Raw genomic sequence first — 144179 nt, 5'->3', positions numbered from 1 at the left:
GACCGACGGCACCCTGAGGAGGCCCTCTCTGTGGGAGCGTGTTGGCCGGTGGGAGGTTATCGGAGGCAGAAGGTGGTCTCATAAGTAACCAGGTCCTAAGCCATGGAGCGCTTTGAAGATGAGAACCAACACCTTGAAGCGCACTCGGAAGACCACTGGAAGCCAATGCAGCTCGTGCAGGAGAGGTGTTACGTGGGAGCGCCATGTCGCCCCCATAAGTACCCGCACGGCCGCATTCTGCACCAGTTGGAGCCTCCGAGTGCTCCTCAAGGGGAGCCCCATGTAGAGAGTGTTGCAGTAGTCGAGGCGGGAAGTAACGAGGGCATGAGTGACCGTGCATAAGGAGTCGTGATCCAGAAAGGGGCACAACTGGCGTATCAGGCGAACCTGACAGAAAGCCCCCCTGGCCACGGCCGTCATATGCTCTTCTAAAGACAGCCATGCGTCCAGGAGAACACGCAAGTTACGCGCCCTCTCCGTGGGGGCCAATGTCTCGCCCCCAATAGTCAGCGATGGCACCAGCTGACTATATTGGGACGCCGGCAGCCCCAGCCACTCAGTCTTGGAGGGATTGAGTCGGAGCCTGTTCCTCCCCATCCAGACCCGTAAGGCCTCCAGGCACCGGGACATCACTTTATTAATTCCCTTAGATCTGATTTGTTTAAATATTGTTTAATGTCTTCTTCAAATATCTCCTCCTAAAGTTTTGCTATATTTGCTATATATTTTTTATCCTCATTTCTATAATGCATCTCTCCTTTCCCATCTTGTAATTGGTGTATTGTTCTTTTCTCTTTTTCTTTTTTCAGTTTATACACCAACCAACATCCCATTTTATTCACACATTCAAAATGGTTTTGCTTTGCTGACTTAATTTTCCGTGCTATCTCTATTTGTGTGGTCAAATTAATTTTATGTTTTATCAAATTTATTTTTCCTTTGGTTGTTTTTTTTTGAGGAGCCTTCTGTAGGTCAGAGTCACATTCTTTAAGCTCTTTTAACAAGTTGTCTCATTCTTGTTGTTTGTTTTTATTTTTCTTCACCATTTACGCAATAGTTAGACTTCTTATATATGCTTTTGCCATATCCCATAGATTTTGAAGAGAAGTTTCCTCTTTTGTGTTTATCCTGAAGAATATGTTCATTTCTTTTTCAATCATCTGAACGTATTCTTTATCTTTTAATATTTTTTTATTCATCATCCATCTTTTTCTTGTCCGTTGTCCTTTCCATATTACTTTTACTGGGTTATGATCTACCCACATATTTGTCATTATTTCCATTTCTTCTACATCTTTTCTAAGTTCTTTCGTCATCCATACCATGTCTATTCTAGACCATGATTGGTGTGGACTAGAATAGAATGTGTATTTTTTTTTCTCTTTATTTTAAGTGGACAATCACTTAAATATGAGCCAGCAATGTGTGGCAGCAGCCAAAAAAGCCAATTCAGTCCTAGGTTGCATTAACAGAGGGATAAAATCAAGATCACATGAAGTATTGGTACCGCTTTATAATGCCTTGGCAAGACTTGGAATAGTGGATCCAGTTTTAGTCTCCATATTATAAAAAAGATGTAGAGACTCTGGAAAGAGTGCAGAAAAGATGATTAAGGGCCTGGAGACTAAAACATATGAGGAACAGATGCAGAAATTCAGTATGTCTAGTCTAGTGAGAAGGACGAGGGATGACACCATAGCAATGTACCAATATTTGGGGGGCTGCCACAGAGAAGAGGAGGTCCACCTATTTTCCAAAGTACTAGAAGGCAAGACAAGAAACAATGGATGGAAACTAATCAAGGAGAGAAACAACCTAGAACTAAGGAGAAATTTCCTAATGGTGAGGAATGGAACGTCTCCCCTTCAGAAATTGTGGGTGGTCCATCACTGGAGGCTTTTAAGAAGAGACTGGACAGCCACTTGTCTGGAATAGTATAGATAGATGCAGATTAACAGAGTTGGAAGGGACCTTGTAGGTCATCTAGTCCAAGCAGCCCCTACACCATTTCTGACAGATGACGGTCCAGTCTCTTCTTGAAAGCTTCCAGTGATGAAGCTCCCACAACTTCTGAAGGCAACTTCTGTTTCATTGGTTGATTGCTCTCACTGTCAGAAAATTTCTCCTTATTTCCAGGTTGAATCTCTCCTTGTTCAGTTTCCATCCATTATTCCTTGTCTGGCTTCCAGGTGCTTTGGAAGATAGCTTGACCCCCTCCTCTCTGTGGCAGCCCCTCAATTTTTTTTTTAATTTGATTTATATGCCGCCCTTCTCCGGAGACTCAGGGCTGCTTACAATGCATTAAGCAATAGCCTTCATACTTTTGTATATTTATACAAAGTCAGCTTATTGCCCCCACAAACTGGGTCCTCATTTCACCTACCTTAGAAAGGATGGAAGGCTGAGTCAACCTTGAGCCTTGGAGAGATTCGAACCAACAGTAAATTGCAAGCAGCTGTGTTAATAACAGGGTGCTTAGACCACTGTACCAGCAAGGCTATTAAAAGATGCTATCATGTCTCCCCTGGTCCTTCTCTTCACTAGACCAGCCATGCCCAGTTCCTGCAACCGTTCATTGTATGTTTTAGCCTCCAGTCCCCTAATCCTCTTGGTTGCTCTTCTCTGCACTTTTTCTAGAGTCTCAACATCTTTTTTATAGTGTGGTGACCACAACTGGAAGCAGGATTCTAGGTGTGGTCTTACTAAGGCTTTATAGGGTGGTATTAGTACCTCTCTTGCTAGGCCAGTTAGTTTCATTTCTAGTAAATCCAGAGTGTTTCTTCTTTCTTCTTTTTAAAATCACCCAGCGACAGAACAGGAATCTCCAAAATCCTTAAGTCTAAAGTTAATTTCAAAGTAATCCAAAATAAAACTCCATTCATAGTGTTTCTTTTCCAAATAGAAGGGAAATTTCTTTAATCCACATTCCACTTAATCACTGCAGACTACAATGTAACCGTTCATCTGCCTTTCTTCATTAACTTTCCAAAGTTGTTAACTCCCCAAAAAAAGGCACAAAAGAAACGTTTCTCCAATCCATTCCAATTAGAAAAATAGGGAAAATAAAATCCAATTTTCTTATTCAACAAAAGCCAATTCTTCCAAATCAATTATACTAAAAAAATTCTAACATGGGTCATTTATTTCCAATTAATTATTCCGTGTCAAATTTTCAAGCCCCAAAGCTCTGTAGCCGCTTTTTGAATTTTGGGTTCTTATTTTTTCTTTAAAAAAAAAAATCCGTTGTTTCTTGCCTGGATTGGTTTCATTCACCCGGCTTCAAAAAACTCTTCCTTTCCTCTTCTCTCCTGCACATTCTTTTCACGGTCCGCCGCGGCTTTGCGGCAGCCGCCATGGCTGCCTACCCCCACCGCCGACTTCGAGGATTCCCTCTGGCTTCCGAAGAACTTGCCTGTTCCTCTAAGCCTTCCGTGGTGCTTAAATGAAAACCTCACAGCTCTCCAGCTTCCTCAGCCCCAATGATTAAAGTATCGGAGGCCCAGTTTTCCCCCATGTTCTTCCATCAATCTGATGTTTGGGGCTCCAGAGAGAAACCACCAGCAGAACCAACCCAATCTCAGCCTCTGAGGAGGATCTTGGGGTGGGTAAAAGGACTCCAGCTGCTGCCCTCAGAGCTGATTTGGGAATTTACACAATTTCTCCTTTGTCTAAATTCAGAAAATATGGGCATTGGCATAAAATTTAATCTATGGAAACTGACAGACTCTAAAAATTGTGGCTGTTGGAACAGACAGAACTTCAATTAAAGACCAAACTTGGATTATGGAACTGACAAATCTTATTAGGCTTTGAGGTCTGCCTGTTTCTTGTATAACTGGAGAAAGAAGTTAAAAAATTTCCTCCAGAAAGAATCTGGGATATAGAAGCAAAAAAAGATGCAGCAATCCTCGAAAATTATAATAGGCCCTTTATTGGAATAGAATACTCCAGTTGGCATTTGCACATGTTAATCTAATTGTGATCAATTGTAGGGGTGATACAGTAATATGATTTACATTTTTTTGTTTTTTAATTTGCTTATTATTTTCCATTATTATGATACAATCTTGCTAATATTCTGTCTTTCATATTTTAAACAATGCCTGATTAACAAACTATTTGAATACATTCACGAGAACCAGGTTGGATTTATTAAAACCTAATATTTTGGATTTGATTTGATCCTAAATATAACACAGCATTCTTCATTGCTTTTTTAGATCAGTCTGGAACCTGCTTCAAACGCTCTAAGTGATAAAAGTCAATTCCCTTTTTTCTACTGGATGAATCCCAAACAAGAGATCCTGTACCCAGCAATTGTCCAGCTGCTCCTCCATTTCAGATGGACCCTGATTGGCCTCTTTGCTTCAGACACAGAGAAGGGAGAGAATTTCATGAGGATTTTTTCTCCTATGCTTGTCAGGAGTGGAATTTGTGTGGTTATATCACAACTGTTCTCAACAACTGGATACACAACAGCCCTCAGGGATTCCCTCTCTAAATGGAGACAAGTCAAGGTCTTTGTTCACTTCATAGAATTTGATTCCATTTGGGGCAGAATTCTTCCTTTCCATTTAACATTTATGCGTCTCCCAGGACCCATTGAAGGGAAAGTCTGGATCCTCACAAATTTTATAGGGTATAAAATAAACAAGCATAGAAAGCGCAGACTTCTCAAATACATCCATAGTATTTGGATCTTTATTTTTCTGGCAAAAGAAAGGCCAAAAGATTCTGCCTTTGAATCCCATTTCTTTCTGGAAGAAAAGTTTCAAGATCCTTATTTCTGCTGTTCTCTTTCAAAGAACGTCTTTTCTGTCAAAGGCCGCAGAAGATGCACCCAGAATGTCCTACTGGAGACCCAGGAGAAAGAGAACAGAAGAAAGTTCCCAAATTACTATCAACATTACAGTTATATTCAGACTCTGGCCCAGGCCTTGAATGCCGCTTATTCCTCCAGATCTAATAGGAGGGGAAGGAAGGAGGGAGAAAAGAGGTTGGGGACTCCAAGGCTGCAGCCATGGCAGGTATGGGGGTCCCGATATGGATCCATTAATCTTAGATCCTTTGGAGGAGGAATCCAGAGGAGAAGGAGGGGAACCATCTCAACAGATCTGTCCAATTCAATTACTCAGGGAATAATGTTTCCAAAGAGTAGATAACATGGCATTTTTATATTAAACTCTGCTCATTTGAAAATGCTGTATTCTTTTTTAAATGAATTCCTGTATGCATGAGTTTGTTATTAGCATCATGGAATTTCACCTTTGTTCTGTCCAGTGGTGGGTTTCAAAAATTTTCACTACGGTTGGTCAGCGTGGCTAAGTGGGGGGGCATGTGACTGAGTGGGCATGATGTTGCTCACACTCACACCCACTCAGTCACATGGCTCCCCCATCTAGCCACACCCAGGGCCGGATTTTCCTATAAGCTAACTAGGCTTCAGCCTAGGGCCTCAAGATCAAGAGGGTCCTATATTCAAATTGTTAGCAAAATTAAAATTACACTTTCACTATAGGTGAAAGGGCCTCATAAGTGGAATAGCCTAGGGCCTCTTTTCATCTAAATCCGGCCCTGGCCACACCCATCTAGCCACATAGGTAGGATTGTTTTGGGAATTTCCACCTATCTAACCCCGCCCTCCCTTTGCCAATTCCCCCCGTTTCCCCTCCTTTAGTGGCCCTGGCCCTAGCCACCTTCCTCCCCAATCACCGCCTCTTTGTTCGGGCTGCTTACCTTCCGCAGCAGCTGGTCCAGTGTCCAGAAGGCAAGCTGACCGGAGTTTTCGGCAGCCCCCAGCCAGCCACTGCTGATAGAAAGTGGCTGGCAAAAAAGCCTCTTTGAGAGCCGCTTTGCGGCTGCTGGCCACAGGCTGCCGAAAAGAACCGGCAGAAAAAGCTGCTGCTGTCATCACCATGTTAGACTTGCAAGGAAATGGGATGCACGTGCGTGAAGAACATAGTGGCGATGAACATGGCGGCCAGGGTGAGCAAGTGGCGACTGGGGGACTGGTTCGTGGGCATGGCCAGGCGGCCATTGCTACCGGTTCAGTGAATTTGGCCAAATTTTCACCAACAGTTCATGCAAACCAGTGGGAACCGGCTGAATACCACCTCTGGTTCCGTCCCCACTGCAGGTGGGTCTGTGTGCAGCTCAACAGGCAGCTAAACCCCCCTCTTCTCCTCCAGTGAAAGGGATCCTGGGGTGGATCTGGGTGTTTCATTGGGAGAAAAGGGCACGGAGAAACTGAGGAGATGCAAAGAGTGAGAATCAAATATAAATAGGAGATCGGCAGCATTAACTAAGAGCCAACAAAGAAGCAGCTGGAACCTCTCCAGGGATGCTCCGTGTGAGGGACGGAGGCCTCCGGATGACCATGTGTCTCGGTCAAACCGTCTGCTTCCGTCTCCTCCAAAGACTGAGAGAAAAGGGAGTCTGGCTTCAGACCATACAGTGAGGCTTATCTGCCCCCGGCCACTAGGTGGGGCTAGAGCAACAACTGCACAGTAGATACATGTTGTTGCATGACACAAATTTATAAATTTGGAGGAGACCCTGAGACCATCTAGCCCAACCCCACCTCGCATTAATTTCGCATTAAAATTAAATAAAATTAGCACATCTGGAGGTGTTTTCCATCAGGATGATTAGGGAGAAGATTAGCCTGACAACTTTCTTCTTGATCAACCCTGCTTTCTGGGAATCAAACTATTGTTTTCAAAGAGTTTATGAATCATCTTTTTTTTCTCTGTTCATTTTATTTGTCATCTGCTCTAGAGTATTCCTTATAATTGACCAATTGTGTCGATTATATTTTCTCTATATTTTGTCAATATATGATTGACAAATTTTTCTCAAAGTTTTTCATTCACTTTTGAAGATAATGACAGTATTTGTATCCTAATTAACCATATTTGGAGATTAGACAATTGTTGAAGAAAGATTCAATGTGGGATAAGAAACAAAATTTTCTCTTTTTCAAATTCCTGGATGTTCCCATTCTAGTTTCATCCCTTTCTGGAGAAGAATGAGTTTTGGAATATTTCTGAGAGGAAACTGTACTTGGACCAAAATGGAGAGATAACAGCAGATCTCGCCATTCGGGCTTCCTTGGTTCTCCCCAAGGATTATCCCAAGACAGAGGCTCTGGCATATTTTCTAAGACAGAAATTTACTATCAGAGGAGGTGCTCTTTCATGGCTAAAGTTGCTCAATAAGGTGGGAGAAATTTTGGTGTGTTTTCCAAAGCCTGAGATCCCATTTCCAGTGGGCAAAGCCTAGAGTCTCCAGGGTGGTTGGCCTCCCATGACAGATGGTGTCATCTAATGGAAGTTCTTCAACAGACAGGACCTAAGTGGAGTAGCTTTGCCTTGTTTTATGGAAACCTTTCAAGATCTTACTGGTCAGAGGTTTCTTTCTTCATCATAGTTTTACTCTACATTAAAAAATCTAATGGAATAAAAGTTTCCTAAAAGTTTTACAATAAACTTTGTTCTCAGTTTTAATAAGAATATATCATGATACTTAAAAAAAATCAATTCCATCTCTCTAGACTTTATTAAATAGAAAATTACTTTATTGTAATGTTAAATTCCAAGAGCAAAAGGAACTAAATGAAGAATCTGCCAGTTGTTTTACCTCCTGCATCTGTTTAGGAGTAGTCAGAGGTTTCATATTTACCCCAATGAAGACCAGAGGCTACTTCTCTCCATCCATTTCTACCTCCATTTTCCATGGACGGAGAGTCCTAACACCTTTTCTTTGGGATTCTTTGTTTTTCTGCTCAGTCTCTGCCTCAGTCCAAATGTGTGGAAAGTTGTCATCCTGGATTTGTCAAGAGGGCTCGAGAAGGAGAGCCAGTTTGCTGCTATGACTGCATTCCTTGTCCGGAGGGGACCTTCTCCACTCAGGAAGGTGGGTCACCCTGAGGAAAATGGGAGGTTTGTGGAACTGGTTCCAAATTAAAAGACAGATTGAAGCTCACCTGATTTTTTATTTTTAACCTGCACAATTTCTTATCTAAACGGAAGTAAACAAAAAGACTTGGAAGGAGGGGCTGGGAAAGAGATGGGAGGAGGGGGTGGCAGGCTGGGCAAGCTTTACTAACAGCAGAGGAAACATCTGTTCTGCTTTTTAGTTTGGATATGTGCTGCTAAGAATTGAGCTAGAAGGGACCTTGAAGGTCTCTTAGTCCTACCCAATGTTCAAGCAGGAGACCCTATACCATTTCAGGCAAATGAGTGTCCAGTCTCTTCTTGAAAACCTCCAATGTTGAAGCACCCACAATATGAAGGCCAGCTGTTCCACTGGGTAATTGTTCTCACTGATAGGAAGTTTCTCCTTAATTCCAGGTCGCTTCCAGATGTTACAAGATACAATTCCCCTTTTTCCACCAGATGCGTCCCAAAGGATTCCAGTACCCAGCAATTCTCCAACTGCTGCTCCATTTCAGATGGACCCTGATTGGCCTCTTTGCTTCAGACACAGAAGAGGGAGAGAATTTCAATAGGACTTTCCTTCCTGTGCTTGACAGGAATGGAATTTGTCTTGATATATCGCAACAATTTTCACCATCTGAACATACAGCCCCCCTCAGGGATGCCCTCTCTAAGTGGAGACAAGTCAATGTCTTTGTTCTCTTCATAGAACATGTTTCCCCTTGGACCAGAATTCTTCCTTTCCATTTAACACTTAGGTGTTTGCCAAGACCCATTGAAGGGAGAGTCCAGATCCTCACAAATTTTAAAGACTATACAATAAACAAGCAAAGACTTTTTTTTAAAAAAGGCCAAAAGATGATGCCTTTGAACCCCATTTCTTTGTGGAACCCTTGTCTCCATCCATTTCTACCTCCATTTTCCATGGATGGAGAGTCTTAACATCTTTTCTTTGGCATTTCCTTTTTTCTGTTTAGTCCCTGCCTAAATTTAGTCCCTGTCTAAATGGAGGAAAATTGTCATTGTGCCTGTTTGCTGCTAGGACAGCGTTCCTTGTCCGGAGGGGACCATCTCCACTCTGAAGGGGTTGTGAAGAGATGGGAGGAAGGGGTGGCAGACTGGGAAAGCTTTACTAACAGCAGAGGAAACATCTCTCCTGCTTTTTAGTTTGGATAAGTGCTGCTAAGTTCACCTTTCTAGGAACATCTGAGTTCTTTGAAACTAGATGAATTGTTTGAGGTCCACCTTCTGAAAGACCTTGCAATCCGCTTGTCAGGTGCGACCACCACGGTAGCGATCTCTGGCCAAATCGATCTCCATGTCAGCAGCCAGCACATACCAACTTTGAAGATCCCAAGGGGCCCCTCGGGAGCAGCAATCCTTGTAGACATCCTTATTTATTTATTTATTTATTTATTTATTTATTTATTTATTTATTTATTTATTTATTTATTTATTTAATTTTTCAACTACCCCTCTCCCGAAGGACTCGGGACGGTGAACAGCCAGGATTAAAAAACATACAATATAAACATTAAAATACTTTAAAACATAATTAAATCTATGTTGGCTTCCCCAATTTAAAACCCCATACCCATAAAATTAACCTATTAAAAAATTTTAAGCCAGCCCCTCTTGCTGAAATAAAAAAGTGTTCAGAGCCCAGCGAAAGGTCCAGAGGTCTGGGATCAGTCGTATCCCTGGGGGTAGCTCATTCCAGAGGGCGGGTGCCCCCACAGAGAAGGCTCTTCCCCTGGGTGTTGCCAGCCGACACTGTCTGACCGACGGCACCCTGAGGAGACCATCTCTGTGGGAGCGTATTGGCCAGTGGGAGGTTATCGGTGGCAGAAGGTGGTCTCGTAAATAACCGGGCCCTAAGCCATGGAGCGCTTTGAAGATGAGAACCAATACCTTGAAGCGTACCCGGAAGAGCACCGGAAGCCAATGCAGCTCGCGCAGGAGAGGTGTTACGTGGGAGCGCCATGTCGCCCCCATAAGTACCCGCACGGCTGCATTCTGCACCAGCTGGAGCCTCCGGGTGCTCCTCAAGGGGAGCCCCATGTAGAGAGCATTGCAGTAGTCCAGGCAGGAAGTGACGAGGGCATGAGTGACCGTGCATAAGGAGTCCCGATCCAGAAAGGGCTGGATCACTGGTGTATCAGGCGAACCTGATAGAAAGCCCCCCTGGCTACGGCTGTCATATGTTCTTCTTCTTTTTTTTTTTTGAAAAGTTTTATAAGAAATTCAAACAATTTTCTCCCCCCACCCTTTCCCCTTCCCCACATAAATTGTACATTTTCTTATACATAAGAAATCCTACATATACATGTTTCCCTTAAAGAAAGCATTAAAATAAGACATTTTAATTACATTTGGAGTTGCTCTTCTTCTCTTTCTTCCCTCATTCCACAACAAACCTTCTTCTTCTCCTCCTTTCTTTCCCTTCCCTCCCTCTTCTCTCCTACTTTCTCCTGCCTCCTCTCCCACCTCATCCTACTTCCTTTCCCCCACTTCTCTCTTCTTTTCCCCCTTCTTGCCTTCACTCCTACCCCTATCCCCTTCCCTTCCCTTCCCTTCCTCCTCTTTCTTCCATTCCTCACCCTCCCTCTCCTCCTCCTACCCCCTCCTCCTCTCTGCTTTCTAACTTCTTTGCTGTGAAATGTTTTCCTCCTTTAGTGTCGTAGCAACTCCTGTATTCTGCTCATATAATATACTTTCTTCTGCTAAAACATTTCTCTATTCACCACCTTTCCCCCCCATCCCTTATCCCCCCCTCCCCACCCCCCTGATTTCCCAGAGCAAAAACAGGGTATAGCATCTAACAAACATATACTAAAATAAACTAACAAATTATAAAGTTCAAAACTCCCACATGTTCTTTAACTCCCTTGCTCCAATTCATCAACCTCCCTTTTATAAATTCTCAAAACCAATTAAATTAAATTCATTCTTCCTACTTATAAAAAAGAAAAAGAAAAAACTTTTTCTTGATGTATAATCTGATACTTTAGCAGTCTTACAAACAGTAGAAATCATGAATAAATTCCATTTCTATTCCAGAAAAAAAGAAAAAAAGAAAAATTTTTCATCTTAAAATCTTACACATTTTATCTCATATATCTTTTAAAATAATATAGTCTTATGTTAAGCATTTAAAAAATCTCTTAATACCTTTAAAGCATTTATTTACCAAATATAAATTTCAGAATCTACAGGAGGGTGTCTTTCAATTTTTCAATTAACCGTCTTAATACCTCTAACTTTTTAGAGAGCAACCCTTAACTATCCAAAACTAATTATCATTTTGCAATAAAATTCGGAATTTAACATTAATCCTCTTCGCTTCAAAGGGTTAGACATCTTAAAAACTTATACAATTTATCTCATATATCTTGTAAAATAATATAACATTTTAAAAATCTCTTAATGCCATTAAAACACATATTTGCCCGATGCCAATTTCAAAATCCACAGGTAGATATCTTTCTTAATCTTCTGTTCTTCTCTTCTTTCTATATTTTTTCCAATCCTTTTTTTTAATAAATTCTGTCAACAGTCCCCCCAATTTTATTTTTGAAACTTTTAAAATGGTGATTTGAGGTTGATGCGCGTTTTCTAACTTGAAATCCCCATTTCGTCTCTTCTTGCTTGTATAATCATTCAGTCCATTTCTTTGTCCATATAGCCAAAATTTGTTGCCATAAAGATTGTCAGCTTGCAATAAAGAAACTATTTGTTGCTTTTCTGTCATTTGAATGGAAACGTCCACCAAAACCTTTGTTTCAACTGTACCAGCTAGAGTCTTAATCCTGTCCATCTCCTGATCTTCCAAAAACAAATTTCTCTGAATAATTTCCTGCTGTCCCTCTAACAACTGCTTATATTTTCCTGAGCTGTTTTTTGAAAAAGCCCTTTTGATTGTATCCAACAAGGCTGAAGTAAAAAAGTCTAGAAGTTCTTGAAAAGCCTGGACAGTCACAGCTTGGGAATTTGCTGATTCACCAGCCCTGTTGTCAGCCATATTTCAGCCACTTTGTATTCATCCAGCTATCAGGACAACAATTCAACTCTTTTCCACGCAGTATAAAAACCAGATTTTAGTCAGTACCAAATTCTTTTCCTCAATACCAAATTCTTTTCCTCAATACCAAATTCTTTTCCTGGCCGCTTCCCCTTTAAAACTTTCTCTTAGGGTGTAATCCAGTAGCTGTAAAGTGTTAACAAGCCATTAACAAGCACTTTCCCTGGTAGTTTCCTCCTCCCGCCCTCAGGCGCCATTTTCTGCATTTAAAAGCGGAGTTAAAGTGTTACTTGCAAATTTTCCTTTTGTTTTCTCCTGATTTGCTCTGTCTGCTATCAAAGTAAAGATGTTAAAAGTCCCCCCCCCGTTGATTTTCAGCAGATTTTGGTCGCAGCTTCTAGCTCCGCTTTAGCGGAGTCGTCTCTGGTCCGGAGTAGCTTGACAGGCTTCTATAGGAGCCCACACCCTTTATGCCCCAGGATTTCTCCTAGCGCACTTGGGGGGCTCTACCTCCGCCTGTCGACTCTTCTCTCTCCCCTTTGCCCGGGGAGAGGGTTCCAAGCCTCCAGACAGCAGTTTTTCGGCTGTTCTGTGGCTTTTACGGAACCAGAGAACGGGTGCTCATAAAAGAGCGTCTTCAAAGCTTGCGGAGCCAAGCGGAAGTCCGTCATATGCTCTTCTAAAGACAGCCGTGCATCCAGGAGGACACCCAAGTTACGCGCCCTCTCCGTGGAGGCCAATATCTCGCCAGCAATGGCACCAGCTGGCTATATCGGGACGCCGGCAACCACAGCCACTCAGTCTTGGAGGGGTTGAGTCAAAGCCTGTTCCTCCCCATCCAGACCCGCACGGCCTCCAGGCACCGGGACATTACTTCAAGGGCATCATTGGGGTGGTCTGGGGTGGAGATGTATAGCTGGGTGTCATCAGCGTACAGATGGCACTGCACCCCAAAACCATGGATGATCTCACTCAGCGGCTTCACATAAATGTTGAACAGGAGAGGCGAGAGGACCGACCCTTGCGGCACCCCACAAACCAGGTGCCTTGAGGTAGACCTCTGCCCCCCAGCCAACACCGACTGCGACCGGTCGGAGAGATAGGAGGAGAACCACCGTAAAACAGTGCCTCCCACTCCCAACCCTTCCAGCCGGCATAGCATGATACCATGGTCGATGGTATCAAAAGCCTCTGAGAGGTCTAATAGGACCAGAACAGAGGAGCAACCCCTGTCCCGAGCCCTCCAGAGATCATCAGCCAATGCAACCAATGCCATTTCCGTGCTGTACCCAGGCCTGAAGCCGGACTGTAACAGATCTAGGTAGACAGTTTCATCCAGGTACTGCAGGAGCTGTGGCGCCACCACACTCTCAACAACCTTCGCCAGAAAGCGAAGGTTGGAAACTGGACGATAGTTTGCCAAAACAGCTGGGTCCAGAGAGGGCTTCTTGAGGAGGGGCCTTACCACCGTCTCTTTCAAGGCCATCATTGAGGCCATCCTTATAGCATTCCAGCAGGGCAACTTCTGACCACCCTCTCATGTGGCGCACCAGCTCGCGGAACTCCTGGGTGTATTCAGCCACCGATCTCTGCCCCTTTATGGTGGAGATCCGCCCCTTTATGGACTTCATCCTGATTCTTGCAACAATCAGCTAATGGGTCCTCAAAGCGCGCTCTGAGGGCTGCCATAAACTGGTCATAATTTCTCATCAAAGGGGAATCTTCATTATGGAGTCCCACCATCCACTCAGCCGCTACCCCCTCCAGGGCCATGGTAATGCACCTCACATGTGCAGCATCTGAGGTGAAATCCCCCCCCCCCATTCTTGCATGTGGTTCCACACTTGGGTTAGAAAGAATCCCAATCCCTTAGGATCTCCCCTGTATTTTATTGATAGCAGGGGGATTTGGGGCTTTTTTCGTCTCTGTGGCAATGCCTGCCCACTAGGGGGCCCTGGATTGCAGCCTGAGCTGCCTCTTCCCGGGATTTGGGTCTAAGCAAGCAGAAGCTTCAATTTCACCCCCCAGGGCGATCAGCCTCACAAACACACACACACACACCGCAGGCAATCCATACCTTTCACAGGCTCTTCGACTCTCACAAGCCTCTCTCAGTAGTTGTAAAGCCTGGGTCAGCAGGAGGTCTTCTTTCTGCTCTTCCTGCCAGGCAGCGTCTCCGTGTCGGTGTCTGGTGGTTGTTACTCCAGGGAGGATCTCCTCCGGCTCTGGCAACCACCCCACACCCAGCGACCATTTGGCTCTCACTGGCTTTTCCTCAAGCTGTAAATCAGCCATCCACTCCGAAGCTTCCCAGTTGGGGCGTGACTGGATCCAGCAGCTCCCATGTCCTCCTGGTTGCTGCCTTGGTCAGACATTCTTTGCTCAGCCGCCACGGTAGTTTTATCCGGGATGGCTGTTAAAGCAGACTTTGCTTAATGTCAGGTATGCCTCCTTTCAGTACTCAAGAAAGAGAAACCCCGACTCCATTTTCACAGAGAAAGGTACTTTTACTGAGTATGAACTGAACGCAACCAAAGAAAAGCAAGGTCTGAGGCAATAGGCACGAAAATCACATATAGAAGGCACCCCCAAAACCCTTCCCCCAAGGGTCCAGTCAGGATTATCCAATCCACATCCCCCCAGGGTGTCATGTGGGGTGCAGCTTCCAATGGCTCCATCTGTTCTGTCCCCATCCCACACGCACACACACCAACAGACGTCCAAGAGTTAAAAACAAAACCAGCCGACAAAATCCTTATCCTTTTGATAACGGAACTTGGCAGCAACCTAGTGGCTGCCTGCCAAGAATCTTTTACTCACAAAGGGAAGAGATAACTTCTCTCCGCTTCTGTACATCAAAGTAAAATGTTCAATAATTACTGAGTAAATTAAGTCCAGTTCACAAATATAGTCCAGCAAAGCCTATAGCAAAAGTCCGGCAATGCAGAATGGCGTGGAAGTTTTCAGCTTTGTTCGTCACAAGGCTTGACTGGCCACCACCCTCCCTTTTATACCCTGTGGGGTGTGGTACAGTGACTCAGCCTAATCTCTGGCACGCCTCCTCTTCTGTTGCGTGCGCTTATCTCTCCAACGCTGGCATGGATCCAGCCAAGACTCATCCCCGTCACTGTCCAACTGCGCATGCGCGGGGATACCTGGCTCCTGGCCAATCTGTGCTCCGTCGGGAGACACCTGAGGCATTGCCAGAGAGGAGGGTCCTGGAGAGGGAGGCCCGGCCAACTCCTCTCCTTCCCTTTCAGAGCCTTCTTCCTCCGATAAGACGGGCTTGGGGGTTGGAGACACAACACCATCCTTCTGGTATGCCAGGACGGTTGACCTTGACTGCTTATCAGCACACCTTCCAGCTGCAGAGAAAACTTTCTCCAATTCACTCCCTGTTACGAGACATCTCCACCAGCTCACTTCTCCCCTCCCAACTATCCAGACAGCTCCCCACTCCCCCGTTACAATGGCAGCCGTAGCAAGCAAACAATATAGAAGCGGAGGCAGACACCACTGTATATTGGATCTTCCCCTTGAGGATCGCTGAGAAGGTGTCCCTGGTCCACAATCTGGTGCTGTGGATAGTTATGGGGGGAACTCATTACACAAATAGTCTGCCAGGCTTGTAGATCAATCAATCAATCAATAATCAGAAGAGAGTTGGAAAGGACCTTGGAGGTCTTTTAGTCCTACCCCCTGCTCAAGCAGGAGATCTTATGCCATTTCAAAGGAGTGACTGTTTAATGAAATCGTTAAGAAATACTTCTTGGAAAATGCCTGTGGTATCAGCTGTTATCCAAAGAAGGTTTTTCTTGCAAGAGAAAATGACAGAATATTAAAGAAATATTGCTTTTTTTGCTTTCTCAGATACGGAAAAATGCACCAAGTGTCCAGATGATAAATACCCAAATAAGGATAGAGTCCAATGTATGCGCAAAGTCATAACCTTCCTGTCTTATGAAGAACTTCTGGGCATCATCCTGATTTCTTTTGCTCTACTCTTCTTCCTAACCACAGGCCTTGTTTTAATCAACTTCATTAAATACGGAGAAACTCCCCTTGTCAAAGCCAACAACCGGGACCTCTCGTACATCCTCCTGGTCTCCCTCCTGCTTTGCTTCTTGTCTCCTTCTCTCTTCATTGGTCAACCAAGGAAAGCCACCTGCCTTCTCCGACAAATGGTTTTCAGCCTCATCTTCTCAGTTGCTGTTTCTTCTCTCTTGGCCAAAACTATCACGGTGGTGCTGGCCTTCCTGGCCACAAAACCAGGAAGCCGAGTGAAGAGATGGTTGGGGAAGAGCTTGGCCAACTCCATCATCCTTTCTTGTTCTGCTCTCCAAATTATCATCTGTTCCACCTGGCTGGGAGTTTCTCCCCCCTTCCCTGACTCTGACCTCCACTCCCAGCCTGGAGAGATCATCCTGCAATGCAACGAAGGGGCCGTTGTCATGTTCTACATCACCCTCAGCTACATGGGCTTCCTGGCTGCCATCTGCTTCACGGTGGCTTTCCTGGCCAGGAACCTGCCTGGGGCCTTCAACGAAGCCAAGCTGATCACCTTCAGCATGCTGGTCTTCTGCAGTGTCTGGGTGACTTTTGTGCCCACCTACCTGAGCACCAAAGGGAAATCCATGGTGGCTGTGCAGGTCTTCTCCATCCTGGCCTCCAGTGCTGGTCTGCTGGGCTGCATCTTCATCCCCAAGTGCTACATTATCCTTCTGAGGCCAGACCTCAACACAAAGGAGCAGCTCACGGCCAGAATAAATATAAAAGCATGAGATATAACACCATTATGATAGTGGAAGAATTATTAAAGTTTCTTTTATTTGAAAGGAGATATTCTTTCCATTTAGATAGTATGCAGGAGTCAAAGAAAATCATATCTATATGTTTCAAAATGGGAAATTCTTGAATGACTGGAATTCTCTCCAACCACACAGATTGCTGATCAATTGGGAATCTGTTTAAGTCTCAGAATGGTTCCTAATTGCAAATAATTTCCAAATTCCATTTTAAGGAGATAAGAAAAGCTCTGATGGCTCAGACTAAGGTCAGTCTAAGATTCACAGAGACCACACAAATCCCTCTGGTTCTCCCACAAGCAGAAGGCAGAGAGACTTATGGTTTTTCCCAACATGGAAGTGGTGTTTCCCACAATTTCACTTTCCTCCATCACACCATACAATATTGGAGAATATTGGGAAGGAAGCAGATCTGAAAAGGGGATCCAGCAGGTCACTGGTCACTTACTAGACATTTAAAATTAAATTCAATAACCACAGAGATCCCAGTCCATCTTTCCTTGCCCAGAATGACTTCTCCTCCACCTTTGGCCCTTTGCCTTTTTCAGCAGGAAGCCTCACTTCTGGAGAAAGCCCTGAGATGCCCTCACCCAGCCCGTATTTTCTAAAAATGCTCCGGTAGCCCCAGAAGCCTTCGTGGAAAGAAGCTTTGGCAGAGACTGGCACTCTGCTTTTAAGCACCCAAAGTCTGGGTTACATTTTGACTTTTCCTCTTTACAACCACATCAGGTGGCAGAGACCTTGGGGGATGCCTGTCAAACTCTGGTTGCCCATCCCCATCTGAAAGGCAGAGGAATTGGAGGATGGAAGCAGGTAACACTAAGGAGACCTCAGCTGTTCCTTGACTCTCTTCTGACCAAACTTTGGGGGAAAAGCTGGGAATAGCTACACATTTGATTCTTTGGATTTTAATTGACCGATTGCATTTTCCATTATTGTCACTATTCCTCAATTCCTTTAAATTATGATTTGCCCTCCCTGTTCAACAATTGTCCTAAAGGATCATTGAGATTATAAAAACTGGAAGACAAACACATGTACAATATTATGTCCTGTTCTGGAATATACGGTAGGTTCTCTCGAAACCTATATTCTGATTTTCCAAACAAAATATTAATGCTATTACTTTGTCTTCTGGCTGACAACTGTCACTATTTGGTGAAGGCCTGCAATTTCCCTCAGAAAATGGGACTCCATGAAAAGTCTCCGAAAAGAGAAAACAATTCTTCATAGGCCACAATCAGGGGTGAAATGCTCCCGGTTCGGACCGGATCGCCCGATCCAGTAGCGATGGCGGTGGGTGATTCGGAGAACCAGTAGAAAAATCCCTGCCCCCCCCACCCCCATGCCCAGCTGAGCCACGAAATCATCAGAGGCTTTTTTTTTTAACTTTTAAAAGCATTTTTTCTACAACCTCTTCGGCCAAAAAAAATGCTTTTAAAAGTAAAAAAAAAAAAAAGCCTCTGATGATCACGCAGCTCAGCTGGGATCGTCAGAGGCTTCTAAAAGCATTTTTTTCTGCAACCTCTTCGGCCAAATCGGTTGTAGGAAAAAAAATGCCTTTAAAAGCCTCGCAGATGATCCCAGCTGAGTTGCCTGATTGGCAGAGGCTTTTTCAAAGCATTTTTTTTCTGCAACCTCTTCAGCTGAAGAGGTTGTAGAACAAATGCTTTGAAAAGTTAAAATAAAAAAAGTTGGCCACGCCCACCCAGTCCCATTACCCCACCCCCACCAAGCCACGCCCACAGAACCAGTAGTAACAAATTTTACATTTCAAATTGAAAGGGATTGTCGGATACGTGTAAGGTTTGCACAACTTTTGATACGGAAACATCTGCAGGATTACTTCTTCTTCTTTCCCCGTGAAAGGAATGAACATTGTCTTGCGAGGAAAGTATTTGGGGAGAAGAACTCCACGCGCCCCAACTCGCAGAAATAAGTGGAAGCGCCGCCGTCAATCAGGCTCTGGGGGCGGCAATTAGGCGGGGGGGTATGGTCGGACAACCGCCGCAATGCGCATGCACCCTTTCACTGCGAGGAGGCGCTCGCATGCTTCCTCTTGAAGCTGCTTCCCCCTGACCAGGTAGGCAGTCCTGCTGCAGAGGCCCTAGAAAGAAATCCCGGCAAGCCAGTGCAATCTCTCCAGGACAGCCCTTCTTTTCTGCCCCCGCATGTGTTGGACTACAGTTCCTATGGTGCCCAGTCGGCATTTTAGAGCTTGAGGAAAGCCGATACTTTGCATATATTTTGAGACTCCGATCAGCCGGCATTGTGGGAATTGCAGCCCAAAGGTACGGAGGCCGTTGTGCTGTCTTCTTCTGACATGATGTGGGATTAAATTAAACCTTTTCTCTTCCTTTGGGGTGTGCAGAGATTGTGCTTTTTCTCATCCCATCAAGGCAAGCACAACTTGCCGGCTTTCCTGTCTTTTGGAGAGGCATCACATACACGCTTCACATCTTTCCGGTTATTTTCAGTCATTGCCTGGCTGTGGGTGTGAAAGGAGTCCGGTCTTGTGGACTTCAACTTCAGCATGGCTGGATGGGGAATTCTGGGGGTTAAAAAGTCCACAAGTTGCCAAAATCAGACACACACATACCCTGGGTTAAAGTTACTCTCCCTCCTCCACCCGGATCCTGGTATGAGTGGAGTCCCTGCATCTTGAGATTTACAAACAGAAAATTTCTTTCAAGAAGCTGCAAATGTTTGCACTCTGGCTCAGTGGTGAAATCCAATTTTTTTTTTTACTACCGGTTCTGTGGGTGTGTCAGGGGAAGGATACTGCAAAATCCCCATTCCCTCCCCACTCCTGGGGGAAGGAATGGGATTTCCATTCCCACCCCACTCTGGGGCCAGCCAGAGGTTGCATTTGCCATTTCTCCAAACTACTCAAAATTTCCGCTACTGGTTCTCCAGAACCTGTCAGAATCTGCTGGATTTCACCCCTGCTCTTGCTACATTATAAATCATGGCCATTCTTACTCTACTTGTTGGGTTGGGCGATTGAGGAGGCAGAAGCAAGGTAGTGACAACAGCTCTCTAATATATAGTGAGACTTCAGCAAAGGTCGCAGGCAAACAGCTCTCCTTAAATACCCAGCCAGCCGGGGAACTGACCAATCACAAGTGACCTATTGTAGTTTAAATCTCCCACCAAAACTATATACATAACACTACTCTTAATCCTGCATCTGTACAACTGTGACCCAATTGCCCCAGATTTCTGAGATTTCAATAAACGTCTACATGTTTCCAAAGCTGCTTTTATAGTTGTAAGAAATAGAAGCTGGTATGATTTTTAAAAAGGCAAGTTTTTACTGCTGCTTTCTTTCATATCAATTTTTATGCTAGAATCTGAGTGAGTGTGACACCTGCTCCAACATCTACATAATATTTCAGTATCTTTCACACTCACCATAAAAGATAATCAGGAGGAAAGTGTTACTGGTTTTTTTCTTTGGGGCAATCTCATCTAATAATGGGTTCTGCATATTCAGGAAACTTTTAGTCTCCTCAGTTTATCAAGGATCATAACCCAAAATTCTTTTTTAACAAAACACTTTAATCCCAGCTTGTTCCTTCTGGAATTTTTGAAGCATAAAACGTGTTGGGTTGGGCGATTGAGGAGGCAGAAGCAAGGTAGTGACAACAGCTCTTTAATGTAGAGTGAGACTTCAGCAAAGGTTACAGGCAAACAGCCCTCCTTTTATACTCTGCTGGCCAGGGAACTGACCAATTACAAATGACCCATTGTGGTTTGAATCTCCCGCCAAAACTTATATACATAACACCCTTCCCCTCCCAGAAAGCACTTAGTCAATGCATTTACATACAAAATGCCTGATAGCTCAGCAGACTAAAAGCATTGTGATTAACACCAGCTGTCTGCAATTACTGTAAGTTCGAATCTCTCCAAGGCTCAAGGTTGACTCAGCCTTCCATCCTTTCTAAGGTAGGTAAATTGAGGACCCAGTTTGTGGGGGCAATAAGCTGACTTTGTATAAATATACAAAAGGATGAAGGCTATTGCTTAACGCATTGTAAGCCGCCCTGAGTCTCCAGAGACGGGCGGCATATAAATCAAATTTTTTAAAAAATTGCACAGGTGACCAGGGCGCATCCGGGCCCTAGTTGACCTGCACAGTTCAGTCTGAGGTGTGGCGTCGAGCCGGTCGGAGAGACCTTTTGTTTCTCCCAGCTCTGCCAATGGAACCTTCTGGATTTCTTCGGGGGCGTTGATGTCCTCGGCTGGGAGTGGCGTCTCGCTGGGGTGGTGCTGGATCCCGGAGTTTGCTGCTAAGTCTTCCGACCTTCTTGGGCTTGAGTTAGCTGTTGTGGGAAAACCTTGGTAGTCAGGGCCTGGCATTTCTGAATACCTTTCAATGTGTCTGCGCCAGATTCTTCTGTCTCCCATGTCCACTGTGTATGACTTTGGGCCCTTGATGTCAGAGATCACCCTGGCCACCCATAGGGGATCCTCTGAGTAGTTTCTCGAGAACACCGATGTCCCTATCTGAAACTCCCATAGCTTCTGGTCGGTTCCCTTAAACCCGTCTGGGGAATAGTTGGGGTGTAATCGGTCCAAGGTACACCTGAGCTTCCTACCCATGAGGAGTTTGGCTGGACTGCGCCCTGTGGCCGTACAAGGGGTGGTGTGTTGGACGGCTAGGAATTTATCTACTCGGGACTGCCAGTCTCCCATGTCCAGCCAGGCCAGGGCCTCCTTGGCTGTTCTCATAAATCTTTCGACCAGTCCATTACTGGTGGGATGAAATGGGGCAGAGAGTGCGTGCCAGATGCCTAACTCTACCAGGTACCCCTCGAACTGGGTGGCAGTGAATTGGGGCTCCTTATCCAAAACTAGGGTATCGGGCAATCCGTGGGTGGCAAAGAGTTTCCGTAGTGCCTTTATGACTGCTTCGGCAGTCGTGGATTGCATGAGGATGATCTCGAGCCATTTTGAAAAGGCGTCGACGATCACCATAAAGTTTGGCCATGGAATGGCCCTGCAAAATCTATGTGTATCCTTGACCAGGGGCCCTGGGGACACTCCCATTCCCTGACTGGTGCTGTGGGGGGATCTGGCCTGGATTCCTGACAGGGGTTACACTTCCCCACCCACTCGGTGATGTTGTTATCCATTTGGGGCCACCACACATAGCTCCTAACTAGGCCCTTCATTCGTACAATTCCAGGGTGCCCTTCATGCAACATTTCAAAAACTTCCTCCCTTAAGCATAAGGGTACAATGACGCGATCACCCCATAACAAACAACCCCCTTGCATGGACAGTTCATTTTTTTTGTTGAAGAATGCTTTGAATTCCCTGCCCTCAGTCTTTGCTGGCCAACCCCTCGTGACCCAACTCATGACAGTTCTCAGTGCATGGTCTTTAGTTGAGGCTCTCGCTACTTCCGTCGAAGTGAGAGGCCCTGAGTCCAAAACATCAATGAAGAGAACTGGTGCTTCCGGGGTCGGGTCTTCTAAAAGGTCCGGTAGCGGGCAGCGGCTGAGGGCGTCAGCATGGCCCAAACTCAGTCCTGGTTGGTGGACAAGTTGGTAGGAGTAAGCCGCCAGGAAGATAGTCCACTGTGTCATGCATGGAGACAAGGCAGCGGGAGTGGGCTGATCCCCAGCCAGGAGGCCCAAAAGTGGATGTAGGTCCATGACCAATTCGAAATGTCAGCCAAATAGATATTTGTGAAATTTCTTGACCCCCGACATGGCTGCAAGGGCTTCCCTGTCCAGCTGGCTGTAATTCCGTTCTGCACTGGACAGGGTTCGTGAGTAGTAGGCGATGGGCGTCTAGAGGCCGTTCGGCAGTCTATGGCTCAAGACGGCTCCCATGCCAAAAGGGGATGCATCGCAGACGAGTACAAGTGGTAGCGTCGCATTATATTGAATTAGGAAGCTTTCCGCCGATAGGAGTTTTTTCACTGCTTTGAATGCGGCAGCTTCAGCCTTCCCCCAGACCCAAGGTGCATTTTTGGCCAGTAACCGGTGTAGCAGCTCGGCGACCATTGCCTTGTCCCATAGGAATATGGCGTAAAAGTTAAGGAGACCCAAGAAAGCCTGTAGCTCCGATTTGTTCTTGGGTATGAGCGCGTTCTGGATGGCCCTTATTTTGCTCTCGGTGGGGTGTATTCCCGACCTGTCCACCTGGTACCCCAGAAATTCCACAGAGGGGACTGCAATCATGCACTTATTTCGTTTCACGCAAAATCCAGCCTCCCTGAATTTGGGCAAAACCTGCCGGAATCTGTCCCCTAGCTGTTTTTTGTCTGTTGCGCTAATGAGTACATCATCAAAGTAGGGCACCACCCCTGGCAGACCCTGTAACAGACACTCCATGGTACTTTGAAAAAGTCCGGGGGCTATGCTGACTCCGAATTGAAGTCTGCATCTCTGTGGGTGACTATAGTCTGTGCTTCCGCGGTAGCACCATCTACCGGCAGTTGCTGGTACGCCTGCGCAAGGTCGAGTTTAGCAAAGATCTTGCCAGGGCCCAGCGAATGGAGCAAATGATGCACAATTGGGACGGGGTAAGCGCTCTGCTGAAGAGCCTTGTTTAATGTGCATTTGTAGTCCACGCATATGCACACAGACCCATCTGACTTGACTGGAGTCACTATTGGGGTCTCCCACTTGGCATGATCCACTGGGACTAACACCCCTTGCTTGATTAGCTTATCCAGCTCCAAGTCAATTTTGGGTTTTAGTGCAAACGGCACTCGCCTGGCCTTCAGTCTGATCGGAGCTACATTAGGGTCTAAATTAAAGGAGATAGGGGTCCCCATGTACTTGCCCAGCCGGTCATAAAAGATGTCCTGGAACTCCAGCATGAGGTCCTCCTTCAGGGTGCTGCCACTGGCGCTGTCGACACCGGTGAATCCCAGTCGTAGGGCCTTGAACCAGTCCAGCCCTAGGAGGCTCGGGAAGTGTCTCGCTGACCACAGCGAGGGGTAGCTCCTTCCGGTACTTGCCATAGGTGACTTGGAACGTGCCGACTCCTATGACAGGAATGCTGTTTTCCTGGTAGTCCTGAAGCCGGATTCGTTGAATCTGGAGTCGGCTCTTCTTGAAGTTGGGGAGGGCGGCCTTCAGGGTCGCCCAGGACATGATGGACAGGGACGACCCGGTGTCGATTTCCATCTCACAGGGTTGTCCTTCAATCTCAACTGTTGTGTGGACCTTCTTCTCGATGATCACGCTGGCCTGGCCGATCCTGGTGCTGCAGGCCTCGTGGCTTTGAAATTTGCGCCGTTTTCTCTGGTCGCCATCTTTATTGGTCCGCTAGTGCCGCGCTGGCTCTGATTGGGTGAAGTTGTTCCGGGGCTTGTGGCTGACCGGTAGGCTTGCCCTGCAGACTCTCGCCAAATGCCCCTTCTTCTCGCAATGCCGGCAGATGGCATCCCTGAACTTTTTTTTTTTTTTTAATTTGATTTATATGCCGCCCTTCTCCGAAGACTCAGGGCGGCTTACAATGTGCTCAGCAATAGCCTTCATCCTTTTGTATATTTATACAAAGTCAGCTTATTGCCCCCACAACTGGGTCCTCAATTTACCTACCTTAGAAAGGATGGAAGGCTGAGTCAACCTTGAGCCTTGGCGAGATTCGAACCATGCAGTAATTGCAGGCAGCTGGTCTTAATAACCAGCTTAATAACAGGGTGCCTTAAACCCCTGTACTACCAAGGCTCTTATTACAGGTTTGCCTCTGGTGTGCTCCTCCACAGTTCGAGCAGCTGCCACGTCACTCGTTCTGCTCCCGTGTCTGTCTCTCTGTTTGGAAGACGTCCTCCTCTGACTCTTCCTCACTGCTGGTCTGGGTGGCTTCTCGGTGTACCGGCGCCGACCTCGGGGTTTCTTTCAGGTTAGCTGGTCATTGCAACGTCTCCGCAGCCTTGGTAGATGACTCGTGCACCCTGGCTTCATCGAGGGCGATGGGTAGAGTCAGGTTCTGCCTTGCGAGCAACCTCTGTAAGTGTATATCTCTCACGCCACAGATTAGTTGTTCTAGGAGCGCATCATCGAGGTCCCGGTACTCACAGTGCATTGCAGCCTTACGCAGGCGGCCATGTACGTGCTGATTGGCTCTCCTTCACGCTGTACTCATTGCCGGAGCTCGTAGCGCTGCACAAACTTCGATGGTACCGGGGCATAGTGTGCCTTGAGCGTGGCTTGTAGCACTTCCCACGAGACGGTCTGGACTGGGGTCGGTTCCGAGAGTGACTCTGCCATGTCGAAGACCTCCAGCCCACAATGACTCAGGAACAGGGCCCTCTTTCGGTTCCCAGGGAGGCCCTGCATGTCGCTGGCTTCCAAAGCGCACTCGAACCAGATCATGTACGACCCCCACTTCACTCTGGCTGGGTCGAAAGGCTTTGGCGGTACGAACGCAGACATCGTGGTCGTTCTGCTGTGTACGGCTCGTCAGCCTGGCTGAATCCGCTGTAGGTAGCTCTTTTTCGGCTTGCTTCTCAGTGCCTCAATCCCACCTTCGTCGCCAATGTTGAGTTGGGCGATTGAGGAGGCAGAAGCAAGGTAGTGACAACAGCTCTTTAATGTAGCATGAGACTTCAGCAAAGGTTACAGGCAAACAGCCCTCCTTTTATACTCTGCTGGCCAGGGAACTGACCAATTACAAATGACCCATTGTCGTTTGAATCTCCCGCCAAAAGGTATATACATAACACCCATCATCCACTTCACTCCCTGCCTAGGATCATCTGAATTCCTCCATTCAGACAAGAGGAAAAGGGGTGTTTGCACAGAACCTCTGGGTCAGTCTCCATTCTTCAACAGAGGGCCCCATTCATTCTGCAAAGCCAAATTCCCCCTCAGTTCCTGGAAACCTCCAGACATCGCTCGGCTGAGCTCACAGCAGGGCCAGGGCGGCTGAGAAATTGGGATGGGAGAGACCACAAACCTTTCCAGCCACAAGAGACACTTGGACACAGAAGCTCCTATGGTGCCATTATGTGGCAGTGGGAAGGGTTATGAGATCAATCTCACAACACTCACCCTATAGGGCTGCCCCATCTGTTGTCCCTGGTGGCAGATGGAAGACTTTGAATCCTACTCCTGACACCAGTTTCTCTGGAATCAAACACACGAGCCAAAAAACTAATAATCCAGGCTCACTGAAGTTGTTATTTATTCAGTGTCCATTGGAGGAATTTCTCCCCAGAAAATAATGGGAGGAAATCTTACAGACAAAAGAATGTACTCATATTTATACATTCCAGGAAAGGAGGAGAAAAGGACAATCATATATATGCATATTTCATTTAATAGATGATGTAAGCATGAATATTCAGAATTAGAGAGACTCAAGTTACCTCCCCAGCCTTGTATTGTTGCTACCCTCAAGAAAGAGTTATAGTGTAAACAGAAAGAACCGTCTCAGTTGCGTTGCCACAGCAGTTTAGGTGAAATGTACTGAGAAATGAGGGCATCAACGTTGCTCCATACATTCCTTCTATATTTCTGTCTTGCTAACATGCTCCCATTTCTCCAAGAAATTTGTCTCCTCACAATCTTCCACACACCCTTTATTTCTTTCAAGAAAAATAGTTGGCCCCCTCATGCATGGAGAAGAGCTTGGACCATTTTCTATGTTTGAACTGTGGAAAATGTTAAAAGTTGAAATTCCTGTCTCACATTTACACGTTTCTTCTGGCTGTAAGCTGCTCCTTTGTGAAGAATTCAATAATTTCCAAATTTGAAACATATAAATATGATTTTCTTTGACTCCTGCATACTATCTAAATGGAAAGAATATCTCCTTTCAAATAAAAGAAATTTTAACAATTCTTCCAATATCATAATGATGTTATATCTCATGTTTTTACGTTTGTTCTGGCTGTGAGCTGCTCCTTTGTGTTGAGGTCTGGCCTCACAAGAATAATGTAGCACTTGGGGATGAAGATGCAGCCCAGCAGACCAGCACTGGAGGCCAGGATGGAGAAGACCTGCACAGCCACCATGGATTTCCCTTTGGTGCTCAGGTAGGTGGGCACAAAAGTCACCCAGACACTGCAGAAGACCAGCATGCTGAAGGTGATCAGCTTGGCTTCGTTGAAGGCCCCAGGCAGGTTCCTGGCCAGGAAAGCCACCGTGAAGCAGATGGCAGCCAGGAAGCCCATGTAGCTGAGGGTGACGTAGAACATGACAACGGCCCCTTCGTTGCATTGCAGGATGATCTCTCCAGGCTGGGAGTGGAGGTCAGAGTCAGGGAAGGGGGCAGAAACTCCCAGCCAGATGGAGCAGATGATAATTTGGATAGCGGAACAAGAGAGGATGATGGAGTTGGCCAAGCTCTTCCCCAACCATCTCTTCACTCGGTTTCCTGGTTTTGTGGCCAGGAAGGCCAGCACCACTGTGATGGTTTTGGCCAAGACAGAAGAAACGGCAACTGAGAAGATGATGCTGAAAACCATTTGTCGGAGAAGGCAGGTGGCTTTCCTTGGTTGACCAATGAAGAGAGAAGGAGACAAGAAGCAAAGCAGGAGGGAGACCAGGAGGATGTAGGAGAGGTCCCGGTTGTTGGCTTTGACAAGGGGAGTTTCTCTGTATTTCATGAAGATGATAAAAATAAAGCCTGAGTTTAGGAACAAGAGTAGAGCAAAAGAGACCAGAATGATGCCCAGATGTTCTTCATAAGACAGGAAGGTTATAACTTTGGGGATACAGTGAACTCTTTCCTCATTTGGGTATTTATCATCTGGACACTTGGTGCATTTTTCTGTATCTGAGAAAGCAAAAAAGCAATATATCTTGAATATTCTGTTCTTTTCTCTTTCAAGAAAAACCTTTGGATAACAGCTGATTTTCCAAGAAGTATTTATTAAAGATTTCATTAAAAAGAGTATGTCAGGTGTGCTTCCTTCAAAATCCAGGAAAGAATGAGCCAAACTCCATTATTTATAGAGTAATGTACTTTTACTAGAAAATGAAGTGAACACTACCAAAGAAAAGCTGAAACTGAAGCAATAGGCGCGAACGTTGCATATAGAAAGCATCCCCTCCCACTGTCCATCATCAACCACCCAATCCAAAGGTCTCCCAGAGGTCAGGTGGAAGCACGTCTGGCATCGTCATCAATCAGGAACGCGATGTCGGTTGACCCGATAGCCACTTTGGAGATTAGATTTCGTTTCTTCAAAAATCCTGCAGCACGCTTCCCCCGCCCCCCACGCTCTCTAATTCTCTCCCGCCCATTTCTATGGCAGCCAAAGCAGTAAAGGCGGAGGCTGACAGAGTATAAGAAAGGTTTTTTAAAAAAATGTAGCCAGATATATTAAATTGAGTGAAATTCTAGGGTGTTATTTCAAGTGTAATGTGTAGAATCTTCATAGGAACCTACACTATTAGAGGTAAATAATGAAATAATGAAAAATAATATTGCTTAACGCATTGTAAGCTGCCCTGAGTCTCCGGAGAAAGGCGGCATATAAATCAAATTAAAAAAAAAATCATATAATCTTTTTAGGCAAACATCCTGAGTCCTGCCACATGGCAGTTAATATCCTGGACTTGAAGGATATCTACAGTATCTTGTAACATCTGGAAGCAACCTGGAATTAAGGAGAAACTTCCTGTCAGTGAGAGCAATTAACCAGTGGAACAGCTGGCCTCCAGAAGTTGTGGGTGCTTCAACATTGGAGGTTTTTAAGAAGAGACTGGACAGTCACTTGTCTGAAATGGTATAGGGTCTCCTGCTTGAACAGGGGGCTGGACTAGAAGACCTCCAAAGTTCCTTCTACTCTATTCTGATTGATTGATTGATTGATTGATTGACTGATTGATTGATTGATCTATATGGCAGACAATTTGTGTAATGAGTTCCCCCCATAACTATCCACAGCATCAGATTACGGACCAGTGACACCTTCTCAGTGATCCTCAAGGGGAGGATCCAATATACAGTTGATTGCAAGGTCTTTAAGAAGGTGGACCTAAAACAATTTTATTTATTTATTTATTTATTTATTTATTTATTTATTTATTTATTTATTTATTTATTTATTTATTATTGAATTTCTATACCGCCCTTCTCCCTGAGGACTCAGGGCGGTGTACAGCCAAAATTAAAAAACATGCAGGACAAATATTAAAAAACAATTAAAAGATATATAAATTTGGCCCAATTAAAACTCATTACCAATTAAAACGTTTAAAACATTTAAAAACAGTTAAAAATTTCATCTTAAGCCAGCCCGGCTTGCTTGAAAAAATGGGTTTTAAGGGCATGACGGAAGTCATTGAAGTCCTGGATTCTCCTTATCTCTGGGGGGAGCTGATTCCAGAGGGTAGGTGCCCCCACAGAGAAGGCCCTCCCACTGGGGGTCACCAGCCTACACTATCTGGCTGATGGCACCCTGAGGAGGCCCTCTCTGTGGGAGTGCACGGGTCGATGGGAGGTCGTCAGTAGCAGCAGGCGGTCTCGAAGATATTCATCTGCCCACTGACCCGGACGTCATCATAGGCGATCTGCACATGTGCAGAAGTGCGCACGCTCCCATTGTGAACCGGTGGTAAAGGTATTCAGAACCCACCCGTGATATCCAAACTAAAAGGCATAAGAGATATTTTCTCTGCTGTTAGTAAAGATTTCCCAGTTGGCCACCCCGTCCTCCCATCTCTTCCCAGCCCCTCCTTCCAAGCCTTTTTGGTTTACTTCCATTTAGATGAGAAATTGTGCAGGTTAAAAATAAAAAACCCAGGTGAGCTTCAATCTGTCTTTTAACTTGCACTTTCATGAAAATGTTCTGGATGGATCCAGTTCCACAAAGCCTCCCATTTTCCTCAGTGTGACCCACCTTCCTGAGTGGAGAAGGTCCCCTCCGGACAAGGAACGCAGTCATAGCAGCAAACTGGCTCTCCTTCTCGAGCCCTCTTGACAAATCCAGGATGACAACTTTCCACACACTTGGACTGAGGCAGGGACTGAGCAGAAAAACAAGGAATGGCAAAGAAAATATGTTAGGACTCTCCGTCCATGGAAAATGGAGGGAGAAATGGATGGAGACAAGTAGCCTCTGGTCTTCATTGAGGTAAATATGAAACCTCTGACTACTTCGAAACAGATGCAGGAGGTATAACAACTGGCAGATTCTTGATGTAGTTCCTCTCTTTTGAGTATGCAATTTAAAATTACAATAAAGTACTTTTCTATTTAATGTAGTCTAGAGGGATGGAATTGAAAAAAGATTTAAATATGATGATATATTCTTATTAAAACTGATAATGAAGTTTACAGTAAAAGATATAGGAAATTTTATTCTATTAGGTTTTTTAATATGAAATTAAACTGCAATGAAGAAAGAAACCTCTGTCAGTAAAGTATATCACCACATCTCTGGGCAATTTTCTTTGTCTAGCTACCCATGAGTTCACTCTGTAAATTTTGTCTATTTTATAGACCACATCTGCTGGATCAATTTTTAGCAATACAGCCAGGGCATCAGAACAAATCTATCTCAAATCTTGCCTATCATTCTCTTTTATTCCTCGAAGCCTAATAGCGAATTCCATGGATCGAAACTTTATCATTGTAATTTCATTTTCAACTCTCTGCACTTTATTATCCACATCAGCAATTTTAAAATCAGTATCCTTCATTTTAACATTAACTTCTGATTTAAATTCTTCCAATTTGGAATCCACTTTAGTAATGGTTTCTGCCAAATCAGAAACCACATTTGACAATTTATCAGACACCTTATCATAATTCTCTTTCATTGCCTCTTTAAATTCATTAATTTCCTTCTTCATTTCCTGTTGTGATTTTTGAAATTTATCATCCAGAGCCTGGGTAATAAAATCTTTTAAACTTTGAACATCAAAGTCCTTTCCCTCACTCTGCTGACTGGGAGGGGGCTGCTGTTCCGGTTTGTGAGTGGGAGATCCCTCCCCTGCAACCTTTCCTTCCTGTTTCTTTGAAGCCATTCTGCCACGTAAATTAACTTTTCTGAAAAAAGGAATTTTTTTTTTCCTTTGCACCTCCACAAAGTCCTTTGAAAAAGTCCCCCAGATTTAATCAAATTAAAAATTAAATAAGCTGAAGCAAGCTCAGGTTTATTTTAAAAGGAATTTTTCTTCCACTCTTCTCTGTTCGCTTGCTACAAGCAGTGCTACAATGTAACTTATTGAAATAGCTTTGCGAGATCACTCTCCCTTTCAGCTCGTTAACGCTGGAACGGCGCCATTTTTTCAAGCCGTTTCCGCTCGTTCTAGCTTTTTCCCAAATCAGAAGTTCTAAAGAAGAGAAATACTTGCAGTTTCTTGGTTTAGGGGTTGAGGTTGTTTTGTAGCAAAGTTATTTTCCCATCAGTTTAAATGTTTGCTGCAGCTGGCTTGCTCTGACAAGCAGAGTCGTCCCACGCCGTCCGGAGTCTCCGCAAGTTGAAAGGGAGCTGCGCCCGTTTCCTCCCCAGTAGCAGACTTCTGGGGGTTCACGGGGGCTCGACCTGCCTCTTGCTTCACTCTTCTCCTCAAATCCTCAGGATTTTGGAGTTTTCAAGCCGCTCCCCTCACTCGGAGCGGCTCTACAGGCGGCGGGGCTGGCGGTCCTTCAAAAGCGACCATCTTCGCCGGTGGCAGACTTTACTTTACTGACAGAAGAATAAGAAATGATATTTTGCAAAGATCCTTTCTTTCCTCTGTGCAAGTGGAGGGAGCTCAAATTGGAGTTTACAAGGAATTACCACCTAAGATGTTAAAAGACCGAAAAGAGTATAGGTTTTTAGTGAATGAATTGCAAAAGCAAGAAATACCATTTCGGTGGGATGCCCCAACTGGTATAATTTTGAAATATAATGGAGAGAGACACCGATTGAATACTTTTCAGAAGGCGGAATATTTTTATTATAATATTCTTAAAGAAAGATCATCATCCCCACGTACATCTACATTGTTGGAGATAAAAAGTGATAAGGAAAAGCAACCTCAGCATGAGAGGGAACAACAGTCCAAGCAGATGGAATTAGTGGAAATGCAGGGTGCTGTAGGAGGAGGAGGCCTTATGGAGGAATCCCTGTTAGAACCTTCCCCAATTCTGTCAACAAGAGATGCTGCTTTGGATCTAGCTCGGATGCCTGAAGTTAAAGACTAGCGTATAACTCGTGCAATTTCCAAGCAAATAAAAGAAAAACAACAACAAGAAAGTCAATATAAAAGGGGAGCTAAAAGCACCACACAAAGTGAAGCCATGGGGGGAGCAAGGCCGAAGACCTCAGAAGAAGCTAGGCAAGGCAGCTCATCGCTTCAGAAAGGTCAAGATGACAATTAGGCTCTTATCTTGGAATGTTAACGGATTAAATTCACCACAAAAAAGGAAGAAGTTATTTACATATCGGAGACAATTTAATAATGACATAATTTGTCTACAAGAAACTCATATTCGAACTCAAGATCACAAATACCTGATAAACTCTAAATTAGGAACACATTTTATAGCTTCAACCTCGGAAAAAAAGAATGGTGTGGTTATTTATGTAAATAAAAGATTGTCCGCTAAAATTATAGAAGCAGATGAAGGTGGTAGGTTTATCGCAATTAAATTGCACACAGCAAATGGCCAAATTCTTTTGATTGGAATTTATGCTCCGAACCAACAACAGGATCATTTTTATAAGACTACATAATAAAATATTGCAATGGGATTACAGATCTATTTTAATAATGGGAGATTGGAATGGAGTAATTGATTCTAAACTAGATAAGAAGAGTTTGGCGAAATTAAGGATTAGACTACCACAGACCTTTTTTGATATGAAAGAAGATTTGGAATTAAAAGATATCTGGAGAATTCATAACCCAAAAGAACTGGACTATACTTTTTTCTCTGATAGACATAGATCTTTTTCCAGGATTGACTTTATCTTGTTATCAGATGATTTACTTGTTAAAACAAAAAGAACAAAGATATTTCCAAGAACTTTAACTGATCATAGTTCTGTATGGATAGAAATTGAGATGGGAAAGACTGAGAGAAGGTCATGGAGATTAAATGAAAATTTGTTCAGATATGAAAAAAATATAACAGAACTTAAAAAACAGATGAAAGAATTTTTTGAAATGAACTTGAATAAGGGTACCCCAATTGAAATTGTTTGGGATGCGAGCAAAGCGTATATGAGAGGGGTACTCATTTATATGAACTCTAAACATAAACAGAACCGACAAAAGAAAAGACTCGAATTGGAAGCAGAAATAAAGAATAAGGAACAGTTACTCATTAAAAACCCAACAGATGAAAGAATACGTGGTGCTATAAAACTTTTGAAAGATCAATTTCAAATGTTCTTGGCGGAGCAAGCTGCAACAAATCTACAATATGCGAAGCATAATACGTTTTGTAATGCTAACAAACCGGGGAGATGGTTGGCTTACACCTTAAGGAAGAAGCAGAGTATACGGACTATTGAGAGTATTGATATTGGAGGGAAAGAAATTTCTCAACAAAAACTGATTAAAGAAGTCTTTGTAGATTACTATGCTAAATTATATGCTAAAGATGATATACAGAATGGACTTATAGAAAAATATTTAGAAGAGAAAAGAGTCTCAAAAATTACTAGCCAACAAAAAGAAAGAATGAATTACCCTATAACAGTCGAGGAAATAATCGCAGCAATTAAACAATTGAAAACAGCTAAAGCTCCTGGAACAGATGGATTGACTGCAGTGTATTATAAAACTTTACAAGCGGAACAACTTAGAGATTTATTTTGCAATATACAACAAGGGGGTAAAATACCCCCATCATGGAAATCAGCATATATTACTTTGATACCAAAAGAACAAGTAGGTCCTAAAAAACCGGAAAATTACAGACCAATATCTCTTTTAAATAATGATTATAAAATTTATGCAAAAGTATTAGCCAACAGATTGATGCCAGTAATTCAAGAGGTGATTCATGATGACCAAGCGGGATTTATAGAGGGCAGATACATGAAGGACAATGTAAGGCAAGTTATAGATTTATTGGAATATCTTGAGAAGAATAAACAGATCTCTGCAGTGCTGGTTTTTTTGGATGCGGAGAAGGCCTTTGATAGAGTGGACTGGAATTTTCTACTAAAGACTTTAAGAAAAATGGGATTTGGAGACCAATTTATACAGGCGGTCTCAGCAATTTACCAAGAGCAAAAGGCACAGATTATTATTAATGGAAGTTTGACATCAGAGTTTAATATTGAAAAAGGGACCAGACAAGGCTGTCCGTTATCCCCATTGTTATTTATTTTAACACTAGAAGTCTTGTTGAATACAATACGGGATTCGAATAACTTGAAAGGTATAGTGATAAGGCAAGAGGATTACAGAATAAGGGCATTTGCAGATGATCTGGTTGTTACCCTAACACAGCCGATGGAATCAATAATCCAGATGAAAGACATTATACAAGATTATGGTACAGTATCAGGTTTTAGATTGAATCAGAAAAAAACTAAGATGATAGTTAAAAATATGACACAAGATCGACGACATAAACTTGAAAACAAGGCAGGTTTTGAGATCGTACCAAAGGTTAAATATCTAGGAGTTCAGGTTGCAGAATCAAATATTAAATTGTTTCAAAATAACTACGAAGTACTGTGGTGAGTTGTACAGAAAGATATGGAGACGTGGAAAAAACTGCAGCTGTCTTTACTTGGGAGAATAGCAGCAGTTAAGATGAACATTTTGCCAAGATTTCTTTTTTTGTTTCAAATGATTCCGGTGCTTAAAAGTGATAAACAACTGAAAGTCTGGCAAACTGGAGTGAATAAGTTTGTCTGGAACGAGAAAAAACCGAGAGTGAAATTGAAAATTATGCAAGATGTTCCAGAAAGGGGAGGTCTTAAACTTCCAAACCTACAGTTATATTATGAAGCAGCAGCTTTGACTCAAGCAAGCGATTGGTTTGGAAGGAAAAAGACTGGAATACTGAATATAGAAAGTTTTGATCTTGAATTTGGATGGCATACTTACTTATTTTATGACAACAAAGTGGATAAAGTATTCAAAAGCCATATACTTAGAGATTCTTTGATGAGAGTTTGGAAGAAGCACCGATTCAAATGGGATTATAAAATACCGCTATGGCTGGATCTTGGTCATATTATGTGGAATACAAATATAATGTCACTCGGGGGGTTTTTATACAAAGAGGTTCTTTTTACAGATGCGGGCAGATGGCAGTTGAAGACATTACAGACACTGTTGGATGAAGGGATTAACTTAACTTGGTTTCAATATAATCAATTACAATTGAGATGGAAAGAGGACCAAAAAACTGGTATTATGTTGCACGAGGAAGAACTGGTTAGACATATAAAAGAGAAAGGTCCAATGCATATTAAAAGGCTTTATAATGTTTTGTTAGAAAGGGATTCAGAAACTGAATTAGTTAAAGATTGTATGATTAAGTGGGCACAAAATTTTGAAGAACCAGTGATGTTGGAAACATGGGAAAAAATTTGGGTTCAGAATGTTAAATTTACACAGTCGCAGAATTTGAGGGAAAACTTTTACAAAATGTTTTATAGATGGCATTTAGATCCTAAGAAATTGTCGTGTATGTACCCTAATGTTCAGCCAAAATGTTGGAGGTGTGATTGTACAGATGCTACATATTATCATATTTGGTGGACCTGTAAGAAAGTTAAGGCTTTTTGGATAAAAATCTGGTGGGTCATGCAGAATGTTTTAAAGAAAAAAATTCAATTTTCTCCACAATTGTTTCTATTGGGTATAGCTAAGGGTTTTACAGTGGATGAAACAAAGTTGATTTTGTATATGATTACAGCAGTGAGATTGTTGATAGGCAAATATTGGAAAAATAAAGCTTTGCCCACTGTAGAAGAATGGACTTTGAAGATGGCCAGTTTCGCTGAGATGGCGAAGATTTCAGCATACTTAAAAGATCGCTCACAAGAGACTTATGAATGTGAATGGAAAAAGTGGATAGCTTATGTGCAGAACAAATATCAAACTAGGAAGTATCAAATAGCTTTTCATTGATAGTATTATATTATATTAAGATAGAAATATTTGAACTATGTGAAGATGAAAAATGATATGGGGGTTGGGGGGTTCAAGGTTTTTATATAAAGGGGATAATGATGGGGTATATTCTATGGAAGTCCGGGGGGGAGGGGAGGGTTAGGGGGGGTTAGGGAGGGGGGGTTGGGGAGTTTGGGGTGGGTTAGGGGGGTGAAAATGGGGTGAAAATGTAATTGTAAAACTTTTACAATAAAAAAAGAAAGAAAGAAAGAAAGAAACCTCTGACCAGTAAGATCTTGAAAGGTTTCCATAAAACATGGCAAAGTCACTCCACTTAGGTCCCGTCTCTTGAAGAACTTCCATGAGATGACACCACCTGGCATGGGAGGCCAACCACCCTGGAGACTCTAGACTTTGCCCATTTGAAATGGGACCTTTGGAAAACAGAGAAAAGACACCAACATTTCTCTCACCTTATTGAGCAACTTTAGCTGTGAAAGAGCCTCTTGGTTGATAGTAAGTCTCTGTCTTTCAAAATACGCCAGAATCTCTTCTGTGACATCCTTCTTGGGGAGAACCAAGAAGCTGTCAATGCTCAGATCTGCTGTTATCTCTCCATTTTGGTCCAAGTACAGTTTTCTTTGAGAAATATTCCAAAATTCGTTCTTCTCCAGAAAGGGATGAAACTAGAATGGGAACACCAAGGAATTTGAAAAACAGGGAACTTTGCTTCTTATCCCACATTGAAACTTTGTTCTACAATTGTCTCATCTCCAAATATGCTTAATTAGGATACAAATACTGCCATCATCTTCATAATTGAATGAAAAAGTTTGAGAAAGATTTATCAATCATATACTGACAAAATATAGAGATAATTGACACAATTGGTCAATTATAGGGAACATTCTAGAGCAGATGACAAATAAAACGAACAGAGGAAAAAACAGATTATTCACAAACTCTTTGAAAACAATAGGTTGATTCCCAGAAAGCATGGGATTATCCAGAAGAAAGTTGTAAGGCTAATCTTCTACCTGGTCATCCTGATGGAAAACAAATCCAGATGTGCTAATTCTAATTAATTGTAATGCAACATTAATAAAATGTTGCAGATCTCAAAGAACAAATCTCCCACCAACTCTTTTCTCAGCCTGAAAAGTTAGCCAGGATCCTTTCTGAGTTTCTTTCTCTCCCATTATGCAGCTGCAGGATTCTCCCCTCTTCTCTGATCCTTCCCTAGGCAGCCTCTCTTCCCCTCATCCAAAAAGTCATTCTCACACATCATCACACTTCCTAAATAGATTATGGGAACTCTGGTGGTATCAATGGATTTCAGTAAAGGACTCACAAACAAGTGTGTGATGTGATTAGAAACCTGAGGCCTGGATAATAAGTGGATAAAAACTGTCTTCAAAATGATACTGAAATAGTTTTTAACCCTTTTTAATCTTTCCTATGAAACCTGAAGGTGATGAATAAGGGGGATAACTGTTGCGTATATGGTGAGGAGAAACAAAGAGAAGAAGGAACAGTGAATGTCAACATTGGAGAAGCTGAAAAAATTAGAATTATCACTTCAGAAAGATCCCCAAAACAGGGAAATCAGAAAGGAAATGGAGTTAATGAAACATAAAATTAATATACTAGAACAGGAAGAAATGATAAGGAATAGAAAATTGGCAAAACAAAACTATTTTGAATCAGCAAATAAACCAGGGAGATGGCTCGGCCACAAATTGAAAAAAGAAAAAGCTAAAAAATTGGTACAATATTTACGAGACGAGCAAGGAAATTTGCTCCATTGAATTGAGGGGAAAAAATATTATTCAAAATTATTTTCAAATACTGTATAGTCAAGAAAACATTAAAGAAGAAAATATTATAAATTACCTACAGGAGAGGAACCTGCCAAGTATAACAGATGAAGATAGGGAAATGTTGAATGGGGAAATTACATTAACAGAGTTAAGAGAGGCAATTAAAAAACAGAAAAATAACAAAACACCAGGGACAGATGGAATTCCGGCGGAAGTATATAAAAAATTTCAGGAAGTTTTGGAAGAAATTATGTTGGATATATATAACAAGGTATTAGAGAAATCCGAAATGCCAAATTCATGGATGGAGGCATATATAGCATTAATTCCAAAGGAAAGTACAGACAATCAATTCATTCAAAACTATAGGCCAATCTCACTGTTAAATGCCGACTACAAAATCCTGGCAACAATAGCAGAAAGACTAAAAAAGATATTAAATAAAATAATTCATTGGGATCAAAACGGGTTTTTACCCAAATGACAAATTAAGAACAATACACGGATTATCATGAATATTCTAGAATACTATGAGGCTCATCCAGAAAAACAATTGGCAGTAATAATGATAGATGCACAAAAGGCGTTTGACAACTTGAATTGGCGGTTTTTAATTGTCAAGTATTTGCAAGCCATTAATTGGGATGAAATTTGGTGAAAAATTTATAGAAATGATGAAGACAATTTATTCTAAGCAAACAGAAAAATTATGGTCAGTGGAGATCTTACAGAAAAAGTCGATATAAACAAAGAGCTTAGACAAGGCTGTCCATTGTCCCCCCTCTTATCCATCCTTTCATTGGAAATATTATTGGCACAGGTAAGGGGAAGTAAGGAAATAAAAGGGTTAAAAATTAAAAGAGGAGAATACAAAACACGGGCCTTTGCAGATGACATGGCATTTATATTAGAAGACCCTTTGGAAACGGGAGAGAAACTCCTACTAGAAATAGAGAAATTGGGAATAGTAGCAGGCCTGAAAATAAATAAAAACAAAACAAAGATAATTACCAAGAATATCTATAGATATTATTACAGATGCCGGTATCGGAAAGCTGTAAAAATGTAACAAGGATGTTAAAGATATAAATGTTGAATAAAAATTAATTTTAAAACAAAAAACAAAAACAAAATGCCATGGTATCTACTCTTTGGAACCATTATTTCCTGAGTAATTGAATTGGACAGATCTGTTGAGATGGTTCCCCTCCTTCTCTCGATTCCTCCTCCAAAGGATCTCAGATTAATGGATCCATATTGGGACCCCCATACCTGCCACGGCTGCAGCCTTGGAGACCCCAAACTCTTTTCTCCCTCCTTCCTTCTCCTCAATCTGGAGGAATAAGCGGCATTCAAGGCCTGGGCCAGAGTCTTTATGAGACTGTAATACTGATAGTCATTTGGGACCCAGATCCTGTCCCTTTTCTTCTGGGTCCCCAGTGGGGCTTTCTGGGTGCATCTTCTGCGGCCTTTGACAGAAAAAACGTTCTTTGAAAGAGAACAGCGGAAATAAGGATCTTGAAACTTTTCTTCCACAAAGAAATTGGGTTTATAGGCAGAATCCCTTGGCCTTTTTTTTAACAGATAACCAAAGTTCCAAATACTATGGATGTATTTGAGAAGTCTACGCTTGTTCATTTGATACCCTGCAAAATTTGTGAGGATCCAGACTTTCCCTTCAATGGGTCCTGGCAGACGCATAAATGTCAAATGGAAAGGAAGAATTCTGCCCCAAATGGAATCAAGTTCCATGAAATGAACAAAGACGTTGACTTGTCTCCACTCAGAGAGGGAATCCCTGAGGGCTGTTGTGTATCCATTTGTTGAGAACAGTTGTGATATAACAACACAAATTCCACTCCTGACAAGCACAGGAGGAAAAATCCTCATGAAATTCTCTCCATTTTCTGTGACTGAAGCAAAGAGACCAATCAGGGTCCATCTGAAATGGAGGAGCAGGAGGACAATTGCTGGGTAGTTGAATCCTTCTTTGGGCTCCACCTGGTGAAAAAAGGGGAATTGACTTTTATCACTCAGAGCCTCTGAAACAATCTCATGACTGATCTGAAAAAGCAATGAAGAATGCTGTGTTACATTTGGGATCAGATCAAGTCCAAAATATTAGATTTTAATAAATCCAACCTGATTCTCATGAATGTATTAGAATAGTTTGTTAATCAGACATTGTTTAAAATATTAAAGACAGAATATTAGCAAGATTGTATCATAATAATGGAAAATAATAAGCAAATTAAAAAACAATAAAAATGTAAATCATATTACTGTATCACCCCTACAATTAATCACAATTAGATTAACACGTGCAAATGCCAACTGGAGTATTCTATTCCAATAAAGGGCTTATTATAAATTTCGAAGATTGCTGCATCTTTTTTTGCTTCTCTATCTCAGATTCTTTCTGGAGGAAATTTTTTAACTTCTTTCTCCAGTTATACAAGAAACAGGCAGACCTCAAAGACTAATAAGATTTGTCAGTTGCATAATCCAAGTTTGGTCTTTAATTGAACTTTTCTCTGTTCCAACAGCTACAATTTTCAGAGACTCTCAGTTCCCATAGATTAAATTTTGTGCCAATGCTCATATTTTCTGAATTTAGACAAAGGAGAAATTGTGTAAATTCCCAAATCAGCTCTGAGGGCAGCAGCTGGAGTCCTTTTACCCACCCCAAGATCCTCCTCAGAGGCTGAGATGGGGTTGGTTCTGCTGGTGGTTTCTCTCTGAAGCCCCAAACATCAGATTGATGTAAGAACATGGGGGAAAACTGGGCCTCGTATACTTTAATCATTGGGGCTGAGGAAGCTGGAGAGCTGTGAAGTTTTCATTTAAGCACCACTTTCACTCCTGAACTTGCTTCATAAATTATCAGATAATTATTAAGACAAAACAATCCAAGTCTATACAATCCAATGTGTAAGTATGAGAATATCACATTATCTGTATAAATCAGTGTATTCCAATAGGAATTTGGCAGGCTAAACGTGTGTATATAACAGAACCTATAACAAAATAAAAGGGTTGGAAGGGACCTTGGAGGTCTTCTAGTCCAACCCCCTGTTCAAGCAGGAAACCAGGCATAATAGCATTAACTGTGAGAGGGATCCTGGAGTCTTAGTGGACAACCAATTAAATATGAGTCAAGAGTGTGCAGCGGCAGCCAAAAAAGCCAATGGAATCCTAAATTGCATTAACAGAGGGATACAATCAATATCAAGAGAGGTACTAATACCACCCTATAAAGCCTTAGTAAGACCACACCTAGAATTCTGCATCCAGTTTTGGTCACCACACTATAAAAAAGATGTTGAGACTCTAGAAAAAGTGCAGAGAAGAGCAACCAAGAGGATTAGGGGACTGGAGCAGGGGTGGGTTCTAAATATTTTTACTATTGGTTCTGTGGGCGTGGCTTATTTTGTGGGCGTGGCTTGGGGGGGTCATGTGACTGGGTGGGCGTGGCTATCTGGTCATGTGACCGGGTGGCCATGGCTATGTGTATAGGGACTACTCAGAAAAAAGTCTACTACGCTGAAAAAAGTCATTTCTGACAGGTCCTCGCACTTTTGACTGGTCCTCACACCTATGACCATCCTCACATTTATGCCCGTGCAGCATTCTTAACAACCATGTCATTCATTTCACAACTGCTTCTCTTCACCATGGTGACAAGATAGGGCAAAAAACATAACATGTAAGGACAGTCGTAAGTTCGAGGACTGGTCAAAAGTGCGAAGACCAGTCAAAAATAACTTTTTCAGCCCTCTGAGTAATGCATATGCACAAAAGAATACAGCAATAGAGAGGGATGAAGGAAGGAGAAGAGAGATGGAAGAAGGAAGGAGAGAGAGGGAAGGAAGAGAAGGGAGGAAGGAAGGGAAGGGAAATTAGAGTAGGAGGGAGGGTAAGAGAGGGAGGAAGAGAGGAGGAGAAGGAGAAAGGAAGAGGAAGTAGGGAGGAGAAGAAGAGTGGGGGAAGAGAAAGTAAGAAGGAAAGAAAAGAGAGAGGTGGTAGGTTTGAGGAGAAAAATTGCTGTACAATAAAAAAGATGAAAGGTGTTGTAGCGCGGGAATAACGAGAGGCACAAGCAGGCTAGTGACAACAGCTTTTTACTTCAGCGTGAGACTTCAGCAAAGGAATACAGGCAACAGCCCTCTTTATATACTTTTCAGGGGCAACCGTTAACCAATCACAATTCACAGAGCATTTGAATTTCCCACACAAAATAGATACATACAAAACACCCCTCCACTCCCAGAAGGCACTTATCCTATCTATTTACATATTTACATACAAAATCACGCAGGTGACCAGGGCGTGTCTTTACTCTGGTTGACCTGCGCAGTTCAGTTGCTGGAGAGGCGTCGAGCCAGTCAGAGGGACCTCCCGTCTCTCCTGGCTCCGCCAATGGAACCTCCTGGATTTCTCCAGAGGTGGGGTTATCCCCGGCTGGGAGTGTCGGCTCGCTGGGGCGGTGCTGGAACTCTGGCTTGCCTGATAAGTATTCCGGCTTACTCGGGCTTGAGATAGCTCTTTCAGGGAAACTTTGGAAGTTAGGATTTACCGTGTTGGGGTTTTCGTAATGCAAACGTTTACGCAATTGGTCTATGTGTCTTCTCCAAATTTTACCATGCCCTACATCTACCGTGTATGATTTTGGACCGGTGATTCCTACGATAATTCCCTCAGGAAATTGGCATAGTTTCTGGCGAATACCGGGGTTCCGATTTGAAATTGTCTTAATCCTCCCCCTTCCCCCTTGTAATTATCTGAGGAGTAATTGGGGTGTAAACGATCAAGAATGCACCTGAGCTTTCGGCCCATTAATAGCTCGGCTGGGCTGCGCCCCGTGGAAGAGAACGGGGTTGCATGTTGTATTGCTAAGAATTGATCTATCCTAGCTTGCCAATCTCCTGCATCAAGCCGGGACAGAGCTTCCTTGGCCGTTCGTACAAATCTCTCTACAAGGCCATTCGAAGCCGGATGAAAAGGAGCAGATAATGTGTGTTGTATGCCTAATTCGGCCAGATATCCCTTGAATTGGGTTGCTGTGAATTGGGGCCCATTATCCGAAACCAAGTTTCTGGTAATCCATGAGTTGCAAAAAGTTTCCTGAGGACTTTAATTACGGCCTCAGAAGTTGTCGAGGGCATCAAAGTGATCTCTAGCCACTTAGAAAAGGCATCTACTATTATGAGGAAATTCTGGCCATGGAACGGGCCTGCGAAATCAATATGGATCCTCCCCCATGGTCCGTTTGGTTTTTCCCATTCCCTAACGGGAGCTATAGGGGATCCGGGCGGGACTCCTGGCAGGGCCTGCACTTCCCCACCCACTCAGTGACATCTTGGTCGAGATGTGGCCACCACACATAGCTTCAAGCTAGGCTTTTCATTCGAATAATACCAGGGTGGCCTTCATGCAGCATTTCCAAAACTCTATGCTTTAACCGAGAAGGAATGACCACCCTGTCTCCCCACAGTAAGCAACCCCCCAACATTGACAGTTCATTTTTCTTAGTAAAATACAATTGAAAATCCCCACCGTCCACCTTGGTAGGCCAACCCCGCATTACCCAGCCCATTACAGTGTGCAATACAGAGTCTTTGGCAGAAGCCTTCGCCACTTCGCCAGAAGAAATGGGGCCCGGGGACACTTCCAGAGTCGGGTTTTCTAATATTTCAGGCAAGGGGCATTGGCTGAGGGTTCGGCCCGGTCAGTGGAGCAGTTTGTATGAATATGCAGCCAGGAAAATGGACCATCTAGTCATCCAGGGGGAGAGTGCAGCCGGGGTCGGTTTGTCACCAGCCAAAAGTCCCAAAAGAGGCTGATGGTCTGTAATAAGTTCAAAAGTCTGGCCAAACAAGTACTCGTGAAATTTTTTGACCCCAGTTACAGCCACTAATGCCTCCCTGTCCAGCTGGCTGTAATTTCTTTCTGCACTAGACAAAGTGCGAGAGTAATATGCAATGGGCGCCTCTAGCCCATTCGGTAGTCTATGGCTCAACACAGCGCCCACACCAAAAAGGGACGCGTCGCACACGAGTACGAGCGGCAGTTCAGAGTTGTACTGTATTAAGAAACTGTCCTCGGACAAAAGTCTTTTAACTGCCCTAAATGCAGCCGCTTCTGGTTTGCCCCACACCCAGGGAACGTTTTTTTCCTAAGAGTCTATGCAGAGGCTCTGCAATGGTGGCTTTGTCCTTTAAAAACATTGTGTAAAAATTGAGGAGTCCCAAGAATGCCTGCAGTTCGGACTTCAGTTTGGGAGTGGGCGCATTCTGAATGGCCCTGACTTTGCTTTCCATGGGGTGAATACCCGTTCCGTCAATCCCAAAAATTCTATGGAGGGTACCGCTATCTTGCATTTGGACTTTTTAAGTTTAAGTCCCGCTTCTCTGAACCTGGTTAGGACTTGTCTAACCCTATCCCCAAGCTGTGCCTCGTTCTGGCCACTAATGAGGACGTCGTCGAAATAGGGGACGACTCCTGGGAGGCCTTGTAGAAGGCGCTCCATGGTACTCTGGAAGAGCCCTGGGGCAATGCTAACCCCAAACTGTAGTCTAGTGCATTTAAACGCACCTCTGTGAGTTACTATGGTCTGTGATTCTGCCATAGCGTCATCTACTGACAGCTGCTGGTACGTCTGCGCAAGGTCTAATTTGGCGAATAGCTTGCCAGGGCCCAGGGAATGTAGTAGATGGTGGACGATCGGAACGGGATAGGCGCTCTGTTGCAACGCCTTGTTGATTGTACATTTATAGTCAGAGCAAATTCTAATTGATCCGTCTGATTTTACTGGCGTGACTATTGGAGTTTCCCACTTAGCGTGATCTACGGGAACTAACACCCCCTGTCTGATTAGCTTGTCGAGCTCAGCGTCAATTTTGGGCTTTAAAGCAAATGAAACCCGTCTTGCTTTTAGTCTGATTTGGGCCACGTTGGGGTCTAAATTAAAGGAAATAGGGGTCCCCACGTACTTGCCTAGTGTCTCCTCAAAAACGTCCCGAAATTCGTGAAGGAGGTTTTCTTTGAGTGATGGCCCGCCGATGCTGTGGACGCCCATGAAGCCCATGCCGAGGGCTCGGAACCACGCCATGCCCAGGAGACTTGGTAGCGGCTTGCTGACGATGGTCAGGGGAAGCTCTTTCTGGAACTCGCCATAGGTGACCCGGAACGTGCCCACGCCTTCCACAGGAACTCGGTTTCCTTGGTAGTCGAGGAGGCGAACTCTTTGTCGTGACAGCTGGGTTTTCTGGATCTTTGGCAGGAGCGCCTTGAGTGTAGTCCAGGACATGATGGACAGGGTAGACCCGGTGTTGATTTCCATTTCGCATGGTCTCCCTTCGATTTCTACTTTCGTATAGACTTTCTCTTCATCAGTCGTGCTGGCTTGGCCGATTCTCGTGCTGTAAGTCTCCCGCTTTTGAATCTCACGCCGTTTTCTTGCGCCGTCATCCCTGGTTGGCTGTTTTGAACGTGCCAGTTCTGGTTGGTCACGGTAGTCACGTGGCTTGCGACTACACAGAAATTGAGCTCTACAGACTCTTGCTAGGTGGCCCTTCTTCTCACAACGCCTGCAAATGGCATCTCTGTATTTGCAGGATTGTCTCTCGTGATCCCCGCCACAGCTAGGACAGTTCTCATGGCGGCGGCTTTGTTCGCTTTTTTCTTTTCCGTGTGGAAGACGTCTTTGTCTGACTCTTCCTCCATGCTGGTTTGCGCCTCCTCTCTGTGAACGGGGGCTGTTTTAGGGCCGTCTTTGCTTGGCAGTGGCCGTTGTAGCACTTCAGAAGCCTTTGTGGATGCTTTGTGTGCTCTGGCTTCATCGAGCGCGCCGGCTAACATTAGATCTGGCTTCGCCAAAAGGCGCCTCTGTAAGCGAGTGTCTCTAACGCCACAAATCAATTGCTCGAGTAGCACATCATCCAGATCTCGATAGTCGCAATGTGTTGTGGCTTTTCGAAGGGCGGCCACATATGTGCTGACCAGTTCTCCTTCTCTTTGTACACGTTGCCAGAGCTCGTAGCGCTGTACAAATTTTGAAGGAACTGGAGCGTAGTGGGCTCTCAGGTTTGCTTGAAGAACGTCCCAGGGGACCGTCTGTACTGGGGTTGGCTCGCAGAGGGACTCGGCCATCTCGAATATGTCAGGCCCACAGTGGCTTAAGAATAGGGCTCTTTTTTGGTTCGCGGAGAGCCCTTGCATCTCGCTTGCTTCCAGGGAACATTCGAACCTGGTCAGATACGATCCCCACTTCTCTTGGGTCGGATCGAAGGGTTTTGGCAGAACGTAGGCAGACATTGCCGTGTCTCCGTGTTCGCTCGTCACCCTGGCTGAAACTCAGAGCTCTTTTTGATTTGCTTCTTGTGGCCTCAATCCCACCTTTGTCGCCAATGTTGTAGCATGGGAATAACGAGAGGCACAAGCAAGCAAGTGACAACAGCTCTTTAATTCAGGGCGAGACTTCAGCAAAGGAACACAGGCAACAGCCTTCTTTATATACTTTTCAGGGGCAACCGTTAACCAATCACAATTCACAGAGCATTTGAATTTCCCGCACAAAATAGATACATACACAACAAAAGGGAAGAAAGCCAACCCCAAACAAATATAAAGATATTAAGATAAAGGATGAATTGTTAAACTTTAAAGAATAAAAGAGAACAAATATGAATAAAGAGCAATAATTAGAAACACACATACAAACATACAATGTATTTTCTTTGAACAGAGTATTTGGCCGGTTCACAAATTTAAACAGTGTTTAGTCATTTCAATTAAATTTACAATTTCTATATTTCCTTTTTGCCATATTTATTCCTCATGTATTTTTTTAAAAAACCAATATTACCCTTCATCCTCATCTCTAATCTTAATCAAATTCATTTTTTCCCTTCTATTCTATATTATACCCCTTCTATTTTTATATCCATCTTCACATTGGTTAATTATGTAATTATGTAATACAGTTGTTTAATACAAATTCAACATTTTAATATAAATCAATTAGTTATATAACTATCTTTTTTGTATATTAATCAATATGAATATGAATATTCCAATTATTTCCATGCAATCCAATTTCTTACAAATCAATTAATTATATTTACCAATAATAATAAACCAAATAATTTCCCCCATATATTCCTCCAAACCACAACTTAACCATTCCTGCTTTCAACACAATATACAATTAATCATATCTCAATTATTACAATTCCCTAGTTAAATAGAGCTTTTTTTCTTTTGTGTTTTAAAATCTTGAACTCACCTCTTTTGCCCTAAATTTCCCATTGTTTGCACCTACCTTTTTTGGTGAGGAAAAAGAAAAGAAATCTGCCTCTGCCTAATTTTCCAACCTAACAGCCAACACCCTGCTTTACTTTCAATTTTGTTTTCAGCTTGATTTGCATAAGGAGAAAAAAAAATCTGCTTCCGCAATTTAGCTCTTTGTAGCAAGCAGCTGAGCCCTGCGCAAAACAGCTGAGAGCAAATCAGCTGAGAGTCAGGAGGCCGATCTAATCAATGGGCTAATTAGCCTATGCTGAAGCTGAAAGGAGTTGTTTTTTCTTGCTGTTTGCTTGCAAGGAGGTAACTGCTGTGAGGCACAGGCCAAAGGGTGGGGGCCACCCTACTTGCCACTTAGCGCCCCCCTGCCGCCCCCTTTTGCCTCTAGCGCCCCCCTGCCGCCCCCTTGCCTCTTTTCGCCCCCCCCAAGGCATGGTACCGCCCATTTTGGGAACCACTGGCTTAACTACTTAACTACGGTTCTACCGAAGTAGAATCCCACCACTGGGTCTACCCATTTATTTTTGAAGACACCGGTCTACTCATTTGTCTTCTTTTAACACTGATCAGCTGTAGGGCAGCCCTTTGAAGCCCCGGGGCAAGAGTTTAAACAGTTTTTTCCCTCTAGCATTCAACTGGGACTCAGGAGGCAGCAATAGATTGGGAGTGGGGCCAAATAAAAGGTAAGAATAATGCGGGGGTGGGGGGTGGACGGGTGGGGGGGGAGAACCGGTTCGGTGACATCACATTGTCACCACTACCAGCTCGCGGGAACTGGGCCGAACCGGGAGGAACCCACTACTGGACTGGAGGCTAAAACATACAATGAACGGTTGCAGGAACTGGGCATGGCTGGTCTAGTGAAGAGAAGGACCAGGGGAGATATGATAGCAGTTTTCCAATATTTGAGGGGCTGCCACAGAGAGGAAGGGGTCAAGCTATTTTCTAAGGCACCCGAAGGCCAGACAAAGGCCAGACAAGGAATAATGGATGGAAACTGAACAAGGAGAGATTCAACCTGGAAATAAAGAGATAAAGTTGCCTTCAGAAGTTGTGGGAGCTTCATCACTGGAAGCTTTCAAGAAGAGACTGGACCGTCATCTGTCAGAAATGGTGTAGGGTCTGCTTGGACTAGATGACCTACCAGGTCCCTTCCAACTCTGTTAATCTGTATCTATCTATACTATTCCAGACAAGTGGCTGTCCAGTCTCTTCTTAAAAGCCTCCAGTGATGGACCACCCACCATTTCTGAAGGGTAGACGTTCCATTCCTCACCATTAGGAAATTTCTCCTTAGTTCTAGGTTGTTTCTCCCTTTGATTAGTTTCCATCTATTGTTTCTTGTCTTGCTTTTTAGTACTTTGGAAAATTGGTTGAAACAGATTTGGAAAAATGGAAAAATTTACAATTATCTTTAATGGGGAGAATAGCGTTAATCAAAATGAATGTATTGCCAAGATTGTTGTTTCTTTTTCAAACAATTCCGATAAAGTTGGAGAAAAAATACTTTGAAAGTTTGAATAAAATGATGGAAATACATACGGCAAGGGAAAAAAGCGAGAATTAACCTTAAATTGCTTCAAGACTCCAGGTTTAGAGGAGGATTTGGTCTACCAAATTGGGAATTGTATCATCAAGCGGCGATGTTAACATGGATTAAAGAATGGATCTTATTGAGAAATACAAAACTATTGACTTTGGAAGGACATGACCTACAACTAGGATGGCATGCTTTCTTATGGTATGGAAAAAATCGGATTCATGGATATTTCCAGAGACATTGTGTAAGGAATGGCTTGTTGGTAGTTTGGGAAAGAGTGAAAGAAAAACATTATATGGAAGTACCAATGTGGCTTTCAACAATAGAAGCGTTGACACATCCAAATATGATTAACATGGACAAGATTGTAAGATATAAAGACATTTTAACAGAGAAGGGAGAATTAAAACAGAAACAAGACTTAGAAAAACAAGGGATTGAGACTGACTGGTATACACGGCTGCAGATACAATCAAGATATGATAAAGACTTGAAACAATATGGTTTTAATTTGGGGGAATCAGAGTTGGATCAGATAATGACTGGAAAAGATGAAAAAATGATTAAAAGACTGCATAATTATTTGTTGCAAATTAGATTGGAAGGTGATGAGGTAAAAGAGACAATGATAACATGGGTGAAAAATTTTGGATATGCAATAGAATTAGAGAAATGGCAAAAACTATGGGAAAGGAATTATAAATTGACAATGGCAACTGCATATAAAGAAAATCTGTTTTATAGGTGGCATATGCCACCAGAAAGATTAGCAAAGATGTTTAAGGATAAATCAGCCAAACGTTGGAAATGTTTGCATTTACCAGGATCATACTATCATATGTGGTGGTCATGTTTAGAAGCAAAAAATTATTGGTCTAGAATACAGAAATGGTTGGAAGAAATATTACATAAATCTATAGAATTAAAACCAGAGGTTTTTTTATTGGGTATTCTCCCAGAGAGATATAGTAAAGAAGATGTGTATTTAACTATACATATAATAACAGCAGCAAGAATTGTGTTTGCACAAAATTGGAAGACAGAAAAAATTCTGTCAGAAGGTGAAGTAATAAAAAAGATTTTAGACTGTGCGGAAATGAATAGATTAACTCTAAGAATAAGAGATAAAGAGGAATCAGTGTATTTCAAGACATTTATATATGGTTAGAAAAGAAATATGAAGATAAGAGGATAGATAAAGGATTTAGATAATAGAAAGTTAAACGAGGGAGAGGATAAAAAAGAAACCCAGATGACACCAGAGTAAATGAAAAAGGGGGATGGGAGGGGGGGGAAGAAAGAAGATAATAAGAATAAGTGTACAATTATGATGATAATACTGATAGAGAGAATAAATCTGAAAAGAAATTGAAAGAAAGTATATAGTATTAGAATACAGGAGTTGTTCGGATACCAAAGAAGGAGAATATTCCACAGCAAAGAAGATAGAAAGGAGAGAGGAGTAGAGGGTAGGAAGAGGAGAGGGAGGGAGAGGAATGGAAGAAAGAGAAAAGGAGAGGAAGGAAGGGGAGGGGATAGGAGTAGGAGAGAAGGTGAGTAGGGCAGAAAGAAGAGAGAAATGGGGGAAAGGAAGGGGAAGTAGGATGAGGTAGGAGAGAAGGAAGGAGAAAGTAGGAGGGGAGGGGAGGGAGGGAAGGGAAAGAGGAGGAGAAGAAGAAGGGTTGAGGGAAGAAAAGGTAGAAGAGCAACTCCAAATGTAATTAAAATGCCTTATTTTAATGCTTTCTTTAAGGAAAACATGTATATGTAGGATTAATTATGTATAAGAAAATGTACATTTTATATTATGTGTATAAAAAATAAAACTGAAAAACTTTTCCAAATTTTTTTTTTTGATACATTGCTATTATTACATCCCAGTCCTTTTCACTACACTAGATATTCCTGCAACTGTTCCTCATATGTTTTAGTCTCCAGGCCCTTAATCATCTTTTCTGCACTCTTTCCAGAGTCTCTACATCTTTTTTATAATATGGTGGCCAAAAACTGAATGCACTATTCCAAGTGTGGTCTTGCCAAGGCATTATAAAGCGGTACCAATACTTCATGTGATCTTGATTTTATCCCTCTGTTAACGCAGCCTAGGACTGAATTAGCTTTTTTGGCTGCTACCACATGTAGGGATGGAAGAATTAATTTGGACAGAATGCAGCAAACTGCTTCCGTTTCTGGTGTCATGTATCTTCTTCCTGGATGATCTCATTCTGGCTCTGGTCTGTGTTATCTGACCTTCCTTCTGAGTGGGGGAATAGGGAGGAGGATTTTCCAATTAGAACGCTGTTGCTGTCCTGCCTTTTATCTGCCTGTGTAAAACTGTATAAAAAATAAAGCTCTCTGCAAGAGCGGGAGAGACATCTTTGTTCAGAGCAAATGTCTGGCCTCTGATTTTCTACAGCCACATATTCCTGGCTCATATTTAAGTGATTGTCCACTAGTACTCCAAGATCCCTCTCACAGTTACTGCTATGGAGCCAGGTTTCACCTAATCTGTAAGTGTACATTTGGTTTTTCTAGCCTAAATGTAAAATATTACTTTTCTCTACAATGAATTTCATTTAGTTAAATAAGCCCAGGATTCAAGTCTATCTAGATCTATCTGGATCTTGAGCCTATTTTGATGTTGGCTGTTCCTGCCACTTTAGTGTCACGTGCAAATTTGATGATTTTCCCGTTTCTCCCCTCATCCAAATCATTCATGAAGGCGTTGAAGAGAACTGGGCCTAAAATGGAACCTTGTGGTCCCCAATTGTTTGTTTCCCTCCATGCAGACGTAGTTCCATTGAGGATCACAGGCTGAGCCCATCTGGGGCCGATGCTGTCTATCCCATATATTTTTAGCTTACCAAGAAGTAGATGATGGTTTACATTGTCAAAGTCTTTCTGAAATCCAAGTACTGTATACTACATGCACTGCATTTCACTGGTCCACTAATTTAGTCACTTTTGTCAAAAAACAAAATAACATTTATTTATGATCTGTTTTTTGACCCTGCATTAGTCCTAGTAGGTCATTCATATCTTGACTGAAGAACAAGGGTTCAAATATGCATCTTTCCCTTCCCCCTTGCTAAGCATAGATCCTTCTTCTCATGGCTCCATTGAGCCCAAATCTCCCTCTCAAACAAGGGCTTGGATCAGGGCCAACAGGCTGAGCTCCATTTTGAGGGCAAAACATTTTCTCCATCATATTTCTCTGTTTATTGAGTCAAATGCTGCACTAACATCTAGAAAGCAGCAAACCTCGTTTTACCTGACTGATATAGATGAGATATTTCAAGACAAACTTGTTGCCAATATTAGATTATTAACTTATCCATTATTTCTGATAAAATCTATATGGCTTTTCACTCTACCTAAAACCTTCTGGTTCTTCTGCAAAGAATGCATTTTTCTTAAGTTTAACGAAGAGGATCATGGTATAAATTTTAGCCACAATTTCTGCTAGTCTATTTGGACTATAATTGCTAGAGTAATTTTTATTCCACTTTTTAGATGGATAAAATGCTACTATTGCCAACTTCTAACCCAGTGGATATGGCAGACATTATTTATCTGTGAAAATGAAGATGCCAATAGAGGCCCCAACAACCAGGGATATTTTTTGATCAGTTAAGTAGTTGGTAGAATGTCTTCTCCAGGGAATGTATTGCTTGCATTTAAGGCCTTTTATGATTAATCTCAACATGAACATAATGGGGTAAAATATTGAGAATATGGAGAAAAGCAGCTATTGAATTCCATGGAGAAGACATGATTGCATCTATTGCTCACCCACCACCACCCACCCCTCACTTTACCAGATGGAGAAAAACACACACAAACCTGCGGAACTTTGTAGGTGCCTCCTAATGTTGACATCTGGATGGAGATGGCCCTGTCAGCTGCATCAAGAAGAGCCAGGAGGTTCTCCTTCCTTCCACAGCCGTAGTTGGGGACATTGGCTTCTCCAGTGGAGAGAATGTCCAGCAAGGCATCTGAAGAGTGGAAAGTGCTCATATAGTTGTTATGGATGTTGTAGCCCAGTGTGAGATTGTGCAGGAGCTGGGAATTCTTGTTGACCATTTGAATGGCGAAAATGAACCGTATGCCATGTGAAAAACCATAAATGTTCCTATTGTTAAAACATATTATTATAATCAAAAGCAACAATAAATACTGTTTTTATTATATAATCCTTCAGAAGCCTACTGAGACTTAAGATAACTTTGATCCAAAACCAGTGATCAGTTACACAAATATGGAAACGGGCTGAGGTACAGCAACTACAACTGATTCCACGACTACTTTAAGTAAATCCATTATTCAAGTGATAAATTAAGGATTGGACTGAGATAAGAAAATAATCTGGAGTCCTTTCAACTTTTTTTCAGACCCATTTTTAGATGTGAGTCTCTTTCACAAAATCAGACGAAAGAGAGAAGCCATGGAAATCTAAATCATTCAGGAAATTAGACATATCCCCCAATATAGGAATAAATGAAAAATAAAAAAGAGAAAAGAAGGAGCGTGTTAGAATGGAGTGACTTACAGATCACGGAAAACAAACTGAAGAGGAGGAGCCACGTTGAAAGGCAACTTTATATGCAATCTTTCATCTCCACTGATGACTAGACCAATGAGATGGTCTCCTGGTCTGTAAAAGCTCTGTGGTTGTTTTCCATCCTGGTTCTCTGTACTCAGTGGGCATTTCATCCTCAGCTTCCCAGAGACTGGATGGGACAAAAGCAGCATCAGAAGCAGAAGCAGGAGGTCCATCATTCATGGCATGAATCAGTGAATCCCTTTCCTGTTTCTAAAGATGAATTAGAAGAATTCAAAGGACTCTCATAAGGTGGAATATGATCCAGTTGTTTTCCTTCTTCAAACACAGAGAAACACTCAGCTTCATCTGGAAAGGAGAGAGATGTACATTCAAGAGCACAGACTCTGCCTGTCCTAAACCTCCATATTTCTCTGCCCAAAGTCTCCCCTGGAGGATTCGGCCCAACAGCAGAGCTAAAACTTTTATCATAATTCTCCCTTTCAGGAGGGATCCCTGGATAATTCAAGTAGTTCTTGGATTCAAAGATTATTGGGAAATTCTCTGGAGAGAAATGAAAGTGAAATAATCCTCATGTGATTCATAATAACAGGGGCAGAGATGGAATTAAATCAGTCATCTAGAATTGAGAGGTTTGGGGTCTCCATGCTTGAAAGTGGCCCTGGGGAAAATACACGGCACCTGTGGCTGAAGAAACAAATAAATCTGAGATTTGTTTGCATAGTGATTAAAGAGAAAATCCCAGGGGCCAGTTAATGCCAGAGCCTGCCACAGATCTGAAATAGCTGCCAGCTGAGTTGGAACCAAAATTTACTTTATTTTGAAAGCTAATGCTCAAGGGCACCGCACAAAAGGGTTGATGCAATAGTGTGGTCAGACTCCAAGAACAAAATCAACTTTAATGAAAAACTAGTTCTTTGAACTTTGCAGAGTTAAAAAAAATCTAACTGTCTCTGCTAACTGCATAGCTGTGGCTGAGGATTATGAGAAACCTGGAACTTGGACTTGGAAAAAGATTCTTTAAAGCAAGCAGCGCCCATGATTTCTTCCAACGCTTGGCAGGAGAGAGAGCTGAACCCAGTGAGGGTAATAACCACATTCCCCTTTTAAATTTGGCTTCATAAACACCCAGCCTTTCTGCTGTGGTGAGAAACTCCAGTATTCTTAGACCTGGCCTAACTGGGAATTCTGGAAACCAGCATCCAAAAGGATCTGTGAGGTTCCAAGCAGGAGAAAGAGCATCAAAGTCACCAGTTAATCTTCTGAACCAGGGGTGAAATGCTACCGGTTCGGACCGGTTCGGCTTGTAAGGTCCGGCTATACGCTTAAGCTCTCAGTGAACCAAAAAGAAAGACTTAAACGGAGGCTTGAATAAGAATCAACATTTAATCTTTGATCAAAGACAAAAGGCTGGGTAAAACCATTCCTAACACATACAAAGAGATATGTATATGGGAGGGTTCACATCTTCAGAGAAGATGTAACCACGTTTTATACCTTTAAAGCATCAGTTAGATCCCCAATTCTGGCCCCTTAATTTATGTTTGTGTATTCTTTGTTGCCCTGCAAAGGAATCTAAACTTCCAATTAGTCTTATCTTTGTTTACTTAATTGGCCACTTAGCCCCTGGCTCCTGAAGACCAGATCTTACCCAGATCAGATCAATTAGGATTGAGATGTAAATTACCCCTTTGTTGATGGCTGGAGTTCCAACAGATACGTACCATGTTTTTAGGTGGCACAGAAAGAGATTGATATGAGCAGGTCAAATGGCAGGGACATACGTTTGACAAATACCAGATACATTTCAGAGGCCTAATGACAATATGTTTGTAACAGGAGATACAAATAGAAAGGAATAATATATGTGATACAAAAGCACAATATATATGTTACAGGAACCTAATGATTACAGAATAACAAGCTTTTACTAAATCTAGTATATCAGTATTTTATATTCTATATTATTGTTTCCCTACATTTCACTCTTTTTATTTAAACGATGGAATGCTTTCCATCATGCTGTAAAAGAGGTACATATTTAGTAGGGATGGTTTTAAGAATCATGAGATTTGCAGGCTTTTGACGAGAACTTGTTGGCACTGAGGATGCTAAGACTGTAATCCCAGAGATAGTCGATGTGACTATTTTTTGGATTAAAGGAATGAGGCAAGGGAGAAAAAGGAGACTCCCAAAAGCCAATAGCACCATGAACCCAATTCGTTTCCAGTCAGAGAAGATACTGCCGAACCAGTTAAAATCTACCGCTCCAGTCCATTTCTGGACAGGGACGTGTGCGAGTTTTCTCATCCTGGCAGTAAGCTCCTCTATGACCTTACCATTATCATCAATTTCTAAACAACAATTAGTGAGATTGAATTTTCCACAAACTCCTCCTTCTTGAGCAAGTAAATAATCGAGGGCAAGACGATTCTGATAGACAGCAGTGCGAATCTTGGTGTTAGTTTGAGCAAGCAGAGTAAGGGAAGTGCTTGTAGTATTGGTAATGAGTTCAACAATCGCTTGCAACCGGATTAAACGATTGAGTAAATAAATTGGTGTGCGGTAACCCCACATCCCATCCTCAGCCCACGTGGCTGGGCCATATACCTGAATAATCCTTTCAGGAGGCCAGTCTTCATCATGCCAAGTTTTCTGATCTGTGATCTTGAGATCCCCAAATGTAACGGATCTTTTATCCCTGTGTCCTACTTCATCATAAACTGGGACACCAAGTCTCTCTCCTTGAGTGATGGGTAAAAGAAAGAAACTAGGTTTAACGGTCCCTAAGGCACAAGTACCACTCCATTTACGTGGAAGGGACACATAAGCTTTTCTTCCACAAATCCAAAAGAGTCCATCTGGGGCAGGCCAAGATGAAGAGGCATCATGGAGACGATCCCAGAGGGAGGAGAGCTGTTTGTACTCAGAAAAGGGGTTTGTTGGTTGAGTAGCATTCACACCAGACCACCAAGTGGTGCTTGCATTAGCAGCTACAATAAGGTTTTGACAGACTAAATCCCCTAAAGGGATTGTAAAAAGTCAGGAGACAGGTCTTTGAAAACATATATCTCCAATAATGGAAGTTTGTAGGATCCATTCTCGGGGTTGGTCTAGAGAGGACCATGTGAGGTTCAGTTGGGGAAGAGTGTTCAGGTTTAGTTCCCTGGACTCCCATGGCCATCGTTCCCCCATATTCGTGCCTCCACAGACGTAGCAATTAGTCACATTGAGGGATGATGCAATCCTCTCAGCTAAGTCTATGAAAAGGTTTTTTGTTATTGGAGGAATTTCTACTTTCTTCTCCATTTCCTCATAAAAGGAATGGAAAATTGTGAAGCGCTCAGGCTGATGCACTGTTCTGGTAACCTTAATTTCAATCTGGCCAAAGGGGTCAGTTCCCCGTCTGTTTATCCCAAGACCCACATTTAATGTGCCTGGAGGGGGAGCATTGAAAAGTAGGCACATAGGGTTGCATTTATAAAGATGACAAGTTGATGTGGCCTCTCCCCGGGAGATATTAAAGAAGCTAGAACCATAACAACCACTTAGGGGTGGTCCTGGTTGAGGTTGGGATTTCTTAGTGTGCCAGTATGTATAAGACTGAGAAGAAACACCATATGAGATAGCAGGAGGGTTGTAACAGAACTCATAGAGGTATTTTTCTAAGGTACGATATGACTTGTGCCAATCTAAAGAACCACATTCAATAGCATAACAGGCATCAAAACAGATTTGAACCTGAGGATTCTGAGAAGTACTCTGATTCCTCCCAAGAGAGACACCAGATTTTTTACTACCTCGATAACCAGTAACTTCAATGTTCAGGATGAAACGGGAACCCTGGGGGTTAAAACATATGGGGTTTCCGTTATTAGGACAGATCTCATAGGTAGTAGTGTTGTGGACACAAAATGTGTTATTGCTGTCCTGACAATCATAATGAGAGTGATAGACAAGAGTTCTGGTAACTTGATTGCCATGGCGAGTGGTAACCAAACATTGTTCACACTGGGACTGGAAGAGTTTGGCTGCGGGTATAAAAGTCCCGAGGATCAAAAACATTGAGACAAGTTGTGGAACCAAAATAAAGATCAGAGCCATTGTCACCTTTTCCAAAGAATGTGCGGGGAAACCAGCAGCAACAGAGCAGAAAAACAGCAAAGACAACAAAAACAGCAAACCAAATATATTCAATGGGTGTCCAGTCTATCCAGTTCATCAGTGAACAGGTCAGCAGGCGATGCTGGGGAGCGGTGAAGTTTCAGCTTGAGTCCTTCCAGCTGTTGGACTTGCCACTGCTCAGGGGGCTCGGGGACGTGCTTGACTCGTGATGCGTGGACCCACGCTTTGACGCCGTCCACTTTCACAGCTGTGGGGGTGCTCAGAAGAACCTGACGGGGTGTAGACCACTTGGGCTGAGTGCAGGTGGGAGAGAGTTCTTTGATCCTTACCCACTGGCCCGGTTCAGCCAATGGTGGCACGTCAGCAGCTGGAGGTAAAGCGGATTGGACCTGTTTAGAGATAGAGGACAAAACCTGCGCCAGATTATGCAAATATGAGGTGATATTTCTTTCCCCTTCACTAGAATCTGGCAGGGCAGAAGCAACAAAGGGTCTCCCATACATCATTTCAAAGGGTGACAATCCCAATTTCCCTGAAGGCAGGGCTCTAATTCTTGCTAAGGCTAGTGGTAGTACCTTAGGCCAGGGGAGTTGGGTTTCTTGGCATAATTTAGACAAGTGTGTTTTCAGGGTTCTGTTCAAACGTTCCACTTTTGATGAAGCCTGTGGTCTGTAAACAGAGTGGAGGTGCCAAGGGATGCCTAAAAACTTACTGACATCCTGAGTAACCTGTGAGGTGAAATGCCTGCCATTGTCAGACTCAAGACCCTTAGGGACCCCAAATCTTGGGATAATGTGATCAACTAAGGCATTCACCACCTCTCTGGCTTTTTGGGTGGAGGTAGGGATGGCTTCTGGCCATCCAGTGAATAAATCCACAAATACAAGAAGATTAGATTTTGCTCCCCTTTTTGGGAGTTCAGTAAAGTCTACTTGCCAAGCCTCCCCTGGGTATCGGGCAGTTCGAAGACGACCGAGAGGAAGCGGACTGCCCCCTCGGGGGCTGTTCCTTTGGCAGATGTCACATTGAGAAACAACAGTCTTGCAAAGGCCACGCAAGTTTGGATTGCAATAGCGGGATGTGAGCCACTTCTGGAGTGGGCGAGGACTGCTGTGAGACATGCGATGAGCTCGTTGAACAAGTTTCCACACCATTTGTTGAGGGAGCTGGATTCTGTTTTGAACAACCCACCACCCATCGCACCACTTGCCATCAGGGTGTAGCTGGTCCCTAGTATCATATAGGGCAGGAAGGTGTTGCGTGGGGTCACAGGGAAGCAAAGCTGAGAGATTCTTGGGATTGACAGCAGGGCCTGATTCAGCAGCTTGGCGGGCCCAATAGTCAGCAGCCCGGTTCCCACAAGAGATTTCACTGTGGTCTGTCTGGTGTCCTTGACAATGAATGATAGCTAGCTGGGATGGCTGTCTGACAGCTGTGACAAGTTTTTCTAGCAAGGGCTTCATCTTTAGACTTTTCCCATCTGCACCAGTAAAGCCACGAGCCTTCCATAGAGCGGCATGAGTGTGTGCAGCCAAAAATGCATAACGACTGTCAGTATAGATATTAGTGCGTAGTCCAGCTGACAGATGGCATGCCTCGATCAGGGCTAAAAGCTCGGCTGCTTGAGCGGACCAGTGAGAGGGGAGTTGTCGTAGGAGGAGGGGGCCATCTCTGCAAACTACAGCCAGTCCTGTGTATCTTTTCCCATTTTTTACAAAAGAAGAGCCATCAGTCCAGAGTTGGGACTCAGGATTGTCAAAAGGTTCAGTCCTAAGATCTGCACGAATGCCTACCACAGATTCCAAGACAGCTAAACAGTCATGCTGTGGACCATCCTCGGGGGGGCAAGGCAAAAGGGTAGCTGGATTCAGCCTTTCACATCTATGAAGCTGAACAGAGTCTGATTCTAAAATCTGGCTTGCATACTTAGAAATCCGGCATGAGGTGGCCCATGCTGGGAGTTTCTGTTCGAGGAGAGCTTGAACAGAATGAGGCGTATAAACGTTAAGGGGAGCCCCCAAAGTTATTTTATGAGTCTCCTGGATGAGGATGGCTGTGGCTGCAACAGATCGGAGACAGGCTGGCCAGCCTCTGGCCACTGGATCCAGGATTTTTGAAAGGTAAGCCACAGGAACTCTTTCGGGGCCCAGTTTTTGCAATAAAACGCCCAGGGCACAACCCTTCATTTCAGAAACAAAGAGTTCAAAGCCTTTCATTTGATCGGGTAAAGCCAAGGCAGAGGCACGGCCCAATGCATCTTTCAAGTCCTGCCATGCTTTCTGATGTTCCCCTGTCCACTCCCAGGCCATGTCCTTTTGAGTTAATTGATAAAGGGGTTTAGCAATGACAGAATACATTGGAATCCACAGCTGGGCATAGCCAGTGATGCCTAAAAAGGTCTGTAGCTGTTTAACGTTAGTGGGTGTAGGTAAGGCTGAAATAGCCTGTAGGCAGCTTTCATGTAGGAGCTGACAGCCTTTGCGCAGAACAAAACCCAGATACTGTACTTCCTGAGTGGCCCATTGGACTTTCTTCCTAGATACTGTGTAGCCCTTTTCAGCCAAGTGATTGAGGAGGGCGATTGAAGTATCCTCAACATCTTTCTGGTCTTTGCCAGCTATCAAGAAATCATTCACATATTGTAAGAGGGAAGTTTGTTGGGTGTCAAAGTCTTTGAGATCCTGGGCAAGGGCTGCAGCGAAAGCTGTTGGACTGTTACGGTAGCCCTGTGGTAGGTGAGTCCAAGGCAGCTGGCACTTGGAACCATCGGAAGGATCTTCCCACTCAAAAGCAAATTAGGACTGACACTCTTTAGCCAGAGGGATACAGAAGAAGGCGTCTTTTAAATCTATGACCGTATACCAATTCTGGTCACTAGAGAGTGTAGTCAGTACCGTATATGGATTGGACACTACGGAATGAAGTGGGCGGAGCCTACGGTTCGCCTCCCTTAAGTTCTGCACAAATCTCCAAGTCCCATCAGGCTTAGGAACGGGAAAAATTGGCGTTGACCAATATGATTGTGTATGGATAAGGAGCCAGTTTTCAGAAAAAGTTCAATCTGTGCTTTAATGCCAAGCCGGGCTTCCCGTTTGATAGGGTATTGGCGGATAGAGATAGGTTGGGCATCTAGGAGGAGCTGAGCCATGTGGGGTGTAGCAAATTTTGCAAACCCAGGGATTCCTTGATACCAAACCTGGGGATTTATTTTATTTGAATCAGGTCCTCTAAGGATTGTTTCTTTCTCTAGGAAGCAAAGATAAGCTCTTTCTGGGGGAATTTCAAGGGAAACTCCCTGCTGGGAGCATTGTATAACTGCCCCCAATTTTCCTAGCAGATCCCTCCCCAAAAGATTGATAGGACATTGTGGCAATATTAGAAAGGAATGCTGGAGTGATGGTCCCTTGGTTGGTTCAACCACCATTGGGTGACTGATCGGGGCATTCTCTTCTATCCCGGTTGCTCCAACAATGGGGGTGGTTTTAGAAGAGGCAAGGGATTGATTTATTGTTCAGGATGCTAAAGGTAGCTCCTGTATCAATCAAAAAGGAATAAGATTTGTTCCCCACTTTGAGCTCCATCAGAGGGTCTAGGGAAGCAATTGGCCCTCCAGAGCTCCTTCAGTAGGTTTCTGAATAAAACTCAGGAGCCTGAGCTGACATGAGGGGGGCTTGCGGGGGATCAGGTCTGTATCCCCCCCTTCCCCTCATTTGTCTGCGTCCCCTATTGGGCCGTTGTGGTTCGTTGGGGCATTCTCTCCACCAATGGCCAGTTTGATGACACCAGGCACATTGATTTTTCTGGAGGAGTCTCCCCCTGCCTTTATTTTGGGGGCTCAAAGCCGCTGCTAAAAGAGCAACTTGCTTTCTCATTTTCCTATCTTCTTTCTTTTCTTCCTCTTCCTCCCTTTGGGAATAAACAGTAAAAGCTGTCTGAATGAGGGCCTCTAAGTCCTTAGCAGTAGGGGTCTCTAGTTTTTGCAATTTCCTTCTTATATCGGGAGCACTTTGTCCCACAAAGGTCATTTTCAGCAAAACATCATTAGCTGGACTATCAGGGTCGAGGTCAGTAAACCTCCGAAATCCATCTTTCAAACGGTTCAAAAAATCAGTGCGGGATTCCTTTGGATTTTGAAGGATCTGATGAACTCGGTGAAAGTTCACCGTTTTTGGAACACCGAGCCTCAGTCCTTGAAGGATAGCATCCCTGGCTCTCTGGAGGATGAGGGCTCCCTGATCCGTGTTGGGATCAACCTCATAGCTGGGGCTAAAAAGAACCAGGGGTTCAGGCCATAAGGCTGGGGCATCGTTATTAGTTTGAATGCCATGTTCTCTAGCAGCTTTGTAGTGTGCTGTGGTGGCTTTAAGAACTTGTTGTTTTTCCTCAGTAGACAGGAGTGCCGATAAGAGAGTAAAAATATCAGGCACATTAGGTCTATGAGTGGCCATCACACGTTGAACGAGTTCAACATAACTTTGGGGGGATTCCCTGTAAGAGGGAAGTCCTGCTTTCCAATTGAAAAGATCATTGGTAGTAAAAGGTGTGTGAACAAACACCAATTCATCTTTCATAGGAACTTGTCGAAGGGGGGCTAGGACTGAGGGACCCGGTTGATCAGCAGGTGCGTAAGTCTGTCCCGTCCTAGGGTGAGGAGGACTTAAAGCCGTCAGATCTGGATACAGAGCTTGGGCTGCTTGGGATGTTGAACTTTGTGGATTAGCCTGGGATGGCTGTGATGTTGTTGGGAGCACCTGAGCTTGTGGATTAATCTGAGGGGCAGTTGGACGCACCTGATCCCGCACAGCAGTTTGTGCTGTTGCCTGAGGTACCTGAGCCATTAAAGGCACAGCGCTTACATCAGGGGAAGGGGGAGCAACATAATATGGTGGGGGAAACTCCTCTTCTTCTTCAGTCACTTTGGGTAGCTTTTTCTTTTTTGCAAAAGTGACAATGGGGCAAATTTTAGAAGAGGGTGTTGGAGTGAGCCCACATGCTTTCTGGATGTCTGGGCGACAAAGGAGATTGGAGAAGAAGCTAATGTAGAGCTTCTCTTCAGTTCATCCGATGACAGCCAGAAATTCAGCAAATTTGTTGACAAAATCTAAATCAAGGCTGCCTTCTGGAGGCCAGGTTCCTACGTTAGGACCAATTAAGTAGGTTGGCCAGATGGATATGCAGAGGGCTTTCAGCTTTTTTTTTTTAAGAACAATCTTTTTTCCTGCAATAGGCTTTACTGTGTCCCAATGGGCTAACATGCAGTCCAGAGGGGAACACGGCTCTGTTTTTCTTACAAAGGTACTTATTCCAAATGGGCTACCAGCATGGTAGCCCATTTTCTAGGGGATTCCTTTCTGTCAGCTCAAAGCCTGACTAGACTTTCTCTGTCTCCTGAGGAGATTTCCCACACCTTTCCGTCGGTGTGAAGCATTATTTTATTTTATTTTATTTACTGACTTTATATACCGCCCTACTCCTGAAGGACTCAGGGCAGTGAATTTGATTTATATGCCGTCCTTCTCTGAAGACTCAGGGCGGCTTACAATGCGTTAAGCAATAGCCTTCATACTTTTGTATATATGCCGTCCTTCTCTGGAGACTCAGGGTGGCTTACAATGCGTTAAGCAATAGCCTTCATACTTTTGTATATTTATACAAAGTCAGCTTATTGCCCCCACAAACTGGGTCCTCAATTTACCTACCTTAGAAAGGATGGAGGCTGAGTCAAACTTGAGCCTGGTGAGATTCGAACTTACAGTAATTGCAGACAGATGGTGTTAATCACAATGCTATTAGTCTGCTGAGCCACCAGCATGACCAAACTCTAAGAGATTTCCTAGACCTCCCATGCCGGTCTGAAGTTTGAGCCCTCTCCTACACTACACACTTTTAATATTCCACCAGACACATGCCTTTCAAAGTGTTCGTCTCTGGCTGATCTCCTCTTGGATAATTAGAAATGCAGATTGGATCTCCGCATGTTGCTTCGAGGGCAAACCTCTGAGGAATTTCCCTCGTCTCATTCACACACTCACAAAGCAACACTCCCGACCCTACCCAAAAGAAAAAGTCTCTACTGACCTAGCAGAGTACAATCTTCCCCAATACCCAGTTCAAGCCTCAATTAGGGTGTTCAGGTTCAGCTGGAAACAGAATCTGCTGACGTCCGACCAGGTCGAAGTCACCAGTTTAAACTTGCCGGGAGTGCTCTTGACGTCATCCCTGGTCCTTGCCGGTTTTTTCTGTCCGCGTTGGTGAAGGCCGCCAAACCACAAGGGGGTTGGCTGTAGGGGGAGCCAAATGTAGCAACCTTGAAGGAAAATGGTGCCTTCAAGCCCCATGTTGGGCGCCAGAAATGAAAGGTCCGGCTGTACGCTTAAGCCCACAGTGAGCCAAAAAGAAGGACTTAAATGGAGGCTTGAATAAGAATCAGCATTTAATTTTTGATCAAAAGCAAAAGGCTGGGTAAAACCATTCCAAACACATACAAAGAGACATGTATATGGAAGGGCCAACAACTTCAGAGAAGATGTGACCTCTTTTTATACCCTTAAAACACCAGTTTAATCCCCAATTCTGCCCCCCTAATTTATGTTTGTGTATTCCTTGTTGCCCTGCAAGGGAATAGAAACTTCCCAATTAGTCTTATCTCGTCCTTGAGCATTCCTTTGTTTTCTCAATTGTCCATTTGACCCCGTGGTTCTGCAAGGCACGAGCTTATCCAGATCAAAGGTATAAATTAGGGCTGAGGTGTAAATTACCCCTTGGTTGATGTTTGCAGTTCCAACTGAGATAGGTACCATGCTCTTAAATGGCACAAGAAAAACAGGAAGAATATTGATATGAGTTCAGGTCAAATGGTAGGGACATATGTTTGACAAATACCAGATATATTACAGAGGCCTAACAACAATATGTTTGTAACAGGAGATACAAATATAAAGGAATAATATATGTGATACAAATATGAAGGCACAATATATATGTTACAGGAACCTAATGGTTACAGAATAACAAGTTTTTACTAAATCTAGTATATCAATATTTTATATTCTATCCTTATTATTGTTTCCCTACACGGCCAATGACTTGTGGTCTCTTCAGGTCTGTTAGTTGTTTTCCAAAATGGAGGCAACATGTGGAGAGTTGTTGGCATGCATCAGTGTTTTTCAAACTTTAATATGAATGGAGGGGGACAGAAATGAAGCTTTGTGGATGGATGGAGGGGGGTCAGGGATTTCCCACAATCTCTGGACAAAGCTTGATAGACACTGGCAGAAATATCTCTCTCTCTCTCTCCCTCTCTCTCTCTCCCTCTCTCTCTCTCTCCCTCCCTCCCTCCCTCCCTCTCTCTCTCTCCCTCTCTCTCTCTCTCTCTCTCCCTCTCCCTCTCTCTCTCTCTCTGTTTTTTTGTAACTGCTAAATTCTTGTAACTAGTTTTAAACTAAACTTGATTTTTTTCATAGAGAATGGCTGTACTTTTGTGGTGATGCCCTTGAACATTAACTTTCAAAATAAAGTAAATTTTGCCTCCAACTCAGCAGGCAGCTATGTGACATGTTAATGTCACAGGCATTAACTGGCCCCTGGGATTTTCTCTTTAACCACAATGTCAACAAATGTCACATTTCCTTTTATTTTCAGCCACAAATGCTGTATATTGTCTCTGAGACCAATTTCAAGGATGGAGCTCCCAAACCTCTCGATTCTAGATGACAGATTTAATTCAATCTCTGCCCCTCTCATTATGTGCCATATGGGGATTATTTCCCTTTCACTTCTCTTCAGAGAATTTCCCAACAATCTTTGCATCCAAGAACTAGTTGAATTATCCAGGGATCCCTCCTGAGAGGGAGAATTATGATAAATGTTTCAGCTCTACTCTTTTGTTGAATCCTCCAGGAGAGGCTTTGGGCAAAGAAATATGAAATTTTGGGACAGGCAGAGTCTCAGCTCTTGAATGTCCATCTCTCTCCTTTCCAGATGAAACTGAGTGTGTCTCTGTGTTTGAAGAAGAAAAGCAACTGGAGATTCCACCTAGTGAGAGTCCTTTGAATTCTTCTAATTCTTCTTTAGAAACAGGAAAAGGATTGATTGATTCACCCCATGAATTATGGATCTCCTGCTTCTGATTCTGATGCTGCTTTTGTCCCATCCAGTCTCTGGGAAGCTGAGAAAGAAATGCCCGCTGAGTTCAGAGCACCAGAATGGAAAACAACCACAGAGCTTTTACAGGCCAGGAGACCATCTTGTTAGTATAATCACCACTGGAAATAAAATATTGTATATAAAGTTGCTTTTCAACATGGCTCCTTCTCTTCAGTTTGTTTTCTATGATCCGTAAGTCATTCAGGGTGATGGAGTTGCACTCCCTCCATTCTAACACTCTCCTTCTTTTCTGCTTTTTTTCATTTATTCCTATATTGGGGAATATGTCTAATTTCCTGGATGATTTAGATTTCCATGGCTTCTCTCTTTTCTCTGATTTTGTGAAAGAGACTCACATCCAAAAATGGGTCTGACAAAAAGCTGAAAGGGTTGCAGATTGTTTTCATTTCTCAGTCTAATCCTTAATTTATCATTTGAATGAATTGTATTTAAAGTAGTGGTGGAATCAGTTGTAGTTGCTGTACCTCAGCCAATTCCCATATTTGTGTAACTGATCTTTGCTTTTGGATCAATGTTGTCTTAAGGCTCAGTAGGCTTCTGGAGGATTATATATTAAAAATAGTATTTGTTGTTGCTGTTGATTATAATATTTTTTTTACAATAGGAATTCTTATGGTTTTTTATATGGTTTAGGATTAATTTTCGCCATTCAAATGGTCAACAAGAATTCCCATCTCCTGCACAATCTCACGCTTGGCTACAACATCTATAACAACTATTGGAGCACTTTCTGCACTTCAGATGCCTTGCTGGACATTCTCTCCATTGGAGAAGCCAATGTCCCCAACTATGCTTGTGGAAGGAAGGAGAACCTCCTGGTTCTTCTTGATGGAACTAGAAGGGGCATCTCCATCCAGATGTCAACTTTAGGAGGCACCTACAAAGTCCCACAGGTTTGTGTGTGTCTTTCTCCTTCTGGTAAAGTGAGGGGTGGGTGGTGGTGGGTGAGCAATAGATGCAATCATGTCTTCTTCATGGAATTCAAGAGCTGCTTTTCTTAGCAAAAACATCAATATTTTACCCAATTATGTTCATGTTGAGATTAATCATAAAATCTATTGGCATCTTCGTTTTCACACATAAATGATGCCTGCCCTATCCAGTCAGACTGAAGTTGGCAATAGAAGCATTTTATCCATCTTAAAAGTGGAATGAAAAGGACTTTAGCCATTATAGTCCAAATAGACTAGCAGATATTGTGGCTAAAATTTATGCCATGATCCTCTTAGTTAAATTTGAGGAAAATGCATTCCTTGCAGAAGACCCAGAAGGTTTTAGGTAGAGTGAAAAGTTATAAAGATTTTAAAAGAAATAATGCATAAATTAATAATCTAATATTAGTAACAAATTTGTCTTGAAATATCTAATCTATATCAGTGAAGTAAAACAAGGTTTGCAGGCTTTCTAGAAGTTAGTGCGGCATTTGTCACAATTAACAGAGCAATATTATATGGAAAATGGATGGCCCTCAAAATGGAGCTCAGCCTGTTGGCCCTGATCCAAGCCCTTGTTTGAGAGGGAGGTTTGGGCTCAATGGAGCCTTGAGAAGAAGGATCTATGCTTACCAAGGGGAAAGGGAAAGGTGCATATTTGAACCCTTATTATTAGGTCTAGATATGAATGACTTACTTCAACTAATGAAGGATCCAAAATCAGATCATAAATAAACGTTATTTTATTCTTTGACAAAACTGACTAAATTAGTGGACCAGTGAAATGCAGTGCATGTAGTATACAGTACTTGGATTTCAGAAAGGCTTTGACAAAGTAAACCACAACCAATTTCTCGGGAAGCTGAAAATATGTGGGAGAGACAGCATCACCCCCAGATGGAGTCAGTCTGTGGTCCTCAATGGAACTAGGTCTGCATTGAGGGAAACAAGCAGTTGGCGACACCAAGGTTCCATTTTAGGCCCAGTTCTCTTCAACATTTTCATGAATGATTTGGATAATAGATGGGGAGATCATCAAATTTGCAGATGACACAAGTGACAGGAATAGCCAACATCAAAATAGGCTCAAGATCGAGATAGATCTAGATAGACTTGAACACTGGAAAATGAAATTTAATGTAGACAAAAGTAAAAGCTTAGCCTTAAGCAGAAAAAACCAAATGTACACTTCCAGATTAAGTGAAACCTGGCTCCATAGCAGTAACTGTGAGAGGGATCTTGGAGTCTTAGTGGACAATCTCTTAAATGTGAGCCATCAATGTGTGGTAGCAGCCAAAACAACAACAACAAAAAAAACAAAAAAACAAAAAAACAAAAAAAAAACAGTGCAATCCTAGGCTGAAGGATAGTGGTCCTTAAATGAAAACCTCATTGCTCTCCAGCTTCCACAGCCCCAGTTATTAAAGTATATGAGGCCCAGTTTCCCCCATGTTCTTCTTTCAATCTGATGTTTGGGGCTTCAGAGAGAAACCACCAGCAGAACCAACCCAATCTCAGCCTCTGAGGAGGATCTTGGGGTGGGCAAAAGGACTTCAGCTGCTGCCGTCACAGTTGTATTAGGAATTTACACAATTTCTGCTTTGTATAAATTCAGAAAATATGGATATTGGCCTATAATGTAATCTATGGAAACTGACAGACTCTGAAAATTGTGTCAAACAAAATTTCAATTAAAGACCAATCTTGGATTACATAACTGACAAATCAAATTATGCTCTGAGGTCTCCCTCTTTCTTGTATAACTTGAGAAGAAGCTAAAAAAATTTCTCCTCAAAGAATCTGGAATATAGAAGCAGAAAAAGATGCAACAACTCCCAAAAATTATAATAGGCCCTTTATTGAAATAGAATCATGGCATTTGCACATGTTAATCTAATTGCGGTAAATTGTAGGGGTGATACAGCAATATGGTTTACATTGCTTATTGTTTTTTAATTTGCTTATTATTTTCCACTTTTATTATACAATCTTGCTAATATTCTGTCTTTAATATTTTAAACAATGTCTGATTAACAGAGTATTCTAATACATTCTGAGATTTAGGTTGGATTTATTAAAATCTAATATTTTGGATTTGATTTGACCCCAAATGTAACACAGCATTCCTCATTGCTTTTTCAGCTCAATCTTGAAACTGCTTCAGAGGCTCTGAGTGACAAAAGTAAATTCCCCTTTTTCTACCGGATGGTCCCCAAAGAAGGGATCCTGTACCCAGCAATTGTTCAACTGCTCCTCCATTTCAGATGGACCCTGATTGGCCTCTTTACTTCAGACACAGAGGAGGGAGAGAATTTCATGAGGACTTTTACTCCGTTGCTTGTCAGGAGTGGAATTTGTGTTGTTATATCACAAAGATTCTTAACAACTGAACATGCAGCAGCCCCCAGAGAGGCCCTCTCTAAGTGGAGACAAGTCAATGTCTTTGTTCACTTCATAGAATATGCATCCATTTGGGAGCGAATCCTTCCTTTCCATGAAACACTTATGCTTTTTCCAGGAACCGTTGAAGGGAAAGTCTGGATCCTCACAAATTTTTTAGGGTACACACTAAACAAGCACAGACTTCTCAAATATATCCATAGTATTTGGAACTTTGCTTTTTTGGCAAAAAATAGGCCAAAAGATGATGCTTTTGAACCCCATTTCTTTGTGGAGGAAAAGTTTCAAGATCATTATTTTCTCTGTTCTCTTTCAAAGAACGTCTTTTCTGTCAAAGGCCGCAGAAGATGCACCCAGAAAGCCCCACTGGAGACCCAGGAGAAAAGGAACACAAGACGGATCCCAAATCACTATCAATATTACAGTCTCATAAAGACTCTGGCCCAGGCCTTGCATGCCGCTTATTCCTCCAGATTGAGGATGAGAAGGAAAGAGAGCGAAAAGACGTTGCGGTCTCCAAGGCTGCATCCGTGGCAGGTAAGGTTTCTCGATATAAATCCATTAATCTTACATCCTTTGGAGAAGGAATTCAGAGGAGAAGGAGGGAAACCATCTCAATAGATCTGGCAAACTTAATTACTCAGGGAATAAGGGTTCCAAAGAATAGATACCATGGCATTTTAATACTACACACTGCTAATTTGAAAATGCTGTATTCTTTTTTAAATGAATTCCTGTATTTGTGGGTTTGTGATGAGCATGGTGGAATTTCCCCTTTCTTCCGTCCCCACTGCAGGTGAGTCTGTGTGCAGCTCAACAGGCAGCTAAACCCCCCTCTTCTCCTCCAGTGAAAGGGAGCCTGGGGTGGATCTGGGTGTTTCATTGGGAGAAAAGGGCACGGAGAAACTGGGGGAAGGAAATGCAAAGAGTGAGAATCAAATATAAATAGGAGATAGGCAGCATTAACTAACAGCCAACAAAGAAGCAGCTGGAACCTCTCCAGCAATGCTCCGTGTGAGGGACGGAGGCCTCCGGATGACCATGTGTCTCGGTCAAACTGGCTGTTTCCATCTCCTCCAAAGGCTGACAGAAAAGGGAGTCTGGCTTCAGACCATACAGTTCAGCTTATTTACCTCTGGCCAGCAGTGGGGCTAGAGCAACAACAGCACAATATTTACATGTTGTGACATGACAACTTTTATAAATGTGAAGGAGACCTTGAGGCCATCTAGCCCAACCTCTCCTCTCTGCAAGAATCCCAGTCTCTGACTGATGGCTGCTCAGTCTTTGCATTCAGACAATCCATGAAGAGGAGACTAAATTTCTCTGCTTTACTGGCTCAGCTCATCCTTTTATCATATTTTTTTCTCTCCTTCAGCTAAAATCTCCTCTCTTGTAACTGAATTCATATTTCCATGTCTGACACTCTGGAATAACAGTGAGCAGATCTTATACTCGTGTGTAACCTGTGTCAGTGATTGGAAGAGGGCTGCATCCTCCCTTCTCCAACCGAGAGATTGTGTCAGTTGGAAAAGGGGCTCCCAGACTCCTCCTGATCTTCAGCTCTTCTCCTTGTTCTCTTTCCTCAAGGCTAAGAGCAGCTCCTTTCATCTCTTCCTTGGCTTCATTGTCCTTCCCTGAAGTTTACGTAGATTTTTTGCGAATTCTCCTTCAATTGCAAGGCAGGGGTGGGATTCAGCCAGTTTGGACTGATTCAGGAGAACCGGTTGTTAAGATTTTGCGCAGTTGGGAGAATTGGCAAATTCCACCACTGGCTGGCCTCGCTCACCCAGAGGAAACGCCACAAGATGTGGGTGTGGCCTACTGATGAAAGCAAACGAGCTGGAAATAGATCTATATAGGTCTCCCACCTAGCAGGAAGAGCTTGCTGGCTGCTAGAAAAGAAAAAAGCCCAGAATCGAGTGGATGTGATTCTACTGAGCTGGGGCTGCAGAAAAACCTTGGTTACGTAGGGAAAACCTGGCTAGAGGAAAAACATATATGTTTGGTTATATATATATAACCAAAAATTTATATGCCGCCCTTCTCCCTAAGTGCTCAGGGCGGCGAACACAAGTTAAAAACATACAATGATAAAAGATCAAAATGATTAAAACCCAGTTAAAAGAACGATAATCAAAATAAGAAAAACCCAAGGATCATGGTCAACCCATTTGTTGAAACAGCCAGGTCTTTAAGTCCCGACGGAAGGAGCAGAGATCAGGCACCATCCGAAGCTCGGTGGGTAACTCGTTCCAGAAGACAGGGGTACCCACAGAGAACGCTCTACCCCTGGGCATTGCCAGCCGATATTGTCTGGCCGACGGTACCCTGAGGAGGGCAGCCCTGTGAGAGCGGACAGGACGGTGGGAGGTGGGTAGGAGATGGTTCTGCAAAGACCTAAGGGAGTAACGGGGAGCTCCCATAACCACTGGCGCGGCCGTATTCTGAACCAGTTGGAGCCTCCAGGTGCACCTCAAGGGCAGCCCCATGTAGAGGGAGTTGCAGTAATCCAAACGAGAAGTAACCAGGGCATGAGTGACCATACGGAGGGCATCTCTGTCTAGGAAGGGGCACAATTAGTGCACCAGGCAAACCTGGGTGAAGGCCCCCCTGGTCACGGCCGTAAGATGGTCTTCCAAAGACAGCCGGGAATCCAGGAGGACACCCAAGTTGCGGGCCCTCTCGACAGGAGGAAGCACTCAAACACCCCCCCCCCATCAAAAGTAATGGAACTTCTAGAACACGAGACGCCGGCATCCATAGCCACTCAGTCTATTATCTCCCTTTCGCCATGTGGCCCAGCTAATCTCCATGCCTTGCCTCAATGCCTCACCCGCTCTGCTCACCAAATTAAGCATGCTGCCCACTCACCCTTTGCCTCGGGTTGGGGCTCAGGGATGCACCATTTCCCAGCTCCAGCCTGGTCCTGGAGCCTCCGGCCGCTCACCCTTCACATTGGCCAGGTCAGGGAACGTGCCATTCCCTGGCTTCAGACTTGCTTTGGAGCCTCCGCCCACTGACCCTTCACCTCAGCTGAGTTAGGGAAAGTGTGATTCCTTGGCTCCGGCCTTACCCCAGAGCCTCCACCCATTTGTCCTTTGCCTCAGCCGGGTTGGGGAATGCACCAATCCCCAGCTCCAGTCTTGCCCCAGAGCCTCTGCCTGCATGCTGCCCCCCCGGCCTCAAACTATGGCCCCTCAGGCCAAAGCACCGGACCTGGACAGTTCTTCTTACCTGTAAGAAGTCCCATCCGGAAAGTGCTGCAGCAGAGATCTTGCAGCCGTCCCTTGCTGAGCCTTAGTCACTTGCGGAGATGTTCCATGTGCTCTTTGGGTTGGCAGCTTTTTCTCTTCGCTACTGCTCTTGCTGGGAGAGAGAGTATCTTGTATAATTTTGCAGCTGTGAGCCGCTGCTTTCCTCTAAGTCCCATCCGGAAAGCGCTGCAGCTGAGAGAAACAGCATTCAACAGTGCTTCCGGTGATGTCGCTGTGAGATTGACGCAGGGGAGTGGGTCTCCGCACCCCCATGCTGAATCCTCTTCATTGGAGAGCACCCAATGGGCTAATGTCGCCCTGTAGGGGCACGAAGGGGCACCCTGCAGGTCACAGAGAGCGTCAGCTCTACTACTGGACCCAGGGTTTCTTCCCTCTCTGCCGAAGACGTGGCAGCCATCATGGCTGCTGTGAATCAGGGGCAGCCAAAGAAACTAAGCTTGTGCTGGAGCGGTGAGAGTGGACAGTGATTTAGAGCTGGGTAAGGTGAATTTTAATTTTTGCTTAGGATTTGACCCAGGGGTGAAATGCTCCCGGTTCCGACTGGATCGCCTGATCCGGTAGCGATGGCGGGTGGTGGTTCAGAGAAGGGGTTGTAGAAAAAAATGGTTTTAAAAGTAAAAAAAAAAAAGGTGGCCATGCCCACCCAGTCACATTACCACCCCCCACCAAGCCTTGCCCACAGAACTGGTAGTAACAAATCTTACATTTCACCACTGATTTGACTCAAAAAGAAAATCAATCTGGGAAAAGAGGCTCTCTGGAATGTTTTTAAGCTGCAATTAAGGAGAGGCAGAGAGAAATTGCACCCTAACAGGAAATAAGCAAAAGATATAAAATACAAAAAGACTCGATGTATAAATCTTACTGGCATGACTTTGATCAGGCATTTTAAAATGCTGAACATCTGACTGTTGATTGAATATTCTGTTTGAATCAACTTGAAATGTATAACTGGCAGAATAGTTTAAAAATGGATTTTTAATGTTGATTTTTAAGATGAAGTCACCATCTACTGGTGAATGGATATATACTATGTCATACTCCTAGAATAATAAAACAACCTTGGAAAATTTTGATAAGAGAATAACAACACCTGGAGGTCTCCTGTATTATCTACTGTTCTATACTTATCTACTTTATGGTTACTAGAGGATCAACCTTGAAAACCTGGAGGATATCTAATGGAATGACTTTGAGTACTGGAACTAACTAGCAACTGCTCTAGAATGTTCCCTATAATTGACCAATTGTGTCAATTATATTTTCTCTATATTTTGTCAGTGTATGATTGACAATTTTTTCTCATTTTTTCATTCACTTATGAAGCTGATGGCAGTATTTGTATCCTATTTAACCATATTTGGAGATTAGACAATTGTAGAAAAATTCAATGTGAGATAAGAAAGTTTTCTGTTTTTCAAATTCCTGGATGTTCCCATTCTAGTTTCATCCCTTTCTGAAGAAGAACGGGTTTTTCAATATTTCTCGAAGAAAACTGTACTTGGACCAAAATGGAGAGATAATGGCAGATATGGGCATTTGGGGCTTCTTGGTTCTCCCCAAGGAGGATGTCAGGAGAGAGCCTCTGGCGTATTTTCAAAGACAGAGACTTACTATCAAACAAGATGCTCTTTCACGGCTAAAGTCGCTCAATAAGGTGGGACAAATTTTGGTGTCCTTTCTCTGTTTTCCAAACTCTGAGGTCCCATTTCAAGTGGGTTAAACCTATCGTCTCCAGGGTAATTAAAAAATTGAATGGAATAAAAGTTTCCTAAAATTTTACATCAAACTTTATTCTCAATTTTAATTTGAATATATTATCATACTTAAATCTTTTTTCAATTCCATCCCTCAAGACTTTAAGTAGAAAAGTACTTTATTGTAACATTAAATTCCAAAATCAAAAGAGAGGAACAAAATGAAGAATCTGCGAGTTGTTACGTCTCCTGCATCTGTTTAGAAGTAGTCAGAGATTTCACATTTAACTCAATGAAGACCAGAGGCTACTTGTCTCCATTCATTTCTACTTCCATTTTCCATAGATGGAGAGTCCTAACACCTTTTCCTTGGCATTCCTTTTCTTCTGCTTAGTCTCTGCCTCAGTCCAAATGTGTGGAAAGTTGTCATCCTGGATTTGTCAAGAGGGCTCGAGAAGGAGAGCCAGTTTGCTGCTACGACTGCGTTCCTTGTCCGGAGGGGACCTTCTCCATTCAGGAAGGTGGGTCACACTGAGGAAAATGGGAGGCTTTGTGGAACTGGATCCATCCAGAAACTTTTCGTGAAAGTGCAAGTTAAAAGACACATTTAAGCTCACCTACATTTTTTTTTTATTTTTAACCTGTACAATTTCTTATCTAAAAGGAAGTAAATCAAAAAGACTTGGAAGGAGGGGCTGGGAAGAGATGGGAAGAGGGGGTAGCAGACTGGGCAAGCTTTACTAACAGCAGAGGAAACATCTCTTCTGCTTTTTAGTTTGGATATGTGCTGCTAAGTTTACATTTCTAGGAACATCTGAGATCTTTGAAACTTGATGAATTGTTTCAGGTCCACCTTCTGAAAGACCTTGCAATCCACTGTATATTGGATCCTCCCCTTGAGGATTCTGCTAGTCATGTACAATCAATCAATCAGAATACAGCTGGAAGGAACCTTAGAGGTCTTTTAGTCCTACCCCCTGCTCTAGCAGGAGACCTATACCATTTCAGAGAAGTGACTGTTTAAGGAAATTATTAAGAAATACTTCTTGGTAAATGCATGTAATTTGCATGTAAATTCCTATAAGGAATAAAGAATAGAAATGAATCTTCTTATATCCTTCTTATATCCTTATATCTCCTATATCCTTATATATACCCTTATATCCTTATATCTTCTTATATCCTTCTATAAGGAATATAAATGAATGTTATTTCTAGTAAGATAAAAGGACAGATTATTAAAAAAAGTTGCTTTTTGGTTTCTCAGATACGAAAAAATGCACCAAGTGTCCAGGTGATAAATATCCAAATGAGGACAGAGTCCAATGTATCCCCAAAATCGTAACCTTCCTATCTTATGAGGAACATCTGGGCATTATCCTGGTCTCTTTTGCCCTATTCTTGTTCTTAATCACATGCCTTGTTTTAATCATCTTCATTAAATACCGAGAAACTCCCCTTGTCAAAGCCAACAACCGGGACCTCTCCTACATCCTCCTGGTCTCCCTCCTGCTTTGCTTCTTGTCTTCTTCTCTCTTCATTGGTCAACCAAGGAAAGCCACCTGCCTTCTCCGACAAACGGTTTTCAGCCTCATCTTCTCAGTTGCCGTTTCTTCTCTCTTGGCCAAAACCATCACGGTGGTGCTGGCCTTCCTGGCCACAAAACCAGGAAACCGAGTGAAGAGATGGTTGGGGAAGAGCTTGGCCAACTCCATCATACTTTCTTGTTCTACAGTCCAAATTATCATCTGCTCCACCTGGCTGGGAATTTCTCCCCCCTTCCCTGACTCTGACCTCCACTCTCAGCCTGGAGAGATCATCCTGCAGTGCAACGAAGGGGCCGTTGTCATGTTCTACGTCACCCTCAGCTACATGGGCTTCCTGGCTGCCATCTGCTTCACGGTGGCTTTCCTGGCCAGGAATCTTCCTGGGGCCTTCAACGAAGCCAAGCTGATCACCTTCAGCATGCTGGTCTTCTGCAGTGTCTGGGTGACTTTTGTGCCCACCTACCTGAGCACCAAAGGGAAATTCATGGTGGCTGTGCAGGTCTTCTCCATCCTGGCCTCCAGTGCTGGTCTGCTGGGCTGCATCTTCATCCCCAAGTGCTACATTATCCTTCTGAGGCCAGACCTCAACACAAAGGAGCAGCTCACAGCCAGAACAAATGTAAAAACATGAGATATAACACCATTATGATACTGGAAGAATTGTTAAAGGTTTATTTTATTTGAAAGGAGATATTCTTTCCATTTAGATAGTATGCAGCAATCAAAGAAAATCATTTCTATTTGGTTCAGAATGGGAAACTGTTGAACGACTGGAATTCTTGTAGTTCCCTTTCCTTTCAGCTCAATACATTTTGCTAAAGAGAACTCTGTAAAAGTGATTCAGAGGAATTTGCTGATCAGCAACAGCTATTGAACGTGACACCTTATAGAAAAGAATTCAGGCACTTGTTCCCACTGACAGCAGCTAAAAGTGTGAGAGAGAGAGAGTGAGGAGGAAAAGAGGCCAGGAGGAAGCTGTGAGAACCAAACACCAGCCTAGTTGCCTGATCCTCTCCGTGAGAATGCCGGAATGATGTGAAATGCCGTGTTTTAGCGGCTTTCAGCTGGGGAGGGAAATTTTCATCCCTCTTATATAGTTCTTTCTTGATTTCCTCATAAAAACCTCCTTTGCAGAAAGTGTTCAGCAGCTGTCTGGGATTTTAGTTTGGGATTGTTTTTATTTTGGAGTGTACTTCATACCAAAATTTAAAAAAGGTAAATGAAAAAATGAAAAGTGTAAAGAAATTTCCACTGTATTTTTTTTCTTTCATCAACCACAGAAATAAAATAGCAGTTTTCAGACCCTTTAATTTTCCATTCTACAATTTCTACCTAAAGCAATTTCTCTGCTCGTCTTCCAAGCTTGTCTTGTCTGTGAAGGGCTGGAGAAGATGTCCAGAGAAAGGGGACCTTGAGATTCTCCCCAGGAGGAGGTTGAGGGGATCCTGTCTAAAGGCAGCCGCATCACTGACCAGATCACAAATGTTCAATGCTGCATAATATTCATCCAGGTCCTAGAAGGGAGTGAATAGAGGGTGGGGGGGGGACTTCCAGGTTTCTAGGAAGAGGCACCCATGGAAGATGTTCTGCTCTCCAACCACACAGATTGCTCTTCAATTGGGAATCTGTTTAGGCCTCAGAATGGCTCTTAATTGTGAATGGAATCCCTCTGAAAATTCTATTTTAAAGATAATAAGAAAAGCTCTGATGGATCAGACCAAGATCAGTCTAAGATTCACAGTGACCACACAAATCCCTCTGGTTCTCCCACAAGCAGAAGGCAGAGAGACTTATGGCTTTTCCCAACATGGAACTGGTGTTTTCCCACAATTTCACTTTCCTCTATCACACCACACAACATTGAACACTCAGCCATCTCATACTCTAGGAATCCCCAATTCTGATATCCCACATCAATCTCAGAACATTTTTCCAAGTTTCACACCCCCAATCAAAAAGGACTAAGGCACGACTAGAACAGAGGTGGGTTTCAGCAGGTTCTGACCAGTTCTGGAGAACCAGTAGCGGAAATTTTGAGTAGTTTGGGGAACCAGTAAATTGCACCTCTGACTGGTGCCGCCCCCAACTATTCTTTCCCTCCAGAGTCCCAGCTGATCGGGAGGAAATGGAGATTTTGCAGTAACCTTCCTCTGCCACGCCCACCAAGCCAAGCAACCTCTAGTTCTTGCATCTTGTAGCATTTTAATGTTAAGTCTTGCTCTTTCCTTGCCACACATATTTCCACGTTATTTTCTTCAGCTCTTCAAAGTATTTTTTTCTCCAGTTTTATTGGTATAGTTTGAAATAAAAATAATATTTTTGGTGATACATTCATTTTTATTAATGCTATTCTACTCATTAGTGGTAATTGCAAGTTTCTCCATTTCTCCAGGTCTGTTTCGATTTGTTTTTTCAGTTTATAATAATTGTCTTCCTTGAGCATTGCACGTCTTGATGTCAGATGGATGCCCAAATATTTCACTTTCTTCACAATTTGGATGTTCAGTTTCTCCATCATCTCCTTTTTTTGATTTTCTCTCATATTTTAACTAATATTTCTCTTTGTTGATTTTCAGTCCTGCTATTTTCCCATATTTTTCTATTTGCTCTAATAGGTTTGGCGCTGTCTCTATTGGAGCTTCCATGATAAACACCAAATCATCTGCAAATGCTTGTAGTTTATATTCTTCTTTTTTAATTCTCATTCTTTTTATTTCCTTTTCCTGTCTCACTTTTCTATTTAAAACCTCTAATGCCATTATAAATAATAATGGAGATGAAGGGGATCCTTGTCTTGTTCCTTTTCTGATTTCTATTTTCTTTGTCATTTCACCTTTGCCATTTGGTCTCTCTATATAGTTTGGATCATATTTATGAATCTGTCTCCAAAATCCATCATTTTCAACTCTTTTATCATAAATTGCAATAATTCACGTTATCAAACGCCTTTTGTGCATCTGAAAACAGCAGCGCTATTTGCTTCTCTGAGGATAATTCATAATATTCTAATTCTGGGGAGCCAGGAGGGGATCGAGGGGAGAAGCTCTGGCCTTGGGACTCAGGGGCTCAGTTGGCCTGAGGGGGAGACAGGGAGGCCCTGAGGAAACTCCGGGGCTTCAACCAAGATGGACTTTATTCAAGGAGCCAAAAGAAGAGATTAAGTTCCACACACAGAACAGAGTCTGAAAAGGGATGAAAAAAGCCACGAAGAGAATTCTAGCTACATCCAGTTTCCTCCTTTCCCTCTTTCTACTAGAGGTTCCCTCCACAAAATGGACTATACGCTTTAGCTGTCCCTCTCACTGCCTGTAGGGGGCAATCTGCGGTCTGGCCTTTAAGCCACACCTGGCCTCCGCAGGCAGTGAGAGGGACAGCTAAAGCTGGAAAAGACCCCGCATCCTCCATTTTGTTGCCCAAGTCCCTTTTTGGAGAGGATTCTTTTGCCCTCTGTAAAGAGTGGAGGAGTTAGAATAATGGACAAATGGAGTCGAAAGAGACCTCAGAGGTCATCCTTCCAACTGCCCAGTGAAGGGTTTACTAGAGCGTCTTTCTCAGCCTTAGCAACCTGAAGAGGTGTGGACTTCAACTCCCAGAATTCCAGTCACCATTCAGGGTCCTTCCTCCACCAGGTCCTGCCATGATTTAGCGGTCCCTCTCACTGCCTGTACAAGGCAGCCTATACTTTGGCCCTTAAGCCATACTTGGCCTCTGCAGGCAGTAAGGAGGACACCTAAAGCTGGCAAAGACCCCTGTGTTCCTTTAGGTACATTTTCACAAGGCCTTTTGGATACGAATAATATTTAATCTTTTGTGGTGTTTCCCTCTCAGCTCCACTTCATCATCTGGGCCTGGAGAGGAAATCCTGGACTCTCTGGAGCTTTCATTCCAGATCCAAGGGGCGACATTTCAATCTGGGCTCCGCCACTGGCTAAGACCCTCACTGGGACCCTCCCTCTTTTGCTCCCTCTGGACTGAGGAGTTCGAGAGCTGCCTCCAGACGTTCCTTTCAAGGAGAGTTTTTAGAATCCTGCAGTTGAAAGTTCTTCATGTCTCCTTTTCCTGAAGACCCCATTTCATTTGGACTTTAATCCCAAACTGATTGGCCTTTTGGCATTTCTCTTGATGCTTCTCCAAAATGCACCCCCAAGAAGCCCCATCTCTCTCCCCCTCCCTCTCCCCCCTCCCTCTCACTCTTTCTCCCTCTCTCTCCCTCTCCCCCCCCCCACACACACACAGAGGTTGGATTGGGTCTCTCTCTCCCACCCTCCTTCCCTTCTGCTTCAGGCTTGGAGAGTCTGCCAGGGCTGCTCCTCATGTGGCAAGGCTGAAGGGGAATTGGGGGCTGGAGCCAGGTGACGGTCTCATCTCTGCCACAGGTGAGGCTCCCAGAGAGACTTTCTGGCAGGCAGCCAAGCCTTCTCCTCAGCCTCTCCGCACTCAGGAGAGATGCAGCTCTACTGCCCAGCGGAGGCAAAGCTTCTCATCTTGTACAAACCATTTGCAGGGATTTTTTTTAAAAAAAATATTTTCCCTAGGAAGAGGGGGGGGGGCTACCGAAATGGGCAGGGTGCCTCTGCCTGTGTGGAGACTCTCCACCCCGCAAAAACCAATGGCTTGAAAGCGGCTCCTCTGCCCCCCCCCCATTCCCCCCGCTGCCTTCCCCAAACACCTCCCCCCATTGCAAAGGCGGTGTGCCCTTCGGGTGGGAAATGCCTGGAACGCAATGAAGCCCCCCAACTCCCCTCCGGCTGGCAGGCTGGCTAACGGGGGGAGAGGAGAGGCGGGGAGCCGATCGGAGGGAAAGCGCAGGTGCTCCAGGATGCTGCGGATGCCCTCGCTCGCCCTTTGCCTGCCTTCCCTCCTCAGGGCTCGCTCGGGCTCCCCCCTCCCCAGTCCAGCTTGCTTGCAGGCGGAGCCCCGTTGCCTTGTGCGAGGCCGCTGTCGGAGAAGCCGGTGAGGGCTCTTTGCATCCTTTTGTCCGGCTGTCCGGGGAGCATGGCTTCCTCCCCAGGCCCCCGTCCGTTCCCCCCCAACAGCCGGACAAAGCCAGGCAAAAGGCCAGCCCTCACCGACGCCCAGCTTCTCCGGCAGCGGCCTTGGAAAGGGCAACGGGAGCTTCTGCCTGCATCAACCGAGGCTGGGGAGGGAGGGCGAGAGGGAGCCAGAGGCCCTTCCCTCCGGCCTTTGCCCAAAGCCCCGCGCCACACCGGGAGCCCGAAGTTTGAATTTCTTCCCCCCCCCTCCAACCCACGCACACCTTGGCAACGGGACCCTTTTCCTTCACCCCCTTTCCCAGCTGCTGCACCGCTTTGCTGCCCATTGCAGCCAGGAACCTCAAAGCCCCGGATCGGCCTCCTGCCAACTCTGCCTCTCCAGGAGCCCGGCCGGACTTTCGCGCCCCACTCGCTGCGGCGGAGGCTGGGCTGGAGCTCCTGGGTGCCCAAAGGACCCGTCCCGTCATCGGGAGTCCCGGAGCCTCCGCGGGTGAACCTTCGGCCGGGCTCCTCGGAAGACCCCGGAGCTTGCAGTCTCCTGCCTGGCTAGCGCCCAGATTGGCGGCTGCAGCACAAGGATTCCTTCCGGGCGTTATGTGAGGTTCCCAGCCAAGCTCGGACCGGCCCCGGCCGCCTTTCCCACCCAGGAGCCTCTGCTGACCGGGAGAGAAGGCGCCGCCTCCCCCTGTGCAAGAGCGGAGGCAGGAGGGCAGAGCCAGCGGTGCTTCTGAAGAGCCGGCTGGCCGCTTTCTTCCCCCTCGCTCCCCAGGCAGCCGGGAAGCGCAACACGAGGCCGCAGAGGCTGTGCAGCGTTTCTGGGACGACGGAGCTGCTGCTGCCCTTCCAGAGGGTGGGGGGGCAGCTGGGAGGCCAGGCACCCCCACAACCTGACCAGGCAGGAGGGTGGGCCAGGGCCGGCTGGTGGAGGGCGATCGTTCCTTCACTCGCGGGTTTGGGCTGGGCTGCTGGCTTGCATGATGGTGGCAGGGATCACCGCTCAGGGTGGGGTGGGGTGGGGGGTGCCCTCACCCGGGTGGCCCCAAAATTAAACGCGGGAGGTGGCATAGCACAGGAGGGAGACCCGCTCCAGACCTGCCCGTTTGGCCGAAGGCTGACCTTGAGGGCAACATGGCAAAGCCATTGTCAGACATATCAGCCTTATCAGAGGTGAGTGGCTGGGCGGGGCAAGGGGAGTGGCTGGGCGTGGTTTAGCTACCGGTTCCGGCAAACCAATGCGAACTGTTTGAATCCCACCACTGGCTTTGAGCCAATCACCTGGAGGCTCCGATTTCAATTCCCAGGGCCCAGCTAGGACTTCAGGGCCAGACTCTATGCTGCCCCCTACAGGCAGTGAGTCTTAGCTGAACCCTGGCAAGAGGGAGGGGCTGTGATGGGGGGAGGGGCTCTCTGTGTCCAGGAGTTTCTTTCCTTTGCACTGCTCTACCCCAGAAAGACCTTTGCCCAAAATCCGCCCTGCCTTAACATTGACAATGGTTAAGGCATCAGGCTAGGAAACAAGAGATCCTGAGTTCAAGTCCTGCCTTAGCCCTGAAAGCCTGTTTGCTGACCTCAGGAGAGACACTCTCTTTCAGACAAGCCCACCTCACAGGGTGATTGTTGTGGGGAAAAGAGGAGGAAGAAGAAGAGTTGGACATGTTCACCTCCTTTAGTTCTTTGAAAAAATAATAAAACACTGGAAAAAATCTAACAAAAATAAAAACTGACTTTCCTGCTTCTGTTTGCATGGAATCTGTCACAGCCTTGTGCAGATACAGGAATTTCTCTTCTCACAAGGAGGAAGAGGTATTTTTTAATCATCCCTTCCAATTTCACTCACTCCCTTCTTTTCCAGCCTTTGGGGGCACCAGTGGAGGAACCGGACCCACTTCCAGCCCTGGGACACAGCGGATTTCCCTGTTTCTTTGGGAAAGATTCCTTCCCCACTCCGAGTCTGCTTGAGCCCCATCATCCACTTCCCTCCCTGCCTGGGATCATCTGAATTCCTCCATTCAGACAGTAGGAAAAAGGGAGTTTGCACAGAATCTCTGAGTCAGTCTCCATTCTTCCACACAGAGGGTCCCACTCACTCTGCAAAGCCAAATTCCCCCTCAGTTCCTGGATACCTCCAGACATCACTCGGCTGAGCTCACAGCAGGGCTAGGGCAGCTGAGAAATTGGGACGGAAGGGACCACAAACCTTTCCAGCCACAAGAGACACTTGGACACAGACTGTGGTCTGACAGAAGCTCCTATGATGCCTTTAGGTGGCAGTGGGAAGGGTTATGGGATCAATCTCTCAACCCTCACCCTATAGGGCTGCCCCATCTGTTGTCCCTGGTGGCAGATGGAAGATTGTGAATCCCACTCCTGACACCAGTTTCTCTGGAATCAAACACAGGACCCAAAAACTCCAATAATCCAGGCTCACTGCAGTTGTTACTTATTCAGTGTCCACTGGAGGAATTTGCCCCCATAAAATAGTGGGAGGAAATATTTACAGACAAAAGGATGCACTCATATTTATACATTCCAGGAAAGGAGGAGAAAAGGACAATCATACATATGCATATTTCATTTAATAGATGATGTGAGCATGAATATTCAGAATTAGCGAGACTCAAGTTATCTCCCCAGCCTTGTATTGTTGCTACCTTCAAGAAAGAATTATTGTGTAAACAAAAAGAAACGTCTCAGTTGCCACAGCAGTTTGGGTGAAATGTACTGAGAAATGAGGGCATCAACTTTGCTCCATACATTCCTTCTATATTTCTGTCTTGCTAACATGCTCCCATTTCTCCAAGAAATTTGTCTCCTCACAATCTTCCACACACCCTTTATTTATTTCAAGAAAAATAGTTGGCCCACTCATGCATGGAGAAGAGCTTGGATCATTTTCTATGTTTGGACCGTGGAACATGTTAAAAGTTGAAATTCCTCAGTCTCACATTTACACATTTCTTCTGTCTGTTAGCTGCTCCTTTCTGAAGAATTCAATAATTTCCAAATTTGAAACATATACATATGATTTTCTTTGACTCCTGCATACTATCTAATTGGAAATAATATCTCCTTTCAAATAAAAGAAACTTTTAAAAATGCTTTCAATATCACATTTGTGTAATATCTCATGCTTTTACATTTGTTCTGGCCGTGAGCTGCTCCTTTGTGTTGAGGTCTGGCCTCAGAAGGATAATGTAGCACTTGGGGATGAAGATGCAGCCCAGCAGACCAGCACTGGAGGCCAGGATGGAGAAGACCTGCACAGCCACCATGTATTTCCCTTTGGTGCTCAGGTAGGTGGGCACAAAAGTCACCCAGACACTGCAGAAGACCAGCATGCTGAAGGTGATCAGCTTGGCTTCGTTGAAGGCCCCAGGCAGGTTCCTGGCCAGGAAAGCCACCGTGAAGCAGATGGCAGCCAGGAAGCCCATGTAGCTGAGGGTGACGTAGAACATGACAACGGCCCCTTCGTTGCATTGCAGGATGATCTCTCCAGGCTGGGAGTGGAGGTCAGAGTCAGGGAAGGGGGCAGAAACTCCCAGCCAGATGGAGGAGATGATAATTTGGACAGCAGAAGAAGAAAGGATGATGGAGTTGGCCAAGCTCTTCCCCAACCATCTCTTCACTCGGTTTCCTGGTTTTGTGGCCAGGAAGGCCAGCACCACCGTGATGGTTTTGGCCAAGAGAGAAGAAACAGCAACTGAGAAGATGATGCTGAAAACCGTTTGTCGGAGAAGGCAGGTGGCTTTCCTTGGTTGACCAATGAAGAGAGAAGGAGACAAGAAGGAAAGCAGGAGGGAGACCAGGAGGATGTAGGAGAGGTCCCGGTTGTTGGCTTTGACAAGGGGAGTTTCTCGGTATTTAGTGAAGATGATTAAAACAAGATCTGTGGTTAGGAACAAGAGTAGAGCAAAAGAGACCAGGATAATGCCCAAATGTTCTTCATAAGACAGGAAGGTTATGACTTTGGGGATACATTGGACTCTGGCTTCATTTGGGTATTTATAATCTGGGCACTTGGTGCATTTTTCGGTATCTGAGAAAGCAAAAAAGCAATATTTCTTTAATATTCTGTCCTTTTCTCCTGCAAGAAAACCTTCTTTGGATAACAGCTGATACCACAGACATTTTCCAAGAAGTATTTCTTAACTATTTCATTAAAAAGAGCATAAGAAGGATATTTTTTTTTTCTTTAAAAATGTAGCTAGGTATATGAAGTTGAGGGAAGTCCTAGGATGTTAATTATTTCCAGTGTAATGTGTAGAATGTTCATAGGAACTTATATTATTAGAGGATAATAATGAATCATATAATCTTTTTAGGCAAACTTCTTGAGTCCTGCCACATGGCAGTTAATATCCTGGACTTGGAGGATACCTACAGTATCTTGTAACATCTGGAAGCAACCTGGAATTAAGGAGAAACTTCCTATCAGTGAGAGCACTTAACCAGTGGAACAGCTGGCCTCCAGAAGTTGTGGGTGCTTCAATATTGGACATTTTTAAGAAGAGACTGGACAGTCACTTGTCCGAAATGGTCTAGGATCTCCTGCTTGAACAGGGGGCTGGACTAGAAGACCTCCAAAGTTCCTTCTACTCTATTCTGATTGATTGATTGATTGATTGATTGATTGATGTACATGACTTGCAAAATATTTGTGTAATGAGTCCCCCCCCATAACTATCCACAGCACCATATTATGGCCCAGTGACACCTTCTCAGTGATCCTCAAGGGGAGGAGCCAATATACAGTGGATTACAAGGTCTTTCAGAAGATGGACGTATAACAATTCATCTAGGTTCAAAGATCTCAGATGTTCCTAGAAAGGTGAACTTAGCAGCACATATCCAAACTAAAAAGCAGAAGAGAAAAATTGGAAATACGACAGCGGCGGTACAAAGGAGAAAGGAAAGCGGATGAAATAAATACAGCGTGGAAGAGAGGGACCCATAGAATGACTAAGCAAATATAATGTGACGGAGAGGGAGCGCTTGAAGAAGGCGAAGGCAGACGAACTTGAGTGGAAGGAACAGGCTGCGGAATACGCGAGCATAGAAGCTCTGTTTGAACTTTGGATTTACAATGATTTAAATTTAAATTTAAAAGGACCTGACAACTGAACGCAGAGACTGAAATACTGGAACTCGAGCGGAAGGAATAAGCTGTGTAATTTGTGAGCATAGAAGATTTGCTTAGACTTTGGATTTATAAACCTAAAAAAAAAACCTTGAAAATTGAATGCAGGGATTGAAAGACCGGGACCACAAAAATTGATACAGACAGACATAGATCACGACCTGACTTAAGAGGAAAGTGAATACTATTCTTGGGGGGGGGAAAAAGTTAATATTTAAAAGCTAATACGTTTAATATCTATAGAATTAGAATCATATATAAGCAATAATTTATATATAAATGTAAATTATATTGTGAAATTATAAAAGGTGATAAAAGAAAGATAAGGAATTGCTGTTAGAGAGATTGATTGGAATTTTGATATGAAATAGTGAATGAGCTGATTATACTCTTGAGATAGATAAATTGAATGATTGTATAGATTGGTAATTAGAAAATTAAGAAAACTAAAAACTGTGACTGATGAATTAAGTACAAGTAAACTGATTTGTATTGTGAATACAAATTAACTGATTAAGTGGGGTAACTGGGAAATAATAGAAATAAGGCGTGTGAGGAATAAGTGATTGTGTGGGGGAAAAGGAAATTATTAAGAAATAATTTAAAACTTTATGTTAATGTGGGAAAGTTTTACACGATTACTTAAAATGTCTACAACATCCACCATAACAAAAACAGGGAAAAAACCTATAACAAGCATGACAGTAATGACTGCCTCCCCACTACAACAAAAAACAATAGATAGCATGGTAGGAAAAGGAAAAGAAAAATTGGAAATGTCACTAAATGTAATACAGAATATGTTTCAAATGATTCAGGAATCATTACTCAAAACGCAAGAAAAAATAGCGGAAAATCAGGAAGAAATGAGAATGTTCCATGCAGAGATTAGAAATGAAATAGGAGAAGTTAAGGAGGACAATAAGACCATGAATGATAAAATTGGGGGTATCCAACAATCCATAGTAGAGAATGAACAGAAAATTAGAAAAGCGGAAACGAAAATAGATCATGTAGAATTAAAAGTAGAAGCAATGGAACAAAAAACTTTACAACTAAAGAAAGAAATGTCAGATTCATTAGCCATGCTTGAAATGGAAAAGGCCTCATATTTCTTGCGCTTTCAGAACATACCAGAGGAAAAAGATGAGGATCTAGAAGGAAAAATTGTGGGGATCATCTCAGGAATGACCGCAAAAGACCAAAAGGAAATAAAAGGACAACTGGAGGAAACATATCATGTACAAACAAATTATATAAAAAGGCATAGATTAGCGAGAGAAGTCCACGTTAAATTTTCAAAGAGATCTATTCGGGAGGAAGTCTACAGGAAATCTAGAGAAGAAACAGTGACTTATAATGATAAAGAAATCATAATTTTAAAACAGATACCCCGAAGAATAAGAAACATATGGCAGCAATATCAGTTCTTAACATCATTATTGATTAAGTATAAAATAATGTATAGATGTTGCCAATAGAGGGGATCTTAATTACGTGGGAAGATAAAAAATATAAAATAGACACTCTAGAGAAGGAATTTCATAGCACGCATTTTAGGCTGGAAGGAGAGCAGGAAAGTAAGGAAGAAAGTGATAGTAGAAGTCAAGAAGAAAAGCAAACAGAAACAAGCCGAGAAAAAGAAACAAGAAAGAGGCAAGAAAAAGAAAGGGAGGAGAGAGAAGGCGCAAAGGCAAAGTCACGGATGGAAACAAGACACACAAAAAAACCAGATACAGTAGGCAATGGATGAACCAATTAAACTCTTTTCGGTAAACATTAATGGATTAAATGCTCCAAAAAAAAGAAATCAAACATTTACAAAACTATGAAAATTAGAAGCAGATGTGATATGTCTGCAAGAAGTACATATCCAAAAAGAGCATCAGAAAATTCTAGAAAATCCCAAACTAGGAAGACTATATACATCCCTGTCCCGAAAAAAGAAAAAAGGAGTAGCGATTTACATAAAAGAAAAAATTCAATCCAAATTAGTTTATGCCAATGATGAAGGTCAAGTGGTGATAATAGAATTAGGAACAAGAAAGGAAAAAATGTTAATAGCTGTTGTGGACCCGCCCTCTGAGCCTGTCCCATCGGAGGAAGAAAGCTCCGAGCATGAGGAAGAGGAGTCAGCTAGGCCTCCCTCTCCAGGCTCCTCCCCTCTGGCATTGTCTCAGGTGCCAGCCGAGGGAGAGGAGATCAGTAGGGAGACAGCTGGCTCGGATCAGAGTGACGAAGAAACATCATTCCTGGACGCACGCCTCCGAAGGCGTGATAAACGTTTGCAGCAGCTTAGGAGGCGTGCTAGGGATTAGAACTGAGTCACTGGACCACACCCCAGAGACTATATAATAGAGGGTAGTGGTCAGTGATCCTTGTGACGAACAAAAGTAAACCTTGAATAGTCACTAAAGCCTCGTCCGGAACTGCGAAGAGAAATATTATTTCTGCTTGGACTTTTTGCACGTTAAGTACCTTATCTTTCTGTTTGTGAAAATAAAGGCATCTGGCAGACGGTGTGTCTATCGCTGCCAAGTGGGAGATAAGACCTGGGTGCGTTCCAAAGTATTTCCTTAACCCTCGGCTGGCTGTGTTTGTGTGTGTGTGGGTATGGGGACAGATCAATAGCAGTGATATATGCACCCAACCAAAAACAACACGAATTTTTTAAAGATCTACATACAAAATTAGCAAAACTAGAATGTGAAAATATCTGTTTAATAGGGGACTATAATGGAATAGTAAATGTAAACAAAGATTACAAAACTGATAAAAAAAAACAAAAGAAAAAGGATATACTTCCAAAAGAATTTTTTAATATGGCTGAAGAATTAAACTTGAGAGACATTTGGAGAGAAATACATGAAGACGAGGCCCAGTATACTTTTTACTCCCACCCACACAACTCGTGGTCAAGATTGGACATGGCCTGGATGACCCCAAATATTCAAACAATGGTAGAATCAATGGAGATAGGCATAAACCAATGGACAGATCATAGTCCACTACTCATAAATTGGAAAAGGGAAAAGAGATTCAGGAGATGGACGATGAATCAAAGAATATGTAAAGAAAAAGAATTTAATTTGATGTTAGAAAAGGAAATTAAAATATTCTTTCAGATAAATAAAAAAGAGGAAACTTCCTTACAAAATACATGGGATACTTTAAAAGCATACATAAGGGGCCTGGTAATTGCATATACGGGGAAGAAAAATAAAGAAAAGAAACAACAATTAGACAAATTAGAAAAAGACCTAAAACAAATAGAACAAAAACTGCAGAAAAAACCCCAAGATAAAACAATAAAAGAAGAATGGAAAATAATTAAACATCAATTGAATCTGATAAACCAAAAGGAATTAGCCCAAAAAATAAAAATGGCGAAACAAAATTATTTTGAATATGCAAACAAGACAGGCAGGTGGTTAGCCTATAAACTGTAGAAAGAAAGGAATAAAAGAATGATACATCAATTGAGAGACGATAAAGGGAAATCCAACATAAAAGAGAGGCCAAAAAAGAAATTATTAAGAAATTCTACACAAATTTATATAAACAAGAAGAAGTAGAAGAAGAAAAGATAAAACAATATATAGGAAAATCCAACATGCCAAAAATTACAGAAGATCAAAGAGAAATGCTCAATAGGCCAATAACTAAATCAGAATTAGGCGAAGTACTGAAAAAGCAAAAAAATAACAAAACATCGGGACCCGACGGGCTACCAGTGGAAATATATAAAATAATGCAAGAAGTACTGGGAGAAAATATGTTGATGTTATACAATGAAGCCATGGAAAAAGCTAACATTCCAAAGACATGGACAGAAGCAATAATCACAATCATACCAAAAGAAGATACAGATCTCCAGCAAATTCAAAACTATAGACCTATCTCGTTACTGAACACCGATTACAAAATATTTGCAGCAATTCCAGCTGAGCAAATTAAATTAGTACTAAATACATACATACATGCAGACCAAAATGGATTTTTGCCGGGACGCCAAATAAAAAACAACATGAGAATAATACTTAACACTCTAGAATACTATGAATCACATCCGGAAAAACAGGCTTCGTTGGTTTTCCTTGACGCCCAAAAAGCTTTCGATAACCAAAACTGGAAATTTATGATTAGACAACTACAAAATATGCAAATTGGGGAAAAATTTGGGAAAATTATAGAAGAAATTTATACTAACCAAACAGCAAGGATAATTATGAATGACTACATAACAGATAAATTTAATATAACAAAAGGAGTCAGACAAGGCTGTCCACTCTCACCTTTACTGTACATACTATCATTGGAAATACTTCTGAAAAAAATTAGAGAAGATCAAGGAATTGAAGGTTTAAAAATTAATAAAGAAGAAGAAAAAGTCCAGGCCTTTGCTGATGACCTAGTGTTTATAACAGAAAACCCCATGGAATCTATACCAAATCTGTTTCAAAAAAATAGAAGAATTTGGAGAAGTGGCCGGACTGAAAATTAATAAAAGCAAATCGAAATTAATTGTAAAAAAACTTACAAAAAATCAAGAAAAATAATTAACAGATAGTATACAAATCCAAAAACCCAAAAAAATAAAATACTTAGGAATCTGGCTATCCACAAGAACTTCAGCAATAAAAAAAAATAATTATGATAAACTAATAGAACAAACAAAGAAGGATTTAGAAAAATGGAAAAACTTACATATCTCATTTTTAGGAAGAATTTCGGCCATTAAAATGACTATACTGCCTAAATTTCTATATCTATTTCAGGTTACCCCAATAAAAATAGACAAATCGTTCTTTGAAAATTTGAATAAAATGACATCTAAATTTATATGGCAAGGGAAAAAGCCACGAATAAAATTTAAGATGCTTCAGGACACAACAGATAGAGGAGGAGCTGCACTCCTAGATTGGGAGACATATTATCAAGCAGCAGTACTGTCCTGGGTTAAAGACTGGATAGAATTAAAAAATCTTAGAACCTTAACAATTGAGGGACACGAACTTCAAATTGGCTGGCACTCCTTTATGTGGGACGAAAGATACAAAACACATTCATACTTTAAAAGACACACAATAAGAAACTCATTATTACAAATTTGGCTCAAAATCAAAAAACCACTATATGAAAATACCAAATTGGCTATCACCAGTAGAATCAATTAGACACCGAAATTTAACAGATAAGACAAAAATAATTAGATATAAAGATTTAATTGACTATCAAGGTAAACTGAAGACAAAACAACAAGTGGAGACAGACATAGAAAGGGAAATAGATTGGTGGACGTACACCCAAATACACTCTAAATATAGAGAATATATAAAAATATATGAAATTCACAAACAAAAACAAGAAATAGATAAAATTATACTAGATTCAGAAAATAAACTAATTAGCAGAATTTACAAATTTCTTTTACACTACAAAATGGAAGAAGAGACAGTCAAGGAAACGATGATTAAATGGGCTCAAAACATCAAACATACAATAAACTTGGATAAATGGGAAAAGTTTTGGCAAGTAAACATAAAATTAACAAGAGCAGTGGCATACAAGGAAAACCAACTGAAAATGTTTTATAGGTTGCACATGTCTCCAACTAGACTGGCAAAAATACAACCTAAAAATAGTCCGATCTGCTGGAAGTGTAAGAAGACGCAAGGAGCCTTCTATCATTTATGGTGGAGATGCCCAGCAGCAAAGAAATTTTGGTCTAATATTAAAAAATGGTTGGAACAAATAACAGAAACACAGATAGATAAAGAACCGGAAACGTTTTTATTAGGAATTTTTAATAAATCATACTCTAACAATATTAAATATCTCACAATCCACATACTAATAGCTGCAAGAATAATATACGCAAAAAACTGGAAACAAGAAAAAACGCCAAACGAAACAGAATAGAAAATTTTTTAGAATGCGCTGAAATGGATAGATTAACCAAAGAGATACAAGAAAGAGAAGAATCAGATTACTATAAAATATGGAATAAATGGTATAATTGGTTAAAAACTAGAAATAAGCAAAAAACCTAGAGGGGAAATATTACCGATATAGAAAATGTTATTATATTAAGGAGAGGTGAAGAAATATATAACAAGCAGATTGTCACTTTGAAACAATGCTTAAGAAGGAAACAAAATTTCTTTTGTTTATATGTTGTATAAATGTTTGTTGTGTGTATGTTATGTTATGTTTTTTTAATATTTATACTCTAATAAAAAATTATTTTATAAAAAGCAGAAGAGATATTTCCTCTGCTGTTAGTAAAGCTTGCCCAGTCTGCCACCCCCTCCTCCCATCTCTTCCCAGCCCCTCCTTCCAAGTCTTTTTGATTTACTTCCGTTTAGATAAGAAATTGTGCAGGTTAAAAATAAAAAAAACAGATGAGCTTCAATCTATCTTTTAACTTGCACTTTCATGAAAATGTTCTGGATGGATCCAGTTCCACAAAGCCTCCCATTTTCCTCAGTGTGACCCACCTTCCTGAGTGGAGAAGGTCCCCTCCGGACAAGGAACGCAGTCATAGCAGCAAACTGGCTCTCCTTCTCGAGCCCTCTTGACAAATCCAGGATGACAACTTTCCACACATTTGGACTGAGGCAGGGACTGAGCAGAAAAACAAGGAATGCCAAAGAAAAGAGATTAGGACTCTCCGTCCATGGAAAATGGAGGTAAAAATGGCTGGAGACAAGTAGCCTCTGGTCTTCACTGAGGTAAATATGAAATCTCTGACTACTCCTAAACAGCTGCAGGAGGTAAAACACCTGGCAGATTCTTCCTTTAGTTCCTCCCTTTTGCTTTTGGAATTTAACATTACAATAAAGTAATTTTCTATTTAATGTAGTCTAGAGAGATGGAATTGAAAAAAGATTTAAATATGATGATATATTCTTATTAAAACTGATAATAATGTTTACTGTAAAATATTTAGGAAACTTTTATTCCATTAGATTTTTTTAGTATGAAATTAAACTGCGATGAAGAAAGAAACCTCTGTCCAGTAAGATCTTGAAAGGTTTCCATAATACATGGCAAAGCCACTCCACTTAGGTCCCGTCTGTTGAAGAGCTTCCATTAGATGACACCACCTGGCATAGGAGGTCAACCACCCTGGAGACTCCAGGCTTTGCCCACTTGAAATGGGACCTCAGTCTTTAGAAAACAGAGAAAAGACACCAAAATTTCTCCCACCTTATTGAGCAACTTTAGCCATGAAAGAGCACCTCCTCTGATAGTAAGTCTCTGTCTTTCAAAATACGCCAGAGTGTCTTCTCTGGGATTCTTCTTGGGGAGAACCAAGAAGGCCTGAATGGCCAGATCTGCTTTTATCTCTCCATTTTGGTCCAAGTACAGATTTTTGTCAGATATATTGAAAAACTCATTCTTCTCCAGAAAGGGATGAAACTAGAATGGGAACATCCAGGAATTTGAAAAACAGAGAACTTTGTTTCTTATCTCACATTGAATCTTTCTTCTACAATTGTCTGATCTCCAAATATGCTTAATTAGGTTACAAATACTGTCATTATCTTCAAAAGTGAATGAAAAAGTTTGAGAAAAAATTGTCAATCATATACTGACAAAATATAGAGAAAGTATAATTGACACAATTGGTCAATTTTAGGGATCATTCTAGAGCAGATGAAAATAAAATGAACAGAGGAGGAAAAAAGTTTATTCATAAACTCTTTGAAAACAACAGGTGATTCCCAGAAAACATGGGTTTATCAAGAAGTTGTCAGGCTAATCTTCTCCCTGGTCATCCTGATGGAAAACACACCCAGATATGCTAATTCTACTTGATTGTAATGTGACATTAACATTAGCGAGGATCCTTTCTGAGTTTCTTTCTCTCCCATTATGCAGCTGCAGGATTCTCCCCTCTTCGCTGATCCTTCCCTAGGAAGCCTCTCTTCCCCTCATCCCAAAAGTCATTCTCACACATCATTACACTTCCTAAATAGATTATGGGAACTCTGATGACATAACTGGATTTCAGTAAAGGACTCACAAACAATTTTGTGGTATGATTAGAAACCAGAGGGATGGATAATAAGTGGATAAAAACTGTCTTCAAAATGATACTCAAATAATTTTTAACCCTATTTATTGTAAATCTTTCCTATGAAACCTGAAGGTGATGGATAACAATTTGCCGTTAGTCATCAATTTTTCTACGTTGTCATTAATATGATAATTAATATAATCATAAAATAAGCTAATTTGATCTGATTTAAAGAACATCAAGCTTTTCAATTTACAAGCCTTATTTGAAACTTCATTTAAATTTTTGATAAAATAACAAAGGTTTTAAATCAACTTAACAGCGATAATCAGAAGATAGCAACAATTGTTGAATCGGATGGATTGGATGGTCGGATGTACGGGAACTTAATTTGCTGCTGGCATCCCTGAAGGAGGAATCTGGTTTGAAGGCAGCAGGGGTGAAATCTAACATTTTTTGCTACCGGTTCTGTCATAAGTAAATGCCTTATTCTATAACAAGAGATATGTATATATGTACAGGATATTAAGAGTTAATTTATTCCTCCTCCTTTAATGTATTCATATGTAATCACCCCCATCCTTGACTCCTCCCCTTTGATATAAATAGAGAGTGCTTTTACCTCATGCTTGCTTCTCACTGTAAATCTGACAGAATAAGTAGAATGCCTATTATGAATAAACTCTTCTTTAACTGAAGAAATTACTTCTGAATTCATTATTGAGTCTGATCCTCAAAATATTGTAACAAACTGGTAGCAGAGGATGGTTGAACTGACTCAATAAAATCCAACATGCCTAAGAAAGAAAACCTCAAGAATAAAAAAGAAAGACCCAACACCAGGGCAAATGATAAAGAAACAAAAACAGATCAAGAAATGATCGATGAACCAATAAATATGACAATCAAAGAATCTGAAGATAACACCACAGACATCGAAGAAACAGCAGATGAAACCGACAACCAAGAAGAGAACGAAATAAAAGACAAAGACCTCAGATCGGAGATACTGAGGCTAATAAAAAGTCAAAAAGATGACCACAAACTCATCGCGGAACTCCGAGGCTTCTTGGAAGAAAACGGAGCAGCGAGAGAAAAAGACATTGAAAAAGCCAAACCCGAAAATACAAAAATGGTGAGCGAACCTACAACGAAAGAAAAAATGACCAGAAGCAAGACCAGAGGTCCCGCTCAAAATTTTGAAAGGCAGCCATTTTTTCTTCAACCGGCCACAGAAATGAACATGACTGAACCAATCAGAATACACCATTCAAAAACTCTGGCGCGAAAAAACACAAAAAATAACAAAAAATATATTTATTCTTCTGAAGAGTCAGAAACAGATACAGAAGAATCATCCACCGAACAAGAAATCGAAACACCCATGAGAAAACTATTTAAAACATTTGGCACAAGTCTAACAATTTCAAAAGAATCGATAAAAGCCGATAATGCAAAAATACAAAAGAGACGAAGAAATAAACAGACACCTCAAAGCCTGCACGAGTCGATCCGGACAACGATGATGACGACGCCTGAACCCAGAGGGCCCTGCGAACTTTCCCCCACACCGCAAACGATCCAAAGAACAAAATACCCCAAGCAAGAAAGCTCCAAAGAGAAGAGACGAACCACAGCTGCCAGCAGAACACCCAAGATCGAGCCGGAGACCGAATCATCAGAAGGAGAGCACTGCGAGGGAGCTACAGCAAAGAGAACCTCTCCCAGCGGCTTCAGCAGAGAAATGAACAACGCGCATGCGCAGATGAACACAGAGAACTACAATGAACTTTATGAAGAAGGAGAACCTCTCAAGCTCATCAGCAGAATACCCACACCATTCTGCAATTTTCAACATCTACAGGACCATGGACTACCCACAGTTGTAAGTAGTGGGAATAATAATATTGGGAATCTACCTAGTGATTTCCCAAAACTTAGAATTGATGGCATCAACTTACAGGAATGGTGTCAACAAATTCAGGTTGTCTTTATGAAAGAAAATTTATTATTTTTTATAACCAATCCTCCCAAAAGACCTTGGACTCTAAAAATGGACTGCCTGCATCACAGAGCATTCTATTTAATAATTTCTAGCATATCACCTGCCATGTACTACAGTATTAAGCATAATCTTACTGTTTCAGAAATAATTCAATGCACGTTCAAATTGTTTCATAGTGAAAGTGTAGAAACACAACACAATATCAAAATAAAACAAATCATGACAGATAGGGGATCCGAATTCATGTCTAAAGAATTCTCACAATGGATAAAAGACAAAGGAATGCTACACTTCACGACTAGCCCATTTTCTGCTTTTCAGAATGGTACAGCAGAACGAAAGAACTCGACACTGCAAACCATGATTAGATGTACATTAGAAGATGCTGGTTTAGGAAAACAATTCTGGTCAGAAGCATTACTATATTCAAACTATACCCAAAATAGGACCTGGTCTAGCATCCTAAATAAAACACCATACGAAGTGATGTACAATAGGAAACCAAAAATTTCACACATGCACATATTTGGGGTTACAGCAGACGTACACATACCAAAACAATTAAGACGTAAGGGAGATAACGTATCCAGAAGGCTCAGATTCATGGGATACGAAACAGGCACAAAAGGATATAGGTTCATTGACAGTAATAACAAATTCATAGTCTCAAGAACAGCAGTGTTTCATGAACAGGCCAACTGGTCTAAGATACATCTTAACGAGATAATCCAAAATACTAAACCAAACATTAAACAACAAGACAGAATAGAAAGAGAGAAACATGAACATAACACACATGATGACAAAAACAAAACATGGACAGGTAACCACACCAGGATAAAAACAGATTCATTAACCAAAAAGGAAGCAAGATATCTACACGATAATGAGAGCATTCCAATAAGAACAATCAGGTGTAACAGAAGACAATTACCTAATAAGTATAAGGATTATATAATGTGTGTGAATGACGAGATACCAACACCTAATACATACGAGGAAGTGTTAAAACTTCCCATGGAAGAAAGAGAAAAATGGGAATTAGCCATAACAAAAGAAATGAACAGCTTGCGTGAATTAGGTGTATTTACACCAGTCCCTGCACCTAAGAACAAGACAATTATAGGCACCAGATGGATATTCAAAATCAAAGATTTAGAAGAGGGTAATAAATTATATAAAGCTAGATTAGTCGCACAAGGTTACGCTCAAAAATATCCTGAGGATTACACTGACACATACTCTCCCACTGTAAGAACTGAAAGTGTTAAGACAGCTTTAGTCATAGCAGCTATACTCAATCTTGATGTCTTTCAATATGATGTGCAGACTGCATACTTACATGCAAAACTCGACAAAGAGATATATGTAAGGGCACCTCATAGCCAATGTACAAACAGAAATGAGACCTGGTTACTTAACAAAAGCTTGTACGGATTAAAACAATCCGGCAAGCGTTGGTATGAATGTCTTGTCAGCGTGCTTAAAAATATGGATTTCAAAGCCACAACTGCAGACAATTGCTTTTTTGTTAGAAAGGAAGGTGAATCATTAGAATTTGTGTTAATCTATGTGGATGATATTTTGTATATAGGCAAACATAAAGAAAAGAAAGACTTATTTGTATCCAGGCTAAGTGAACATTTCTCTTTAAAGTCGCTAGGAAGGGTAAACAAATACCTTGGAGTTCAAATCAATAAGACAAGAAAGGGATTCAAATTATCTCAGAGAGATAAAATTATAGAACTTCTGGAAAAATGCAATTTAAGAGATGCCAAACCTTGCGATACTCCTATGCAGACTGATTTTTTAAGGAATATGGATGAATCTTCGCCTGAATTCGAGAACAATACATTGTATAGATCAATTATTGGTTCTCTCTTGTATATATCTAATTGGACCAGGCCTGATATAGCTCTGCCACTTAATTTATTATCTAGACATGTAAGTAAGCCACTTATGTATCATTGGGAAGCAGTTAAACGAATACTAAGATATCTAAAGCACAGCATAGATTTCTGCCTACTCTTAGAACCCAATAATATTAAAGAACCTATTATCACCAGTTACGCTGATGCAGACTTGGCAGGTGACATCAAATGTAGAAAGAGCACCTCAGGTTATGTATTATTTTTAAATGGTTGCCCAATATTCTGGTACACTGGGAAACAAGATTTAGTAGCGACTTCCACGACAGAGGCAGAATACGTCTGTTTATCTAAAGCCTCAAATAATTTAGTATGGTTTAATGATTTATTATCTGATATTTGGAAAAATCCAATACTACCATTTGTCATACATGAAGATAATAAGGCAGCTATAGAAATATCAAGATCTGACGCCATTGGTCAAAGATCCAGACATATAGATATCAAATTTAAACACGTCAGACAATTATCTCAGGATGGATTCATTAAAGCAATCCACTGCGAAACCTCAGAACAAATAGCTGATATATTAACTAAACCTTTACCTTCTAAACAACACAAATACTTGACATCAAAATTACAAGTACTATATAGCTCTGAATCCGAATGCAATCATTGTTATATATCGAATCGGCATTTAGAGGGGGATTTGTCATAAGTAAATGCCTTATTTTATAACAAGAGATATGTATATATGTACAGGATATTAAGAGTTAATTTATTCCTCCTCCTTTAATGTATTCATATGTAATCACCCCCATCCTTGACTCCTCCCCTTTGATATAAATAGAGAGTGCTTTTACCTCATGCTTGCTTCTCACTGTAAATCTGACAGAATAAGTAGAATGCCTATTATGAATAAACTCTCCTTTAACTGAAGAAATTACTTCTGAATTCATTATTGAGTCTGATCCTCAAAATATTGTAACAGGTTCTGTGGGTGTGGCTTAATTAGTGGGCGGGGCTTGGTAGTAAGGTGACTGGCTGGGCGTGGGCAAGTCAATGTCACTTCTTTGCCCTTTTTTAACCTACAAAACACAACACAACACAACTGGCTCACCCACAATGTAAAAGCAGCTGTGCTAGACTCAAAATGGCCCCGCAACAAGCAGGAACCTCACACAGCCACAAAAAGCCCAAAAAACCTACTTTCACACTTTACACACACAAAATTCCACATATAGCTTTGTGAGAGTTTGTGTGTTTGTGTAGTTAGAGTGAAACACTACAGAAACACACTAAATCTCAGAAAGCTGCACAAATATTATTTTATTTTATTTTTATTTTTATATAAAAGCAGCTAAATTTAAAACTTCCTAAACTTTAAATGGCTAGGTCTAAAAAAAGAACAACTATAAAAACCTCACTTAACTATTTTTTTTAAAGCTCCCAAAGGGGGAAAAAACTTACCCAATAGAACAGGGGTCTCCAACCTTGGCAATTTTAAGACTTGTGGACTTCAACTCCCAGAATTCCTCAGCCAGCTTTGCTGGGAGTTGAAGTCCACAAGTCTAGGCAGAAAGGCGGGCAGGCAGAAAGAGCTGCTCACCGATGAGCTTGATTGCAGGCAGGGAGATTCAGTTGCTTGCTGATGCATGGATTGTAGGTATTACAGTGTTGCGACAGCAGCTAAGGAAAGCAAGCTGGAGGCTGGGAGAGGAGGCGGGGGAGAAAAAAAAACTTTTTTTCTTTTACATTGCTCTGGCAATCCAAGCTGAGTTGTCTGATTCAGGCAACTGGGATGTCAGAGCTTGGCTGGTCAGAGCCGTTTAAAAGGAAAAAAAGGCTCTGATGATTGTGGGGCTCAGATGGGCATGGGGGGCGGGGGCAGGGATTTTTGCTACCGGTTCACCGAACTGCCCACTGGCATCGCTACCTACTCGCCCGAGCCCGTCCAAACTGGGAGCATTTCACCCCTGGAAGGCAGGCTGCTTGTAGATGGCTGGAGAGGCCATTGACCCTGAAGACTCAAAGTGGACAGAACAGATGATTGAAGAAATGGATTCTTTCAAGAAGATTGAGGGAATGGACGTGCCATATTTCCAGAAAAAATATTTATGATTAGGACACAGAGAAGGGTGCATAAATAAAAAGCAGTAGAAAAATATCTGATTTTTAGCAACTAGGACTTGACTAACAATAGAGTCTCATATAAGAACATGAATGATGGACTGGAAGAAAGATGAGGGACAGTAAACTTGATAGGCATGTTTGTGGAAATGATCTCAAAATCGTAGTTAACTGGAAACAGAATCTGAGTCAGCAGGGAGATGTTCATGGAAAGAAGGCAAATGCAGCCATAAGAATCTCAGGAAGTGAATATTGTGGTTTGAGGAGACCCCAACTCAAGGACCAGGACCCCTTGCAGGCACCATGCTTGGAGGAGAATTTGCCCAAAATCTACCCGAACTTCAGGGAAGGAGAAATAAGCCAAGGAAGAGATCAAAGGAGCTGCTCTTAGCCTTGAGGAAAGAAAACAAGGAGAAGAGCTGAAGATCAGGAGGAGTCTGGGAGCCCCTTTTCCAACTGACACAATCTCTCGGTTGGAGAAGGGAGGATGCAGCCCTCTTCCAATCACTGACACAGTGAGTGTAAGATCTGCTCACTATTATTCTAGATTGTCAGACACAGAAAAATGAATTCTGTTACAAGAGAGGAGAATTTAGCTGAATGAGAGAAAAAAATATGATAAAAGGATGAGCTGTTTTAGAGCTGAGCCAGTAAAGCAGAGACGTTCAGTCTCCTCTTCATGGATTATCTGAGTGCAAAGACTGAGCAGCCATCAGTCAGAGAAGCTTTAACTGGGATTCCTGCAGAGAGGAGGGGTTGGGCTAGATGGTCTCAGGGTCTCTTCAAAATTTATAAAGGTTGTCATGCCACAACATGTATCTATTGTTCTGTTGTTGCTCTAGCCCCACCTAGTGGCCAGGGGCAGATAAGCCTAACTGTATTGTCTGAAGCCAGACTCCCTTTTCTCTCAGCCTTTGGAGGAGACGGAAGCAGCCGGTTTGACCGAGACACATGGTCATCCGGAGGCCTCCGTCCCTCACACGGAGCATCCCTGGAGAGGTTCCAGCTGCTTCTTTGTTGGCTGTTAGTTAATGCTGCCTATCTCCTATTTATATTTGATTCTCACTCTTTGCACTTCCTCAGTTTCTCCGTGCCCTTTTCTCCCAATGAAACACCCAGATCCACCCCAGGCTCCCTTTCACTGGAGGAGAAGAGGGGGGTTTAGCTGCCTGCTGAGCTGCACACAGACCCACCTGCAGTGGGGACGGAACAAAGGGGAAATTCCACCATGTTAATCACAAACCCACAAATACGGGAATTTATTTAAGAAGGAATACAGCATTTTCAAATTAGCAATACTTAATAATGCCATGGTATCTACTCTTTGGAACCATTATTCCCTGAGTAATTGAATTGGCCAGATCTGTTGAGATGGTTCCCCTCCTTCTCCTCTGGATTCCTCCTCCAAAGGATCTAAAATTGATGGATCTATATCGGGACCCCATACTTGCCACGGCTGCAGCCTTGGAGACCCCAACGTCTTTTCTCCCTCCTTCCTTCTCCTCCTCAATCTGGAGGAATAAGCGGCATTCAAGGCCTGGGCCAGAGTCTGAATGATACTGTAATATTGATAGTGATTTGGGAACCTTCCTCTGTCCCTTTTCTTCTGGGTCTCCAGTGGGGCTTTCTGGGTGCATCTTCTGCGGTCTTTGATAGAAAAGACATTTTTTGAAAGAGAACAGCGGAAATAAGGATCTTGAAACTTTTCTTCCACAGAGAAATGGGGTTCAAAGGCAGAATCTTTTGGCCTTTCTTTTTTCAGATAACCAAAGTTCCAAATACTATGGATGTATTTGAGAAGTCTACGATTGTTCATTCTATACCCTACAAAATTTGTGAGGATCCAGACTTTCCCTTCAATGGGTCCTGGCAGACGCATAAATGTTAAATGGAAAGGAAGGATTCTGCCCCAAATGGAATCAAATTCCATGAAGTGAACAAAAACGTTGACTTGTCTCCACTTAGAAAGGGAATCCCTGAGGGCTGTTGTGTATCCAATTCTTGAGAACAGTTGTGATATAACAACACAAATTCCACTCCTGACAAGCAAAGGAGGCAAAATCCTCATGAAATTCTCTCCATTTTCTGTGTCTGAAGCAAAGAGGCCAATCAGGGTCCATCTGAAACGGAGGAGCAGTGGGACAATTGCTGGGTACTGGAATCCTTCTTTGGGATTCATCTGGTGGAAAAAGGGGAATTGACTTTTATCACTCAGAGCCTCTGAAACAATGTCATGACTGATCTGAAAAAGCAATGAAGAATGCGTTATATTTGGAGTCAGATCAACTCCAAAATATTAGATTTTAATAAATCCAACCTGGTTCTCATGAATATATTAGAATAGTTTGTTAATCAGACATTGTTTAAAATATCTTTAATATTTTATTAAATATTAGCAGGATTGTATCATAATAATGGAAAATAATAAGCAAATTAAAAAATAAAAATGTAAATCATATTACTGTATCACCCCTACAATTTACCACAATTAGATTAACACGTGCAAATGCCAATTGGAGTATTCTATACCAATAAAGGGCCTATTATAATTTTCGAGGATTGCTGCATCTTTTTTTGCTTCTCTATCCCAGATTCTTTGTGGAGGAAATTTTTTAACTTCTTTCTCCAGTTATACAAGAAACAGGCAGACCTCAAAGCCTAATAAGATTTGTCAGTTGCATAATCCAAGTTTGGTCTTTCATTATAGTTTTGTCTGTTCCAACAGCCACAATTTTCAGAGTCTGTCAGTTTTCATAGACTAAATTTTATGCCAATGCCCATATTTTCTGAATTTAGACAAAGCAGAAATTGTGTAAATTCCCAAAACAGCTCTGAGGGCAGCAACTGGAGTCCTTTTACCCACCCAGAGGCTGAGATTGGCTGGTTCTGCTGGTGGTTTCTCTCTGAAGCTCCAAACATTTTTTGATCAGTTAAATAGTTGTTAGAATATCTTCTCCAGGGAAGAAAATATTTCAGGCCTTTTATGATTAATCTCAACATGAACATTGTTGTAGGAAAAGATGGGACGAGGCCAAGCTCTTCAATGCAGGAAAGGTTTATTATGCATAAAGGTTCAAACAGCAATAACACAGCAAAATGTTTGAACCCTGAAGGGTGTACAAAGGTGTTGTTCTTATACTCTAAATTACGTATACATGGTCTGGGTGTTACATTTAGACATATATGGTCCTAGGAGGAACCGAAAGATGCCTAGTCCAGACATTTGGTAACAGATAAGGGGGGAAAAGGGAGTCACATGAATATACAGGGAGTTGCATATACTATCATATGTTATACATGACATTTAGGGTGGAATGCAGAAGTGAACAACAGGATGCATCTGTCTGGGTCAGTCTGCTCTTTGCTGATAAAAATACCTTGTGTCATCTCAGCAACTTCTTACTGGCGAAGAGAAAAACTTTTAGCCTTGACCAAAGTTTTGGGCCCTTAATATTGAGGTTTTAGGTCTGAACCAAGACTTTGGCCCGGACCCCAAATCTAGTCCTCCTCACTCCCCCCCTTTGTGACTCATCTGACATATCCAGAAGAGTCACATACTCAGGTTCCTCTCTGGGTTGGAGTATTTCATATCCCCACATAGCCATCACCTGAGCTGTTGCTTTTCGCTCTACTAACAAAGATAAACTGTTGGAAATGGTTTTAACAAAAATAGGTAAAATACGTGGAAGCAGTACACAACCTGCCGCTATCAATCCAATCAAACCTACAATTGCTTGTAATCCAGGTAGTTTAGGCCACCATCCTGAAAACATATCCCTCAAGTTTAATCCTCTCCATGTTTGTACAGGTACATGAGCTATCTTAACCATCTTATCAGTAATTTCTTTTATGACCTTACCACTTTCATCTATCTCAATGCAGCAATTAGTTAGGTTAAGTTTTCCACATACTCCCCCTTCTTTAGCAAGCAAATAATCCAAAGCTAATCTATTTTGCATGATGTAAGTTCTTGACTTGACACTTCCTCTGGCTAACTGAGTAAGACCTTTTACTGTTTCATTGGTAATTATTTCAACCAGAGCCTGCAAACAAATCAATCTATTCAGGATATACACAGGAGTTCGATAGCCATACAAACCATCTTCTGCCCAGGTGGCAGGTCCGTATACCTGAATAATTCGCTCTGCAGGCCATTCCTCCTCTCCCCACGTAGGCTGATTACCACCAACATGAACTTTTCCTATGAGGGATGTGTCTACATGTCTCCTTCGTCTATTCTGATTTCCCACTTCATCATCATACACTGGAACACCCAGAATTTGTCTAATCTTCAAAGGCAATAGAAAGAACCCAGGTCTAATTATCCCTAATACACATGCTCCACACCAATTTTCAGGTAGGTATCCGTATGCCATCTTCCCACATATCCAATACAGTCCATCGGGCACCATCCATCCAAGGGTTTGATTATCTGGATCGTTTAAGAACACTAGCCCTTTGATTTTAAACAGGGCTTGCTCATCAATACCCTCTGTTGCGTTACTTCCCGACCTCCATATCTTACTTTCCCACTTTCCGATGCATATTAGGTTTCCAACTTCTTTGCATCCTTTTATACTTTTTCTTTTGAAGCATACATTGCCTACCAAATTAGTGGTGAGTGTCCAATCTCCATCCTTCCCTTTAGTATAGGATAAATTACCTTTCTGGTCCATTTCTAATACCTTTGAATAGTTTAGCTCCTGGGCTTCCCATGGCCATTTCTCTCCCATGTTGGTCCCTCCACAGACAAAACAATTAGACACATTTAGAGTGTGCGCTATATTTTCAGTTAATTTAACAAATGTGTTAGTTACATATTTGGGGATTTCAGGTATGTTGAGTTTTTCCATTTCTAAATAAAATGACCAAAATAGTCCCTTGGTGTCCTGTAGTTTCCTGGTGATCTTTGTGACTTTCCAACTAAGTGCTACATGAGGATCTGCTCCTTTGGCATAAATTCCTAAGCCATACCTTACATCCCATGTTCTAGTGGGAGTACAGGTAAGCTTAACAGGATTGCATCTATTTCTTTGACAGTTACTGGTTGCCACTCCTGTTTCTAGTTTACACCTCTGATTACTGACAGGAGAGTCCCCAGACCACATAGTTATACAGGACCAATAGGGGCAATAACTATAAGTATTTTGGTCATGACATTCACCTTAATTATAACATATATATTTCTGGTTCAGCATATAGCTCCTCTCCCATTCTAAAGTCCCACAAGAAGCCTTCCAGCAATTCCGATTAATGGCTACGCATGCATCGAAAGATAGTTCGACTTGCCTATTCAAGGACCGGAATTCGGTCTTATTTAACAATTCCTCTCTTCTGCATTCAGTGGTATATATTGACATTTCATATGTGGTTATTAATTTAGCCTCTGCGGGGTTATAACATTGTACTTTACCATTTAATACGCACATATGGTGTACTGTGGTCTTCACCTGACATGTGGGGTTAAAAATTGACCTTTTTCTAATATGGAGAAAAGCAGCTCTTTGATTCCATGGAGAAGACATGATTGCATCTATTGCTCACCCACCACCACCTCACTTTACCAGAAGGAGAAACACACACAAACCTGCGGGACTTTGTAGGTGCCTCCTAATGTTGACATCTGGATCGAGATCTCCCTCTTGGCTCCATCAAGAAGAGCCAGGAGGTTCTCCTTCCTTCCACAGCTGTAGTTGGGGACATTGGTTTCTCCAGTGGAGAGCATGTCCAGCAAGGCATCTGAAGTGTGGAAATTGCTCATATAGTTGTTATGGAGGTTGTAGCCAAGTGTGAGATTGTGCAAGAGTTGGGAATTCTTGTTGGCCAGTTGAATGTTGAAAATGAATATTAAGCAATAACAAAATTCATTAAAAGTCCTATTGAAAAAAAAGTTATTATAATCCACAGCCACAACAAATACTTTTGTTATATATAATATATATAATCCTCCAGAAGCCTTAAACCAGCATTGATCTAAAACTAATGATCAGTTAAACAAATATGGAAATGGGCTGAGGTACAGCAACTACAACTGATTCTACCACTACTTAAAATAAAACTCATTATCCAAGTGATAAATTAAGGATTGAACTGAAGGAGGAAAATAATCTGCAGCCCTTTCAGCCTTTTTTCAGACCCCTTTTTGAGTCTCTTTCACAAAATCAGACCAAAGAGAGAAGCCATGGAAATCAAAATCATTCAGGAAATTGGACATATTCCCCAATATAGGAATAAATGAAAAATAAAAAACAGAAAAGAAGGAGAGTGTTAGAATGGAGGGAGTGCAACTCCATCACCCTGAATGACTTACGAATTATGGAAAACAAACTGAAGAGAAGGAGCCACATTGAAAAGCAACTTTGCATGCAATCTTTCCTTTCCACTGGTGACTATACCGATTAGATGGTCTCCTGGCCTATAAAAGCTCTGTGGTGGTTTTCCATCCTGGTTCTCCGACCTCAGCGGGCATTTCATTCTCAGCTTCCCAGAGACTGAATGGGACAAAAGCAGCATCAGAGGCAGAAGCAGGAGGTCCATAATTCATGGGGTGAATCAATGAATCCCTTTCCTGTTTCTAAAGAAGAATTAGAAGAATTCAAAGGACTTTCACACGGTGGAACATCCAGTTGCTTTTTCTCAACACAGAGAAACACTCAGCTTCACCTGGAAAGGAGAGAAACGTAGATTCAAGAACACAGACTTTGCCTGTCTCCAAAATCCATATTTCTCTGCCCAAAGTCTCCCCTGGAGGATTCGGCCAAAGAGCAGAGCTGAAACTTTTATCATAATTCTCCCTCTCAGGAGGGATCCCTGGATAATTCAAGTAGTTCTTGGACTTGGAGATTGGTGGGAAATTCTCTGGAGGGAAATGAAAGGGAAATAATCCCCATGTGATTTAAAATAACAGGAGCAGAGATGGAATTAAATTGGTCATCTAGAATTGAGAGTTTTGGGAGCTCCATGCAGGGAATACATGGCACCTATGGTTGAAATAACAAATAAATCTGAGATTTGTTTCCATAGTGATGAAAGACAGAATGGGGTGTGGGGGCCAGTTAATGCCGGAGCATGTCACAGATCTAAAATAGCTGCCAGCTGAGTTGGAGCCAAAATTTACTTTATTTTGAAAGTTAATGCTCAAGGGCATCGCACAAAAGGGCTGATGCAATAGTGCAGCCAATCTCTAAGAACAAAATCAACTTTAGTAAAAAACTAGTTTTTTGAACTTTGTAGAGTTAAAAAAAAATGAGAGAGAGAGAGGGGGAGAGAGAGAGAGACGTACATTAGAAAAAAAAACAAGTGAAAAGAGATGGAGAAATCAAGGCTGCCTCTCACCCCATGTGGGGAGGGGAGGGAGGGAGGGAAGGGGAGCTCAGGACCCTCGTGTTGCAGATGGAAAGCTGATCTTCAAAATCCAACTTCTATCTTCAGAGACCTGGGAATGCAGAAGCATGTTCCCCTGCCACCCTTTCCCATGCACAGGCCAGGCAAGGGGGCTCTTGCAGGGATGCCAGACAGGACTCTGCCCGACTGTGAGAAATAAAGAAATTAGGATTATTCCTGTAAAACCGTATAGCCTAAGTTACGCCATTTTAATATCATGTCAAGGCTTTATTTTTTCTGTATAAACTGATTATATAATTTAGCTGACAGTTTAAGGAACATGGGAAAGGAATTGTGTGGTTCCTGTGTTCTTGAGAAAGTGTTTATCTAGCAGAAAGTATGCTTCAGGTCAACTTGCCCTCATTAAGAAGGGGAAGTACGCATATGCTGATATTACACGTATAAGCAATATTTTTAAGTAGGGTATTTTTATATATTGGAGTTATGGGGACTTTCCATAAAGGGGATATCATGTGTTTATGAGTTTATTTGTTATATAAGGTCTGAAATTGTACTCAAGGGACATGCTTGTATCCTGTAAGGTGTAACCTGAAATTGTATAAAAGACGGCGAGAACGAATGGTAAATTGCTCCCTCACTTTGAGGGGGACCTTTGCAAAGAAATAATTAATAAATTTTATTCTTGTCTTATCTCTCAACTCTCTGTCAATTATTTTCTGGGTGACAGGCATTTCCTGTATATCACACCGACTGAGTGGGGAGCCCCTCTTGGGAGAAGGAAGCTGGGGAGCCTGATGGTGGGAAAGGGAAGCAGATCTGCAAAATCTCCCTCCAGGTTCCATCTTCTGAATCCTGGAAATGGGGGAGACCATATCCCATGTTGCTCAGCCACCTCTTTCCATGCATGGGGCACTCAGGGGAAAGCAAAGACCAGACCCACAGAGAAAATCCAGGATGGCCAGGAAGGAGGAGGGGATCTGGGGCATTCCAGGGAAGAGAGTAACCTGGTTTATGGGTCCCAGGGTTGAATATTGGGGGGATGCAGCCACCAGGATTTCTCCAGCCTCGCTTGGGCTTTGTGTCTTTCCAGGAGAGGCTCCTGTGGGGGAGAAGCCATGTAGGGCTGGGTCTTCCAAGGGGGATCCGGGGTTGCCCTGGGGGAAAAGACAGCCAGCCTCACCCTGGAGGAGACCCTCCATGACTCTGAGGAAGATGGGGGTCCCCTGTGGCCCCTTCAGAGCCCCCAGCTGAGGAGACCCTCTTCATTGCAGCCTTTTTTGGGGAAGGGACTTAAGTCCTCCTCCCTCTGCAATTTTGAGAGCTTTTGCCTCTTTCTCATCCCCCCCAAAGATTTGAATTTTCTCTTTATTTGACACCCCCCCTTTGGCTTGGCTTCTTCAGCCTCTTCTCCATCTGTAATGATTTCCTGTCCTTCCATCTTAAGAAAGTAAAGACTCTTGAAACATGATAGTTCAAAAGGATCCTTTTATTAAGCAGAAGAGATGGCAACCCAGTTAAAGAAAGAGCTGAATACTCTTAGGCAAGACAAGTAGGAATAAAGCAGTAGAGACCCCTCCCTTTAAATCAGAATGCAGATTTTAGCCACTACACAAGTGTGAAGATGTTTTCTTTACTAGTTTCCCTGAGAACCTGAACAAACATGGATTCCTACCATTATCGTTTAAAGTGAAACAACCCACATGGCTATCATAAACATTCCTCCAGCTTAAGAGGATTTCAGGGCTCTTTGGTGCCAAAGTTGTAATGGAAAAATATCTGTTGTAAAATATCTGTTGACACAGGCAATGCTAGTAAATCGAATCCAAGTCTCCCCCTTCTCCCAATTGATTGGCAGTATCACTCTTAGGGATCTGACAGGTGGTTTAAATTGATTGGTTCACACTACAGGTGGGAAATTCAAGAGATCTCAGTGGCTGAGCTGTCAGACAGCTCCCTTTAAAAGAGGGAAGAGAGCTGTGACATTCACTCACTGACTTCTTGTACCAGTCTACCAAATAAAAGAGCTGTTGTCTTAGCCGAGAGTCCTGCCTCTTCACTCTACCCACACTTAACACTTTCCACACTCCATGCATGGATCTGGTCTCCTCCTGAGGGGATCATTTGATGGGAAGGGAGGGATCTCCTCTTCCTGAGACTCTTTCCACCCATCAAGAGTTGAAATGGTTTCTCCTCTTGGCTCTCTGGCTGCTTTTCCTCTGGCCTTTTGAGGTCCTCATTGAGATGGAGGGGATTCTCCTCCCAGGTTACGTCCAGTTCCTGGCAAGATTTGGCTCATCCACTCCTAGACACAAATAAAGAAACTCCCATTAAAATACAAGAACAAGAGATCCGTCTACCTACTTTGTGTGTCTTCTTTTACCACCGCCAATATATTTTTTCCCTCTGCTTATAATTGGAGGACCCTGAGGTTGTTTTCCTTCTGACTCCGTCCCAGACAATTTAAGGCCTCCTTGCTGGGCCTTTCCTGTCGGTCACAAGAGAAACTGATTTGTCTCTATTCCTAAGTGGGTCCCACTTCCATTAGACTCAGAGAATGAGGGAGGGGCAGGAAAGACCGGACTAAAGAGGAAAAAGTCACCTCTAAGAAACCGTCAACCTTTTTTCCATCTCCTGCAGAGGGGAGTGAAATGGGGCCTGAAGGAGCTTTTCCTCCAGGAACCCCTCCTGCTTCTATACAGCCCCCTCCTCCCTGAGCTTGTGGCCTCATCCTTGTTTCTGCCCCTCCACTTTGCTTCTTGGAGCACCCACAACTTTCCTTTCCTCTCTTTGGGAAGACAAAGGGGTCCCGGGAAGAGAGACCAGGGTCCTTCTCCAGGCGCCTGAAGGTCCCAGTGCTTTGGATGGGGGACAAAACCTTCAGCTGAACCTGGCAGGAGTGAAGGGGGCTCCTGGGTTGTTTTCTCCTTTTGGTTCTGGGACTTTATCACCTCTGAGGATGGATGAATGGGGGGCACCAGCCCAGACCCCCCCCAGGGCCTCATCTGGGGGTCCTTCTGGAGCTACAACTCCTGCCTGAGGATCAGGGGGCAGCCATAGTTAGGAAGGACCATGGCAGAGTTTTGGGTTTTGCCCCAGTCACTCCCTTTCCTGGGCCACCTGGCTCCCTTCATGCCACTCATGCCCTGCTCGCCCCCAGGATGGACTACCGCAGAGCTCTCTCTGTGGGGCTGCCCTTGGAGAGCATCCGGGGACTCCGACTGAGGCAGAAAGCATCTGCGAGGACAGTTGTGTCTCTGCTGAAACAGCGCTGGACAAAGAACAAACCGACTTACAACGGTTCATTTAGTGACAGTTCAAAGTTATGAGGACACTAAAAAAGGACTTATGACCCTTTTTCACGCTTACAATTATTGCAGTATCCCCATGGTCACAAGATCAAAACTCAGATGCTTGGTAACTGTCTCCAATTTATGACGGTCATAGTGTCTCGGACTCAGATGATGGCCTTTTGGGACTTCTGGCAAGCAAAGTCAATGGGAAGCCAGATTTGCTTAATGACTGTGTTGCTAACTTAACAACTGTGTGATTCACTTAACAACTGAGACAAAAAAGGTTGTAAAATGGGGCAAAACTCACTTAACGACTGCCTTATTTAGCAACATAAAATTCTGGGCTCCATTGTGGTCATAAGTCGAGGACCATCTATAGACTTATTTGGAAGCCTCCTTCCCAAATGGTGAAGTGACATTTGACACAAAGACACACAATCACGCACAAAGGGCCAGAGTGTGACTGTGACAGAAAGGGATGAATGGGGGCAGGTGGGAAGTCCTGGGATTTGGCTGCCTTCAGACGGAGCCCTTCCTCCCCTGGGATGAGCCCCGAGTTAGATCACACACACACACACAGAGTGTGGCTATTGTGGGGGGGGGGGGGCTGTGCAGGTTCTCTCTTGCCTGGGAGGGGTCCCCTCCATGACAGCCTCTTCACCTGGAAGCCGAGAAAAGGGGGAGTCAAAGGCAGCAGCCAAGAAGGGCTGAATTCGAACTCTCTGCTCCCATTTTGGCAGCTCTCAGCCAGCCGGGAGAAGGGAAACGATCCAGGCAAAGCAAAGGGGAAGAGAGATTTTTTCTTTCCTGCCTCCGTCCCAGAAAAGACCAGCAGGGAGGCATGGAAGACGCAGGAAAACGGATCAGCTCTTATCCCCTGTTGGGAATCCTCCCCCTGCGGCTCCCCCTCCTCTTCCAGGCTGAGGAAGAAGCCTTATGCTGGGGAAAGGCCTCCCCTCCCCCGTCCCAAATCCAGCTCTGGTCTCCAGGGACAGGATGGCCGGAGCTGCTCCGGGACCCCCAGGTGCCCCATCTGAGCTTCTGGGGTCTTCCTGCTTCAGCCACAAAGGATGGTGGAGGCAGCCGCTGTTTTCCCAGGGCCCCTCCGGGTAACACAACTCTTGAAGTGGGGATGTTGTAGACCAAAACTTGTGTGGTTCTTTCTTGTGGATTGTCTGTCCTGAGGCTTGGCCAGAATTTTCCCTGAGGCCCAGGATGGGGGGGCTTTCTCCCACCTCTGCTGCCCTGCAAAGCCCCTTTTCCATGGGGCTGACATGGAACCTCCTGGACCTGCCAAGAGGAAAGTGGTTTCTGGAGACCAGGAATTCTCTCGGCTTGTTCCAGGAGCTCTTTACCCCCTCCAGACAGGGAGAAGCTTCCCTTGTCACATGAGATCCTTTCCTCTCTCCAACCGATCCCACTGATCTGGGATCTTTTTAGAAAAACACCTCCAATTAAAGAGTATTTTTGGGGGTGCAATCCGATGGGATGCAGCTGCCCCTCTTCCCCCCAAATAACCAGCATTCCCCTCCAACACAGTCCTGGCTAGGCTGTTTTCTCCTTTGGCTTTGCAAAGGGGGATTTTTCTCATTTCTCTTGATCTGAAAGGGTTCGGGGCAGCCAGCAGCACATTCTGGGGCCTCTGCCCACCTGCTCCAGGCACAGAATCTGCCTCGGTCCCTTTGGGCCAGCACCAGCGGTTCTTCCAGGGTCTCTGGTTGAGAAGGACATCCAAAGTGCCTGGGATCTCTGGTCTCTCCAGGCTGGCTCTTCAGGACCAAGCAAGCATCCCTCTCTGGGGTCCCAAGTGGGTCTTCTAAGTGGCTGGAGGGAGTCTGCCCAGGGCTCCCTTCCTTGGAGTTGGGCAGAAATGGCCCTTCCCAACCTTCTCCCTCCATTTTGGTCTCCCTCCTGGGGAGGGGAGGGGGATCCAGCCGGGCTGAGTCTTGGACAGGATTAGCCCATCAACCTCACAGACCATCTAAGGGGCCATAAGGGGTCAGGCAGGCAGACTGTTTGACAGATTTAATGATAGGGAGGTTTAGATCCTGTTGTTCCGCCAGGCAGGGCTATTAACATAACGTTTTAAATTGGGGTATTTTAAATTTCTGGGATTTTAATTGGAGCCTAATTATTTAATGATTTTAAATTTTAAATTGTTGTTGTGTTTTTTGTGTTTTTAAATAGGCTGTACACCGCCCTGAGTCCTTCGGGAGAAGGGCGGTATAGAAATAAAATTATTTATTTATTTTATTTATTTATAGATCCCACTCCTTCCCACAAGGATCCCCCAACCTCACCCACTCTGAGTCTTGGAGAGAATTGACCCGCCCAACTTTCTGCTGGAGTGCCATAAGGGCCCCAGACAGATACACAGACACACACACACAGAGAGAGGGAGGGGAAGGCTTGTATCTCTCTCCCTCCCAGGAGGGGTCCCAAAACACCCCCCTCCCAGCAGGGAACCCCCAGCAATGCTGCCAGCAGCTCCTTTCCTGCAGGGAAATCCTGGACTGTCTGGGGGGCGGGACAGTGATCACTTTGGGGGTCTCCCCAGCAATGCTGGGGACACCCCCAAAGGGCAGGAGGGATTCCTTCCTGGGGCTCCCAAAGAGCATCCAAACATTCCTGGCAGGGAGAGGAAAAAAAAGCCTAAAAGGAGAGAAATTCCTGCGTTGGCTGTGATTGTGGCTGGGAGGAGATAGGAAACCCCCCTCCTTGCAAGAATCCCCCTACTGCAGCCTTCCATCTGGTGGGACCCTGGGGATGCTCCTCCTGGCCCCTCCCTCCTACCAGGCCACCTTGCAGCCTCTTGACCCTGTAGGGGGGGCTGGAAGGTGTCTGGGGGCAAAGGGCGGGGGGGAGAGGGGACCCACATGTCTTTCCATCAGGCGGGGAAGCGAGAGAAGCAGAGACGGGCAAAGGGCAGATGTGCATGCTGAGTTGTCTTTTGAGGGTCGCAGGCTGCCAGGACTTCACCACCTACGGAGGGCTCCCCCTGCTGGTCCCTGCCGGCCATGGCAGCTCTGCTTGCGAGAGACGTGCCTTTGCCTCCTTCGTGCCGCCATCCAAGCGGGGTTAGATCTGATAGGTGGGGGGAGTGTATGAGGGGGACACAGAGGAGACGCCAATTGACAGTCTTTAGTCCGCATACATAGGCTGCCTCATCTATGCCGGTCTGATTGAGGCGCAGTGCAAGGGTTAAGACCAGAGAGGTGTTGAGTCCTAGAGCGGAAAGGAGTTCCAGTTTCCTTGCAAAAGATCCTCCCATGTGGATTTCTTCCCCCTCCATCCAGGAGCGACTGCGGGCAACATTCTCTCGCGCATGCTCCATTTGTCCTCTAAAGCCACGGAGGCCACTTCTCCAGGGCATTCTGTAAGCAAGGCTCGGAGGCTTCCCTCAAGCTGGGGGGGGCTCTGAGGGGGGGGGACTCACGAGGCAATCTGGCTCCACTCTGCGCCCTCCTTTTCCCCGCGTTGAACTGTTCGGATGAGCGCCACCGGGGGGGGTTTTGGGGGGGCTGTTGGGGGGAGGCTACAAGGGGCCTTTCTGGCAGGTGCTGCTAAAAGGGCCTGGCTGCCCCTCCCCATGGGAAATGAACGGTGGATTCTCCCAGGGGGTGGGGGGAGAAGTCTGGTATTAAGAGAGAATTATGGGTTTTGTGGTCCAGGATATCTGTTGGAGGGTGGAGTTCTGGGGTTGTTCTAGGGTTTCTTTCTCTTTCTCTTTCCTCTCTCCCCCTCTCTCTCACACACACAAACTATCACAAATCTCAGAGTAGAATATTGATAACTACCCAGCTCAGCAAAGTGACGTCTCTCCTCCACATCTGGAGGAGCCCCAAAGGTACCATTCCCAGCCAACTCCCCAGTGGAAGAGGGAGAAAGTTCTTACCCCACCATGTCTGGAGGGCCCAGGACCCCCAACCCATACAGAGGGGCTTGCAGGGGGGGCCGTTGAAGGGGGACAATACAAGGGACTCAAGAAGAAACTTGCACCAATTGGAAGAAAGCAGAACTCTCTTTTGGGAAGATGGAAAAGGGGGATCTTTTCTGGGGTGATCCTGGGTGGCAGAAAGAGGGTTCACTTTGCCCTCAGCTCTTCTTTTCCCCAGAGTAGCCCCCTTTGATGGGAAGGGATCCAGGCAGCCCTGATCTTCAGTGGGGAGGGAAGTCCAGAGTCTGAAATTGCTCAGTGAAACTTTTTGCCTGAAGCCAAGTTCTCTGGCAGGAAAGTTTTCCATTCAGGGCCTTTGGGGCCAGGGGGGAGAAGAGAGAAGCTGCCCCCAATTCCCTGGGTCTCTGCCCAAAGTCTCCCGGGAGGATTCGGCCAAAGAGCAGAGCAGAAACTTGGAGGGTAATAATTCTCCCTCTCAGGAGGGATCCCTGGATAATTCAACTAGTTCTTGAACTCAGAGATTGTTGGGCGTTTCTCTGGAGGGAAGTGAGAGGGAAATAATTCCCATGTGGTTCATAATGGTAGAGGAATTAAATGGAATTAAATCTGTCATCTAGAATTGAGAGGTTTGCGATCTACAGCCTTGAAATTGGCCCCAGAGGGAATACATGGCATCTGTGGCTGAAGATAAAAAGAAATGTGACATTTGTTGGCATAGCAATTAGAGAAAACCTCGGGGGACAGCTAATGCCTGAGCATGTCACGGATCTGCTTGTTGAGTTGGAGCCAAACTTTACTTTACTTTGAAAGCTGATGCTCAATGACAAAAGGGCTGATGTAATAGTGTGGCCTGACTCCAAGAACTAAATGAAGAAATAGTGAAAAACTACTTATCATAACTTTGCATAGTTGGAAAAAAAACCCCACATGCACACACAAACAGAGCGAGAAGTGAGAGAAAACCAAGTGAACAGAGATGGAGAAATAAAGGAAGCAACTCAACCCTGGAAGGGAGGGAGGGAGGGATATGGAAAGCAGTTATTCAAAATTCCCTTCAAACTTCCATTCTCTGAGACCAGGGAATGAGGAAGCCCATATCCCATGTTCCCCTGCCTCCCTTTCCCATGCCCAGGCCAGGCAAGGGGGCTACTGCAGGGATGCCAGACAGGACTCTGCCTGGATGAGTGGGAGCCCCTCTTCAGAGAAGGAAGCTGGGGAGCCTCGTGTTGGGGAAGGAAAGCAGAGCAAAATCTCCCTCCAGGTTCCATCTTCTGAGTCCTGGAAACAGGGGAGACTATATCCCATGTTCCACTGCCACTTCTTTCCATATATGAGGCACTCGGGGGAAAGCAAAGCCCAGACCCAAAGAGAAGGCCCAGGATGGCCAGGAAGGAAGAGGGGATCTGGGGCAGCTCCCCCCCCTCCACCCCCCCTCCCATTCCTGGTGTTGGAAGGGAAAATCCATCTGGTTCAGTTTCAATCCGGAGAAAGATGCTGGAAATAAAATGGAGGCTCCTTGGGAAGAAGGTCCATTGATTGATGAAGCAGAACCACCAGGGCTCTGGACCAGCTGGACAACTAGTTAGACGAATGCCAGGATTTTATGCAGGTCCTGAAATGCTGCTGGGGGGGGAGGGGTTATGCAATGCCTGAAATGCCCTTAGGAAATTGTGCCATGTAGTGAGCTCTGTGTCTTCTGCTAAATGGTGGTGGGTAATTCTGAAGACCGAGTCTGCTTTCTGTCTTTAAAAGCCTCTTTCTCCATTTCTCCTTTAGGGAAAGATAATATTCTGCCTTTTTCATATTTCCCAAAATATTTCATTCTTCGAGGGGGGGGAAGCTTCCCACACTGGGAAGAGACGAACCTGGTTTATGGGTCCCAGGGTTGAATGTTGGGGGGACGCAGCCCCCGGGGTTTCTCCAGCTTCCCTTGGGCTTCGTGTCTTTCCAGGAGAGGCTCCTGTGGGGGAGAAGCCATGCAGGGCTGGGTCTCCCAAGGGGGATCTGCGGTTGCCCGGGAGAGAGAGAGGAAGAGAAAAAATTGTGTCTGTCTTATTGAGCAACGTGTGAGTTAGCCAATTCTTGGTGCAGGGCTTTAACTCCTTATAGAAGGGAAGAATGTAGAGCTGCATTTCTCAAACTTGGAATTTTAAGATGAATGGACTTTAATTCCCAGAATTTTCTGGCCAGCATGATGAAGTCCCTGCATTGTTGGGTGGGGAATTCTGGGGATTGAAGTCCATTCATCTTAAAGTTTGAAAAACACGGATGCAGGCCAACAACTCTCCACATGTTGCCTCCATTTTGGAAAACAACAAGCATGCCTGAAGAGACCACCAGTGATTGCATAATGCAGAAACTGTGATTTGTTATGGCCATCAGAAGTGCCACAATTAATTGGACTGACTTATAACCCCAAGATCCTGATCCTGGTTTGGAAGCCATCCTGGTTGGTTCTTAGAACTCTCTAAGCCAACATTGAGCAAAAGACTTGGAAAAAGTGTTAGATCGGCGCAGGGAAAGAAAGACGCGACCAGCAGTGGTTCCTTCAGAACCTTTTATTCAGCTCAGTAATGGGAATAGAACAGGCGGCTGTGCTGCCAGGGCTCTTTTTATACACTCCGGCAGACTCTGCCGCCCAATGACAGCTGTTTAAATCTCCCGCCGGTGGACCAGCCAATCCCCCGGTGGATGTCCTTATAAGGACATAACACTCCTCCCCTCCTAGTCCGAAAAACGTCCATCACAGTCAATCAGCGATACGTAGTCACGCAGGTAGGCGGGATGTCTGGTGGTCCTGGATGACCTGCGCAGTTCACACTGAGCTTCGCCGCCGACCTGGGCAGGTGGGGCTTCTGTCCTCTCCGGTCCCTGATCCGGGGTGAACCGGAGTCTGGCTGTCGAGTGTGTGGGCCCTGTCCCAGCACCTCCGGCCGCAACATCTGGAATTACCCGCTGGTGTCTCTGGTCCTTTCTCTGACTGGAAACTCTGGAACCTCGCGGCTGGACATTGCTGACGATCGGTGGGTGCTGACTGATGTCTGGTAAGTCCATTGGTTTTCCTTTACCTTTCTGCTGATGTTGGGGTCACAGCTGCTTCTGCTGATGTTGTTGTTGTTGTTGCATCTCCATCTGCGTGTCGGCTTGTTGTGGCGGGTGGCCGATCCCGCCGGGGGGGTCTCCCGTCTGTCTTGTCGGGTCCGTGCAGGTCGACCTCACCGGGGTGGTGTTGGTCGACCCCGTCGGGGTGGTGGTGATGGTCTCCCTCACCGGGTGGTTGTAGGCCAGCCTTGCCAGGGCGTTGCGGGCCTCCCTCCTTGCGTTGTCCCCGGTCTACCATGCGGCGGTTCGGGTCTCCCTCGCTGGGGTGTTGTGAGACAACCTCGCAGGGGGTGTGTGGCTCTCCCTCCCTGGGTTGTCCCCGGTTTACCTTGTCATTGATGTGGAGGTCTCCCTCGCTGGGGTGACGGCTGGACCCCTGGTCAATGCGGTGCGGACTCCCCTCTGGCAGCAGGTACCGGTCTACTTCCCTCGATCGCCGATGGCTCACCTTGCTGCGGTGGTGCCGGTCTATCTCATCCGGGGCTGGCGGTCCTACCTCGTCGGGTTGTGGCAGGCCCACCTCGTAGGGTTGGGGCAGGTCTACCTTGCAGGGTTGAGGTAGGCCCACCTCGTAGGGTTGTGGCGGGCCTACCTCGTCGGGGTGTGGTAGGCCTACCTCGCCGGGTGGTTGCAGGCCTACCTTTTCGGGGTGTTGTAGGCCTGCCTCGTCGGGTTGGTTTCAACTCGTCTCCCTCCACCTTTTCCGGAGCTGGTCGATGTGACATCTACAGACCTGTCCATCTTCCAGCTCCATTCTGTAGGACTTTGGGCCAATTGTGCTCTCTATTCTCCCCTTCAGCCACTTCGGAGAGCCGTGAAAGTTTAGCGCAAACACCGGGTCTCCTATGGCGAAGGCGCGAAGCGGGCAGCTGGCCGTTGCTGTCACCTCTGGGTTGTACTGAGGGTGTAGCCGGTCCAAGGGTGACCTCAGTCATCTGCCCATCAACAATTCGGCCGGGCTTTTTTGGGTGGTGGCATGCAGCGTGATGTGCTGGGTGAGGAGGAAGTTGTCTATTCTTTCCTGCCAGTCGCCCGTGCCCATCTTGGTGAGCGCTTCTTTGGTCAGTCTCACCATTCTTTCAGCTTGTCCGTTGCCAGCTGGCCTGTAGGGGGCTGAGAGGGCATGGCGGATGCCCCATTCGGCCAGGAACTCCTCCATGGTCTTTGAAGTGAGTTGCGGTCCGTTGTCCGAGACCAGGACATCCGGCAGCCCGTGCGTTGCGAATACGCGCTGGAGCGCCATGATGGTGGCTTCAGACATGGTAGATGCCATGGGGATGACCTCCAGCCATTTGGAAAACGCGTCCACCACTATCAGGAGGTACTGCCCTTGCATTGGACCCACAAAGTCGATGTGTACCCTTGCCCAGGGGCTGCTAGGCGTCTCCCATTCCGACGGCTGGGTTTGGGCTGGTGCTGGGCGAACTTCCTGGCACGGGTCACATCTGGCGACCCATTCTTCGATGTCTTTGTCCAGGCATGGCCACCAGACGTAACTCCGTGCCAGCCCTTTCATTCGCACGATGCCAGGGTGCCCGTTGTGGAGTGTTTCCAACGTCTTCCGTTGCAGGGAACTGGGAATCAGCACTCGGTCTCCCCATAGCAGACAGCCTTTCATTGTGGACAGCTCCTTTTGCTTCCGTGCGAATGGGCTGAATTTTTCTGCCGGTTTCTCGGTAGGCCAGCCTCACAGGACCCAGGAGTGACCTGTTTGAGGATGGGGTCCCTCTGGGTGTGGGCTGCCACGTCAGCTGATGTGACTGGACGTCTCTGTCGGCATCGATGTGGAGCAGGCTGAGCATGGGTGCGGGGTCTTCCACTGGCTCCTTGGATGGGCATCTGCTCAATGCGTCTGCATTTCTGATGGATGTCCCGGGTCTGTGGATGAGTCAATAGGCGTAGCCAGCCAGGAATATTGCCCAACGTGTCATTCTGGGTGACATGAATGACGGGGTGGGTTTGTCCCCGGCCAGGAGTCCCAGTAATGGTTTGTGGTCTGTTACAATTGTAAAAGTCCTGCCATATAAGTATTCGTGGAAATGTTTTGTGCCTGCCACGATGGCCAGTGCTTCTTTGTCCAGCTGGCTGTAATTTCTCTCGGCGCTGGAGATGGTCTTGGAGAAAAATGCGATGGGTGCTTCCGTGCCGTTGGGAAGTTGGTGGCTGAGGACTGCTCCAGCTCCATAGGGTGATGCATCGCAGGTCAGCAGTAGTGGGAGCGTCTCATGATATTGGATGAGCACGCTGTCTGAGGAGAGTAGCCCTTTGACGGTCCGGAAGGCTGTTTCCTCTTCCTTCCCCCATTTCCACGGTACCGCTTTCCCCAACAGGCGATGGAGTGGCTCAGCAGCTGTGGCCTTCTGTTTTAAGAAAACGCTGTAGAAGTTCAGCAGTCCCAAGAAGGCCTGAAGCTCCGCTTTATTTTTGGGGGCTGGAGCTTCGTGAATTGCTTTTACTTTAGATTTGGTAGGGTGAATGCCAGTGCCATCTATGAGATAGCCCAGGAACTCGACCTCCTGGACCCCAATGATGCAGTTGTCTCTCCTGACTCTCAAATCCTTCTCCTTAAAGCGCTGGAGAACTTGCTTCAATCGCTCAAGTAGTTGGGTTTTAGAGTGTCCGGAGATCAACACATCATCAAAGTACGGCACCACCCCTGGAATGCCTTGGAGAAGGCGTTCCATCATTGATTGAAAAATTCCGGGGGCTGCGCTGACTCAAAATTGGAGACAGTTACATTTAAAGGCGCCCCTGTGGGTGACAATTGTTTGAGCCTCCTCAGTCTTTTCGTCTACTGGCAGTTGCTGGTAAGCCTGGGCCAGGTCCAGTTTAGCAAAAATTGTCCCACTCCCTAGTGAATGCAGCAGATGTTGCACCACTGGAACTGGGTATGCACTCTGCTGCAGGGCCTTATTGATGGAACATTTATAGTCGGCGCAGATGTGCACACTTCCATCATGCTTCATGGGGGTCACAATGGGCGTCTCCCATGTCGCATGATCGATTGGCTCCAGGATGCCTTGGGCTATCAGCTTATCTAGCTGAGCATCTACTTTGGGCCTCAAGGCAAACGGAACTCTGCGGGGCTTAAGTCTAATTGGTGTAATTGCCTTATCAAGATTAAAGGAAATGGGCTTCCCCACAAATTTCCCCAGTTTACCATCGAAGACTTCCTTGAACTCTTCGAGGAGGGTGTCGAGTTCATCCTGCCGGATTTGGTTGATCCCTTTGATTTCGAGCCCTAGTGGCTTGAACCACTCCATGCCCAGCAGGGTCGGTCGGCTGTGGTCGACGATGGTGATGGGGAGGTCTCCTTGGAACTTGCGGTAGGAGATCTGTAGTGAAGTTCTTCCCAGGACTCCAATCGGGTTTCCTCCAAAGTCGACTAGTCTGGAGCGCAGGGGCTTCAGGTCCTTTTTGCTGACACCGGGTTTGATGCGCTTGAGCTGCTTCCAATCCATCATGGAGTAGATTGAGCCCGAATCTACTTCCATGGTGCAAGGTGTCCCTTCCACGTGCACGGTCATGTGGCACTTGGTGGCGGAGTCGTCGTCATCGGAGAAGTCGATGGTCGTCTGGTGGACCACTCTCCTCCGGTTCCCGTCACTCTCTCCGCGTCTGGACTGGTAGGAGGACCGTCTGGATGATCTCGCGTTGTCCTCCCGATTTTCACGTGGCCGGTGGCTGGATGGCTCTGGGGCTGGCTCTTCGGCTCTACAAGCTTCAGCGATGTGACCCGTCTTGTTGCAACGTCTGCAGGTTGCATCCCTCCACTTGCAGTTAGCCCTGGCATGGTCTCCTCTGCAGCTGGCACAGTGCTCCCCCCGGTCGCTTTTCGAGCGGTTTCCCGTTTCGGGGGTCTGGAGACTTTATGGATAGCCTCTTCTTCCTCCGAGTCCGATCCAGCTGTTGACTCTTCCGTGGATGACTGCGGGGACCTGCGGATTTTGTGGATCCCCTTTGCCCGGAGCATCGCGGCTGCTGCTTTTTCGGATGTTTCAGCAGCTGTGGCTTCCTCCACGACATCCTTGAGCACCAACTTCTTTCTGCTCAAGAATTTCTTCTGTAGGGCCCTGCCCCTCATGCCAAAAACAATGCGGTCGCTGATTGCGTTATCCACATTGTCAAACTCACAGTTGGCAGCTATTTGGCGTAGGGCAGCCACGAATTCTTTGATCGATTCACCTTCTTTCTGATCTCTCTGGTGGAAGGTGAAACGATTTGCCACCGGCGTTCCCATCGGTGCGTAGTGGTCCTGCAGGATTTGTTGCAGGTCCGGCCACGGCATCTCCTCGATGTCCCTTGGCGATACGAGGTCAACGGTCATCTCCAGGACTTTGGTGCCGCAGTGGGCTAGGAATAGCCCTCTTCTCCGGTCATCGTCTACGTCCTTGATGTTGTTGCCTCTCAGAAACTGCCGAAACCGGATCATGTAGGATGACCACTTCTCCCTTCCCGGCCGGAAAGGGGTGAGGGTCAGCAGCGCGGTCTCTTGTGATGCCATGGTCTGGTAGATCGATGTGTGACTTCAGCTCAACGTGACCAGCTCTTCTTTGTAGGCTTCGTGCCACAAGGTTCGTCGCTTGGTTCTTTTAATCCTTCATCGCCAGTGTTAGATCGGCGCAGGGAAAGAAAGACGCGACCAGCAGTGGTTCCTTCAGAACCTTTTACTCAGCTCAGAAATAGAACAAGTGGCTGTGCTGCTGGGGCTCTTTTTATACGCTCCGGCAGACTCAGCCACCCAATGACAGCTGTTTAAATCTCCCGCCGGTGGACCAGCCAATCCCCCGGCGGATGTCCTTATAAGGACATAACAAAAAGCCTCGTGAAAGCAGCAGCCTCCATTCTTCCTCCCAACGCCTGGCAGGAGAGAGAGAGAGAAGGGAGCCCAGGGAGGGTCACAGCCACATTCTCCCCTTTTCACTTTCATGGGATTCAGGTCCAGCCTTTCTGCCCTGGGGAGCAGCCCCAGTATCCTGAGCCATGGCCTCACTGGGAATACTGGAAACCAGCATCCAAAGCCATCTCTGGGGCTCCAAGTGGGAGGAGGGGAATCAAAGTGTCAGGCCTGCCTCCGTTCAAAACCAGAGAAAGAAGCCCCCCCGCCCAACGAAATGGTAGCGGCAAAAGCAAGGCAAGATCTGATTCAAAAGGCTTGAAAGTTACAGGTTGAAATTTTCCTCAAATCCCCCCCCCCCCCCAGGGACCCAGGCTGAAAGTCCAATCCCTGTCCCACATAGTGTCGTGTGGGGCACATCTTCAGGTGTTTTCGTCCACCTGGAGTCCTAGGACGGTTGGCCTTGACAGGGTGTAAACAACTCCACTCAGCAGCGCAGTCATTCATGAGAGCAAACCTCCCTTTTAGTTCAGATGGGTCTCCACCTCACCAGCTCAGCCCCCCAACCCAAATGCTGTGCCCTCCCCCCCCCCATTACTATGGCAGCTGATAGCAAGCATGCATCCTAGGAGAATCCCAGGCTGGAGATCCAGCTGATACAAAGTCACCAATTCCATCCTCTGAACACACAACCACAAAGCTCTGCAAGTCTCTTATCAAGGTTTGTCCAGAAATTGTGGGAAGTCACTGAAACCCCCAATGCCCCCCCATCTCTAAAGATGCCTCTCTGTCCCTCTGCCACTCTCCCACCTCTTTTCCCTGAATGCCAAACCGTGATCTGGTTCACACATCCCACCAACCCCCTTCCCTTATTTGTTTGTTTGTTTGTTTATTTAATTAATTTGTCAGCAAGTACAAGGAAACAAGTATCAGTATAAACATAGACATGGACATTAAAAAATGGCCAAAATAAGTGGAAATAAATAGCAATACATAGCCATAAACACATGAAATGAGTACAAATAGGATAGGATAGGATAGGATAGAATAGAATAGAATAGAATAGAATAGAATAGAATAGAATAGAATAGAATAGAATAGAATAGAATAGAATAGAATAGAATAGAATTCTTTATTGGCCAAGTGTGATTGGAGACAAAGGAATTTGTCTTTGGTGCAGAAGCTCTCAGGGTACATAAAAGAAAAGGGGGGATGGTCGGAGGGGGAGGGGGAGGAGGAGAGGAGGGAGTGGGAAAGGGTGGGGGAGGGGAGGGAGGGGGAGAGGGAAGGGAAGGGGGAGGAGGAAGGGGAGGGGGAGGGGGGCTGGGGGACCTTAGGGACCTCTGGAGAAGCGGGGGGGGTCCAGGGGAGGCACTGGAGGGTTGAAGGGGAGAGACTTCCAGACGTTTCCTATTCTTAGGGCTGAAATCGAGAGGGGAGGCAAAGGGGGCAGGAACAGGCAGGGCCTTATGGGAGGAGAGGATCTTCTGCACTAACTAACCTGAGGTCAGGAAGGAGGGAGGGAGGGAGGCGGCCTAGTTCAAGGCCGTCCAGGCCTAAACTTTCTCTCTGAGGGCTCTGAGGGCTTCCATGGGGAGCAGAGACTCTCCTCATGAAAGGCCTCGGCCTCTGAAATACAGCCAGGGCCCACAGGCAGCTCGGAGGCCCCGGAGGGAAACCTCCAGGAGGGCGGAGGGGCTCCTGCTTGGGCCGGGGTCCGGCTGGATGACCTCTGGGGGCCCCTCTGGCTCTGGATCCTCTGGGGCTCCCCCTAAAGAACCAGGAGGGGCTGCTGATCTCCCCCCCACCTCCCTCCCCCCCTTTGGGGAACCTCCCCGATTCCTGGCTGGAGAGGAGAGAAAATCTCACCTCAGCCTTTTTCTCCCCTCAAAATGGAGGGAGGGAGAATCGCCTCAGGAAAAAAAGAGGCCACAAAATGGAGGAGGCTGCTGGGTCTTTGCCCGCTTTAGCTGTCCTGCTTGCTGCCTGTGGGGTCCAGCTGGGGCTGAAAGGCCGGACTGTAGGCTGCCCCCTACAGGCAGTGTGAGGGACAGCTAAAGCGTGGAAAGAGGACGGAGGATCCCGAGTGCTGGACAGGGGATTCTGGGAGTTGAAGTCCAGAGGCTTTTGCTGAGGTTGAGCCACCTGCCCTGGGAGGCCCTACACTGGACACTCGGACAGATGACCTCCACTGAAGGGCCCTCAAGGGGGGGAGGCCCAACCCCCCATCCTCTTTTTCCTGATTTCACGGGGGCAGGAGGGGGATATGGGACACTGGGGGGCAACCAGGGAATGAAGGATTTTCCCCTCTTTTTTAACATATATATATATATATATAATATTTATATATATATATATAATATTTATTTTCCTCCTCCATCAGCAGAGGATCTACAGCCTCCACCTTCTTCCTTCTGGTTCCGTTGCTGGGCAGAGGCCAAGGCAGAGCCGGGGGAGCCGAGGGGAGAGGAAGGGCCAGGCCTCCCTTCCCCCCTCAGAGCCTCCATCCTGGCTTCTCTCCTCAGGGGGGACCTGCTGGCCGATCGGCCCAGGAAGCTCTTTGGGGGCCCCGAAGCCTCTGGATCCAGGGGGGGAGGAAGGTGGGAGCCTGGATGGAGACCATGGGAGAGAAGCCGGAGAGGCTCTTCCTCCTGCGAGGCTCCTCTTCAGCCAAGACTCTCCTCTGCCCAGTGTGGGGAAAGGTCCCCCCGGCCTCCCTGAGAGGAAAGTGGCCCCAGCCGCCCCTGCCCCCCTCCCCTGGGCCTCTCCTGGGCCCCCATCTCTCTCTGGCCCCCTCCCCTCTGGGCCCCTCCAGGCTCCAGGGAGACACGGCAGAGACCCTCCGGGAGGAGAGGAGCCCCTTCCCAGGCCTCTGCCTGGCCTTCCACCCAGAGCCTCCCAGGACCTCCTAGCCAGGCCCTGAGAGGAGAACCTGGGATGGGGACCCTCTCTTCCTTCAGATCAGCCCCCTCCCCAGTTCTCCCTCCTGGGCAAAGGGGGACGTCTCCGCCTTCCTCATCCAGAGAAGAGACACAATCCGTCAACAATGGATCCCAATGAACCAGGGACTCAGGTGCCCCAAGAGCAGCTTCAAAGCACTCGGAGGCTTTTTAGGGAAGGGGGCTTCACCCCACAGCCTCAGAGATGGGAATGTCAGAGGGGTCCCACTTTTTAAAATCAGCTCCAATTTATGAAGTTCTGACATAAAAGAAAAGCCCAAACAGGCCCCACTCTTCACCTTAGGCAGAATCCAAGGGGACTGATCGCTCCCTTGACCTTAGAAGAAAGGCAGCACCAGAGTTAAGTGGCATCAACCTAAAGTGAATAATGTGAATAATATAATAATGTGAATGGTATAGGGTCAGCTATATGAACACTGGAGGACCCTCTTTATTCACATTATTATAAGACAGAAAAGTGCTTGTTTAGAGATTACACTGTCAGCTACATTCCATTCTTGGCAACATATCTTTTGAGGGGCCTATCTGTCAAAGATGCCAGGACCATATATAATATATATCTTCTGAGGAAGATATCTGTCAAGGATGCAGAGACATCCATCTGAAACAAAAAGTTACTTATTAATCCATGGCCTGCCATGAATCTATGCACCAGTGATTACCGAAGAGGAGGATGTTTAGCTAAAATTATCTCATGTACTATAGATTAAGGCAGGAATTTATTAATTAAAAAGTGTCAATTATTATGTAACGGATGTATGTTAACCATATATGGAAAACTGCTGTGCCAGCAGAATCCTTTGTCTTGGATATGTATAAAAGCAGTTGTATCATAGCTCTTCCTTTGTTCAGAATTGCAGATACAAATCTAGTTCTGAAACTGCGCAATAAACTGACTCTGGCTGACCCAGGAATGTTGTTTGGTCCCATCATTCCACAACAAACCTAGAGTGGCACCAAACTCCATACTTCTGGGTGACCTTTCCCTGCAAGTCCCTGGAGACAAGAGACCCGGTTGAAGGACAGCAGAGGTCAATTCCCTTGTTATTGAACTATCTTCCTCCAGCATCGCTTTCCTGACATGTCCTGACAGGAAGGACCACAACCACTACAGGAATTGACCCCAGGAGTGTAGTTGTGGCTTTTCACAAACAAGCTTTTCTCCATCCTCTCCTCTGCACATGGAGCTCAGAAGAAGCTCAGGATCCCAAGAGGAGAAGTTGCTTCTCCCTGTAATTAATAATGATTATCTGGGCCTTGGAGATCTCCATACCTGTGATAGAGAGAGCAGATTGAAGCCATATGCAAAGGATCTTGCATCAGAAAAGGATAAATTTGTCAAGCTCTGTGGGAACAAGTTTTGGGACAGGCAGGATCTGTGCTCTTGATTGTACCTTTCTCTCCTTTCCAGGTGAAGCTGAGTGTTTCTCTGTTTATATCAGGAAAGTCGCTGGCATTTCCATCTTCTGAGAGTGCTTTGAATTCTCCCAACTGTTCCTGCTGTGGGTGTTAGAAACAGGAAGAGGATTAATAAAGCTCCATGAATTATGGACCTCCTGCTTCTGCTTCTGATGCTGTTTGTGTCCCATCCAGTCTCTGGGAAGCTAAGAAGGAAATGCCCTCTGAGTTTGGAGCACCAGGATGGAAAACAACCACGGAGCTTTTACAGGCCAGGAGATCATCTGATTGGTATAGTCACAACTGAAACACATGTATCACCTATAATGTTGCCTTTCCACAGGGCTCCTTCTATACCTCGTGCGTAAGTCATTCAGGGTGATGGAGTTGCATCCCCTCCATTTGCATTCTAACACTCTCCTTCTTTTTTGTCTTATTTCACTTACTTTTATATTATAAGACTTGTCTAATTTCCTGAATGATTTTGATTTCCATAACTTGCCTCTTTTTTCTTATTTTGTAGAAAAGACTCAAATCCAAAGATGGGGTTAAAAAACCTGAAGGCAATCCAGATTATTTTCCTCTCCCTGTTCACTCCTGAATTCTTCACTTGAATTCATTTTGTGTAAAGGAGGGATTGAAACAGTTGTAGTTGCCTCTGCCCAGCCCATTCCCATGTTTCTATAACCGATTATTGGTTTTGGATCAATATCGCCTTAAGAGTAGGCTTGTGGAGGCAAAAAGAAATAAATTCTTTTAAAAAGTTTGTTGTTACTGTTGATAATAACTTGAACATTTTTCTACAGTGTGGCTTCTTACCATTTTGTATACACCCTACCATGGATTTTCACCATTCAAGGGGTCAACAAGAACTCCCAGCTCCTGCACAACCTCACACTGGGCTACAACCTTCATGACAACTATTTGAACACTTTCCGCACTTCAGATGCCATGCTGGACATGCTCTCCACTGGAGAAGCCAATGTCCCCAACTACGGCTGTGGAAGGAAGGAGAACCTTCTGTCTCTTCTTGATACAGCTGACAGGGACATCTCCATCCAGGCATCAACATTAGCAGCACGTTACAAAGTCCCACAGGTTTGTGTGTGTTTTTTCTCTCTCTGGTAAAGTGAGTGGAGGGGGAGCAATAGATGCAATCATGTGTTCTCCATGGAATTCAAGAGCTGCTTTTCTCCATATTAGCAAACATGTCAGTTATGTTTTTTTTTCTCTTACGTTCTTGTTCAAATTTCTCATACAAGGCCTGAAAAGTAATAAGGTCTTGGTAGTACAGGGGTTTAAGGCACCCTGTTATTAAGCTTATTAAGACCAGCTGCCTGCAATTACTGCAGGGTTCGAATCTCTCCAAGGCTCAAGGTTGACTCAGCCTTCCATCCTTTCTAAGGTAGGTGAAATGAGGACCCAGTTTGTGGGGGCAATAAGCTGACTTTGTATAAATATACAAAAGGATGAAGGCTATTGCTGAGCACATTGTAAGCCGCCCTGAGTCTTCGGAGAAGGGCGGCATATAAATCAAATTAAAAAAAAAAAAAAAAAAGGTCATTGAAGAGGATTTTTTCCTGGCTATTCAACTATTCAAAATATATCCTATTTGTCGATAAACTATTGGCATGTTGATTTTTACATAGATATAACACCTGCCATATTCAGTTGTATTCAAGCTGGCAATAGTAGCATCTCTCTTAAAGTGACCAGATTTTAACATTGGTAAAGAGGGACACCATTGTGGGCGTGGCTTATTTTGTGGGTGTGGCTTGGAGGTCATGTGACTGGGTGGGCATGGCTAGCTGGTCATGTGACCAGGTGGCCATGGCTATGTGTATAGGGACTACTCAGAGGGCTGAAAAAAATCATTTCTGACAGGTCTTCGCACTTTTGACTGGTCCTCACACTTATGACCATCCTCACATTTATGCCCGTGCAGCATTCTTAACTACCATGTCACTCATTTCACAACTGCTTCTCTTCACCATGATGACAAGATAGGGCAAAAATGTAAAATGTGAGGACAGTCGTAAGTTTGAGGACTGGTCAAAAGTGTGAGGACCAGTCAAAAATAACTTTTTCAGCCCTCTGAGTAGTCCATATGCATAAAAGGATACAGCAATAGAGAGGATGAAGGAAGGGAAGGGAAATTAGAGTAGGAGTGAGGGTAAGAGAGGGAGGGAGGAGAAGGAGAAAGGAAGAGGAAGTAGGGAGGAAAAGAAGAGGGTGGGGGGAAGAGAAAGTAAGAAGGAAAGAAAAGAGAGAGGTGGTAGGTTTGAGGAGAAAGATTGCTGTACAATAAAAAAGATGAAAGGGAAGAAAGCCAACCCCAAACAAATATAAAGATATTAAGGTAAAGAATGAATTGTTAAACTTTAAAGAATAAAAGAGAACAAATATGAATAAATAGCAATAATTAGAAACACACATACAAACATACAATGTATTTTCTTTGAACAGAGTATTTGGCTGATTCACAAATTTAAACAGTGTTTAGTCATTTCAATTAAATTTACAATTTCTATATTTCCTTTTTGCCATATTTATTCCTTATCTATTTTTTTTAAAAAAACAATATTACCCTTCATCCTCATCTCTAATCTTAATCAAATTCAATTTTTCCCTTCTATTCTATATTATACCCCTTCCCATTGTCATCTATTTTTATATCCATCCTCACATTGGTTAATTATGTAATTATGTAATACAGTTGTTTAATACAAATTCAACATTTTAATATAAATCAATTAGTTATATAACTACCTTTTTTGTATATCAATATGAACATGAATATTCCAATTATTTCCATGCAATCCAATTTCTTACAAATCAATTAATTATATTTACCAATAATAAGAAACCAAATAATTTCCCCCATATATTCCTCCAAACCACAACTTAACCATTTCTGCTTTCAACACAATATACAATTAATAGTATCTCAATTATTACAATTCCCTAGTTAAATAGAGCTTTTTTTCTTTTGTGTTTTACAATCTTGAACTCTCCTCCTAAATTTCCCATTGTTTGCAGTTTTGCACTTACCTTTTTTGGTGAGGAAAAAGAAAAAGAAATCTCTCCCTGCCTCATTTTGTCACATTGCAGCAAAGACCCTGCTTTCTCTTTCGCTTTTTCAGCATAGCTAGGGGAAAAAAAATCTGCTCCAGGAACTCTTTACACTGATCACCTGTAGGGCGGCCCTTTGAAGCCCCGCAGCAAGAGTTTAAACAGTTTTTTTCCCTCTAGCCATCAGCTGGGACTCAGGAGGCAGCCGGGACTCAGGAGGCAGAATGAAAAATCGGGACTTTTTTAAAACGCCGCGGGACGTGGGACAAATTGCTAAAAATCGGGACTGTCCCGCCAAAAGCGGGACGTCTGGTCACCTTAATCTCTCTCTATATATTTAAAAATTGAATAAAACGGAATCTAGCAATTACAAGCCAGTTAGACTAATAGATATTGTGGCTGAAATATATTGCTTGTTCCTCTTGAGTAATTTTGAGATTGGGTGGAACAAAAGTGAATTCCTTGCAGAACAAAAAGGTTTAAGTAGAGTAAAGAGTTTCATAAAGTTGGATAGTAATCAATCAATTAATAATCTAATATTGTGGGGGGGGTCCCCCACTTATTGGGGGGGGGGTTCCCCCACTTATAAGTCACAAGCGCAGTTTCTAAGCTGGCAGACTCAGGGCCAGAGACAGGAGATTGATTTTAGAGACTTGAAGGAATTTATTATTGCGGCTCTGATGAAACAAGATGAGGTTATGGACCAGAAGTTTAAAAAATTTCAACAGGAAACTAAGGAGATGATTCAAGAAAAGTATGACAAGATGAAGCGAGATATTCTGACAGTTTTTTTTTTTATTTAAAAAGTTTTACAAATACATTTTCTCCCCAAATTCTCCCCCCCCCCAAAACCCTCCCTAACCCTCCCCTTCCCCCATGACTTCCTCAGGATAAAATCGAAATCAAAATACATTTTTTGAAACTTAAACCCCTCCACCCCCTGTGTACTATTTATATCTTCATAGAACTCAGTTAATCTATCCCTACATAATACATTCAGCTAAAAGCTAACTGATATTTCCTAGTTTCATATTTATTCTGCACATAATCTATCCACTTTTTCCACTCCCATACATAAGTCTCTTGAGTTCGATCTTTTAAATATGCTGAAATCTTCGCCATCTCTGCAAAACTGGCCATCTTCAAAATCCATTCTTCAATAGTAGGCATAGCATCATTTTTCCAATATTGACCTATCAATAATCTCGCTGCTGTCACCATATACAATATCAGCTTTGTTTCACCCAATGTAAAACCCTTAACTATACCCAATAAAAACAGTTGTGGAGAAAACTTTGAAGTTTTTTCTTCAAAACATTTTGCATAACCCACCAAATTTTTATCCAAAAAGCCTTCGCTTTCTTGCAGGTCCACCATATATGATAATATGTGGCATCTAAACAATCACATCTCCAACATTTTGGTTGAACATTAGGATACATACACGATAATTTCTTATGATCTAAATGCCACCTATAAAACATTTTATAAAAATTTTCCCTCAAATTCTGCGACTGTGTAAATTTAACATTCTGGACCCATATTTTTTCCCATGTTTCCAACATCACTGGTTCTGCAAAGTTTTGTGCCCACTTTATCATACAATCTTTAACCAGTTCATTTTCCGAGTCTCTTTCTAACAAAACATTATAAACCCTCTTAATATGCATTAGACCTTTCTCTTTTATATGTCTAACCAATTCTTCTTCATACATCATTATACCAAGTTTTTGATCTTCTTTCCATCTCAATTGGAGTTGATTATACTGTAGCCAAGTTAAATTAATCCCTTCTTCCAACAGTGTTTCTAATATCTTTAGTTGCCATCTGCCCCCATCCATAAAAAGAACTTCTTTGTATAAACCCCCCCCGAGTGACATTATATTTGTATTCCATATAATATGACCAAGATCCAGCCATAATGGTATTTTGTAATCCCATTTGAATCGGTGCTTCTTCCAGACTCTCATCAAAGAGTTCCTAAGTATGTGGCTTTTAAATACTTTATCCACTTTGTTCTCATAGAATAAATATGCATGCCAACCAAATTCAAGATCATGACTTTCTATATTCAATATTCCAGTCTTTATTTTTCCAAACCAGTCACTTGCTTGCGTCAAAGCCGCTGCTTCATAATACAGTTGTACGTTTGGAAGTTTAAGGCCTCCCCTTTCTGGGGCATCTTGCATAATTTTCAGTTTAACTCTCGGCTTTTTCTCATTCCAGACAAACTTATTCACTCCTCTTTGCCATTTACTCAGTTGTTTATCACTTTTGAGCACCGGAATCATTTGAAACAAAAAAAGAACTCTAGGCAAAACGTTCATCTTAACTGTTGCTATTCTTCTAAGTAGCGACAGCTGCAGTTTTTTCCAGGTCTCCATATCCTTTTGTACCTCATGCCACAACACCTCATAATTATTTTGAAATAATTTTGAATTTGAATCTGCAACTTGAACTACTAAATATTTAACCTTTGATACTATTTCAAAGCCTGCCTTGCTTTCAAGTTCCTGCTTTCGAACTTGTGTCATATTTTAACTATCATCTTCATTTTTTTCTGATTCAGTCTAAATCCTGATACCATACCATATGCTTCTATAATGTCTTTCATCTGGATTATTGATTCCATCGGCTGTGTTAGGGTAACAACCAGATCATCTGCAAATGCCCTTGTTCTGTAATCCTCTTGCCTTATAACTATTCCATTCAAAGTACTCGAGTCCTGTATTGTGTTCAACAAGACTTCTAGAGTTAAGATAAACAGCAACGGGGATAACGGACAACCTTGTCTTGTGCCTTTTTCTATACTGAAGTTTGTAGTTAAGCTTCCATTAATGATAATTTGTGCTGTTTGCTCTTGATAAATTGCTGCAACTGCCTGTATAAACTGATCCCCAAAGTCCATTTTTCTTAAAGTCTTTAATAGAAAGTTCCAATCCACTCTATCAAAGGCCTTCTCCGCATCCAAAAACACCAGCACTGCAGAGATCTGTTTATTCTTCTCAAGATATTCCAATAAGTGTATTATTTGCCTTACATTATCCTTCATGTATCTGCCTTCTATAAATCCTGCTTGATCATGATGAATCACTTCTTGAATAACTGGCATTAACCTGTTGGTTAATACTTTTGCAAAAATTTTGTAATCATTATTCAGAAGAGATATTGGTCTGAAATTCTCAGGTTTTTTTAGGACCTGCTTGCTCTTTCGGTATCAATGAAATATAAGCTGCTTTCCATGAGGGAGGTATTTTACCCCCTTGTTGTATACTGCAAAATAAGTCTTTAAGATATTCAACCATTTCTGCTTGTAAAGTTTTATAATACACCGCAGTTAAACCATCCGTCCCTGGTGCTTTAGCTGTTTTCAGTTGTTTAATTGCGGCAATAATCTCCTCAACTGTTATCGGTTGACTCATTCTTTCCTTTTGTTCACTAGATATTTTCATAACTCTTCTTTCTTCTAAATATTTATCTATAAGTCCAGTTTTTATATCATCTTTAGCATATAATTTGGTATAATAGTCTAAGAAAGCTTCTTTAATTAATTTTTGTTGAAAAATTTCCTTTCCTCCGCTCTCAATGCTACCAATAACCCGTGTACTCTGTTGTTTCCTCAATGTGTAGGTCAACCATCTGCCCGGTTTATTAGCATTGCAAAATGTATTATGTTTCCCAAATTGTAAGTTAATTGCTGTTTGTTCCGCCATAAGCATATGAAATTGATCTTTCAAGAGTTTTATAGCTCCTCGTATTCTTTCATCTGTTTGATTTTTTATAAGTAACTGTTCTTTTTTCTTTATCTCTGCTTCCATTTCAAGTCTTTTCTTTTGTCTATTTAATTTGTGTTTAAAGTTCATATAAATGAGTACCCCTCTCATATATGCCTTACACGCGTCCCACACAATTTCAATAGGGGTACCCTTATTCAATTTCATTTCAAAAAATTCTTTCATTTCCTTTTTAAGTTTTTACATTCTTTTCATATCTAAACAAATTTTCATTTACTCTCCATGATCTTCTCTCGGTCTTTCCCATTTCAATTTCTATCCATACCGGGCTGTGGTCAGTTAGAATCCTTGGAAAAATCTTTGTTTTTTTTATTTTAACAAGTAAATCAGATGATAATAAAATAAAATCAATCCTAGAGAAGGATCTGTGCCTGTCTGAGAAGAAAGTAAAGTCCAAATCTTTTGGGTTATGTATTCTCCAAATATCTTTTTATCTATTTTGGGATCAATTACTCCATTCCAGTCTCCCATAATCAAAATAGATCTATAATCCCATTGCAATATTTTAAAGTGCAATGTTTTATAAAAATTTTCTTGTTGTTGATTAGGAGCATAAATTCCAATCACCAAAATTGGACCATTTTCTGTATAAATTTCAATTGCTATAAACCTCCCACAATCTTCAAGGTTATGGTTACTATCTTTAGAGCGCTCCATGGCTCAGGACCAGGGCACTTACGAGACCGCCTCCTGCCACCAGTAGCCTCTCACCGACCAGTTCGTTCCCATAGAGAGGGGCTCCTCGGGGTGCCGTCAGCCAAACAATGTCGACTGGCGGCCCCCAGGGGGAAAGCCTTCTCTGTGGGGGCACCTGCCATCTGGAACGAGCTCCCCCCGGAGATACGGAAGATCCAAGACCTACGCATCTTCCGCCGCACCCTAAAAACGTTTTTATTCCAACAGGCTGGTCTGGCCTAATTCTCTCCCTTTTAAATTGGCCTTTAAATTGGCTTTTAAATTGGTTTTTTAAATCTCTTTTAGATAAATTTAGATGTTTTAATCTTTGAACCTAAACCTAAATGATTTAATCTGTTCTAATAGTTTTTAACTTTTATATGTCTTTGTATTTATTATGGCTGTTCACCCCCCTGAGTCCCTCGGGAGTAGGGCGGTATACAAATATGAAAAATAAATAAATAAATAAATAAATCGTCTGCTTCTATAATTTTAGTTGACAGTCTTTTATTTACATAAATCACTACGCCATTCTTTTTTTCCAAATTTGAAGCTATAAATTGTGTTCCTAATCTAGAGTTTACTAAGTATTTTTGATCTTGTATTCGAATATGAGTTTCTTGTAGACAAATAATATCATTATTAAATTTTCTCAAATAATTAAATAATTTCTTCCTTTTCTGTGGTGAATTTAATCCGTTCACATTCCAGGATAGAAACTTAATTGTCATCTGGAGCCTCTTGAAGTGATAAGAACATCTGCCGAAGACTTTCTTCCAGATTGATAGTCTTCGGCTTAGCTCCTCCCATGGCTTCACATGGTCACCCTGTTGCGCATGCTCCAAGATGGCGGCGACCAAATGAGCTCCGTTTCGGGGATGGGAGAGTTGCCGGTCGTCATGGTCTTCAGGAGCCTTCCTGTCCATCTCCGGCTCCAGTCCCAGTGAGGGGAGCATCCACCCTGCCTGTTGAGGGCTTTTTCGCCCTCCGGAACGTCAGGGCAGGGCTGGACGGCACCGCGTGAGATGGGGTGATGGCTGCGGCAGCTGTTTCCGGTGTCGGGGGGAAGCGGAGGCCAAGGCATCCGGCAGCGGGCGGCGTTTGTGCGGCAGCGGCTTGGAAGTGGCCCCCCCTCGCTCCCTATAGCTCTCTGGATCCCTGGGGCACTCTTTTCCGGCGTTTTCGGGGGCTCCGGTGTGCCCTGGGAGCTTGGGGTGCCTGGTTGCGGGCTGGCGACGACGGCGGTGGCGGCGGCGGAGGCAATGGCTGACATGGACCGGCCGGCCAGAGAAACATCCAGGCAGCAGGTTGATGGGGGAGAAGCTGACAGCCTCACCCCTAGGCTACCATCTGGCTCACAGTAGATTTTTTTTACTGTGATGGGGTGTTTTAGAACAAAGCTGTGACTGGGGGTTGTGGAAATTGGGGTTGGAGAGGCGGGAGGCTGACCATGGTTTGGTTGGTTGGTCGCCTCGGGTGGCCTCTCCTCCCCCCCCTTTCCCCCAGGTATGGGTGGGTCAACCACCCCTGGATTGGGCTTTCCTGTCTTGCTACTCCTACTCTCACCTCAAGGAAGATCTTGTGCCCGTGGGTCTATTATCATCTTTATTAACATCTTTATTATTACCATCGTTATTAACATCTACACTTTGGACACTTTGGACCCCTTATTATGCTCCACTCACGCCCTCGCTGGTAGGAGAGACTGTGCACCATTTGAGAGAGCTGAGGGATTTTCCACATCCCAATGGAGAGGATAGAACATTGCTCCCGTTAACTTGTAACGGGACCGGCCATCATGAGAGGATGGTTGGCCATTAGCCTCTGTTGGAGAAAAAGAACATTGGACCCTCTCCCTGTCGGGAGAGGACAGTGGAGTCCAGCCCTATAAATGGATATTTTGTGACCTTTATGCTCAGTTATCCCTTGGACTATGACAGATTCCCGGACTGGCTTTTCTTTTCCCCATCTTTGGCTCGGTTGATGCTCCAAAAAACCGACCTTCTTGCGCTGCGAGACTCCCCCCTCTCGCAGGCCTGGCCCTCCACGTTATCGAGGGCCTATCTTGATGACGGGCTTTGGGACCCCGAGAGATGGCATGCAGCAAAGAGGGGGCTGAGGGGTTTTTTAGCTAAATTTTCAAAGAAAATTTTAAGGGGACCCGGGAGGACGGGTGGGGGTTGTAAAAGTGGACCTGGGGGGGTCCAGATAGCGACTGTGCGGGATGATGGGTTGATTAGCTGCAGCAGAGGGGTCGCGAAAGGAAATTTAACCGGGGGGCAGGGGGACGATAGAAAGGGCTGTGTAATTGAAATCATGAGTGGGAGGGGCAGGTATGACGGGCGCAGGGGGTCATATCAAGTGTCGGGGGTGCGCACACGCTGTCTCCGAGCGATTGCGCACTCCGGCCCCCAATGCGTGACTCATGTCCTGGGATGTGTAGAGCCTCAGGCCCAGGGTCCGCGGCTGATGTTATGTAATGCCAGGTCGGTGGTTAATAAGGCCCCCCTCATCTGTGATCTTATATTGGAGAGGGGTGCAGACCTGGCAGGTATTACGGAGACCTGGTTGGGCCAAGAGGGGGGGTCCCCCTCGTTGAGATGTGCCCGCCAGGTTTCCATGCATTTCATCAGCCAAGGGCCCAGGGGAGGGGTGGGGGAGTGGCGGTGATCATTAGGGAGAGTCTTTGTCTGAGGGAGACCACTGTTCCTCAGATAGCCGGATGTGAGTCCCTTTGTGTGAAGTGGGGCCGTGAGGTGCAGATGGGTTTACTGACTACGTACCTGGCTCCCTGCCACGTGGCAGCGACCCTGCCCGAGCTACTCGACGTCATTGCCGGGGGTGGCGGTCGATACCCCCAGACTTATTGTCATGGGGGATTTCAACCTCCCATCCGCAGGTGAGGCGTCAGAGGTGGCTCGGGAGTTCATGGCTTCCATGACGGCCTTGGACCTGACCCAGTTAGTTCAAGGCCCCACTCACATAGGGGGACACACTCTGGACCTGATTTTTATCTCTGGTCAGTGGTTGAATGATCTTGGTAGAGGGGACCTAGATATTAAACCCTTGTCATGGACAGATCATTCACTCCTTCAACTAGACTTTCCTACCGCCTGCCCCCACTGCAGGGAGACGGAACCGACCAGATGGTTCTGTCTCAGGCGCCTGATGGATCCCGAAAGGTTCCTGACGGAGCTTGTGCCGTTTCCTGAGACTCTAACACATGACTCGACTGAAGAGCTGGTAGCCGCCTGGGAAAGGGCGGCCGCTGGAGCTTTGGACCGTGTCGTGCCTTTGCGGCCTCTGACCCGATGCCGATCTCAATTAGCTCCTTGGTTCTCTGAGGAGCTGAGAGAGATGAAGCGTCGGAAAAGACGCCTAGAGAGCATTTGGAGGACTAGTCAATCCGATTCCGACCGGACACAGGTGAGGTCTTATATCAAGACCTACCTAGTGGCGATAAAAGCGGCAAAGTCTAGCCATTTTTCCGCTCTTATCGCATCTGCAGAGAACCGCCCAGCCGCCCTGTTTAGGGTGACCCACTCCCTTCTTCGGGGGGGAGTGTGGGAAGACCCCTTGCAGGGTCGCGCTGAGGATTTTGTGCAATTCCTGCACGATAAAGTCGCTCGGATTCAGGATGGCTTGGACTCCGATTGGATGAGTCCACGGGAGGAGACCGGGGCAGGTCTTGAGAATGTTATCTGGGAGGAGTTTGATCCTGTGACTCCCGAGGATGTGGACAGGGTTCTGGGTAAGATTAGTGCCGCCATGTGTTTATTGGACCCGTGTCCCTCCTGGTTGGTACTGGCCTCCCGGGAGGTTACACGAGGCTGGCTCCAGGGGATTATAGGTGCTTCTCTGAGTGAGGGTGCCTTTCCTGCCGCCTTGAAAGAGGCGGTAGTGAGGCCCCTCCTCAAGAAGCCTTCCCTGGACCCGGCTGAATTAGCCAACTATCGTCCAGTCTCCAACCTTCGTTTTGTTGCGAAGGTTGTTGAGAGCGCGGTGGCACGACAACTTCCCCGGCACCTGGATGAAGCTATCTATCTAGACCCGTGCCAGTCGGGCTTCAGGCAGGGGTACAGCACAGAAACGGCATTGGTCGCGTTGGTGGATGATCTCTGGAGGGCTCGGGACAGGGGTTGCTCCTCTGTCCTAGTCCTATTAGATCTCTCAGCGGCTTTTGATACCATCGACCATGGTATCATGCTGCAGCGGTTGAGGGGGTTAGGAATAGGGGCACCATTTTGCAGTGGTTCTCCTCCTTCCTCTCCGACCGCTCGCAGTTTGTGTTGTCAGGGGGACAGAGGTCGACCTTGAGGCGTCTCGCATGGGGAGTGCTGCAAGGGTCAGTCCTCTTGCCCCTCCTGTTCAACATTTATGTGAAGCCGCTGGGTGAGATCATCCGTGGTTTTGGGGTGAAGTGTCATCTGTATGCTGACGATACTCAGCTGTACATCTCCACCCCAGACCACCCCAACGATGCCCTTGATGTGATGTCTCGCTGCCTGGAGGCCGTGCGGGTCTGGATGGGGAGGAACAGGCTCAGACTCAACCCCTCCAAGACCGAGTGGCTGTGGCTTCCGGCGCCCCGATATAGTCAGCAGGTGCCATCGCTGACTATTGGGGGTGAATCTTTGCCCCCCACAGAGAGGGCTCGCAATCTGGGTGTCCTCCTGGATGCACAGCTGTCTTTAGAAGAGCACATGACGGCCGTGGCCAGGGGGGCCTTTTATCAGGTTCGCCTGATTCGCCAGTTGTAGCCCTTTCTGGACTGGGACGCCTTGCGCACGGTCACTCATGCCCTTGTCACCTCCCGGTTGGACTATTGTAATGCTCTCTACATGGGGCTCCCCTTGAAGAGCACTCGGAGGCTCCAACTGGTCCAGAATGCAGCCGCGCGGGTGGTTATGGGCGCAACCCGTTGTGCCCATGTGACACCCCTCCTGCGCGAGCTGCACTGGCTCCCAGTGGTCTTCCGGGTGCGATTCAAGGTGTTGGTTACCACCTTTAAAGCGCTCCATGGCATAGGACCCGGGTACCTTCGAGACCGTCTTCTGCCACCAATAGCCTCCCACCGACCAGTCCGTTCCCACAGAGAGGGTCTCCTCAGGGTGCCATCAGCCAAGTTATGTCGGCTGGCGATGCCCAGGGGGAGGGCCTTCTCTGTGGGAGCCCCAGCCCTGTGGAACGAACTGCCCCCGGAAATTCGTAAGATCTCCGACCTCCGGGTGTTTCGCTGCGCATTGAAGACCCTGTTGTTCCGCCAGGCCGGACTATCAACACAATAGTTTTAAATTGGGGTATTTAAATTTATTGGGGTTTTAAATTTGAGCCACTTTATTTAATTATTTTAAATTTTATATTGTTGTTTTGTCTGTGTTTTTAAATAGGCTGTACACCGCCCTGAGTCCTTCGGGAGAAGGGCGGTATAGAAATAAAATTATTATTATTATTATTATTATTATTATTATTATTATTATTATTATTATTATTATTATTATTATTATTATTATTATTATTCACATGCTTGTGTATTGCCCTTAGCTCCCTTCTTGTCTTGCTGTGGCTTGGGCCTTCCCTGTTGTTGTTTTTCTTTAATTTGCTTATAAGCTGCTCGAGTTATACGCTGATCTTTAGCTTCACACATCCGGGCTAGGTCCAAAGCCACTTCTCTTGTATTCTTGGGTAGTCCAGTTACAGTTTCCAGAGGGAGATCTAACAGGGGCTCATCAAGAAATCCCCCTGTATTTCTTTCTTTTTAAAAGAAATAAAGAAGGTAATAGAGATTAAATTTTAACTAATTAACAAAATCTATATGAATAGTATTAGATTTAGTCTGAGGGAGCTGAGCACTATTATTTTTAAGTGTTTGAAATTAAATCTAGCTCCAAGAAACAATATCAACAAAAGACAAGCAATAATGTATGCAGATGTATATATGTATATAACTGCACCAATGAACCGAAAATGTACCGATTGTATTACTATATGTTATAATAAAATCTAATTAAAAAAAAAAAAAAAAAAAAAGAAATCCCCCTGTAGCTCCCTGCAATTCCATTGCCTCCCTCTCTGTCTGTTTACACTGCTCTTCAGTCTCTTGCTCAAACTGCTTCTCCTTATCACTCTCCTTTATCTCCAACACTGAAGATGTACGTGGGGATGTTGAATCTGTTTTAAAAAATGTAAAATAAAATTCTTCCGCTTTCTCAACAGTATTTAATCGATATCTTTCTCCCTCAAACCTCAATATTATGCCAGTTGGAGCATCCCACCTAAATGGGATGTTTTGTTTCTTTAGCTCAGGCACCAAAAATCCAAAATCCTTTCTGTCTTTTAACATCTTAGGCGGCAACTCTTTATAAACTCGCCTGTGTAGAGCCGCTTCGAGAAAGGAGAAGCGGCTTGGATAACTCCGAATCCTTAAGGAATTGAGAGAAGAGCCGGCGAGATTAGGTAGAGCCCCTGCGAAGCCCCCAGATTGCTTTTTTTTTTTTTGCTTCTGGGGAGGAAACAGGCGAGGCTCCCTATCCAGCTCGCCGAGGCTCCGGACTTCGGAGGCAATTCTACACATCATAGAACAAGGCGGCGGGACCAGCCTTGCAAGCGAAAACAAAGAGTATTTTTCAAAAGAACAGGGTGAAATTGGGACTTGAACTTCAAAACAGCAAGTATTTGTGTTAGCCCTCTGATTAAATTTAAGTGAAAGATTGAAAGTTTCCTGAAAATGGCGCCCGGCTTCAGCCTTAGTGAAAGCTGAAAGTGAAAGTGGATTTGCATAGTCATTTCAATACGTTACAAAGTAATACTGACTGCAACAAGTGAAGAGAAAGGGAAATTTTCCTTAAGTAAGCCTGATTCTGACTTAACTTTATCTTCAATTTGACTAAACCTGGGGGAATTTTTTAGAGGATTTTGTGGAGGAAGAAAGGGAAAAAAGATTTCCTTCTTTGAAAAAGTCAGACTACGTGGCAGAATGGCCTCAAAACAGACAAAGCAAGAAGTGAAGGCAGCAGGGGGGGGGGAATCTCCCACGCACAAGCTGCAACAACAGCCTCCTAGTCAGCAGAGCCAGAGAAAGGAGATTGATCTTGAAAATTTAAAAGAGTTTTTTGCTCAGGCTTTGATGAGACAAGATGAAAATATGGATGAAATATTTAAAAAATCTCAGCAGGAAATTAAGCAGGAGATTAAAGAAATTAAAGAGATGGTTCAAGAAAAATATGATAAGGTGACTAAAAAGTTAATGACAGTGGTGACTGGCCTGTCAGATGCAGTTGTGCAAACTGATAAAAAAGTGGAGGAACTTAGATTAGAAGTAGATAGCAAAATGAAGGAGGCGGACCATAAAATCTTTAATGCTGATAATAAAATGCAAAGGATTGAAAATGAGATGACAATGATGCAATTTAGATCTATGGAATTTGCTATAAGACTTAGAGGTATACGAGAGAATAGCAGAGAAGACCTGAGAAAGATCTGTGCTGATGCTTTAGCTGTGATGTTAAAAATCAACCCTGAAGAGATGGACAAAGTCTATAGAGTGAATTCTTGGGTGGCTAAACAAAGACAACTGCCTAGAGATGTGGTGATATATTTTACAGATAGAAGAATAAGAAATGATATTTTGCAAAGGTCCTTTGTTTCTGCTGTGCAAGTGGACAGAGATATTCTGACAGTTTTGACTGGCTTGTCAGAAGTAATTGTTCAAATTGATAAAAAAAGTGGAAGAAATTAATTTAGAAATAGAGTCTAAAATGAAGGAAGTTGATTATAAGATTGATAATCTGGATAATAAAATGCAAAGGATTGAAAATGAAGTGACAATGATGCAATTCAAATTTATGGAATTTGCTGTAAGATTGAGGGGGATAAAGGAAAACAACAAAGATTTGAGAAGGATTTGTGCTGATGCTTTGGCTGAGATGTTAAAGGTTAGCCCAAGATTGACAAGACTTACAGAGTGAATTCTTGGGTAGCAAGGCAAAGGCAATTGCCAAGAGATGTAGTGATATACTTTACAGATAGAAGAATAAGAAATGACATCTTGCAAAAGTCTTTTGTTTCTACCTTACAACTGGATGGAAGGGAGATTGGGATTTATAAAGAGCTGCCGCCTAAGATGCTAAAAGATAGAAAGGATTTTGGATTTTTGGTGACTGAACGAAAAAAACAACAAATTCCATTTAGATGGGATGCTCCAGTTGGTATAATATTGAGGTATCAAGGAGAAAGATATCGACTAAATACTGTTAAAAAAGCGGAAGAATTTTATCTCAATGTTTTTAAAATTGGTCCAGCATCTCCACGTACATCTTTGGTGTTAATACAGGAGGGTGATAAAGAAAAGCAAAATGAACAAAAGATTGAAGTCCAGTGGAAGCAGATGGAGATGGAGGCAATGGAAATACAAGGAACTACAGGGGGCTCTTTGGATGAGCCGTTCCCGGATCTTCCTTTAAAGGCTAAAGGTGAACCACCTAAAAATACAAGAGAAGTGGCTTTGGATCTTGATCTGATGTCTTACAAAGTTAAAGATCAGCGTATAACCCGATCAGTCTACAAACAAACTCCAGAAAAACAACAACAGCAGAGGTCTAAGCCAGCACAAGGCAAGAAAAGAAGCAGGTTCTACAAAACTAAAAATTTTTAGAATATCTCTTTTGAATATGAATTATAAAGAACTTTTGCAAAACTATTAACCAACAGACTATTGCCAGTTATCTAAGAGTTGATTCATGATTAAGCAGGATTTATAGAAGACAGACACATGAAAGATAATGTGAGGCAAATTATAGATTTATTGGACTATCTTGAGAAGAATAAACAGATCCCTGCAGTGCTGGTGTTTTAGGCTGTGGAGAAGGCCTGTAAGCGAGTGAATTGGAACTTTCTATTACAGATTTTAAGAAAGATGGATTATGTTTACGTTGAAGGGAATAGCTACGAGGCAAGAGGATTATGGAGTAAGGGCACTTGCAGTTGATCTGGTTGTTACCCTAACATGGTCGATGGAACTAATAATCTAGATGAAAGACTTTACAGAAGATATTATACGGAATATAAATATAAATATACAGTCATTTGTGGGGGTTTCGTATATAGAAGTACTCTTCAATGATGGGGGCAGATGGCAACTAAAGACAAATACACTGTTGGAAGAAGGATTTGATGTAATTGTTTAGATGTTATGAATTATTATATATGTTGTGGGAAAGTGGATGAAACAAAATTAATATGGTATATGGTGATAGGCTAGGTTACTGATTGTTCAATATTGGAAAAGGGATGTTATGTTTATTATAGAAGAATGGATTTTGAAAATGGCCAGTTTCGCAGAAAAGGCAAAGATATTAGCAAACATTAAAGACTGGACCCAAGAGATTTATGTATGGGAGTAGAGGAAATGGATAGATTGTGTGCAGAATAAATATTAAATTAGGAAGTATCAGATAACTTTTAGTTGAATGTTGTGTAGAAATGTATAGTATATAGGGGATAGAATACCAGAATGTTAGGACGAAATGTATACCACACAGGGGGTTGAGTAGATGGGCGGTAAAGTATTATATAATGTGATTTGGATTTGGATTTCATCCTGGAGAAGCCATGGGGGGAGGGGAGGGTAAGGGAGGGTTAGGGAGGGAAAGGGGGGGGAGGGGGAAAATTTGTATTTGTAAAACTTTTTCAATAAAAAAAAAATTAAAAAAAATAATCTAATATTGTCAACACATTAGTTTTGAAGTATCTAATTACACAATAGGTCAGTCGGGTAAACCACAGTTTTCTAGCTTTTATAGATGTTAGTGCAGCAATATTTTGGGTATAATAAATTATAGGTGGAAATGTGGAAATTTTTTTAAAGTGAATTGATTTTGAAATGTTTTTAAGAGGGGAGTAAAATATTTTATGTTGGTTATTAGATGTGATTCAAAAGAAACATTGATTTGATTTGGGTCTTTGAAGTAAGGAAAATATATGAAATACTGATTGTTAAAATGATAAGTGAATATTATAAAGAGCTGTTTAGATTTGGAGTTTTAGGGTGATTACATAGTAGAATGTCAAATGCTAGAATAAGATGCTAGACAGAATGATAAAAATTGGATTTAGATTTGTTCTTTTTTTCCTTTTTTCTCTTTAAGATGTTAATGGATGAAATATGGAACTTATACTTATGTTTTTTTAAAAAAAATTAATTTTATCAAGTTACATAATATTACAATTCTGCTAGCATCGGTTAAGCAGTGTTTGTACATATATACAGAATATATACATGGTGTCTCTTAAATTACTTATTCCTTTTAACGATCACACCATCCCTTACTCCTTCCTTTCTTTTATCATCCACCCATTTATACCACCCTTCCCATACCGTATAGTAATCTGAATTTTCATCCTCATTTATCTCATAAGTTAGTTTACTCATCTCCGCGCATTCAAATACTTTTCTAATTATATGCTCTTCTGGTGGTAATCTCTTTTCTTTCCAATATTGTGCATATATCAGTCTGGCAGC

The 144179-nt window shown here is 43.7% G+C and overlaps 3 protein-coding genes across 3 annotated transcripts; 2 read left to right on the top strand and 1 right to left on the bottom strand.

Moving 5' to 3' along the window:
* Positions 1-5967: 5967 nt before the first annotated feature.
* On the top strand, positions 5968-16682 carry LOC139326250 (vomeronasal type-2 receptor 26-like; the record flags this gene model as incomplete). The annotated part of the gene is made up of 3 exons (XM_070956406.1): positions 5968-5985; positions 7800-7914; positions 15829-16682. Coding segments are annotated over exons 1-3 (987 nt in total), but the record flags the coding sequence as incomplete, so codon positions are not given.
* A 9922-nt stretch (positions 16683-26604) lies between these two features.
* Positions 26605-111822, bottom strand: LOC139326249 (vomeronasal type-2 receptor 26-like). The gene is made up of 8 exons (XM_070956404.1): positions 111575-111822; positions 107639-107733; positions 105601-105781; positions 104878-105166; positions 100738-101532; positions 36235-36447; positions 29587-29713; positions 26605-27515 (listed from the first exon to the last, which is right to left on the bottom strand). Exons 1-8 carry the CDS (start codon positions 111820-111822, stop codon positions 26605-26607), a joined length of 2859 nt encoding a protein of 952 aa, XP_070812505.1.
* Positions 68956-80674, top strand: LOC139326245 (vomeronasal type-2 receptor 26-like). The gene is made up of 6 exons (XM_070956402.1): positions 68956-69145; positions 72190-72293; positions 73331-73543; positions 73984-74104; positions 74851-75725; positions 80456-80674. Exons 1-6 carry the CDS (start codon positions 68956-68958, stop codon positions 80672-80674), a joined length of 1722 nt encoding a protein of 573 aa, XP_070812503.1.
* Positions 111823-144179: the final 32357 nt, after the last annotated feature.

The sequence above is a fragment of the Pituophis catenifer genome, unplaced genomic scaffold (assembly GCF_029215685.1).
Source record: "Pituophis catenifer annectens isolate HBS135680 unplaced genomic scaffold, rPitCat1.0.hap2 SCAF_20, whole genome shotgun sequence".
Taxonomy (NCBI): Eukaryota; Metazoa; Chordata; class Lepidosauria; order Squamata; family Colubridae; genus Pituophis; species Pituophis catenifer.
The sequence above is the reverse complement of the archived record's forward strand: the minus strand, read 5'-3'. Positions and strand labels throughout refer to the sequence as shown.

Coding starts and splice junctions, on each gene's coding strand:
- LOC139326249 (XM_070956404.1), bottom strand. CDS start 111,822: ATGGAGGGAGAAGGTTGGGAAGGGCCATTTCTGCCCAACTCCAAGGAA. Junction 107,734..111,574: donor AGATTCTGTGCCTGGAGCAG/GTGGGCAGAGGC, acceptor TCTCCCCCACAG/GAGCCTCTCCTGGAAAGACA. Junction 105,782..107,638: donor CCCTGGGACCCATAAACCAG/GTTACTCTCTTC, acceptor TGTCCCATTCAG/TCTCTGGGAAGCTGAGAATG.
- LOC139326245 (XM_070956402.1), top strand. CDS start 68,956: ATGCACCCAGAAAGCCCCACTGGAGACCCAGGAGAAAAGGAACACAAG. Junction 69,146..72,189: donor CAAGGCTGCATCCGTGGCAG/GTAAGGTTTCTC, acceptor GTCGCCCTGTAG/GGGCACGAAGGGGCACCCTG. Junction 74,105..74,850: donor GACCTTCTCCATTCAGGAAG/GTGGGTCACACT, acceptor TTGGTTTCTCAG/ATACGAAAAAATGCACCAAG.